General features: G+C 38.8%; 5 protein-coding genes across 8 annotated transcripts; 3 read left to right on the forward strand and 2 right to left on the reverse strand.

Annotated features, from left to right (window-relative positions):
* The first annotated feature begins 29833 nt into the window (after window positions 1-29833).
* Window positions 29834-47775, forward strand: rgmb (repulsive guidance molecule BMP co-receptor b). The gene is made up of 3 exons (XM_067438156.1): window positions 29834-30025; window positions 40327-40853; window positions 45127-47775. Exons 1-3 carry the CDS (start codon window positions 29920-29922, stop codon window positions 45799-45801), a joined length of 1308 nt encoding a protein of 435 aa, XP_067294257.1. The 5' UTR covers window positions 29834-29919; the 3' UTR covers window positions 45802-47775.
* Window positions 47776-50984: 3209 nt separating this feature from the next.
* LOC137071832 (pre T-cell antigen receptor alpha-like) lies at window positions 50985-54373 on the reverse strand. Of its 3 annotated transcripts, none has more exons than XM_067440034.1 (5): window positions 54321-54373; window positions 53424-53744; window positions 51561-51623; window positions 51381-51450; window positions 50985-51274 (listed from the first exon to the last, which is right to left on the reverse strand). In XM_067440034.1, coding segments are annotated over exons 1-5 (492 nt in total). In that variant the 5' UTR covers window positions 54358-54373; the 3' UTR covers window positions 50985-51273. The 3 variants fall into 3 exon arrangements, with proteins under 3 accessions (XP_067296135.1, XP_067296134.1, XP_067296133.1); XM_067440033.1 differs by having other exon boundaries at window positions 51381-51483; XM_067440032.1 differs by having other exon boundaries at window positions 51381-51486.
* Window positions 54374-62684: 8311 nt separating this feature from the next.
* Window positions 62685-74965, forward strand: erap2 (endoplasmic reticulum aminopeptidase 2). The gene is made up of 19 exons (XM_067438157.1): window positions 62685-62845; window positions 64388-64981; window positions 65051-65189; window positions 66061-66195; window positions 66340-66460; window positions 66558-66712; window positions 67005-67118; window positions 68938-69069; window positions 69184-69315; window positions 69399-69467; window positions 69611-69786; window positions 69901-69980; window positions 71701-71884; window positions 72034-72190; window positions 72393-72577; window positions 72704-72865; window positions 73737-73877; window positions 73977-74058; window positions 74149-74965. The coding sequence occupies exons 2-19, from the start codon at window positions 64488-64490 to the stop codon at window positions 74293-74295; spliced, it is 2805 nt and encodes a 934-aa protein (XP_067294258.1). The 5' UTR covers window positions 62685-62845; window positions 64388-64487; the 3' UTR covers window positions 74296-74965.
* Window positions 74966-80145: 5180 nt separating this feature from the next.
* Window positions 80146-117165, forward strand: lnpep (leucyl/cystinyl aminopeptidase). Of its 2 annotated transcripts, none has more exons than XM_067438158.1 (18): window positions 80146-80478; window positions 85930-86719; window positions 86884-87022; window positions 87236-87367; window positions 87458-87578; window positions 87720-87871; window positions 89570-89683; window positions 99283-99414; window positions 99561-99692; window positions 99892-100043; window positions 103623-103714; window positions 103814-103997; window positions 107491-107647; window positions 107768-107952; window positions 108157-108318; window positions 108410-108550; window positions 114374-114455; window positions 114572-117165. In XM_067438158.1, exons 1-18 carry the CDS (start codon window positions 80460-80462, stop codon window positions 114701-114703), a joined length of 3018 nt encoding a protein of 1005 aa, XP_067294259.1. In that variant the 5' UTR covers window positions 80146-80459; the 3' UTR covers window positions 114704-117165. The 2 variants fall into 2 exon arrangements, with proteins under 2 accessions (XP_067294259.1, XP_067294260.1); XM_067438159.1 differs by having other exon boundaries at window positions 103626-103714.
* A 10132-nt stretch (window positions 117166-127297) lies between these two features.
* Window positions 127298-133034, reverse strand: slc14a2 (solute carrier family 14 member 2). Its single transcript, XM_067440035.1, has 10 exons — window positions 132938-133034; window positions 132703-132762; window positions 132187-132355; window positions 131435-131624; window positions 131215-131343; window positions 129438-129630; window positions 128736-128883; window positions 128499-128633; window positions 128348-128397; window positions 127298-128267 (listed from the first exon to the last, which is right to left on the reverse strand). The coding sequence occupies exons 1-10, from the start codon at window positions 132959-132961 to the stop codon at window positions 127902-127904; spliced, it is 1464 nt and encodes a 487-aa protein (XP_067296136.1). The 5' UTR covers window positions 132962-133034; the 3' UTR covers window positions 127298-127901.
* Between the last annotated feature and the right edge of the window lie 11145 nt (window positions 133035-144179).

Raw genomic sequence — 144179 nt, forward strand, 5'->3', positions numbered from 1 at the left:
ACCAACCAACCGACCAACTGACCGACCAACCGACCAACACCAACTAACCGACCGACCAACCAACACCAACCGACTAATCAACCAACCAACCCACCAACACCAACCAACCCAAACTAACAAACTCCAACCAACAACTTATTCAGGCAAACAGATTAAATCAATTTTATACTGATTGTTTACTGAAGGTCTGATAGACAATATTTTAAGTAAAATGATTTAGAATGGGGATACTACACTGACATTTTATATGTCAGAGGAACTACATATACATGAGTCATGGCCCTTTGGTAGACAGTTCAACCCCTATCATTTGCTGTGTAATAAGGTTAATGTGTGTGCGCGCGCGCGCGCGCGCGCGCGCGTGTGTGTGTGTGTGTGTGTGTGTGTGTGTGTGTGTGTGTGTGTGTGTGTGTGTGTGTGTGTGTGTGCGCGTGCGTGCGTTGGGGAAAACCATACAGTCCTTCGAGTTCCATACTCAGGCAGCCATGGAAGACAAATGCCCAGAAGTGTCCCAGACAAATGCAGAAGATGTTCAAACATCTGTGGTCACCCTGAAGTGACCATAAATATTTTGAGCATGGCTGCTGGTAGTGTCAGCAGTACCCAGGTGCACAGCCTCAGGACACAATCTAAAATACAGCACTGACAGCAGCCTGAGGAATTCCAGCTTGAGTTTCACTCTTAGACATCAGGGGGATGGTGGAAAAACAACATCTAACGCATCTAACACATGCTTGTTTTTATTATGATTATTATTATTTTTTATATTTTTTGTATTTTGTCATATTGCCTTGTTGCGTGAGAGATGATCTATAAAATCTTAACGTGGAAAAGTAGTGTCATAAATGTTTTAATATATGGTTTGGAATCATACTAAAGAGTGTTGTGTAATGAATGCCAGGCAATTTCTAAGAACTGATTTATAATGCGCCTTAGAAATGCAGTTGCGTAACAAACTCGTATTATTGTCTCAGGGATATATTACTTGTTCAAAGCCATACGGCTCACTGTGGACTGTTATAAAAACTGCGTCCTGACCACAAGATATCGTTGTTTACAGCAGAAAAAACATTAATCCTATTCCTTGTGGTCACATGCTTACTGGAATCTCGTCCAGTCGATCAATTATTTGATTAATGCGTGATTCATATAGACCATAGAGATTTATTCATAGTCACGGTTGGGTCACAATGGCTGTCCAAGGCATTATAAACAGAATGAGAGGGCCTAACCTTTGAAACACAAGGGACCCTCACAGTGTTTGGCAAAGGAAGTGAGAAACACTGCGATGTTCAACTCGGTCAAGGCAAAATAAATATTTGGGTAAGTCCAACACTTCAAGAATGGGTTTTTAAAACTGGTAGCACAATAAATCCTGACAAGTAAACAAAGTCCTGAAGAAGCTATTGAAGAACCATCATTTTTAAAACGTATACATTACAAAGTGCACTCAAAACATTTAACCATTTTAGAACTATCTATCTATCTATCTATCTATCTATCTATCTATCTATCTATCTATCTATCTATCTATCTATCTATCTATCTATCTATCTATCTATCTATCTATCTATCTATCTATCTATCTATCTATCTATCTATCTATCTACCTATCTATCTATCTATCTATCTGCCCGTCCGTACATCTGTCTGTCCGTCCATTATTTATTTATCTTTTTTTATTTATTGCGTGCATATGAGACTTGTAGTCCAAATGCTTTTGCCAGTAATATAAAAGGCTAATTTATCAATCATGTGTTTGATGCGAGTCTTGATCCTTTAGCACGCAGGTGCAGGTTTTTTAATTGAGTGCTGAGTTAAGCCTCCAAAGTCCTGCTCAGCATCACCAAACCAGGACTAAATGCTGGCACTCTCCTGCTCAGCTCAGACCATCTCTTTATAGCCAATTTATCTTTAAAAGGGGGTTTTCAAGCAAGTTTATTCTGGCCTACTCACTACAAAAGGGCATTTTCACGCTGTCTACACTGTCTCTAAGGAGTAGAATGATCCTCCGATCCAGACCCTGGACTGTGAACGGAGCATGAGTCTCAGACGGGTCTGGCAAATCTCTGCATTCATACCCACCTTAATTACTTTTCTCGCTGCCAGACAAGAGAATCTTAAGCCAAATGGCTGCAATTATGGTTTAATCAGACACCCACGATCTCTCCATTTAGTAAGATGTAGAGGAAAGGTCTCTTCACTAATTTCCAATTCACCAGGGAGTATTAATGTAAATGGGCCATCATTCACCCAGTGAAGAACAAGAAACCATTATGTGTGGTTTAAATGGCCAAATATGCATTAATATGTGCCAATTCTTATAGCATAAATTGCTGATTTTGCAGTGATATCACACATTTAATTATTTTAAAATAAGCTCAAATGTTCTATTATTGGTTTAACTGAACACCTACACCTCATTTAAAATACTTATTATTTTTACATTAATAAATTCAGAACATATGGTTAGCATAATATTAAACATACTTTAATTATTTGAATTAAATCATAATTTGTTAACTGGAATGCTAAATAAATAATTCAAAATAATTTGTTTAAACATACCTTTTTTGTCTCCTATTTAAATACCTAATTAATGAATGCAATAAAATGATATTGAAGTGTCATGAACTGGCTTTTTAAAAAAATGTATACTGTTGTCTGAGGTCAACTAATGATGTTTGTGTCGTTTTTACATTCAAAAACATCATAACCAGTAGGCTATTTTCTACACTGGTTTTGAGGATCTCTCCTGAACGCTGGGTTTTGATGGGCGTGACGTACTGGAGACTTGGAAGTAAACACCCACGGCTAGGATTGGATTAGATTTGCATATTTAATGATCTTAAGCTCCCCTGTCAGTTCACATGAGAGAGGAGAGATTGAGGGAGAAGCAACCAGAACCATTTCTTGATCACAGGGCTCGTAAATGTCTTTATTAAACAATTATTTATTTCTCATTGACCATGACTCATTCACATGTGTGTTGCACCTTTTTTCCTGTCAGATCCAAATCCAGCATCAACCGGAGATTTGTTTACAAACGTTTCTGCAGTGAAATGAAGTGAACATGTCTATCCAAAGTGAGCTGGAACTTCATTAAAAATAAAGTTCAACCACTCATTCCTAATATTAGGATCAGAAGGAAGCTTATGCAGCGGCTGTGTTCTTCCACAACCAGGAATAGCGCGATATCTTGCTATCTTCCTCTGCATGTTTATTTTTGTTGACCAGCTTGCACGAGCCCTCCATAAGTCGGTGGGTGAGGCTATTAGATTAGACACGCTGTAGAGGCGGTGTTTTGTCGCGCACTGACGTCAGTATGAAGCACAGGACCGTTTTCTGGGTCTGGTGTCTATGAAAGCTTTTCTTTGACTAACAAGGAAGTTTTCAGCTCTGAAATTTAGAGGATAATCTTATATTACCATGACCTTTTATATCAAAAGCTCAAGGGAAAGTTGACTCCTCAATTCATGGCCCCTTTAAATATGTATTCATTCATTAATACACACATAATAGTATGTTAAAACACATTAATTATATTTCATATTACTGTAAATACCTAAATAATAATGAAAACTGCATGTATTACTGAATTACTTTCTGAATTTGAATTAAACATGCATTACATAATCAATTATTTAATTAATACATAAATAAAACTTAATTAAAACAATAATTATGTTTATATTCAATATATAAATAAAGTGTATGTATAATTTAATGAAATGTATGTTTTATAATTTGTTTATATTAAAAATGTAATACATTTAAAATAAATTTAAAGCATTTAAAGCATTTAAAGCAAATTGTCAATTAAAGTATATTTGAAATAAATGTATTAATATGATTATTTAACATATAGCCTAATGTTATTAAATAGGCTACCTAAAGTATTGAATTAAAGTATATATACATTAATTAATTTAACAGTTAATTGATACAATAAATAATAATTTGTTAAACATACGTTTCATATAAAATAACGAATTAAATAATGAAAATGTGTGAGTCTACATTCTAAAAAATGCTGGGTTGTTTTAACCCAATGTTGGGTCAAATATGGACTAACCCAGCAGTTGGGTTGTTTTAATCCTGCGGTTGGGTTAAATATTTGCTTAAGACAACCCAATCGCTGGGTTAAAACAACCCAACTGCTGGGTTAGTCTATATTTGACCCAACATTGGGTTGTTTTTTACCCAGAATTTTTTAGAGTTTATCCACTGCTATGAAAGTTTCCAGCGCATTACAGACAAATGCAACGCTATCAGCTCAGTTCCCTGAAATGACCAGTGAAAACACTGTCTCATCAACAGTCATAAGCTTTTGTTTGGTTACAGAGGCTCATAAAACACAGGCTGAAGCTTGTGTCAAGCTTAACTTACACTGCAAAGCTACAGGCGGGCCCAAAGGGTGGAGCAGTGTGAATTCCAGCCCAAGCCCCCGGTGCGCCACCACTTGTTTTGACATCTCTCCGACACTGTCTGAAGATCAGATGGGTGACCCACTTTAAAGCTTAAAATGGCAGTCTCTGAAGCAGTCAGCTGCACCCACTGCCAAATACTAGGAGTTCGTCTCTGAAATTAGCATAGTCTGTTATGATCACCTCAGCACAACATTAACACTGATGCATGTTTGTTTAGCTTCGCTTGTCCCCATGAGAGCACAAGGTGAGTTCAAACGCTTCTGGAAGACCTCCACAGCCTAGCAAAACAACAAAGAGACTGGTTGCAGACTCTGTAGTTTCTCCTGCCAGCGCACATTTCACAGGCCTCAGGTCAAACAAAAAGCATTATAAATCAACCTGCCTTTCATTTTGAAACTCTCACCAGCTTTCCAGCCTCTCTTCGCCTGCCAGTCAGGATCTTTCACACTTACCTGTCATTCCCGCTTTTTCATTTAACTCTTTCAGGGTAGAGCCATAACATGCTACTGAACTTTAAGACAATAGCCTTTAATTCGAGTTACCATTATCTCAAACATTTGCATAGATTATCAATTGCTCAGAACCATAAAGCATGAGTGTTTTGAAAGTGATACTGTGCAGTTTGAGAGTAACAGACGCTGAGTAATACTAATGGCTGCTGTGCATTTGGATTCAAGCTTTTGCCAGAAACAAATGATATACACATGTGTAAAAAGAGACTCAGGACTTTTAAATCAGAGTTTAAAGTGATTAATAAACCATCCCTTTCTGAAAGTGAACTCAAGATAAAATGCTAATGCTGATATTGTGTCCGGAATTAACCTTTAGTTTATTTATGTATGTATTTAGCTATTTGTTTATTTCCGGATCTTCTACAAAGCTAAAACTACTGTAACGCTGACTCAAAAGGACAATGTCTTCAGTTACACTTATTGCTCCAGAATCATTGATTTGAATTGACAGACTGATTAAAAATTCACATCTATTAATTATTTAGCATGTTATTTCAGCTATCAGGTCCTAGTGAATCTTATGAGACAATGTCAGCTTGTTATAATCAGCAAATTCAAGTTAATAACCCTGCTTTGAGCGAAACACTCTGCAGTATGTCTGCATGCGTCCATGGGGATTTACTCAAATCTGATTTTCAATGGTACATTTGTTTCTCAGAATATGCTACAAATGATTTATAAATAAATGATGGTTGCTCAGCTAAATCTTAGGAGACTTTCTGAATACACTCATTCATCATGTTCGAAAACGTTGATTTTTTTTTGGTTTGTTTTGTTGCTATGAACAGAAATAAAAAGTGAAATGTGTCGCTGGTTTCATAGATTGAGCCCCGAAGGACAGAACAGCAGATGCAGGGAAAACTAATGCAAGCCTAGACAACAGAGATGAGAAGGATTTCTAAACAGGCTTCTACACACAATTAAGCCAATAAACCACCGTATAAAATAATCATATATACATCTATAGATCAATATGTGTGACAAAACCACTAACTATATAGTGAATATAGTAAACTAACTATAATAAAAACTTAAATGAAATAAACTGCGGAAATCTTTTCTTCCTTATTGTGAAGTATATCTGTTAGTAACTAATTCTCAAAAAAGAAACAAAAGAAAAAATGTATGGCAGGACTTGATTTTGTCAATCGGATTCAGGAATTATTCGGAGCGGTCTCTGTGTGAGTGATAAGTCCCATCCTCGCACTGAAAACAAGTCGTCAGAAAAGGGACATTTTGATTAAAAATTATGAGGGCACATGCATTTTAAAAGGAAAATACAATATTCTATGCAGAGTGTGAATCACCCCACCATAATTGGGGTTTACTGCTCCTTCACTTCTTCTATGACCATCATGGTCCACTACCATATCAATCCCCACCGTGAGCACGAAGTGCAACATGCGTTTCATTAAGATAGTATTAGGGTTCTCGATATATTTGTCGAACTAAAAATGTGAAAACGTAAAAGCAATACTAACCAATTGACCCTTCTAAGCCATGCCGAAACCGCCACAGGCCAATCGTGGCTTAGCAACTGTAACTAGGCGCGGAAGGTCTGTCAAGCTTTCGAGCGAGGGAAACAACCTTACTTATGATAGCCAACAATATAGACATTTGAAGCAGTTTTACTCACCGCCTGCTTCCAAAGCAGGACCGAGAACCTTTATTGCTGGGACCGCTCCGTCAAAAACACACTTCTTTGGTGGCTATATAAAAATGAAAGATAATACAGATGATTTGTCAGAATACTAAAATAACACTGATCTATATTTTATTTCCCAAAATATATTATTTGGCATTTCTTTGAACATTAGAACAATAAAATAAATAAAAAAGTGAATAAAAACAAAAACACATTATAGGATATTAATACATATAAGAAAAAAATTAAATAAATCAAATAAAATAATACATTTTGATACGTCACAGTTTACAGCCTTTCATTGTGTAATTTAACTTTGCTACTTTACCAGAGTTGTTAGCTGTTTTGCTGGAATTCAAGAACTACGTCCAATAAAAAAGATGGATAGTTCAATCATCAATGTTGTCTGATTCAATTGGTTACTTACAGTAGCGCAAAATGTGAGTCTTTTAGTTTCCCTTTGACTATGTCCGTTTTTAAGGCAAGGTTGCTGTTCATTTCTTTTAACCATCGATTTGGGAAGGGTTCTTGGATCTCTTTTCATTTTAAAGCAATAGCACGCTTGGCCTGAAGCAAAATTTGGAAGCAAAAGGGATATTTTCTTCAGTCAATTTACCGATCATAAGAACAATCTCCCTCCAAAATCCTTGAATCTCATTAGACTCCAAATTACAATGATAAAGGGTACCAATTTATTTTTTGCATTTTAAACAACTGTCGGGAATATTTGGATTAAACTTATGCAGTTTGACTGGGGTATTGTCCGCGTGAGCTATTCATATTGCAGCAATTTGCACAGTATTGATGCTTTTGGGCAAATAATAATCCATCCATTCTTCTTTAGAAATATCTTCCTGAAGATCATTCTTTCATGTTGTTAAATAAGATTTTTTTTAAAAACTATTTTTTGATCCCTCTAAAAGTGATAAAAGAATGACCCCTATCCCTTAAATGTTTTAAAGTGTGGTTTTATATAGTTGACAAAGGGGGCTCTGAATAACTTTTCATTTCAGAATCTATAAAACTTTGATAACACTTTATTTCAAGGCTCAGTTATTAACTATTTACTAGTTGCTTATTAACAAATATTACTAGGATATTGGCTGTTTATTAGTATAAAGTACATATTAATGCCTTATTCTGCATGACCTTATTCTACATCCCTTAATCCTACCCAACACCTAAACTTAAATGCTACAAAAACTACCTTACTAACTATTAATAAGCAGTTAATTAGGAGTTTATTGAGGCAAAAGCCGTAATAGTGAACATTTGTTCCCCATATTAAAGTGTCACCAAAACTTCTTATATGTAATTTTTCTGTAATGTTCTTGATGGAGATATTTCCTTATCAGTTGTTGAAAAAGACAACAGTGATCTGTATTTTATTACATTTATCACAACCAAAAAAAAAAGAAAAAGGTGGCTATAATACCGTTACATACTGCTGAAGTCTTTTGGCTAAGAGCTCTGTAGTGCCAGCTGTGAGGAGTTCTGCTCGAGTCATTTGTTGGCTCATCTCCCTTCATGGACCCAGTGACAATGTGGCATGTGTTGAGGAGGTGGGCAGGCACACTTGTCTCAACACCAGCTCCCTGGACCTGACAGACACACAAGGATATACACACCTTCTGTCTCTGGTGACTTATATTGCAAAAAACTTGTCTGATGAATATCAAGACACAAGTTTAACTGACTGATATTGTATAAACTGAGTCTTGACAGTAGATTTGCTCAGTTAGTTTGCTTTTGAAATCAGTGCAGATTAAACCGGTGCAGACTGGTTATTTTCATCAGAGTGCAAACTATTCCCAAAGGGTCCGAGGAATTTTGACATCTGCCCCGGCACACATGGGAGCACAGATGTGTGGAGAACTCCTGAACAACAAATCCCACATTTCCTGTGTTTTACAGTAACGGGGGTATTTGGTGATTGGAGTTCTGGAAAAGAGGTTACAATCCTAATAGACATGAACTAAAAGGTTCCAGGCTATTGGCACTTTTAAATTAGTAGTACAGAAAATAAGATGGTTTGGGTTTTAAAACTCTTTCAAACAAGTAATTTGATGTCTGTGCTTTAAAGCTTAGGCACTTGGGCAGTTTGGTACATTATGGGTTGTGGGTAAATCTATCGGATCATAGTGTATTTTACGAGCCCGATCACACGAAAATGCGTATTAATAATATGAGTGTGCAATGTCGTGGAATGTATACTCCAAAATGAGTTTTGCCGTGCATATGGTACACAGTTTATGGCGTATTATACGTATACACCCATCTCCATTCTACCCAAGTAGAAAAAACGCAACCCGTTCTCACTCCCAAGGCGTCAAAAACCGAAGCATGGTCAACTGCCTTCCGCGTCACAATAAAGACGCTAAAGGTGCCCCAAGGCGTCATGTTTCGACGCGCTGGGTGTTCCATTCATTTCAGTGAGAAACCTTTGGCGTCATACACAGACGCACTGGGTATTAATGTTATCGTCATGGTGAAATTGTATTAGTTTATAATTTTGCCATTATGACATGTTGGAGTGTGTTTTTCAATTTAATCAGCAAGCATAATTTTATTTACATTTATTTTATTTACGCTATTTAGACATGCTTAACATGTAACCCAACCCCATCCCATCCCTAAACCTACCCATTTGTCTGAACATGATATAAAACACAGGATATAGCCTGACATATACGACTGCATACACAAGTTATTCAAAAAAGTTAAATAATCCAAGTTTTCCGAGGCCAAACGATTGATTTGTATGAAGAAAATCCCCAAAAGCGATCAGCATCTCCATCCGCAGAAGATCATCAACAAACACAATCAAATTTCAAATATTGGCGCCGGTTACGTGAGATTTCATAGTGAAATTGCATTGGCTCTCGTATGTCTTGTGACCAATTGCGTCATTACGTCAGCATTGATTGTAAAATGTCATTGGCTCTCGTGTGTCTTGTGACCGATTGCGTCATGCTCAGGAGTCTTTTGAATTATTTGAATGAGAAATGAATGAGTTCGTTCACGGGGCAGCGGGATCATCATTTCAGCGATTAAAACATCAAGATCGACTCTGTTCTTCACATGAAGATATCGAATGACTTCAGAAGACTTGGAATGCAACATGAGTTAATACTTTTATACTGCTTTGGTCAGTTTTTGCAATAAATACCTGTGTCTGTACATTTGCCTGTTATGTGTTTTATATTGTTTAGATATGGGTAGGTTTAGGGTAGGAGTGGAGTTAGTTGCTCCGAAATATAAAAGTAGCCTTTAAATATTAATAAAATCATGTCTGCTTTTATAAACGCAAATAATTAAATGCGTCTGTTTATGACGCCAAAGGTTTATCATTGTAATGAATGGAGCACCCAGCGCGTCGCAAAATGACGCCCAGGGGCACCTTTAGCGTCTTAATTGTGACGCGGAAGGCAGTTGACCATGCTTCGGTTTTTGACGCCTTGGGAGTGCAAAAACGCGTACCATATGCACGGCAAAACTCATTTTGATGTATACATTTCACGACCTTGCACATCGTACTATTGATACGCATTCTCATGTGATCGTATAGAATCTACCCACAGCAATTAAGTTTGCGTAGAAATGTGTGCTGGGCAAACGATTTATCGCATCCAGAATAAAAGTTTGTATTTACTTTTACAAATGCATGATATAAGCAACTCAAACTTGCAGTGCTTTTAGATTAAACTACTTTACTAATGATCACAGAGCCGTTCTACACTGACAAACTGTGCATAAAAGATCATCCCAGCATTTGCGATTTGATAATCACGATAAAGCCAAATCACGATAAGCATGTTTTCATGTAAAATGCGATATATCGTGCAGCCCTTAACAGAACTCAACTGCACTGTGTTGCTAATCATGTGATATTTGGACCCAGAAATGCGAATTCTAGCAGGCAAAATTGCCAAAATAACACTCATTTTACCCCCCCCAAACGCCATTTTTTTCAGGAGAATCCCCCTGAGAAGCTATTGTGTTTGGGCTAGTAGTTGGCGGGTTTTGTTTTAAAAACTTGGCAACCCAGTCTGCACACGCGCTGGAATAAACAATCTTTGCCGGTGTTGTAAAAAAAGAAAAGAAAGGATACACAGTTACTTACCAACACGATTATCATTTCAGAGAGAAACAGTGAAGGTGAATGCGTATACAAACAAGCCCTCCGTTTAGGATTTGAACAAATTCAACCCAAGGCAAGCCCCTTTGATGACATGAATGATTACGCTACAGTTTATCATCTGTCCATCATCGTCTAAAGCCCGCCCTGACAACTGTCAGTTTCTGTTCGGGCATAATCACTCCTCTATGGATCGAGTCCAGACCGAACGCCCGAGCTCAAATGTTGTGAGGCGGTGCTGAGTTCGACTGGCATCCAGGCTAATATGTGTGTGTACTGAGTATAATTATTATGTGAATACACCCTCATTCATGTATATATTTAAGAAATAGTCACATGTATTTACTGTATATATATATATATATATATATATATATATATATATATATATATATATATATATATATATATATATATATATACAGGTCCTTCTCAAAAAAATAGCATATTGTGATAAAGGTAAATTATTTTCCATTAAGTAATGATAAAAATAAAACTTTCATACATTTTAGATTCATTACACACCAACTGAAATATTTTGGATCTTTTATTGTTTTAATACTGATGATTTTGTCATACAGCTCATGAAAACCCAAAATCTCAAAAAATTTGCATATTTCATCCGACCAATAAAAGAAAAGTGTTTTTAATACAAAAAAAATTCAACCTTCAAATAATTATGTTCAGTTATGCACTCAATACTTGGTCGAGAATCCTTTTGCAGAAATGACTGCTTCAATGCGGCGTGGCATGAGGCGATCAGCCTGTGGCACTGCTGAGGTGTTATGGAGGCCCAGGATGCTTCGATAGCGGCCTTAAGCTCATCCAGAGTGTTGGGTCTTGCGTCTCTCAACTTTCTCTTCACAATATCCCACAGATTCTCTATGGGGTTCAGGTCAGGAGAGTTGGCAGGCCAATTGAGCACAGTAATACCATGGTCAGTAAACCATTTACCAGTGGTTTTGGCACTGTGAGCAGGTGCCAGGTCGTGCTGAAAAACCAAATCTTCATCTCCATAAAGCTTTTCAGCAGGTGGAAGCATGAAGTGCTCCAAAATCTCCTGATAGCTGCATTGACCCTGCCCCTGATAAAACACAGTGGACCAACACCAGCAGCTGACATGGCACCCCAGACCATCACTGACTGTGGGTACTTGACACTGGACTTCAGGCATTTTGGCATTTCCTTCTCCCCAGTCTTCCTCCAGACGCTGGCACCTTGATTTCCGAATGACATGCAAAATTTGCTTTCATCCGAAAAAAGTGCTTTGAACCACTGAGCAACAGTCCAGTGCTGCTTTTCTGTAGCCCAAAAGTGGCTTGACCTGGGGAATGCGGCACCTGTAGCCCATTTCCTGCACACGCCTGTGCACGGTGGCTCTGGATGTTTCTACTCCAGACTCAGTCCACTGCTTCCGCAGGTCCCCCAAGGTCTGGAATCGGTCCTTCTCAGGGTTCTCATCTTCCGTCTCATCTTCCTCAGGGTCCGGTCACCTCTTCTCGTTGTGCACTTTTTCCTTCCCACAGACTTCCGACTGAGGTGCCTTGATACAGCACTCTGGGAACAGCCTATTTGTTCAGAAATTTCTTTCTGTGTCTTACCCTCTCGCTTGAGGGTGTCAATGATGGCCTTCTGGACAGCAGTCAGGTCGGCAGTCTTACCCATGATTGCGGTTTTGAGTAATGAACCAGGCTGGGAGTTTTTAAAAGGAATCAGGAATCTTTTGCAGGTATTTAGAGTTAATTAGTTGATTCAGATGATTAGGTTAATAGCTCGTTTAGAGACGCTTTTCATGTTATGCTATTTTTTTGAGAAGGACCTGTATATATTGTGACGAGCACTCCCAGAGGAATCAGCGTCGCCCTGGCAACCAATGGAGAACACCTGCACGTCCTCGTCACCGGCTGATCGGTCACAGCTGCTCCCCATCAGCCCGCATGCTCTTAAGGAGCACACGTTGCACTGAGAAGGGGCGCTTGAAGCAGATGCAACGCCGTGCTAATCTCTCTCTCATCTCTTCACAGAAAGCAGCGAGTGACCGACAGCCCAACCCCTTTGGAGCACGTCTTGGCACCCACTTTCACTTCCCCCAGAAGCGGAGAGCACGACGAGCACACCGGAAGCACAGGCCAGCTGAACCCAGAGCAGCACACTTTCACCAGGCACCTCACCTTCCTCAATAAAACCACCCTCCGGGGCTTTGATTTTCACATACCTCTTGTCGAGTGATTCTTCACCCCGTGACAGTGGTGGAGAATGCGGGCAAGTCAGTGAAGAATCACCGACGAGATCACCGCTCCAACAAAAAAAAAAAAAAAAAAAAAAAAAAAAAAAAAAAATTCCCCTCTTTCTCTCTGTTTATTTCACCAGCACCACCGAAGGCGGCGCGCGCGTCCCCGCGATGGAGGACGTCTTACAACGCCTCGCTGAAGTAAGCATCCGCCAGCAGCAAATAGCTGAACATCTCGCCACTCGCCTGGGACGGACGGAGGATGAACTCGCCGCCATCCGGGCGACCGCAGCACAGCGGGTTCCGCTGCCAGAGCCTCGGGCGCAGGCCATCCGCCTGTTACCCAAGATGACAGCGGATGACGACGTAGAGGCCTTCCTCCAGGTCTTCGAAAACACCGCCCACCGAGAAGGATGGCCCGCGGGCGAGTGGGCACGCGCGCTGGCCCCCCTCCTCACCGGTGAAGCACAGAGAACTTACTTTTCGCTCCCCCTGACGAGCGCCGACAATTATGTCACCGTTAAGCGAGAGATCCTGGCGAGGCTGGGCCTCTCCCCGGTGTGCGCGGCCCAACAGTTCCGTGAGTGGGAATACAAGCCCCGGGTGCCAGCCCGTGCCCAGGCCGCCGAACTCAGCCGCATCGCTCAGCACTGGCTGTTAGAAGGAAGTCCCACCGCAGCGCAAGTAGCGGAACGGGTGGTCGTCGATCGCCTCCTGCGCGCCCTGCCTCGCGCCCAACGACAAGCCGTCGGCATGAGGAACCCACGTGGCGTCCAGGAACTAGTGGACGCGATCGAGCTGGCGGATGCTGTCCATTCCAGCGGGGCCGGGGACCGCCTGCCGCCATTTCCCCGGAGGGTGGTCCAGGAGCGACGCCCGCTCGAAGGCACCGCGCGACCAATCAGCAGGCCGACGGTTCCCCCGCCACGAGACGAGCCCATGCCAAGTGCAGATACACCATCACCTCCGCGAGCCTGGCTGGCAGGCTGCATCCTCCATCAACGAGTGCCGGCTGGAGCCCCCGAAGCAGAGGTGAAGGTTGATGGGAAGCGGCTCCGGGCGCTGTTGGACTCAGGCAGCGCGGTCACCCTCATGCAGTCGCGCCTGTGTGCCCGTCGAAGCGGCCCGGAAAATTTCTTACCGATCACATGTGTGCACGGAGACACTCGCCAAGTACCGGCCCGGGAGATGGTCATTTCGTCCCCCCAGGGGACCTGGCCGGTGGAAGTAGGCCTGGTGAAGGACCTGCCGGTGGCCGTGCTGCTTGGAAGGGACTGGCCCGGCTTCGAGAAGCTACTGTCTGCCTCTACGCAGCCTGCCAGCCAAAAGGGGAATCGTCGAAGACCGAGGCGGCCGTCTGGACCCCGCCGCCAACCCGCCCTGCTCGTCTCCGACAGTGGGAGAGAAGGTGAGACCCCCTCCCAATCTACTAATCTGTTTTATGATGTGTACCAACAGGCTGCTGGAGGGGGCTCTTTCGCCAAGGAACAGCGGGAGGACGACCGACTCAAGCACTGTTGGGGCCAGGTGCGAGTAGTAGATGGAGAAGACGTCCTCCCCCGGCCTCACCCTCTCCCACATTTTGTTGTCGAGAATGGCCTGCTGTATTGTGTCGCCCAGCGAAGGGGGGAGGAGAAAAAATTACTAGTTGTACCTCGGGCCAAGACCGAGACAATCCTGGAACTGGCCCATTCCCACCCCATGGCAGGCCACCTCGTGGCAGCCAATACCGCTCAACGCATCCGCGATCGCTTCCATTGGCCGGGCCTGGACGCCGAAGTAAAGCGGTTTTGCCAAGCCTGCCCGACCTGTCAGGCCACGTCGCCCAGGACTCCTCCCCCCAGCCCACTCATCCCGCTGCCTATCATCGAGGTGCCCTTCGAGCGGATTGGAATGGACATCGTGGGGCCGTTGCCTAAGTCTGCCCGAGGGCACGAGCACATCCTGGTCATCGTCGACTATGCCACCCGGTACCCAGAAGCAGTTCCCCTACGGAAGGCCACCGCGAAGTCCATCGCCCAGGAGCTGTTTCTGCTGGCCAGCCGAGTCGGCCTTCCTTCGGAAATCCTGACTGACCAGGGAACCCCCTTCATGTCCCGGCTAATGGCAGACCTCTGCCGGCTGCTGCGGGTGAAGCAGTTGAGGACCACCGTCTACCATCCCCAAACCGATGGGCTCGTAGAGAGATTTAACCAGACCCTCAAGCAAATGCTTCGGCGCGTGGCTGCAGAGGACAAGCGGGATTGGGACCTCATGATCCCCTACGTGCTTTTCGGGATCCGCGAAGTGCCCCAGGCCTCAACTGGCTTCACCCCCTTCGAACTCCTGTTTGGCCGTCAACCTCGGGGCCTCTTGGACGTGGCCCGGGAAGCGTGGGAGCAGCAGCCGGCCCCTCATCGGACCATCGTCGAACATGTCCGGCAAATGAGGGAACGGATCGACCGAGTGATGCCGTTAGTCCGGGAACACCTCACCAGGGCCCAACAGGCGCAGCAACGTCTCTACGACCGGACAGCACAACCACGGGAGTTCCAACCGGGAGACCGCGTCATGGTCCTGGTCCCCAGCTCCGCCTGCAAATTTCTGGCCTCCTGGCAAGGACCCTACTCGGTGGTGGAGAGGATTGGGCCAGTCACATACCGCCTGAGACAGCCGGGACGACGGCAGGCCGAGCAACTCTACCACATCAACCTCCTGAAGAAATGGGTGGGGACCCGGGACCAGGTAGCTGCCCTAAGCCTCACCGAGCCCGTGGTTGTGGATGTCAACCCCCACCTGTCGGCTGCCCAGAAGACGGAGCTGCAGCACCTGGTCAGTCAGTTCCAGGATGTGTTCTCCTCCCAGCCCGGGCAGACCAACGTGCTTCAACACCACATCCGGACGGCCCCCGGGGTCGTCGTCAGGCAACGGCCCTACCGAGTCCCCGAGGCTCGTCGGCAGGCTATTGAGGAAGAGGTCCAACAAATGCTAAAGTTGGGGGTAATAGAACCATCCCGGAGTCCGTGGTCCAGCCCCATCGTGATGGTCCCAAAACCGGATGGCACCCTCCGCTTTTGTAACGACTTCCGCCGCCTGAACGAAGTCTCCGAATTCGACGGGTACCCCATGCCTCGAGTGGATGAACTACTGGACCGCCTGGGGAGGGCCCGGTACATCAGCACGCTGGACCTCACCAAGGGCTACTGGCAGGTACCGCTCTCCGAGGCCGCCAAACCGAAGACCGCCTTTTCCACCCCCAGTGGCCATTGGCAGTACCGGACCCTTCCCTTCGGCCTGCACGGGGCCCCCGCAACGTTCCAGCGGATGATGGACATCCTCCTGCGGCCCCACCAGGCCTACGCGGCGGCCTATCTAGATGACGTCGTGGTCCACTCCGAGGCATGGGACGAACATCTGGATCGTCTGCGGAGGGTGCTCTCGGAGCTCCGGAGGGCTGGACTTACCGCCAACCCCCGAAAATGCCACCTAGCCCTCTCTGAGGCCAAGTACCTGGGTTTCCAGGTCGGACGAGGACTGATCCGGCCGCAAGAAAAGAAAGTTGAGGCCATCCACGCTGCCCCAAAACCCCGGACAAAGACCCAGGTACGAGCCTTCTTGGGGTTGGCGGGTTATTACCGATGTTTTATCCCCAACTTCTCCTCTTTAGCCGCCCCCCTGACAGACCTGACCAGGAAGGGGCAGCCGGAGAAAGTATGCTGGACCCCGTCGGCGGAAGAGGCCTTCTCCCAGGTCAAGGCAGCCCTTACGTCCTCGCCGGTTCTCCGCGCCCCGGATTTTAGCTGCCCCTTCCTGCTGCAGAAGGATGCCTCCGACACAGGACTGGGAGCGGTCCTCTCCCAAATTCAGGAAGGTGAGGAGCATCCGATAATTTACATCAGCAGGAAGCTGTCCCCGGCCGAGAGGAAGTACGCCGCCGTGGAGAGAGAAGCCCTGGCCATCAGGTGGGCAGTCCTGGAGCTCCGGTACTACCTCCTAGGCCGCAAGTTCACCCTGGTAACCGACCACGCGCCTCTACAGTGGATGGCCCGGGCCAAGGACACCAACGCCAGGGTGACTCGCTGGTTCCTAGCACTCCAGGACTTCCACTTTGAAGTTCGCCATCGAGCCGGGGCCGCCAACGCGAACGCCGATGGCCTCTCCCGGATCTGGACAGCTTACGCAGGTCTGTCAGGGGTCATTCCCCACCCTCCCCGACTTTCACCCCTACTCTCTACATGTCTTCACAGGACCAGAACGACGCTTAGGGGGGGGGAATGTGACGAGCACTCCCAGAGGAATCAGCGTCGCCCTGGCAACCAATGGAGAACACCTGCACGTCCTCGTCACCGGCTGATCGGTCACAGCTGCTCCCCATCAGCCCGCATGCTCTTAAGGAGCACACGTTGCACTGAGAAGGGGCGCTTGAAGCAGATGCAACGCCGTGCTAATCTCTCTCTCATCTCTTCACAGAAAGCAGCGAGTGACCGACAGCCCAACCCCTTTGGAGCACGTCTTGGCACCCACTTTCACTTCCCCCAGAAGCGGAGAGCACGACGAGCACACCGGAAGCACAGGCCAGCTGAACCCAGAGCAGCACACTTTCACCAGGCACCTCACCTTCCTCAATAAAACCACCCTCCGGGGCTTTGATTTTCACATACCTCTTGTCGAGTGATTCTTCACCCCGTGACAATATATATATATATATATATATATATATATATATATATATATATATATATATATATATATATATATATATATATATATATATATATATATATATATACTTTTTTTTTTTTTTCATGGATTCATGAATGAGTCCATGAATCATTTACTCCCCCCGAATACAAATGATTTGGAACAAGACACTTTAATCTCATTGATTCTGGTTTGAATCCCTTTGGAACTAGCCTAAAATCAATGGCAAAGAAAACATTTTGAAAAAGTAACACATGCATTTTGATCACATCAGCAATATTGTCTGTAAAATGCAAGTTACTCAACTATTAAGTTAAAGTTAATTGAACTGGTAACAGAATGAAGCAATATAAAGCTCGCAATAGTGCTGTTTGTCTAAATAGCATACTCTTGCATCTATTTCTCATTTCATTAGTTCATTTAGTTGTGTACAGTTCACAAATCCAAGGTTGCCAAATCTGCAAAACAAAACCCATTGGCCAATAAAATCTAGTCCAATGATCAATAACTAGCCCAAATAACAAAACTCAAAATATGCCACTCCCATACACAATACATATTTTACCGTCACTGTTATGCATTACACACAATTTCAACTTGAAAATCATTGTATATTAAATCATAAACCATCTGTTTTTGTAACAGATTGTCTTACCTTAAGATTGAAAGTTGGCTAATCAAATCCATCAGTGGGAGTGAAAATCCTTTATTTTATGAACCATTTGAAAATAAATAATTACATTTTACATTTGGAGAGACCCGTCACTCCATGAAAACAAAACAGCCACACACAGGCTCCCTATAGAACTCCTACCTCACAAAAATCTCAGCACAGTTTTATCATTGGTATATATAAATTGGGTTGAGTTAAATATTTCAACACAAGCATTTCTGTCAAAAATAATTTATGCGATATGCCAAACCTTTAACCTGCGGGGAAAAATCTACCCTCAGCAACACTTTAAAGTCGCCCAATTCTGCAGGAAAATGGCGAACTTTACAACCCTGAAGGTATCATTGAATTTGTCAGAATAATAATGTGTCTGACAATAACTGTGTCAGCAGTTTTTGGGAATTAATCGACTATATAAAACCATAAGCAATAAATTCTTTCACATAATATCTCTCTAACGCAATTCTATGAATAATGCCATCTATTGAATTGTGTTGAGCTTCTACTAGGGAAAGTGAGCTGAAATCCACTGGAGAGCAATGCATAAGTGATGAATATGTTTGTGAAGCGATGAGAGTGTGTGAGGCGTTATCGCCAGAGGCCCATAAAGTGGAATGACTCGCATCACAAACTGAAATTCAGCATCACCATCGGCATGATTGTGGTCATGGTCAAACACTGAGTATTAGTAGTATCGGATACACCACTGCTGAAACATAATCTACTGTACACATCTCGCATGCTACATCTTGTATAGTCAACCTTGAAATGCTCTTACTGTGCAAAGCTGTGTTCCTACATTATCTATCACATTCGGCAATTTCTCAAGTGTTCTGCTTCATTAATGGAAAAACAGGGAGCTCAGCCCTATCCTGATCCAGATTGACAGCTGTCTTTATGCCGCTGTCATTACCCAGGCGATGGTATAATGCATACACATTTGGCAACTGCCCCCCCCCACCCCCCACCCAAACGAATGCAATCCAATGTTGCTTCTAAAAGACGTATTTAATATTATAATTACGACAGAGACCAAACCCCCATACAGTGCTTTAAGAAAAGACGCTTGGCTCATAATACTGAACTTATGCATTAAACATGAAACCCATATGTTGGGTTGTGGAGACGGCTCTCCCAGGAGGCAGCGGTGGATGATGCGCCGAGGCTGGGGGGTGCAAGCGGGGCTCCTATTGATGCACTGAAGAAAAAAAACAAGGATTGAAGTTGTCAGTTGGGCTATATTTGCATATCTACAGAGTCAGGGGTTTGTTTTTATTCCAACTGTGATTTTACTCGACTGAGCACTGACACAAAAAAAACTGATGAATTTGTGCTGTGGGCCGTGGCCTGAAATCACATGGCAGATAACCCCGTTTGTTCACAATGCACTGGTTATGTGTTATACATGAGTGTTGGATGCTTGTATAAGCTTCTGGATATCACTGACGGAAAGGAGAACAGAAAAAGAAAGAGGTTAGATAGTGATAGAACCAGGTGTTTTGCCAAAATTCTGTGATGAAATTTATCTTGCTAACATGTACTCCCTGAAGCTCTTGACAGGTTTGATGTTGGAAGTGCCTTTTGACTGCCAATGATGTAAGTTACAGCCAAGACATTAATAGGAATATTTAACCAAAAAATGAATATTTTATCATCATTTACTTTATTTCTTTTGAAACCTGTATGAATTTATTTCTTCAGTAGATACAAATGTACAGGTAATTTTCTGACAGGACATTATCCAGTAATTATTGCGTAAATTTCTGTTTTTCGGAAGATTTATTAATTTTATTTCTTACTTTTTGGGTGAACTATCCCTTTAAGCATTATTACATGAGCCACAAAACTGACTGACCACATATAATCACAGGTCTACGTGCTGATATTCAGTATAACAGCATGTGAGTGTGATTTTGCTTTTATATACACTATATTGCCAAAAGTTTTGGGACGCCTGCCTTTACATGCACATGACTGATATCCCATTCTTAATCTGTAGGGTTTAATATGGATTTGGCCCACCCTTTCAAGAAGGCTTTCAACAAGGTTTAGGAGTGTGTTTATGGAAATTTTTGGCCATAGAAACGCATTTGTGAGTTCAGGCACTGATGTTGGAAGAGAAGGCCTGACTCACAGTCCCCGCTCGAATTCATCCCAAAGGTGTTCTATCAGGTTTAGGTCAGGACTCATCTATGTCTTTATGGACATTACTTTGTGCACTGCTGCACAGTCACGTTGGAACAGGAAGGGGCCTTCCCCAAACTGTTTCCTGAAAGTTTGGAGCATGAAATTGTCCAAAATGTCTTGGTATGCTGAATCATTAAGACTTAATTTTATTGGGAAAGCCCAACCCCAGTAAAACAACCCCACACTATAATCCCCCTCCACCAAACTTTACACTTGGCACAAACCGCCAAACCCAGACTCATCCATCAGATTGCCAAACAGAGAAGCATGATTTGTCACTCCAGAGAAAACGTCTCTACTGCTCTTTACACCACTGCATCTGACGCATTGCATTGCACTTGGTGACCTAAGGCTTGGATGCAGCTGCTCAGCCATGGAAAGCTATTCCATTAAGCTTTCTATGCTCTGTTCTTGAGCTTATCTGAAACCTTCACGAAATTTGGTGGTCTGTAGCTATTGACTCTGCAGAAAGTTGGTGACTTCTGCGCACCGTGTGCCTCAGTATGCGCTGTGATTTTACATGGCCTATTTTTGTTGCTATTGTTCCCAATTTCTTCCACTTTGTTATAATACCTCTTACAATTGACAGTGGGATATTTATTAGTGAGAAAATTTAATGAATGGACTTATTGCACAGGTGGAAACCAATCACAGTACCACGCGTGAATTCCCTGAGCTCCTGAGAGCGAATCATTATTTCACAAATGTTTGTAGAAGCAGTCTGCATACTTGGGTGTTTGGTTTTATACACCTTTAGTCATGAAAGTGATTGGAACACCTGAATTTAATGATTTGGAGGGGCGCCCCATACTTTTGGCAGTATAGTGTAGTTTAATGAATAAGAAGTTAATATTTCAGAATCAGATCAAATTTGTTTTAATATATATAAAAAAATCTACAAGTCTAAAAGTTATCCCAAAAATGTCAAACCATCAAGCAAAATATACTTAGTGTTTTACACACATATATTAGGGTATGTGTACAGTGTGTTCAAGGTGAATTTAATAATCAGCATACTAGTATGCGTATACTGTCCATGTGCAGCCATATTTTTCTAAAAGTGACCATTGTTTCACATTTGAAAAAGAAGTGGATGCAATAAATAGTGGAAGATAAGCATTGGACATGCATGTGCATATCAAGCACCTGTGTTTGCACATGCTATCAAATTAAGTATACAATGCGTTTTGGCTGTATGCATAAGCATTTGGCTGTATGCATACACTAGCATTTTTGAATCAAAACTGCAAAATATTTGGGGCTTTAAAGTCAGGATGAATTGCAGTTTGCAATGTGTCTGCAATGTCTGTAATGTGATGTATTTCTGAGTAAAACTAATTAAAACTGAGCTTGATTTTATTCATTAGCAATAGAGTGCTTCAGGGAGGACATCATTTTGATTCCATCGCCCTGAAGTCGGTGTGCTTTTTAAATGGGTTTTTGGTTAAATTCCTTAAATAAGGTCTGTGTTTAACACAAGCTCAAGAAATTGTTATTAGATATTTTTATTCTATGGCATAAAATGCATCAGTAATAACTTGTTTGTAATATTTATTTATTTTTATAATTTTTTTAATCTTGGTCACATCTTAGATTAGGGTCCAATTCTCACTAGTAATGTTAACTACGACTTTTGTCGTAATAAACTCCTAATTACTGCTTATTACTAGGTAATAAGGTCGTTTTTAAGTTTAGGTATTGAGTAGGAGTCAGGATTAAGGGATGTAGAATATGGTCGTGCAGAATAAGGCAATGCTTGCTAATAAACAGCCAATATCTTAGTAATATGCATGCTAATAAGCAACTAGTTTAAAAGGGAGAATTGGACCATAAACTAAAGTGTTAGCAAATATGGTCTTGAAACAGGCGGTTTCTAACAAGTGGCTAAATGGGAAGGCAAAAGTTGTCAGGACAGGGACATGAAACTTTATCACACTGGACAACCCATATACTCGCCAATCCGCTTTTACAGCCTTCTTGTGTTTACAATCATGCTTTTGCAGCTGCTTTAAGTCAAATGTTTTTAGAAAATGTGTTTTTTTTTTGTTTGTTTTTTAAGAAAAGACTGAAAAAAGTTAGTAAAGAGAATCTTAGTAATGGTGATGCTGAAGTCATGTGACTGTGGTGTAGTTCGTTTAAGGCCTATGTTCAGATATTTACTTCTACCAATTGTATTTAGGCTTCAGAATTCATAAATTGTGTTAATTTGTGAAGATTATCTACATCAACAAAAGCAACAATCAAAAAATGTTGTTGGTCACAGAGCTTTTGTTTACAGGGAGTGGATTTTTGTCAAAGGAACAGGGTGATGCTAACTTGCAAAATTAAAAAAGACCAAGGATCCAATTCGGGTTTCCATGCTCACTGGTGCACTCTTGAAAATAAAGGTTCTTAAATGGTTCTTTGGCAGGGTGTGTGGTTCCATGAAGAACGATTAGTAACCTAAATAACCTTTCTATTGCACAAAAGATTCTTTGTAGTGCAAAAAGGTTCTTTAGACTATAAAATGGGTAGTAAAAAAATAGTTCTTTAAAGAATCTTTCACAAAACGGTTCTTTGGGGAACCAAAAAATCAATGTGAAACCCTATTTTTGGTTCTTCCTGGCACCTTTATTTTTAAGGGTGTGAGAGAAATCCCACTACAAGCTATCCTGGATCAGAATAACACAATAAAAAAATAAATAAAAAAAAACCTGTGCTTTAAAAAAATCACTCTGCTTCAGCTCTGCTCTGGAAAGTTGAAAACCAACAAGCAATAACAGTAAAATGCATTGAATACTAAACATAAGCTGCCTCAGTTTAGACAGCTATAACTACAGTTACTCTTGTATAGAAAATAGTTGTTGCATGGCATTTTTTATCAGCGTTCAGTGACCATTTTGTGAACTTGCCAAAAAACATTCAGTCCCATTTGGAAAATCACATGTCCGTGCTGAATATAACAGCACTGGATGCATTGCATATTTTCAGTAATTGCATTGGCTGAAGTGGTGCGCATTGAATGCTACTGTCCACAGCTTAGAAGGATTTCATTTTTGCCAGGTGCTGTTGCTAAGCCAACACCTGTGGAGTTGTGTAAGGCCCTCTTGTGTGAATGTGGTAAATGCCTTTACTGCCAAAAACGGAGCAGGAATGCAAGAGATGTGCCTCATTAGTTGTTTTTTTCAGCTGCATTTTTTTCCGGATTTCTATGTGTGCTCTTAAGAGAGAAATAGAGAGCTTGTGTATTCAGTGAAGCCCTCCAGGAGGAGGCGTATGAGCGGTCGAAGTACACGGGTGCTTGCTCGTGTTTTTGTATTAGCGAGTGTGCGTCCGCCATGTGCCTGCCTGTGTGTGACTGCAGGGCGACTAGCCCCGCAGTACCTTCTAGAGGGACCCTGCCGCTGCACAAAGAGACCCTTGTCTTGAGGTGTCACAGAACACTATGTATTAGACACCATATTAAATGTCCCCTAAGCATAGAGGAAGTCTGACGAGGGGTGAGGCCATGCCAGGGAGCCACCAAAGAGGCTTTTGACAGTGGCCAAAACAGATGGCTGGGAATGGAGACACAAGGTCAGAGAACACCGAACACACTCTCTCCGCTCTTTTCTCCTCACTCCATTCGATACGATTGAGCATCATCTGATGTTTGCCTCGCTTTTTAATTAAAATGGATGATTTGGAATAGGAGCTCCGTTGTTTTCCCCCCAAAGGTGCTTAAGGGGGGAAGTAAAGATAAAAGAGAGGCTTTGTGTCTGGCCGCTGAATGAAAGGAACCACTGTGTTGACTGTTCGGAACAAGACCAATCAAAGATAACCTGTGTTCGAATGATAAGCGCTACACCGTTGGTTCAATGGCATGTATCTACATGGAGGTTTGATAACTAGGGGTAACATGACCTTTCGGGCGGTCCCATCGGTGTGATTACGGTCGCCACAATGCTTGCAGGCCCTCTTACGTGTTTTCCAGCTCTATCCGCAGTAATCAAACGCTTTCCTGGTCTTTTACTGGGTGATTTGTTCATGATAGTGTTTCAGTGCCTGTCGATCACAGTAATGGAAACTCATTAGAATGGTTAATTTAGCGCACTTTATTTAGTGTGCTTCTTTCCATGCTGTACATTAAACACAGCAGGAGCCTTTACAAAATGAGGTGCAGTAATTACCGATGGTAAAACAAATGCCTTAGGCGATTATACATCATTTATCCTTGTACACGTCAAATTAGCGTCAAGTCAGTGAGCCTGATGTTTTGTTAGATCGAAATATCCAATAGTAGTAACAACTTAAACAAGATTTTGTAGGTCAAAACCTCAAGAGTCCTTCTGACAGTAAGACGTATTATACATTAAACATGTACAGCTGCAGAACAAGGGTGACTGCTGGGACACGGAGGGGCTGTAAGACTATCCCGTTGTCCTCTCACCGTGAAGGGGAATGGCACAGGGCTCGCCTTTTTCTCTGACTGACATGAAAGTCGCAGGCAAGTTCAGCCATGTTGCATTGATGTTGTCTGTGAGTTGAAATGTGAGGGTCAGCGCTTTGTGGGAGCTGGGTTCAGGCCTCGGCCCTTCCTCTTGCAGCTGTGTGGAGGGTTGTTGTCCGGAGCTGGTATGCTCTCAAGCTTGTCTATTGACGTATTAGGAGAAGCCAGCTGGACAGACAAAGCACAGTAAATAAGACTGGCCTGCAGCCCAATGCCCTACGGTACCGATAAACTAAATCTGATGTATATTTTGTTGAAACGAGGCATATTTTATTTAAACTAATGCATATAATTAAAAATGCAGATTTCATTGTGCCCTTATGAAGAGATCATTAGCTGTGATCCATAAAGCAGAGGACATTTTTATAGAGCTTTGGGATAAATATTTCCAGAGAATTTCATGGGCAAAAAATGTTCATTGTCTATTGTCAATAAAGCATATAATGTATTAAGCACAGTTCACACAGAAGTCGCTTTAAAGCCAAGCAGGTTTCTGTTGCTCAGCGAATTCACGGGACCAACTTTAAAATTAGCAAATTATGCGTGGGGAACTTTTCGTCCTCACATGAATTTACTTCTATTACGTGGATTCCTATTGGAATGATTGGATTTTGCCTATAATATTTCACACACAAACACACACAGCCGTGTTTCCATGTTTTATGGGGACTTTCCATAGGCGTAATGGATTTCATACTGTACAAACTGTACATCCTATCCCCCTACACTGACCCTCCCCCTAAACCTACCCATCACAGGAAACATTCTGCATTTTTACTTTCTCAAAAAAACTCCTTCTGTGTGATTTATAAGATGTTTTCCTCATGGGGACCAAAAAATGTCCTCACAAGGACAAGGATTTCGGATATTGCCATCTTTGTGGGGACATTTTGTCCCCATAACGTAGGGATTACCAGGTCACACACACACACACACACACACACACACACACACACACACACACACACACACACACACAAACACATGTCACTATCTTTGTGGGGACTCTCCATAGACGTAATAATTTTTATACCGTACAAACTGTACATCCTATCCCCTTACACTGTCCCTGCCCCTTAACCTACCCATCACAGGAAACATTCTGCATTTTTACTTTCTCAAAAAAACTCATCCTGTATGATTTATAAGCCTTTTGAAAAGTGGGGACCGCTGGCTGGTTCCCACAATGGTGATCTCACACACACACACACACACACACACACACACACACACACACACACAAAGGTAAATATGAGCATTCTGGTTTTTTAAATACTATTTTCATAATTTCATAATATGTATGGATGTACTGTTTCATGTTGCATGTAACAAAATTGATGTGAACACAGTAAGAAGCTGACTGAAATTTCACAATAATGAATTGGCAGCAAGTGACAATTAACTTAATGTAGAAGAAATAACAACATTTTCACTGTTTTTACAGTTGCAACCATGAAACTTTAAAGTAAAACTCACTAAAGTTCTGTTAAGTCATATACAGGTTTAGCCCAAATAAAGACATATCAACAATAAGGCCTTCTGGTGATTTTTATTTTTATTTTTATTTTTTAAGTTTTATTAAATAATAAATGCATTTTAAGTTGATTTGTGTATAAATCCAAGTGAAAATGTAATTGAAATACAGTGAAATCAGTTTAACTGCAGTAATTGTCCAGTGTACTGTGTTTTCTTTCTGTAACTGTTTTTTTTTACAGGAACTTGGTTACTGTAACTCACAGTACTTCTTACATGACTGAAATTTAACTGTAAACAAAATGTAACAAAAATTTGATCCCCAAAAAATACAGATTTCAACTAATTACATGAGTTATCATTTGGTGTTGTCGTGGTGCTAATTTTTTGGCATCCTATATTAAAAATGCAATTCACACACTCTGTGACTTGAACTTTATTTTAGATTTAATGTAGATATTTCTTCGCAATATATATATATATATATATATATATATATATATATATATATATATATATATATATATATATATATAGTTTTTTAAATGGGTTAATTAAAGCTTGCATGTACAATCCATCAAATTAGCTAATGACATTTCTAAATTCAACTTGATGCCTCACAGAATTACTTTGTGGTTTGTAGGGCACTTAGAGGTTATAATAGTGACTGTCCATTGACCTATATTCAAATGTGCCAGAGGGGACCAAGCTGAGGCCCTGACACGTCTGAATGCATGCACTCCATGACCAATCAATAAGCCATTATCACTGCACTCTAAGACAATACACACTCTGTGTATCGTTTAGGGACACCCGCATTAGGACTTCAATATCATGCTCATGCAATTGTTTTCAGTCAACTTGTTTTCCTCACCTAAAATAAAAAAAAAAATGTTTTTTTTCCGGAAAAATTCTATAATCCGGTTCCCAAGCAGTGTCACACTAAATGTGAGAACCCAGCCACTGTTATGCCTAAAAGAAATCCCAAATCCCTCTAATCCTTAAGCTGGCAAAGTACTTCTTACACCTCGCCTGATTTTTGACTGACCACTTAAGCAGTGGGAGAAAACGAATTGGGTTAAAGGCAATAAACCTTAAACCTCCACACTTCACAAGCTGCTATCCCATTAAACTGCTGTTCCAATACTCTAATCAACTTACAAACTTACTGCTTTGCCCTCTACCACAAAAGCAACAAAACACAGAAGAATCTCCAGTGCTATCGCTTGAAACATCCCTGCGAGATGTGCCGTATAACCCAATTTTGTGTATTTATATGAAAATGGGTTTATGTTTGGTCTCCTGCATTCTGTTTAAATTGATTTTGTATTGTATTGGCAGTGTGGACCCATGGTCTTATATTTCTAACACTGCTGCTCCCCTGCTGGACAGCAGAAGTTCTGCTTTCTGCACAGTGAGAGGGAGTTTGTGGCCCTATAAATACCACTTTCACTGTAGCTGTCCAGCACAGGAAGCAGGTCTGTATTAGCTTGAGGTCTTGACATATTATTGTTAAGAAGCTGATGATATCATCCTATAATTGGCTCAAGTCTGATTCTGAATTTTCATATAAAATATGCAGGTTTAGATTACACCTTTAGAATTGTTTATGTCATCCATAAATATATTTTTCAATAAAAAAATGTTCAGTTGTCGCTTTGTAGCGATATAATCCATATTTTCATTGTGCCCTTTCAATATAGTTTTTGTTACCTTTCATGGGTTTAACTTTTTTTTAAACTGTATTTTTCTTCAGTTTAGTTTTAGTTTTGCAGTGCATTTTTTATATCTGTACCTTTAAAGGGATAGTTCACCCAAAAATGTTATTATCCCATGATTTACTAACCCTCAAGGCATCCTAGGTGCAAATTACATTCTTCTTTCAGATGAATAAAATTGGAGTTATATTAAAAAAGTCCTGTCTAATCCAAGCTTTATAATGGCAGTAAATGGAAGCACAGAATTTGAACCCCCAAAAAGTTCCATCCATTATAAAAATAATCCATACGGCTCTGGGGGGTTAATAAAGGCCTTCTGAAGGGAGGCAATGTGTTTGTGTAAGAAAAATATCCATATTTAACACGTTATAAAATGAAACATCTAGTTTCCGAAGGACTGCCTTCCGTATTCAACTTACAAAAAAAAGCGTAACTAATGTGACGTATGATGTAGCGTCTTTGAATCTTTTACTTTAAAAAGGTTTAAATATGGATATTTTTCTTACACAAATGCAACATTTTACTTTAAAAAGCCTATATTTACCCACAGAGCTGTATAGATTATCCTACTTTTATAATGTATGGATGCACTTTTTTGGGCTTCAAATTTTGGGCTTCTATTCACTGCCATTATAAAGCTTGGATTAGCCAGGACATTTTTTAAAGGGATAGTTCACCCCAAAATTTAAATTTGATGTTTATCTGTTTGTTTCTTCAGTAGAACACAAATTAAGATTTTTGACTGTTGCCGTATAATGCATGTCAATGGGGTGCATTTGTATGACATACAAATGCATATTTTTATGCATTGAAATGCATTGAAAATCAAATCCAAAACCCAGCATGATCATAGATTTTATTATATTATTTTAAATTTTAAAGTATATTATTCTCATTATTTTTATATAATCTTATAATACCAGGTATCAAAACAAATAATTTTCAGCTTTTAATTTTCAAAAAATTAAATTATGACAGATTAGTGCCTAATTTATTTGATCATTTCAGTTAATGAAAATTGTTTAATTTAGGTTATGTTTTAATATTTGTTAACTGCTGCAGGTTTCCATATTGCTCTTTAATATTAAATTCATTAAAATCCCAAATGTAAAAAAAATAAAAACAAACACTAAATAAATTAGGCTACCTAAATCTCCTTAATAAGGTATCAGTGTACTGGGGTGTTCTATGGTAATATTTTGTCCCGATAATCAGGCCTGTTTGTTTTATCCTCGAAAATATAAATGAAACCAAAAACTCAGGACCGCTGCATCTATTTTCTCCCTGCTGAAAGTGAGAGCTCTGCTGTCAATCTGCGGCTGGGGTGTATGGTTTAGGGGGCGGGGTTTGTGTGTCGGTGTGGGCGGGGTTTCCGCTAAACTCTGGGTTAGGTTGATTCACTATCGATCATTTGAGAAAGACGGGGCTAGATTTCCTTGTGGCGGAGAAATCTGATGTGTAGGCAACATGAATCGGGCGATCGCGGGGCGCAGATTAATTTTAGCACGTTTACAGATTACTCACGGACTGATTATCTTCGCCGATTAAGATACACAAATTAAATAGCTTTTGCATTTCTCCCGTGCTCCAGGAAGAAGTGTTTTGGATCGGACTTGCCAAAATCGCTACTTTGTTTCTCTTCTGTACGGTGTGTTACCTTAAAAAGTAGTCGCGAGTTACTCGTCCCTACGTGACGTGAAGTTGGGAGAAGCGAGGCCCGATCTCTTGACCCGTGGAGTACTCTTGAGTCTCTCTGGATGGATGGATGGGTATGGGGAGAGCAGGACCTTACTACCCCGGGGCTGAGCGCCTCATCTCTCCGGTACTACATCTACTAGTGCTGTGCACCCTCTCCTCTCTCACACACATAGGTAAACATGCTCTTACCACTTTTATGACTTTATGCATGATTCGTCGAACGTAAACAAGTTCGAATATATTAAAACACATTTAAAAGTAGCTTTTATAGGGACTGTTTAATTGTCGCTTGTATAAATATGAAATAGGATTTAAGTGCTCTATATTATGACAGTGTTGGTTAATATGTCCTTACGGGAAAAAAAAATAATTATAGCCTAGTTGTTTATGTGACGGTTTTACAGTCTGAGACAGCGTCCATCACCCTTGTCTTCTTGCACATTTCTCGCATCTCTATTCCTAATAAATGTATAGTGCATTGATCTACGCGTCCCTCCTACGCTTCACTGGATTGGTTGCTTTTTAAAAGATATTAAATATTTATGAGTGATCGTAATATTAATTAATTTCTCATCATATTCATGAGTGATTGTTTGATTCGGTTTTATTTGCGGTTTGCTTTTGTCATTGTGATGGCAGTTATGGTGATATTTTGCTTTTGATCTGTATTTTTATTTAACCTATTTTGTAATTTTAAAAATATAGTATTATTATTATTATTATTATTATTATTATTATTATTATTATTATTATTATTATGTGCTCAGTTAGCGTAATCAGAAATTATTTATTTATTTACTTACCAACTTAAAAGCCTAAAAACAGGCTTGACCACTTTGCAAGTCTTAAATGGTTTCTTTAAAAATGAGGGTTGGCTTCTGAGCAGGAGACTGTGAATGCTACACATTTGGTGCCCTGTTTTCTCTTGGCACCTTGTCAAGTGCTCCACTTTGGGTGTCCTGGCTGTAGACTGTGTTAATGCCATTGTGAATTAAGAGGATATGGAATGCTGCTGGGTGTCCATTGAGCAGTCACACCTTCATAATTAATTTAACATGGACCCCGGGCCGACAGGCATTATGCACTTCACTATTCTTCAATTAAGCAAAAAATATAAAATAACTCACCCTAAATACGTGTTCGTTTCGAACATAACTTCAGGACAAGTTTTGAATGAACACATTCTGTTTCAATATTTTTATTGAATATCCAATGGCCATAGTGTGACCATTCCAAGTGTCATTATCGATTTCATGCTTTTAAATGTATGATGCATGATAGGCTTCAGATTTCTACAGCTCTATGTGTTTGCTTCCCTTTTATTTATAATATCTGTTATACTTTTTGAAAAGCAGTCTATATTCAGTAATCTTTCATTTGGCAAGAAACTAATATAAAACTGAGTGATTTTTTTCTTAAACAACTGCATGCTTACTGTTCTGTAATTTCATTTTTGGATATTAGATATGGATGGATCGTCTCTCAATTGGTTTAGTCCCAAATATACATCTACCCCTTGGTGGTATTTGATTGGATTATAATCTTGGCAGAAGTAAGAGACAGATGCAGCTGTTCGGTTTATTTTTTTTATTTTTTACCCCCTCCTCAGTCTTTTCTCATGTCTGGAAAAGTGCTTTATGGTTGAGGGGTTGTACGATTTTACAGACTACCTGTAAAAAGGTGCCTTTTAAAACTTATTTAATTGATGCTTTTGTGTTTAACTGCGACAAATCATACTATAATATACTTACTTACTGAAGTGACCAGATCCATGATGTTCTTTTCTCATGCTGTAGTAAGGTTATGAAGAGCTTGAAGTTACAATAACGAAAGGCAGACAAACTAACATATTAAACCAGATTCCAAAGTTCAGTGCGATACAGTCTGAGCTCTGAATTTAAGGCTGGAGATGTCATTTAGACATTGAGTCTTGTAAACCCCCCCTGCTTTCTCCAGATCTTCACGCTGACTCCTGGAGAAGGCGTGGGCCTGTTGACCTCTCTGCCCTGGCCAAATTCCACATCTTGAAATTTCACTCCGCACACACTCTTTGGGCCCCTCTACAGCTGAGAATGGCTGCTCAAACGGCCGGCCACCCTGAGAAAATATTTCCAACGACTTTACAGCAACAAGGGTGTGCACTGTGCTCGAAATGAGACGGATCACCCCGGCAGCAGGATCGCAGAAATGAACTGAGCCTGTGAAACTAACATTGTGTTTTCTCCGTCCTGTGTTTCGCTGTTCATTCGGTTTTATGATCTTGACAGGAATAATAAGCAATCTAATAGCTGTTTAATCATTTATAAATAATTAAATGAAGTCTGATTTTAATATTAAAAACATTATGAATACAAATGTATTTGTATTTAGGTTTGTTTTCCCTTTTATTCCCTGGAGTCGAATGATTAGTACTGACAATTTCAGGCCTTTGTTTATTCAGTCACATTAGCTATAGAGCCGGTAAGTGAGACATTTCAGGGTTTAGGTTTAGCATTTGTCAGGACACTGAGACATTCTAACACTAAGTGTGATAGTCAGATTTTTTCCTCCTTGTCTGCCAGTACTAGCTTAGGATCTGCTGCCCCCAACTGGGTGTCCCCTAAGACATTCCTCTGAAGTGTTTTACACAGATCATATAGTCAGAAGGATTTAAATACTAATTCAGTCTTTCTGCTTCAAAATTTGATGTGCAATGCGTTGCTAGCAATTTCTGAGCGAAAATCCCTTGCACTTTTTTTTGTCTTCTTCCTCTGCTCTTCTTGAGGGTATGGCTGTGAATTCAGTTGCATTGGGTCACTTACACCAGGAGATTGTCTGGTGACGAACTAATTGCATTTCAACATGCGACCAGCAAAAACAACTCATCTTCAGGATTGCTGTGAATTACATTATGGTAGGGTGGTAGTTTTGCCGCTTTAGTTAATGTGCCCTTTTACGCTTGTCTATACATCAGATTACACCTAGTTCCTCACAAAATATCATAATTTATAAAACAGACAACCTCCCCTAACACCTCAAACCATGCTGCCGAGGCAAACAATGGAGGCACATGCGTTTGATAGGCGGCGAGGTCACATATGGCCAGTGGGACTCCATGAAAAGCCTCTCTGTTTCTCCCTGATATGTAGGACATACCTACCTAATACGGTTACATTTGCAGCACAGCCTTTGTCGTTTCATACCCATGCCCATTTACCCATGTCACGATTCTTTATTTTCGTGCAGGCCGCTGTTTGTTCATTCTTCGATATTACTTGGTGTGTGTATGCATCTGCTTTGAGCATCCGCTCGGACTATAAATGGGAATGTGCCGGAGATGGCTTTGTCTTGCATGCCTTGCCAAGTATTTGAGTTTTTTTGTTCTGGTACAGATGTCACTGGAGCCTTGCCTGATAAAACACAGCGGGAGGTGGATGGGAGCGGGGACTGCCTCTTTCCTCTCCCTTCCAGCCAATGTCTTTCTAGCACAACATCAACATGGCTTCGGCCAGGCTACCGTATTGTCTTACAGCGTGTTTCTGAAACACAATCCAGCCTGTGCTTTGTCATGCCTCCTTCTCCTCCAGCGCAACGCGGATCAGCCGACCCGCTACAGCACTCTGCGCAGCAGCGCGTCATCTGATAATCAAATCAGATGCATTTGAATCCGCTGCGGTCGGAGATATTGGCGTGGCAGGCAGAAATGGGTGGCCCTGACTGTGTAAGATAGAGTCATCACAAGCGTGTTAATGGAGAGGCTGCAGCTGATATCAGATTAGGAAGGCCTCTCTCTGAGCTAATGTAATTGGGCCGCACTCAAAAGTGAGGCATTAAGACTCTAAGTGATGCAGTGTGGAGGCTGTTGTCCTTTTCTGGGAGATGTTTTTCTGGTTGTGCCATGTCATTGGTGGCTAATTGTGGGCGACGCATGACATGATGGTTGTATTTTCGACAACAATACAATTAGTCCCAAGAGTCCATCTTTTATGTGCTGCTTTCAGTTGATGCCTGAACAAAACGTCACTAAACATTATTTGTAGTTTGCTTCCTATCCAATAAATCGCAATACTTCTAATATGAAACAAAGTCTCGTCAGTAAATGCTGTATTATTGTAGTGTGAAAAATCGCAATAGTACATGAACTGATCACCTCTTTACTACTATTTAACCCTTAAATGCATGAATGTTTGGCCAATCATTATTACATTTTCGGGTCTTTAGCGACCCGGACCTATACCTAACACGGATGGATCTCTGCCTGCCGCGATAATATAAAACTCAACTGATATTAAAGTAACAATTACAGCAGAATAAAATTTCTTATAAAATTTTCTTAAAAGCATATTTTGTTCCTTTTGGAGTTTGGAAGGGTTCAGTTTAAGCAGATGTTTTATACAATTATCACTGTCCTCGTTTCCCAGAACATTCAGCATCTGGATCATATTCAGGATCTCAAACATATTCTTAAAACTATCATTTTCAAAATGTTCAGAATCAATATTTTGATCGCTGACAGCTTCTTCACCATCATAAAGTGACATATTTGATTGTGTTCAGTACTTGCTCTGCACTAAATCACTGAGCCATTTCAAGTTTTGCTGATAATACTTCCTATCCTTTTGTTTTTCGGTTGTGGTAACTGAGTGAAGCGTCACTTCATTGTGTATCAGACATTGCCACCTTGTGCAATAAAGGTGAATTGCACTTATTCAGTTATAAAATATTCAATTATTGTTGTGTAGAAAAAATATAATTACACTATTACACGCCTCGGGTCGTTAGTGACCCTATTCAATTTTCACAAAATTGAATGGGGAAAACAGACATTCTTTTATATATTCCAATAAGAATTGTCTAATCTTTCTATGGTCGACCGATATTCGAATCATCTATGTGTGTGTGTGAATGGATTAGGAGGGTACAACTATTTTTATTTTCCTTTACCTACTGCACACAGCAACAACTTTTAATAAAGCGACCACAACTGCCCACCAACTGACTGTTTAAACAAGAGGTAAAGTGGTGAATAAACATTCTTCAAATGTTTTCTCATAACTTTTTAAAGCCACGATCGATATACAGAACATTACACAAATATATAAAAGAACATTTTGATAAATAAACCTTAAAACATACGTTCTTAAAGTTCCCCTTCTTCGCTTGTTTTCGAAGCTTTGATTATGTTTACAGTGTGCAATATAACATGAGTTCATGTTTCGTGTGTAAAAAAACCCAGTATTTTTCACACAATTGACTTATCTGTACAGCGCTGTTTTCTCTGTCCTAAAAACGGCCTGATGATTTCCTTGTTCTATGAAGTCCCTCCTTCAGAAACACGTAACGAGTTCTGATTGGGTCAGCGCTTCCCGTGTTGTGATTGGACAGTAGCTTAGTGCACGTTGCCCGGAAAGGTCCCGCCTCTTACCATAACGGGGAGATGCAAGCGCTGAATGCGCGCTCTTCTCTACGTGGGAGAGCAACAAGACCACGCCCCCTATTTTGCGTGTACTTGTGGGCGGAGGGTTAGTCAACAAACGGTTCTAGTGGCGTCATTCATGCAAGGAAGTGCAGGGCTGTAGTCCAAACCGGCCGTTCACTGTAGGCTTTGAAAGGGAACTTTTGTTAAATAAAATATCTCGCTTGGCATTGAACTTTGAGCTTTATAATTTTACAGGTATTATTTATGCTCTAACAGCAACATTACACACTAACTAAAGTTTGAAAGATGGAATCGCGAAGAACGGGATCTTTAAGCCGATTATGCCTAAAAGGGGTCGCATGCCAGACTGAAGCTCAGCACCGCGCCTCAGGTATCTCACACCGAACGCACACATTATATACGGGCAAGCTCCATTTTGAATCGACTTCTGACAGAAGAGCTGCACGATGAGTATATCTTGTAGCACAGGGTGAAATCAGTATGTACATTGACAATTCGAGGGAAATGTAATATACATTTAATATAAAACCTTGAAATGGAGCTTGAAATGGATAGTTTAAAATCCGTGGCAGGATTTTAAACAACTTCCTGAGTCTCCGCCAACAGAAGCCAAATGCCGCCACCGGTGTGTGTACACTCATTGAAAACGTGTTCGAATTTTAAAGGCGTGGTGCGTCCGGTGCGAAGCTCAGCACCCTTCAAAGCTCAGCGCCGCATAGATGCATTGAATCTTCGACTATTCGGGGTCACCCCTAATTGATATTGTTTATAATTAATTGATTGAGGAATACTAAGAAGGTTGATGTCTAACTTTTTTATTTTTAAAATAACGAGGAGGAGGGTAGTGAATGACTAAAGACACAAGGTATGCATTTAAGGGTTAAAGTGTGAAATAAACATCAGAGGCCTATTGCATGAAGCTAGCTGAACAAACTGAGTTTCAGAGTAGGTTTAGAGTTGACAAATCCAGATAAATCCAACCTGGTTTAGATCAAGTTCAATCGTTTCTCAAAGTTCGGTATAAACTTTCTCTGTCAACTCAGGTTTAATCCAGAGTTTGCGATCAACTCTGAAGCGCGTGCACCTGAAAGTGTGAGCCGTGCGGCAAACAGCCAATCACAGCGTCCGTTTGATTCACATCTCTTCTGAAGATTGAGAGATTGGTTTGAAAATTATGAAATTAAATGTGTTTACAAGGCAGGATTAAACACTGCTGCTGCAGCGAAAGTTTGAGAAGGCAGCTGAAAGATTATCTGACTATATCAATGCATGAGGTGAATCAAAACAATTATTGCTAATAATTATAGGTTCACAAAGAGTTCAAATGAATACACATTGTTTAAAAGAATTATGAATGCATGTATTATATTTATATTACTATTTGGCTACTTGTCAATTAATATAATATATGAAAATATAAATTCAAAGTGATTATAATTCATATAATATAAATATAATAAATAATTAGCACCAAAAGATGCAGAATTTTAATTCTAAAGTTTTTTCATTATAAACTGCTTTAATTTAGAAAGAGAGATACAGGGGGTGTGGCTTTATTTCGTCTTTACTTGCAGCTGATTGGTCCAGTTTGGGTTTGCGATCTCTAACCCAGAATAAAACCTGCTCCAGAGCAGGTTAGCCAGTGTAAGTTACCGTGGTTATGAACACCACTAAAAACCAATCCACCTTCTTTAGCCCAAAAAAACAGAGTTTGCTCAAACTAATCTCGAACTCACCTGGGTAACTAACAACTGAAACCAGCTTTGTGCAACAGGCCACTGAAGGCATGTTGAATGATACAGTAAATCTTACTGAAATGTAAATCAATAAAACAGCTTGTAAATGATGTCAGGTATGTCACATTTACCTCAGAAAAGCCTTTCAATGACCATAGCGTGATAGAAAAAGATCTCTAGGGAGGACCATTTTGCTATGCACTATATTACATATATTTTTTACCTGTCCTTCAATATTGAATGTATTGGAAAAAATTAATCATGAAAACAAATTGTTATGACAGCCAACATTTCAATGTTTATATTTTAAAGAATTAATTGGAGTATGAACAGAATTAAATAATTAAACACTATTATAATTGTATATAATAATAATATATATTGTTAATATTATAAAAACTGCCTTATGTGCAATTTAAATGTTTGTACACAAATCAGTTGTTCATTTTAACCTTCAATATTATAGTAACGTACCATCTAGGGATGCAATATATAACGGTCACCATATCGGTGTCGGCTGATATATATTCATTAATGTTATCATCCCGATAAGAAACTTTGGGCAAAATATTAAAGCCAAAAAATTATAGAATATTTCCTTAAGCTTAGACACTTCAGATGCGTAGTTCGCCATGATGGTTTTGAATCGCTTCAAAAATAATATTTAGATTAACTTTGAAAACGTACAAAACAGTTAAGTGCAACATGCAGTGCAAAGCTGTCACATAGGCTATATAAAATTATATGAACAGCAATGCACATAACTATGGTTGGGCCTTCATATACATAACATTATAATGAGAACACTATTGTCGTAAAATGTTGTGTATTTTTTGTGTTTAGTTGCCGTGTTTCGGTGTCTCGTCCACAACAGTACTGACCAATATGCAGTTAGTTCAAGTTCACTTGTGCATTTGCTTCATTTTTTGCAGATATACGTTTTAATATTTTGATTAATATTTTGATTATATTAATATTAACCGCAAATGTGGATACATATAATGACAAACTGAAAAAAGATTGGTGTAGAAACTATTTTTACTCAGAAATTTATATAGGTTCTAATATTTTGTGCCTAAATATCTGATTAATCTCATATAGGATCCATTTGGTTGAGTTAATTAACCCGCAAATAAATGTATTTATTTGAAACACTAATTTTAGCTCTCTCATCTCTTTTTCATGATGCATTATTAATAATAATAACTAGCATTTTTAATTGTATAATTTTTATTAACAATATGGTTTCATATGGTTTCAAATTTCATTAGTCTGTGCAGAGGCCATTCCAATTTATTTATCCATGGCGCATACATTTTGATACTTTAAATGCAATGTTGTCCAATAAAAACATTGTTCTCATTATTTAGGCATTATTTTGTTGATTTCTAAGGTAATAGATAAAGTAAGTTGGTCATGTAAGTGTAAAATTTATTTAAAAACTTGCATTGATTCAAACTGTATTCTATATGTTTGATTTATGTTGTCATGCTTGGGACATGGCTTTTAATGGTAAGAGTTTTGTTTTTGTAATCAGGCTCTCAAAAATGATATAAAAAAGATTTGATTTAGATGTAGATTCAGTCTTCGGGCAGTATATCGGTTAAATATAAAGAATTTTTGGGTATCGCCCAAAATGTTCATATCCTAGTACCAACTGACAGGGTTTCCTGTATAATTTGCACCATTAGTTGAGAGTTTTTCTTTCCCTTGAAAAAATGTATGTACTGCACCTGGTATTTCTAAATTAATCAAATCAAATTGAAGTGAGACTGGAAGTGAATCCAATCGCAAGCTTGTGGTGTGAAAATAAATCAAATGAAAACCACAAAACCATAAAAGTGTTATATAATCGACGTCAAGTGAAGAAGGTATGTAGTATTGAAAGAAAACACTTTTAATTGTTACCCTTTGACCACACCCTAATGACAGTTTCAGGAGGTAAACAGTTGCATGCAGTTTGCATGCCTTGACTCTTTTGTGCTTACAAGCACATGTGCTGGTTTTGTGTGGATGGCAGCGGGGCCAGAAAAGTGTTTTTCTCATTTGAAGTGCCGTTTTATTTGATTTTATTGCGGCCATAAGCATTCTCCTTTGTAGATAACAGGAGGTTTCACACACTTGTTGAGCCGACTGTTAATGTTTCTAGACGATAATGTAAAACACACATGGAGTCACGTCGTGAGGGAAAGCACAGTCCACTAGCAAACCTTATTACGGTTAAGCAGTTTAACCTGGTTTATGACACGAGCCACAACAATAGCTGTTAGAAGAGTCTAGTGTGTGTTTCTGCTCCTTTGTTCATAGTTAATGTGTTTAACCGGTTAAGTCAGTATTCTTTTAAACCTCTAGTTTAAAACACATGTGCCATGTACTCTTTGCATTAGTTTTGGTTCCATATGGTTTTGAAACACTTTTACACCATTTCAGCTGCTGCATGACTGAATTTTAAAATGTCATGTAGCGTAATCGTCATGTAAAAAGTAATAACATACGTTTTCTTTTCTTTTTTTACAACATGGATATGTGTGAATTGAAAAAAGAAAAAAAAATTAATAAATTAACCAAAAGATGCAAAACAGTTACTCAGAAATGACAAGTTACACATTCAGTTAAATGGGAAATGTGTGTACACATCTTATCATTATCTTCAAAAAGGATTTTTAAATGTTTTTTCAAGGCAAATATAATGTTTTTACGAATATCAGGAATTCATGAATCAAAATATATGCTTTTTTAATGGAATTTTACAACCTGGACTAACCTTGCGTGTCGTATTAAAAGGTCGCATTATTTTATATTTTAACATCAAATAATTTTAAATATAAAAGTTGACATTGACAGTCATGAGCATCTGCAGGTATCTTTCTTTGATATAATTCCTTTTTTTATGCAATGTGCATCTTGCTTATACCACATGAGTTTGTTGGTTGCACCACATGATTTTAAGTATATATATATATATATATATATATATATATATATATATATATATATATATATATATATATATATAATATTATGTAAATGGTTTCAATGTTCTTGTTGTTTAAAATAAATAATAAAATACCTTTCATTATGTTTTTATTATTATTACTACTATACTACTAATTTAATTAGTTTTTTTTTCTTTATTATGGAATCAAGAACTGCTATATTACACTGACATTTTTTAAATTAAATGTAAAACAAATTAAAAACATGCTCATCATTGAAGAGGTCTATTCAAGTTCATTATATGTATGTGTTGCATTTTTGAATAAAAATTCGTTTTTTGACATGAAGATTGTTAAAAAACGTTGTATCCTTTATTTTTCAGGTGAGAGCCAGGTCCAAACTCCACAGTGCCGCATCCAAAAGTGCACCACTGACTTCGTCTCTCTCACTTCTCATCTTAATCCTTCACTGGATGGCTTTGATACTGAGTTCTGCAAGGCGCTGCGGGCTTACTCCGCCTGCACCCAGCGGACATCCAAGAGCTGCAGGGGCAACCTGGTCTTCCACTCTGCCATGCTGGGCATCAGTGACCTCATGAGCCAGAGGAACTGCTCCAAGGATGGGCCCACATCATCTACCCATCCCGTCATCCCCATTGAGCCGTGCAACTATCACAGCCGCCATCACCAAGCATTGCGGCCCGGGACAGGGACAGGGGCTCCAGAACACCCAAGACCGACCTATCTGTTCTGTGGCCTGTTTGGGGACCCTCATCTTAGGACTTTCAAAGACCATTTTCAGACATGTAAGGTTGAAGGGGCATGGCCCCTCATTGATAACAATTACCTGTCAGTGCAGGTCACAAATGTTCCAGTGGTATATGGATCCAGTGCCACAGCTACCAATAAGGTGAGTTGTTTTTATATTTATTTAAATATATATATATATATATATATATATATATATATATATATATATATATATATATATATATATATATATATATATATATATATATATATATATATATTTTTTTTTTTTTTTTTTTTTTTTTTTTTTTTTTTTTTTTTATGTGGAGAACTATTTCTTTAGAAAATGATGAGAACTGCATTAGACGTGTAGCATATTTATGCTACAAAACAATTAAAAAAAGGTTGGAATAACTTCAATATATGGATTAATAATAGTTATTGTTAACTAAAATTAACATCAAAATAATTTTTGGACCCCACTGACTTTCATTGTATGACAGAAAAAAAAGCACTTTATTTTTCAAAACATTCTTCTTTCCATAGAAGAAATGAATAAAGCTGAAATAAAAGAAATAAACATTTATAAAATATTGTAACATGTACAACAACATGTTGCCTTGTTAAAAAGTGAAAGTACTAACATTACTAAAACAAACTAAATAAATAAAATAAAAAACTAATTAAAAAAGGCTAAATAAAATTGTTCAAAACCTAATAACAAAATGACATTAAAATGAAAACTGTAAATCTAAAAATAAACGCTAATTCCGGATATTATATTCTAAAATATTATATAAATAAAACTAAAATAGCACTGGTACATTAACGTGACATTTATTCAGTGAATACAATTGATTAATTTTGGTTAATATTCATTTATATATATATAATATTTGTTTATTCATTAAAAATGTATATATTAAAAATATATTAAATATATTAAAAATTAATTAAACAGGATAAATAAATCCTGAACATGTTTTGTTCTTAGTTAGAACATTTTAAAAGGTTTACATGTTATACATACATAATGTTGCATGATCAAATTTAAATATCGATTTAATATCTTAATCTTGAGGAGACTGAATAGCCACATTTGATTGAAAAGACAGGCATAAATAAGTTTGTTTTATTTTATAAAAAACCTTTTTTTTGTTTTACCTTTGTAAATCACAACATTGCTGTTATCTTAGTTTGAAGTGTATGATGTCTCTATATGCATGACTGTATGGATAAGGTTATCGGAAAGAGCTGCAGACAGCAGATACGACTAATAACTTTCAACTTTGGCCAAGTATTCGCAGGTGCAAGTCAAACAAAGCAAACAGCTCTAGTCTTATGACTAACACTTGTGACCAACATGTCTGTGAAATTCTAATATCATTAATGACTGGATGTAGCCTGCGCTGTGGCGTGACCCATAATAAGGTGACTTTGAAAGAAGCCTCTGTCTTCAGTTTTCCAAGTGTGGGGCTTATAGTCAAACACTCGAACACAGCCGCTTACACACACAGACCCATTTCAAATGTGCTGATGCAGAGTATTGACTGCTAGCAGCATGTTTACAGATTTTTGTAATGTGAAACATCTGGAAGCTTGGGAATATTACAGCCTGAACAGGCTGCATTCGTCAGATACTCGTCGATTTCATCCTCAAGTTAAAACGGTTCAGCTCATCATTGCACAGATGTGGCTTCAAATGCTAAGTTTGGCCGCCCTTGCTAATTACCTCTCGTTTGACCCCTTGACCTTGAAAGTGGGGAGCCATTATTAAACATTTGCAAGTAATTATTAGCATGCACCGCTTAACTGAGGCCTTTTCAGCTGCCTCACCTTGTGGCCAACTGGTCATCATTTTTCATCCTTGTCCTGTGTACAAAGCTGCTATTCATCCACTGTTAATGTAACGCCACACTTCTTGTTAGTGCTTTTGCTTCCCACAAATCTTAGAGTTTCACAGTCTAAGGACTGTATACTGGGTGCATTTTATGGTTAACACTAACAGGGTGAAAAAGATTTGCAGATCTGCACAAATCCACATCTTTGTGTTTGAAAGCGATAAAGTAATTATAATTTTTATTGTTTGAACTTAAAGGACAACTCCGGTGAGAAATGAACCTAGGGGTAATTAACAGATGGTTACAGAGTAGATCGTTCTCTGGGATGTGTTTTCATGGAAATCGAATGTAAAGAGTTTTATCTTTAAAAACAGATTAGCTAATAACACTAGTCTATGGGGCACAGGGTAGTGAAATTAAATCGCTAGTTAATACCACTAACAAGGCTAAAAATAGCCTCACACTAACACAGGAGCATAATGAGGGTCCCTACATGCAAACCGAAGCATTGAGAACTTTGTAAGAGTACAAACAGTTTAATAAGAAGACACTTTATAAACATAGTACATTACGCGTTCACGGACAGACGCCATCTTGGAAAACAGTCTCGACTCATCGAGCCACGAGCGCTGTGCTAAGTGATGAACTGTGACTTGGAATCTCATATGGTCCGTTGTTTCCGCAAGAAAACACTGAACACAACAGAGAAAATAAATAAATAAAACTAAAAATGTCCATGTTATTACATTTCACAAACTTAATTCCTATCAACCAGCTCACTTAGAACAGCGCTCGTGGATTGATTTGTTGAGACTGTTTTCCAAGATCGTGCCTGTCCGTGAACGCGTAAGGCACTGTGTTTATAAAGTGTCTTCTTAATTAACTGTTTGTACACTTACAAAGTTCTCAATGCTTCGGTTTGCATGCAGGGACACTCATTATGCTACCGTGTTAGTGTGAGGCTATTTTGAGCCTTCTTAGTGGTATTAACTAGCGATTTAATTTTACCACCCTGTGTCTACCATGTGCCCCATAGACTAGCGTTATAAGCTAATCTGTTTTTAAAGATAAAACTCTTTACATTTGATTTTTATTAAAACGCATCCTAGAGAACGATCTACTCTGTAACCATCTGTTAATTACCCCTAGGTTCATTTCTCACCGGAGTTGTCCTTTAAATGTGAATTGTGTTATTATTTTTGGCAATAGTAACCATCCAGTATCCCAGTGTAATATGCAAAGACTGCAAATGGGCCATTTGTACGTTGATTGCTCCAAAAACTAACACTTAGGTGTTATTAAAACATTGATCTGTTTGTTTGTGTATCCTGACTAGACCAACTGAGTCAATGGTGGCCGATTTAGTCCAAGATTAACAGGGCAACCCCCCTCTTCACATTCGACTCGGTGCCATCGAGTGTTAAAACGCGAAAGGCGAAGCTTGAATTTACGGGTATGTCCCTCTTTGGCTAATGTATTTTCAAGATGGAGGGGCAACATGGCGACCAGCATTCGAACCCTCACCCGTATGTATTTTCAATGGTATATTATAAACTTACGAGAATACTTTATTACTTGAAAGAAGTAAATATACATTAATGAGCACATATATTTTTGAAAGAACTAAGTGTTTTTAGCCAAGAATAAACTAAAAAAGTTACACAGTGTAGCTTGAAGAGGGGGGTTGCCATGTTAATCTTGGACTAAATCAGCCACCGTAGGAGTTAAAACGAAATCAGAATGGAGAGGAACAGAAACTATTATTCACTGGATGGTCATATACCTTTACACCGCTAGATGGGGGAAAATATCATACAGTGTAGCTTTAAAGTATTACCAATTTTTTTTTAATTACGGCCATTCAATAACAATTACCTTTGGCAAAACAATAATAAAATAAAATGGCAATGGATAAAAATTCAACAAATGCTTCAGGAAACAACAGACAGCCTAACAGACAGACACAAGGGCTAAAAAAGACAACAGTAAATATGGACAATAATACAGATAATAGTTCCACAAGATACACAGAGTAAAAACAGATTCAACAGTTAAATAAGTAGGTAATACATAAAATGCATAAAAATTGTAGCATCCGTGAAATATGATTGAATTGTAAGTACTACTATTTTGCCTGTTGTTGTTATTATTATTATTATTAACAGTAATAATATTGGGTGAGGAATTGGTATTGTCTATCAGTTGTTGACTGGATTTTGATACAAATGCTATGCACAAAAAAAAAGCTGGTGGAAAGAGCCACGATTATAACCGATTGTGGAGGGGCAAGATTTAAGAGCACTAAATTACAGGTTAAAAAAAAAAAAATAGTGCTGTCTAACATAAAAAAACAAACATGTTTTTTTCTTTTATATATATATATATATATATTTATTATGTTAGATGTGATTTAATCGACTTGACAGCACTATAAGAAACATGGATGGATGAATTGTTCACAATAAAATCAATAACATGCTTTTTGAAAATTGAAACAGGGACATTTTTCATTTCATGCTGACTTCTGAGGTTTTTATTGACCAAGTTGAGTTCATGATTGAGTTCAGCTATGCTCTCTGTTCTTCTTTTAAGGTCACGATAATCTTCAAACCGTACCAAGAATGCACGGACCAGAAGGTCTACCAGGGCGTAACAGATGACCTTCCAGCCGCCTTTGTGGACGGCACCATCAGCGGGGGCGATAGTGAAACCCGCAGTATCTGGATCCTGGAGAAGTCGCCCGGCCGGCACGTCGAAATCCACGCCGCGTACATCGGCGTCACAATCATCGTACGCCAGCAGGGCCGTTACCTGACGCTAGCCGTGCGCATGCCAGAGGAGCTTGCCATGGCCTTCGACGAAACGCAGGACCTGCAGCTTTGCATGAACGGTTGCCCCACATCGGAGCGCATCGACCAAGAGGGACATCTTCAGCTGCCCATGCTGGGCCTCCAGCAGGCCGGCTTTCAGCTGCAGGCGAGGGTCGAAGCCCAGAGAAGCGTCTTCACCCTCGAAAGCGCATCCAGGAAGTGCAAGGAGCAGCTGGAGGTTAAGGACATATATTTCCACTCCTGCGTGTTTGACCTGCTCACCACAGGAGATGCGAACTTCACCACTGCCGCCTACAGTGCCCTGAAGGACATGGAGACTCTGCACCCCAAGAAGGAGCGCTGGCATATTTTTCCGAACTCAACCGCTGGGCTCAGGCCGTTTTCATTACTCCTCAATGCACTGCTAACCTGCTTCCTCATCACTGTGCTTTTATAATGCGTACAGTGTTTTGATAACTGTTTCGAAGAAGAAAAAAAGATGGAAAACAAGACTGTAAAAAGTCAGTACTCTGGGTAAAGGGTACTTTGTATATACTGTCTGTGTGGAGAATGAATGCTAGAATACGAACCTTCATTAGACTGTACATTTTGTGTAAATGGTGTTTTCAAGAGAGCTGAATATTGTAGATTTTTGTGAGTGAATTTTTGAGATTTCATGTTTTTTGTCCTCAGGAGAGGAAATCTTAATGGAAGCACTTTATTTTTATTTTATTTTATTTTTTGCAACTAGAAAACAGTGTTCCACGGAACAAGTGCTCAATAATCTTTCTTGGTACACTCGGCGCTTTTTCTTCGATACATTTCTGTAGGTCTCTATATACAAATGGTACTTACCTCACCATTTTACTCCGTAGAACCGTGTCAACCGTTTTCACGCCGTGGCTGGCATAGTGATTGTCATAGATGTTTAAAGAAGGATCATGTTGACTAGACATTCACCTTATCTGTATTTTTTAGTTCTAGTACTCAGAACTGTTACTGAGTAACGTTGATCAGCGAAAACAAAGTGAAGAATTCAGGCAGACGTAGGTTGAAGTGCACTTAATTCAGAAATTCAAATGGGAATTTGTTGTAATTGTTGTATTGGAAGTTCGGTCCATTTTTATAAATGACAATCAGAATTTCTTTGGTTTGGTACGAAATCTACCTAATGTACGAACACTAAACATCAATCCTGAAGAGTGCATTTTAGAGACGCCAAAATATTTATGCTAAAAGTTTCGTCCTCTTTCAGACTAATTTCGGAGTGAGTGGCTCTCATTGAGTGAACTGGAAAATGGATGTTGCGTAAGTGCTAAAGTGGGCCATGTCTCATTCCTGGACTTGCAGCATCTTCCAGAATTGCTCCTCACAAGATTACATTTATTAGCTTTTGTCCCTTTGCCAAACACATATTGACTATCTGTTCAAAGTGTTAAGTTCCCTCTTGTCCTTGTTTTTATCCTTGACCAAAGATATGACACAGAACCAACACCCATATCACATATTTTGCCAGGCATACTATGGGCTTTCCTATAGATTTAGTTTTGCCCAAAAAGATTGGTTTTGCCACATGTTTTGCGAGCTAGTGCCATAAATCAACTCACTCTTGGTTTTAAAAATCAGAACTATGTTTGATGGAATTGTTATTTGACCCTACAAGCATTTTAACAGTCACCCAGAAGTGCAACTTGAGCCGTGGTTCTTTTGCTGAACGCACATCAGCAGTGATTTCATTGAGAGCTTCAAAGCAAATGAAGGATATGCAGAAACACTTATGTCTCTAATGGCATTTGGCCTGATGGACACATAATTCATTTGATGAAATTGAATTGTATACCTTCTGGGCCTTACTGTCCAACTGCTACAGAAGCCATGCCGACACTCCTGATACACACGTTTCCATACCAAGACTTGCTACTGTAGAGACGCCATTGTTTAACTACTGCCAGTGCTGAAGAGCTGCTACAATACTGTGACAAGTGTAATCGATTGTATTTGGAACACTGAGAGTTTCGCAGGCAGTGATTGGCCGGATCCGAAGCACGATCATTTGATTGGCCGAATGGCCTAAATCAGTGTACAGTGGGATCCCAACCCACCCCCCTTAAAAACCAGAACAAGGCATCAGAGTGCAATTAAATAACTGCAAAGGAAAGCCTTCATCCTGTGTTTTTGCATTTCGCATTTGATCTTGTGATCTCTTATATTTGTTGTGAACATTGTTTTTGTGAAGAGTGACTGCTCAATGTTTATACTTAAATTATTTATGAAATATAGTGTCTTGTTAGAGAAGTTATGCTCCATACTCTTGCTGTTGAAAAACGTTTGAGATGTGATTGTACTGCCACCTAGTGGGTCACCATTGTTACATCAGTGTTTTAGTATTGTACGGATGCTGTTTAAAAAAAAACAAACAAAAAAACGGAAAAAATGTGTTATTTAAAACAATAAATACATAAATTCCCCAGGCTTTCATTTTTGTTTTTTCAAAATAATTTCCACTTCTTTTCTTTTATAAGTAAATTTCCACTGTGGTGTAGTCACATGATCCTTCAGAAATCATTCTATGATGGTTTGCTGCTTAAAGGGTTAGTTCACCCAAAAATGAAACTGATGCCATTAATGACTCACCCTAATGTCGTTCCACACCTGTAAGACCTCCGTTCATCTTCAGAACACAGTTTAAGATATTTTATATTTAGTCCGAGAGTATCTAAGTGTATGCACACTATGCTGTCCATGTCCAGAAAGGGAATAAAAACATCATCAAAGTAGTCCATATGTGACATCAGTTGGTTAATTAGAATCTCTTGAAGCATCGAAAATACATTTTGGTCCAAAAATAACAAAAACTATGACTTTATTCAGCGTTGTCTTCTCTTCCGGACTAAACATAAAATATCTTAAACTGTGTTCTGAAGATGAACAGAGGTCTTACGGGTGTGTGGAACAACATTAGGGTGAGGAGTTAATGACATCAATTTTATTTTTGGGTGAACTAACGCTTTAAGAAACATGTATGATTATTATTAATGTTGAAAGCAATTGTGTAAAAAAAATGTATTGTTTTTTTGATAAATAGAAAGTTCTAAAGAACAGTATTTATCTGAAATAGAAAGCTTTTGCAATATTTTACTACCATTCTACATTTATTCAGAAAGCATGCATTCAATTCTTAAAAAGTGACAGTAAAGACATTTATAATGTTACAAAAGAATCTATTTAAAATAAATGCTGTTCTTTTGAACTTTCTATTCATCAAATAATCCTGAAAAAATGTTTTACACAACTGTCTTCAATATTGACAATAATCATACATTTTTGTTGAGTAGCAAATCAGCATAGTAAAATGATTTCTGAAGGATCGTGTGGTACTGAAGACTGGAGAAATTATGCTTTGCATCACGAAAATACATTAAAGTAAATCATATTTCACAATAGTACTGTTTTTTTTTTTATAATAATATTAAATGTAGCATATATATATATATATATATATATATATATATATATATATATATATATATATATATATATTTATTTTTTATTTTTTTTACTTTTCAACAGGGATGCATTAAATTGCCATTAAATACATAAAATATTTCAATGTCAAATAAATGCTGTTCCTTTGAGCTTCATATTCATCAAGGAAACCTGAAAAATATCTATCATGGTTCCCACTAAAATATTAAGTAGCACAACTCTTTTCAACATTGATAATAGGAAGAAATGTTACTTCGGTAGCAAATCAGCATATTAGACTGATTTCTGAAGGATCGTGTGACACTGAAGACTGAAGAAAAATTAGGCTATATTTTAAAATTAAAATAGAAAAATCATTTAAATTATATTTCACAGTAGTTTTTATTTCTTACCAAATGCATTTTTTAAAAACATTTAAAAAAGGTCTTACCAACCACAAACTTTTGAAATGTAGTTTAATTACAAACAATTGTGAAATAAAGTCAGGGAATAAATGCAAACACTTTAACTTGATAAAGCACTTAAGTGACATTCAAACAAAGCCCCTCAAACTAACTTTTTCTCAGTCTTCAAACAGAGTGTTATGCACAATGATCTCATTTCATCCAGCCTGGTCTCATCCTTAATACGTAGGTATTAATACGTTACTTTCAAAGAGACTAAACGTACATCTTAGTACGTTTGGAGAAGTGCTAAAATGTAAAATATAGACGTATTTGCAACATTTAAACGTAGTATTATTACATTTTTACAGCTAAAAAACGTGAAATATTTACGAATCCATCATGAAATCTTTTTTTTTAAGAATACAAAACTTTATTCTGGTAAAAACATTTTTTTTGTTTTGTTATATCATAAAGATATCTATATAATTTCCCTTTGACCATTTTATTGATTAATCTACGATCCCTTAACACTACCCCAAACCTAAACCTACCAATTTAATACAGAATATAAAGAAAATAAAAGGTAAAACGTTGGAAAATGATTTTGGTAACAATATAGCATTAAAAAATATATTTTGAACGGCTAATCCTACACTTACCCCTAAACCTACCCATTAGCATTTATTAAAACAACGTACTGTTATAAATCAAAGCATAACAGACAGACCAGTGTACTCACAATAATTTATTTATTGCAAAAATATAAAAAGCGGTACCAAAAGTAGTTCAAATGAAGATGTGTTGCAGTCGCAGTCCTCTCTGGTGGTATATAACGTTAATAGTTTTGTATGAGGTACAGAGCAGAATGTTAGCTATTAATCAATGAAAATATTAATCCGGCTTCTCTCCGTGAAGTTGCGCGTTTCCCATTTCAAATACAAATCGACTGAAACACGACATGTCAAAATCTGTGACGAAGCAGGCGAGAGCCAATGAGCGTTCGATGCCACTGCCGTAAATCATGTCGTAACGCTTCATGAGGGCGCGTTTTTTAAATTTGAATTTACGAGCGCGAGATTTGATGTTTGCCGTCGCGCTACTGAGAGGAGATGAAGACTAATGGAGATGAAGATCACCGGGCTCAGTTTTAGATTTGTTTCTCGCAAACATATGGATTCTAACGGGATTACAGCAAACGAATAAAATGTTGCGTTTTGTGAATTGATGTTGTGTTTTGGTGTATATTGTGATCGCCAGTTGCTGAATAGGAGAAAATGCCTTTTTATGTCTGACAGCAAACAACAAGCTAAATACTACAAAATGGTTGGCAAGAATGTTATTCATCTGACGGTTTTAAAATTCTTTTAACATTATCTAGTCACCCGAAATGAGTTTGTATGTCACGAGAGCAAAATGTTATTTTATATTTCTGTTATTTTATATTAGGTTGATTAACTTAGTAAAATGCATTTAATAAATGTGACTGAAAACATGTATTGATGTGACTTGGATATAAAATGAACAATATTAATGCCACGATTTATGGGAGCCGGTGGCTGGCTGCTTACACGTTAACTGATACGTCGATAATTTACATTTTAGTGCTGTCAATACGTCAATATTGTACATTTTAGTGCTGTTAATAAGTCAGTATTGTACGTTTTATTGTGTGTGAAAACGTTAGTAAATGTACGTGTAGTAGAATCACACTTTACGTAAAAATACTCACGTATTTTCATGAGATCACGTTGCAGCATCAAAGGTCACTCATTGTCATTCAGGTCACCAGTGTTACATGAGTGGAAGTTGACTACACAAAGCCATGGCCTACAAAACTAAACTTGTAGCTCATTTGTTGTATTGTTGTATATGATGTGGTTTTGAGCAGCTATCGCACTGATCTTCCCATATCGAAGCACCTGTGTCTTGCGGCGTGATGTTGGTCTGCAGCTCATCGAGGCACTCATCAACATTCCAGGTTCTCATTTACATCAGCCGGAGCTCCTTCAGCGGCGCGTCCAATTAACTCTGACAACCGTGACAGTTGTGTTTGAAACTCTGCCATTTTTGCAGAAGAGAAATATGACAGGTTTCAGTTTAATTGTGAAAAATGTAATTGCTGCACTGTTGTTCAGACACTGCATAAGCGGTAATGAGCGCTCACCACTTTATGACGGCTTGCGCTGTCATCAAAATGTTGAAAATGGTGATTTTCAGGAGGAGGATTCTGAGAGCTTGAATAAACAGTAGATCTTTGTTTGCTCTGACTTCTGCAACAGTAAAGAAAATGAGTACAGAACAAACACTACATTGAATTCTTAGGATTAATGGCCTCTTACTATACCTTCCAATAAACTGCTTTGATGGTCCAAACAAATATCAGACGTTTCTTCATCATCAGCCCTTTCTAAAATGAACACCATATTATTAATGCATTTTACAGTAACACTTTACAATAACGTACTTTTAGCTAACGTTAGTTAATGGGGTCATGAATTGAGAAATCAATTTTACATTTAGCCTTTGTATAAAATTTCATTGTAATATAAGAATATCCTGTAAGTTTCGGAGCTGAAAATATATAATACTAAAAAAATATATTAAACTATAGTCCAGGAAAAGCTTTTATGGACACCAGGCCCAGCAAACACTCGATCTCAGAATGTGCCAAGCAGTGACGTCACAATATGGTGAAAAACAGCCTTAACCGAAGAAGAAGAACGCCTGATTCTGTACCCCTGCTCACCGATTATAGGCCTACGTAGTGCTAAACCGGATCAAACTTCAAAGCAATAAACATGTTGCATAAACTTAATTCGGACTCCAATATTATGAATGCATGGATGAACTCCACTTTAAATGAATATTCAGCTCACTATAAGACCACAGATTTGTTTCCTGACGTGTACTCATGGGGGAGCCGAAGCTCATTGTAATAAGCAAAGCTTATCCAATCCTAGCCGTAGGTGTTTACTTCCAAGTCTTCAATGCAGCATGCCCATAAAACTGAGCGTTCCATGAGAGAGGCGCGAAACCAGTGTAGAAAATAGCCTATTACTTATTCATTATGATGTTTTTGAATGTAAAAACCATGTGAACCTCAAAAGTTGACCTCAGACAACAGTATGAAAAAGTTACTTTTAAAAGTAATGCATTGCAGTGTTCCGTTATGCCTTTAAAAAGTAACTACGTAAAAGTAAAGCGTTACTTAGTTACTTTTTATTGAAAGCAATCAAGCGACAACCTCCTGCACTCTTGAAGCCAATAGGGAAGTGACTTTAACTGCAATTCATTGACTGCCCACTAGGGACAGGCTCCAGAAGGGAGCAGAATCCCCATGTTAAAATGCCCAAATTTACAGCAGAAAAAAAAAAAAACATGTTTACAGCCTGGTACAAATTGTGGTTTTGGTCTATATGGCTAATTTTGCCTTTCATGACAACTGTGAGGGGGGTGAATTTTTTTATATAGTGTATATTTGTTTTCATTAATTTACGTTGCATAAAGCCTTAAAGTTCTGTATCATTAAGGGTGTGGTCACTTTGCCCATTTTCTGTTATCCGGAAGTAACGCGCGATGACGTGCTGCTAAGATGGCAATGGCCAGCTCGACCCTGACAAACCAAGTGTCAACACAGTCTATGAAAGTAATGCGTTACATTTTGTGTGTACATCACACCTGGGCTGGGATTGCTTGCTTTTGAATAACAACAAAAAAGTTGTATTTTTGGCAAATGTAAAGGCCCTTTCACACCAAAAGTTAAATGACTAAGCCTCAGGCTAAAATAAATGCAAGTTCACACCTGTACAATCAGAGAGCACAGGTAAAAAAAAAAAAAATCTCTTTCAGCTGTTTTGCATTTCTGGATTAAAACCGATTAGGATGTCTGTCAATAAATATAAATTATTCATTTGTTACAACGTTGTTGGAAAAGCACAGTAACTTGCATTACTTATTTTAAAATAAAACTGTACATTTAAAAGTAAAGCGTCACTTTACTAGTCACTCGAGAAAAGTAATCTGTTAGTTACTTGTAATGCGTTACCCCAACACTGCCTAACATTGACTAACAATGAGCAATAAATGTTTAAATGAAATTTAACTAAGATGCTTCAGAAAAAAATGTCATTGTTAGTTCATGTTAACTACAGTGGTTCACTCATTTTAACAAATGGGACCTTTTACACATAATAATGCAAGAATTTACCCGCCGTCTCCTTTAGGAATCCAGCATAGTGTCTGTGCATGAGTTGATCGGAGCCTCTGTGACTCACAAAGCAAGTGTAGGACGTCCATTCACTTGAGGCCACAGAGATAACAGACATCGCGCTCTGAATGCCATTGTGTCCTTGGAGTAAGTTAGAGACTGCTGGATTAGTTCCTCTGGTGCCGCTAGAAATCCAGGCCACCTCCATGTCTCCTTGATGAATGTCATGGACCACACACACCAGGATAGTCATGCCGCTGTGATCAGTGTTCAGATGAAATGGTGGAGATAAGATGGCATAAGGGACAGCATCTGATCCCACTTTAGAGACAACAACAATATGCAACGAGGTTAGAAATGTTTATAATAGTATGCATTGATAGTTACTCCAAAATACTACACTGCCTTTTATTCAGTGCATGTTTTGTGCATGTGTCGATCAAAAGATTATATCAAATAATTTTTTAAAAAGTCACAGTTTCAACAAAAATATTGAGGAGAACAACTGCTTTTTTTTGTTTTACTATTGATAATAATAAGAGCTCCAGATCAGCATATCAGAATGATTTCTGAAGGATCATGTGACTGAAGATTCAATGGTGCTGAAAATTCAACTTTGCCATCACAGGAATAAATTATAAAGTATATACAAATAGAAAACAGTTATTATACATTGTAATCATTTTGCACAATATTTCTGGCTTTTTAAAATAAAAAATATTATCAGTTTATTTCTCAAACAATTAATAAAACATATATTTAAAAACATAAGCCTAGTTATTGCATAAATACAGTATTCTAAATTATCCTTTTTAATGAAGTTAGCCTTACTTGAGATTTGTAATTGCTAAACATGTTAGTAATTGTGCTAGCCTTCCTATAAACTCTACAACTTACTTGTAAAAAGCATGGTGGTGAGGAGGGTGGGAAGCATGATGATGTTGTTCAGCTCAATGAGTTCAGCCAGGCATTGAAAAGGATTATCAAGTTTCAGTCATGTGATTTCACACCCGCCATGGAATCTTTCCATCGGTGTGTTGCTGTGCCAAAATACACCATGGCTGTGCTAAAATGAGAACACAAAGGTCTGTGCTGCTAAACACACTGATACACTTATTTTGGCATCAGGTTTCATTCATGGGGTGAAATAACTCACTTGCAATCCATCATTTAAAAAGAGTCGAGTATGCTCATTGATTGCCCTCACAGTCTCATTCCAAGTTCCAACAATATTTGAATTTCAGAATATTTGTTGGACGAGTAATGTATTTTAATATAATGAAATAATCATACAAAATGTTCTTTGGTGTGATGTGTTGTATTACTTGTGAGAATGTGATGTAGAGTGTGTTTCCAAAGAGTTGCACCTGTTTTATGTTGGTTTCTTCTGTGGTGAGAAAGAGATAATATCAACACCAACGGCTGTACCTGCTGCTTTGTACATCTGGATGAAATAAAACTGCACTTTCAAAGAATGTTTTGATCAGGTAACGTATATGCTTAGGGTGCTTGATCTCTTTTAAAAGAATTTGACATGAAACAAAATAGCAGCATTAATTGGCCATTGTTTGTATTAACCCTCAGTGGGACTAATAATGAAATCACAGCTAGAAAATGTTTTTAAATAAATAAATAAATCAATATATATATATATATATATATATATATATATATATATATATATATATATATATATATATATATATATATATATATATATATATATATATATATATATATATATATATATATATATATATATAGGGTGTTGTTATTTTTAACTGACTTTGTCCTGTTAAAGTAAATTATTTTTGGCAAATTTAACTTTACTCAAATTAGCCTGACAAGCCAGACCCACATCAAGATGTTTGGTCTGGAAACGGCTCGGGTTATGTATATAACCCTTGTTCCCTGAGAGGGAACGAGCACTGCGTCGAAACGCTTTGGGGATGCTCCCTAAGCATCAGCGAATCTGAAGCCTGAATAAACACTAGTCCAATCCGATTGGTCGTGCGTGATGACGTCATTGTGACGGCGTACCCGGAAGTATAAAAGGGGAGCCGGCGCATAATGGCGGCAGTTCTTGCTCTGAAGCATGCGCTCCAGGCGTGCCGAGGTGTGGCGGTACGACGCAGTGCTCGTTCCCTCTCAGGGAACAAGGGTTATATACATAACCCGAGCCGTTCCCTTATCGAGGGAACTTCCCACTGCGTCGAAACGCTTTGGGGAACGAGTACCCACTAGGCCACACCGAGGGTAGCGCCTGTCCTAGTGTGAAGCCGGAAACCGGGCACAACTAGGGTTGGAGCACCCTCGCGCCAGGCGTCGCAGGGAGATCCAGGCTATAAAACCTGATAAAAGTGTGCGGAGTAGCCCACCCCGCCGCCTCGCAGATATCCTGCAGGGGGACCCCAGAAAGGAGGGCCACCGAAGAGGCCATGCCTCTGGTGGAATGTGCCCTCACGGCTACAGGTGAAGGCAAACTGCGCACCTGGTAAGCCATGGTTATTGCCTGGACTATCCAGTTACTGATAGTCTGGGTAGACGCAGGCAACCCCTTCTTGGGTGAGCCAAAACACACCAACAATTGTTGCGATCTCCTCCACTGTGCGGACTTCGCCAGATACACCCTGAGTGCCCTGACCGGGCAGAGTAGGTGAAGCCTCCCCTCTTCCGCCGTCACGTGAGGCGGAGGATGAAATGCCTGCAGAACCAAAGACCTGACCACCCTTGATGGGACCTTGGGCACATAGCCCGGCCTAGGGTGCAAGATGGCCTTTACTCCACCCGGGGCAAACTCCAGGCAAGTCGGCGTTACTGCCAAGGCCTGGAGATCCCCTACTCTCCTTAGAGAGGTAATGGCGAGTAGAAAGGCCACCTTAAGGGTCAGATTCTTAGGTTCTGCTGACTCTAGTGGCTCGAAGGGGGCCTCAGCCAATCCCTCGAGAACCACTGCCAGGTCCCAGGTTGGAACTCTGGACTGAGCCACAGGCCTCATCCTCCGAGCCCCACGGAGGAACTGTACAACCAGCTGGTGCCTACCCAAAGGCCCATCACCCAGAGGAGTGTGGAAAGCCGCAATGGCAGCCACGTACACCTTGAGTGTGGACGGGGTTAGGCCCGCAGAGAAGCGATCTTGGAGGAACTCCAGCACTGAAGCCACTGGGCAGTTAACTGGGTCCTCCTCACGCCTCCTGCACCAAGTGGAAAAGACATTCCACTTGAGGCTGTACAGTCTCCTTGTGGACGGAGCCCTGGAGCTGAGTAAGGTCTCTACCACCTCTGCCGACAGGCCAGCCTCTAGGTACCTGGCCCCCTCAGGGGCCAAACCCAAAGGTTCCATATCTCCGGCCGGGGGTGGAAAATCGACCCCGCCGCCTGAGACAGGAGATCCCTCCTCAGAGGAATCTGCCATGGATGACCTGCCAGCAGGGCTATGATATCCGAGAACCAAACTCGCGTCGGCCAACGGGGTGCTACCAGAAGTAGACTGACCCCCTGCCGACGGACCCTCTCCAGGACTCCCGGGAGCAGAGCAATCGGGGGAAATGCGTACAGACGCAGCCTCGGCCACGTCTGCACCATGGCATCCAACCCCAACGGGGCTGGATGCGTGAGGGAGAACCACAGTGGACAGTGGGACGTCTCTCGAGACGCAAACAGATCCACTTCCACTGGGCCGAACCTCTCGCATATGGCCTCCACCACTTCGGGGTGGAGCCGCCACTCCCCGGGCCTCAGCCCCTGCCTCGACAGGATGTCTGCTCCCTGATTTTGAACCCCCGGGACATACATTGCCCTGATGGACAACAGTTTCCCCTGGGACCACAGGAGGATTAGATGCGCCAATCTGCACAGAGGGCGCGATCTTACCCCTCCCTGGCGATTGAGGTACGCTACGACAGCCGTATTGTCTGTCCGCACCAGGACATGTTGGCCGCGGAGGTCCGGGAAAAAGCTCCTGAGAGCTTTGTAGACCGCCATCATCTCCAGGCAATTTATGTGCCAGGAGGAATGACGGCCCTCCCATGGGCCCCTCGCAAAGCGGCCGTCCATGACCGCGCCCCAACCAGTGAGGGAGGCGTCTGTTGAAACGGATTTCCGGCAACAGGACGCTCCCAACACTGGTCCCTGGGACAGAAACCAAGGTTTCTTCCATATGACTAGGGAACGAAGGCATCTGCGCGTTACCCTGATCATACGAAAAGGATTCCCTCTGGGGGAAAACCCCTTGGTTTTCAACCACCACTGGAGGGGTCTCATGTGTAGCAGGCCGAACGGTATCACGTTGGACGCTGCTGCCATGTGCCCCAGCACTCTCTGAAAGTGCTTCACAGTGATGGTGTGGCCTAGCCTTATTCCTGAGACCATCGCCAGTATGGTCTCGACGCGCGCGGGAGACAATTGTGCCCGCATCGTCGTCGAATCCCATACCACCCCTAGGAACGTAGTCCTCTGGGACGGCGTCAACACACTCTTGTTCGTGTTGAGTCTCAGCCCCAAGCACTTTATGTGGGCTAGAACGACATCTCGATGCCGAACCGCCATCTCGTACGACTGGGCCAGTATGAGCCAGTCGTCGATATAATTCAGTACACGGATGCCCTGAAGCCTCATAGGAGCCAGGGCTGCATCCATGCACTTTGTGAATGTGCGTGGGGAGAGGGCTAGGCCGAAGGGAAGAACTCGATATTGGTACGCTTCGCCCCCGAAAGCGAACCTCAGGAACTTCCTGTGACATGGAAGGATGGAGATATGAAAGTATGCGTCCTTCAGATCTATCGTGACGAACCAGTCCTGGGACTGGATCTGACTCACGATCATGGGGATAGTGAGCATTTTGAATCTGAACCTCCTTAGAGACCGATTCAAATCCCTTAGATCTATAATCGGACGCAACCCTCCATCCTTTTTGGGAACTATAAAGTACCGGCTGTAAAAGCCGGACTCCCTCTCTGGCGGAGGAACATGTTCTATGGCCCCCTTTGCCAGTAAGGTCTTTACTTCTAGTTCCATTACCCGACCCCGCTCTGGTACCACTGTAGTCCAGGTCACCCCCCTGAACCCAGGGGGAGGCCGACCGAACTGCAGTCTGTACCCATTTTCTACAATGCGCAGGACCCATGTGGATACACTCGGAAGGCATTTCCATGCGCTGAGATAATCTACTAAGGGAACCAGCCTCTCGAGGCTGGCGTCGGGTGTTACACGAGCCTCGTCCCCGACCCCCTGAAGCGGTTGCCCGGCAGGAAGTGGTTGGGGACGAGTCTCTGTGTGCGGACGCGCCAGCTGCCCAGCCGCAGGTCTTTCCAGAGGCGGCTGGAGCAGCGTGCGTTCGCGGGAAATCGATGTGGCCCGAAGCGTCGTAGACGGCGGGATTACCACATCGATTTCCCCAGGGCGCCGCGAAGGAAGCAACCTCGGTTGCCCCCTCGCGGGAGGGACCGCCCTGAGAAGTCCTGCCGAGGCTAGGACTTCTTTGCGGCAGCCTTTCGCGCCTGAAGGACGTTCCTCAGATCGCCCTTCGGAGCGGAAGGCTGCTGTTGAGCGCGCCGCCTCTGTTGCCAAGCTCCCGGAGGAGGGGCTCTAGAGGCGACGCTCTCCTTTTGCATCTGACGATGCGAGGAGGAGCTGGTCGGCGGCTGAGGCTGCCCGCTAGGGCCAGCCTTCCCGGGCTTAGAGCGGCGAGGGAGGTACTGCTGGAAGGCCGCTGACTGTCTCTTCGCCTCCTGGTGTCTGGAGACGACGGAGTTAACCGCGTCCCCAAACAGGCCAGAAGGCGAGATCGGGGAGTCCAGGAGGAAGGATCTGTCCTTCTCCTTTATCCCCGACAGATTCAGCCAGAGATGTCTCTCCGTTGTCACCATAGCTGCCATGGAGCGGCCGATGGCACGGGCCGTCTCCTTGGTAACACGGAGAGACAAATCTGCGACCTTCCTGAGTTCCAGTACATCCTCCGGAGAGGGACCCTCGCCCTCATCCAGCTCTTTTAGAAGGTCAGCCTGGTAGGCCTGCAAGATCGACAGAGTGTGCAGCGCACTACCAGCCCGCCCAGCCGCCATATAAGCCTTGCCCACCAGCCCTGAGGTGTCCCGACAGGGTTTGGTGGGCAGCACCGGGGTTTTAAGGGACGATGCCGATTCGGGTGAAAGATAGCTCGCGAGAGCATCCTCCACCCGCGGCATCGCCCCATAGCCCGCCTCGCGTGCCCCCAGAACGTTGGAATAGTCCAACAGTGGGGGATTAGAGACACGCGAGGAATAGGGCTTCCTCCACGATCTACACACCTCGGTGTGCAGATCGGGGAAAAAAGGCAAACCCCGGCGCGGTGTTTGGACCCGGTGTGCGAGGAACCGGTCATCCAGCCTACTGGGTGGCCGAACTTCCTGTTCCTCCTGTGGCCACTCAATGTTGAGTTTAGCCACAGCCCGGGTCAACACCTCGACCAATTCCTCCTGGGCGGGCGGATGAGGCGATGGAAAAACCTCATCCCCCGCCCCGATGCCCGCGCCCTCCGGCTCCTCGGAACCGGAGAGAACGAGCATCGGACCCTCCGCCCCGGGGGAAGAAGCCGCAAAGCGGGCTTCCACACGGGGAGGAAGATCATCGGAACTGTCCGAGGAGGATTGGGAAAGTGCCGCAGCAGTCCCAAAGCCCTCGGACAGATCCCGCTGTGAGCCCCATGATCTGCGACGCCGTGACGCCTCAGCGACCGCGGGTCCAGAACCATGGGGCTCACGAGGCTGGCCGGTCTCATCGAACACGGCCAGCCTAGAGCGGAGCAGCCTGAGTGTCAGCCGCTCACAGTGCTCACAGGCGGCTCCCTCGAGAGCCGCCCGAGCGTGCTGCACACCCAGACACTGCACACATAACAGGTGTGTATCCGATCCCGAGATGAAGCGGGGACACGGATGCACACACTGTCTAAATCCGCTCTTTCCTTCCATACTTTTACTATAAAAGTTTTCACTCACACACACACTCGCAACTGGACAGACAACAGTAAATAGACAGACCAAACAGAGAGCGCTATGCTGAAGAGCAATAACTACCGCCATTATGCGCCGGCTCCCCTTTTATACTTCCGGGTACGCCGTCACAATGACGTCATCACGCACGACCAATCGGATTGGACTAGTGTTTATTCAGGCTTCAGATTCGCTGATGCTTAGGGAGCATCCCCAAAGCGTTTCGACGCAGTGGGAAGTTCCCTCGATAAGGGAACTCACCATCGACAGGGCTCAATCCAAGGGGCGGATAAACGGTTGTCTTTCAAACTACCTCTGCATGCGATAGGATAGCGCTACAACCAACCAGAGCAACGCAGGTGACGCGGACCTAGTTGAAAGATTAAACTTTCGCCGTATCCGGTCGGCAAAACTCTGAACACATCTTCCCTTTTTAAGAATGACTTCAGTGCCGTTCTTTGTTCTTTTCTCAGAGAAAAGCTTAACTCCAAGTCTTCCAGAGTCGCGGTCAAAGCTGATTCGAAAGGCCGCCGTTCGCCAGCTTGTTTACTAAAAGCATGCAAGCGCAACTCGGCCGTCATTATGTTAAGCCCCGCCCACCGACTCTATACACGATGTGATTGGCCTGACCAGAGTTTGACGTTTACAGCTCAGTGTATTAAGAGTTGCTAGACAATACTAGCGGCAGATTAGATTTGCTGCTGCCAGGGTGCGTCTAGATTTAACCTCTTAAACTCCGAGGACCCTGGGACGGGAATGACATCTTCATGTATATACTTTTCATTTTAAATGTCTGTGGAGGAGCTATGATGTCATATGTGGTACCATTTGAAAGCGCTACTTTCTGGAGATATGCATCACTTTGGCATTTGTTTTACACAAAGTAAAGTATTTACACTAAATTAATGTAGCAGGTTCGGGGGAGGGGGGAAAGGGGGGAAAGGGGGGAAAGGGGGGGGGTCATACCTTCAGACCCATATGAATAAATCTTGCATACAACAAGGCACAGACAAACTTCTTTTTTCCACTATTTTCTATAATTTAGTGGAAATAGCCCAAACTGTCTGCTGTTTTCAGAGCACACAGGGCCTGAGTTACACACTTTCAAAAATGAATTTATGAAGAAAAAAAAACAAGCAAATACTTTTATGGGGAGGTTATTACACCTTAGACAACATATATTTACATGTTTATCACTTTTAGCAGTGTTTTATGTAACTTCAAAGGGTTTCCTGTAAAATGAAACCAAATTTTTTAACCTAGATCACTGGAAGCTTTTCAATTTGGGTAGGCCAAATCCAGGCGGAAATCCCAAAAAATGGCCCTGGAGTGTGGCTACATTCAAATGTGTTTTCATAATAAAAATAAAAAAAATAAAAAAAAGGTTTTAATAACATTTAATTTAATGTGCTACTAAGTCTATATTTAATTTGGAACCTGCATGTTCAAATGTCAAAAACTGAAAAATCTGAAGCACAAATTCAGATGCAACTTCACTGTCTGCACAGTATTTAAACCATGTATTAGTGTTTCAAAAAGCCTTAAAAACATGGTTTCTTTCTAGGAATTCCATAGCAATATGCTCAATTGAAAATCCACAAGACTCTTCTTTTCAGTGTAGGCCACACTTTCCATGCTTAACTCGATTTTGACCTGTTTAGTCATTTTTGGAGCATTTGCTTGTCAGTGAGGCCTGAGATTCCTTCAGGGGGTTTTGCCCTGGCTCCTCCTACCATTGTCTCCTCTCTGGCTTTTGCCTCCTTTGTCTCCTACCTGGATTCTCCCACTGTGTCTCCGCCATAGCTCCTGTGGTTGTCCCGTGTTCCATCCCTGCATCCTCCCACCTCCGTCCACCCACTTTGTATATTGATGTAGTAAGGCACATAGTTGCACCTTTTTGAGGTGGGGAAAATATTATGATTGATTTGGTCTTGTGCTTGTTTGGTTGGATTTTCATGCGTTACGTTCTGTTTCCTGTGTTTGAGTTCATTTCGGTTTTTCATTGATATCATACCGTGTTTATTTTCCATGTTAATTTCATGTTAATTTGATTAGTTTGCCTGTGTATTCTCATTGCCTTGGTTTTGATTCAGTCTTGGTCTGGTCTCTTCTTACTATGTTGGTTGTTCCATTCATGTTTTGGGAGTGTTTCTTTTATTACATTTTTGTTTGTTAATAAATCGAATTCCTGCTGCAACTAAATCCTGCCTTTTATTTTGCCTTGCTGCAAACACTCGCTGACACACACATGACCTGGCTGTTTGTACGTGATGATGGCTCTAGGTCATTCCTCTGTCCGGGGGCTCGAGCCCCACTGTGTTGTCATTTGAATAGAGATAGAGAGACAGACAGCACATAGCCTACTCGGCAGCTGCTGCACACCAGGAAATTGTGGGCAGGACAAATGAAAGGGAAAATGAAAGCAGCCGACGCAATGATACAGCTGAAATTCAGGTAAAGACACAACACTGAACGGTTAAAATTAGTGTGTTCTTTAACAATGCTACTAGTAGATGCTTGTCCTACTTTACAGAGACCACATTATAGTGTCACTAACTTATGGCAGAATAGAGCTAGAGATCGTGTACTGTATAACAGCAGATGTCAATGTATTAACGTGAACAGGCTATCACTTTACAGAGTGAGGTCAACCGAGAACGCTCAGCACTGCTCTGTTTTGCCATGCGTGTTATTTTAAGAGCCCCTGATTGTTGTCTTTTATTTGTATTAGCATTTTGATCATTCTAACATGTGCTAGAATGTCTACAGTGCTATCCCAAAGGCACATGCTCAATGCGAAATGTAAAATAATGATGACATGTGCATATGGGTCATTCTCCAATAAGAGAGGCAGAATTTGCACCAAAAAAACTTGTTTAATATGCTATATTCCGTAAAATGGAAGCTTATTGGTACCACAGACTCTAATAAAGCGTGACACATGAAATTGTTAAAAATACATGAAAATGAATGTGAAAGCATAAACTCGTCATTTATTCTTCAGATCAACCATCACCTGCAATGATCTATACACACACAAGTAGTCAAAATTGTATTCCCTTTTTTCTTAAAGGGATGATATTTATTTTTGTAACACTTTTTCTTAAAATATACTAAAATGGGCCTATGTACTTTTAAACCTTACTAATTTAAGTGTATATTAAAATGTATGTTTGAAATACACTCTGTTAAAAAAATATATTGTCGCAATTACTTCCCAGGATAGCTCTTTGTTTAAAGTGGGAACATGTAGATTTTGTTTATTAAATATCTATTTTAAAGGAACTGTATGTAAGAAATGTATTTCATCATTTTTTTGTATTTCAAGAAATGTATTCCATTTTATTTCATAAAATGGCCCTGATATGTCACTAGACATTAAGAAATCATGTTAATTTCAAATACTTAAATCACTGACAACAGTATTCCGATTAGGATATTGTCATTTAAAAGTTGTTGTTGCAGCCCTCAACTGATGTTGATGTTGACATGTTGTGTTTTGGCCTGAAGCTCCACCATCCACCTATCGACCAATCACAAAGTCAGAAGTGTGTCGACATCCGGGTTGCCAGATCTGCTCTAGTTACCACAGCTGCAGCTACAAACGTTCCTGCTGGTCCTGCAGCCTATCTGGCAACCTGGAGACAAGGGGAGGAGGAGAGGGGATACACTGCTCTACAGTCATTTGAAAGTGTTTGCAGTTACCGGTTTTGGCCACAATCTTACATACAATTCCTTTAAACACTGATATTTATATCAGTCATTTTAAAACAAAAATGTATCTTTTTAACAATGCAGTTTTACCTTACAAATATAAATATGCAAACATTTTATGATTTTTTTATGATGGTATTTAAAGTTTATTTCAACTGTTGTAAAGTAGAGCAAATGAAGAATGGCCCATATACTGTGATGTATTGGTAGTAAGTGCTGTAAAGACAAAGAGAACTTCAATTATTTATCATGAGAGCCTCAAATTCCCTTTTCTCTCCACAGGGTACAATGACTGCCAATATCTAACTGTTCAAAAATATGAAAGTGATCGCCATCAAATTCAATAATACCATACACCAATAACCACAAGTTATATTTCAATATGCATCTCTTGTTTTTAATCCTGCTCTTTCTGGAGTCACATGTTTGTGTCCAGTCTTCTGACAGCAATAGTCCAGTTGGCGAAAACATGGCCACAAACGGCCTTCCTTTTCCATGGAGTAAAACGCGCCTGCCAAACTACATAGTGCCTGTGCATTATCATCTGCTTATTCATCCCAATCTCACCACGCTGAGATTCAATGGTTCAGTAAAGATTGAAATTGATGTAAGAAATAACACAAACTGGGTGGTACTACACAGCAAGAACCTTAAGATCTTCACAGCCACTGTTCTGAATGAGCATGAGGCCCATCTGTCAGACAAGGTGCTCTCTGTGCTGGAATATCCTCCACATGAACAGATCGCCATCTTCTCCCCAAAGATTCTGACTTCTGGGGAAAAATACTTCCTGTATTTGGAATTTGGTGCACCATTAAGTGATGGGTTCTACGGATTTTATAAGAGTACCTATAGGACAAAAGCAGGAGAGACAAGGTATGGTTAAAACAAATTCAACATTTAAACATATTGCAAACAATTGTTAACCAATTTTCTCCCTTTAAGGGTCCTGGCATCCACCCACTTTGAGCCCACATCTGCCCGCATGGCATTGCCATGTTTTGATGAACCCACTTTCAAAGCTAATTACACTGTCAGAATAAGGAGGGGTCCGTCACATCTAGCTTTGTCGAACATGCCATTAGTAAGCTCATTTTTAATACATCTACTTTACCAATTGTAAAAGTGGTAACCTGCAATTGTTGTTTTAAAGTTATTAATAGCAATATTAGTTTTGATAGTATAAGTTAATGTATTTATGTTGGTGCAGTGATGTTAAATAATATGCTTGGCTTGAATAAAACCAATTTTTTAGGTTACCATTTTTTTAAAGTTTAGAATAAGTTGACATGTAGTTTCAAAGTTACTTATACGTAGTAGAATGTCTATTAATAAATAACAAAGAGTGAGCAGATATTAAGCAGACGGTTTACTAAAACTAAAATGAGAGTTAGTTGACATGTAGTTGCAATGTTACTTATAAGCCTCATTTCCACCTAAATTACCCAGAACAATGTGTCCAATAGGAATTTCTTTCATCCCCCCATATATAGCAATTCGAATTCGAATAGCAAACAACTTTTTCTGCACGCACCGCAACAGATTTGCATGGATGCAGCATGGAGTCAATCAATCAAAATGCTACATGAACTCGACAAATCAGCATGTTCAGCGCCCAAGTCCCACCCCCAAAAGTTCCTGAACTTTGAAAAAGTACTACCTCGCGAGTACTACCTAGGGACGTTTTGAGGGGGAAATGTTTACCCTGCGGACAAAACACCCCCCATCCCCCCCCAAAGTCCCAAGAAAGTTCCTGTGGTGGAAACGTGGCTATAGTCAACAGTGTTACCCCTTAACCAAACCCTAACCCTAATGTACTAAGTACATGTAGTTATATTAATTTTACTCAGTACTTAATGTATAATTACACTGTAACAATGACACCTTAAAATGAACCAACTGTTTTTGTATGAAACCCTTTTAAATGTAACAAATATTTTATCTTTACTTAACAGGAACAAACTGTACAAATCAGCAACGATCTGTTTGAAGACCAGTTTGAAGCAAGTGTGAAGATGAGTTCATACCTGTTGGCCTTCATTGTCTGCGACTTCAAATCTGTTAGTGGGCTAACTGCAACTGGAATTAATGTAAGTTACAAGAACTTAGAGAGGGTTAAACAATATAAAGTAGAAGAAACACAGCAACTTTGTCTGCTTTGTATGAAGTTATAATCTCAGGCTCTCAGGTGAGAAATGCTTCTTGAATGCATCTTGTTTTGTCTTCTCCCAAAGATTTCTATCTATGCAGTTCCAGAGAAATGGCATCAGACGCACTATGCTCTTGAGGCTGCTGTGAGGCTTTTGGAGTTTTATGAACAATATTTCAACATACTTTATCCCCTGCCAAAACTGGGTGAGTACATCTTGCATTTTCTTTACCTTTCCTTCTAAAGTTTCAGTGCATATGTTATGTGATGTTACATTGATGTTTGTTTTACGATGTGTGCCAGATCTGATAGCTATTCCAGATTTCCAGTCAGGCGCCATGGAGAACTGGGGTTTGACTACTTATAGGGAGACCTCTCTTCTGTATGACCCTGACATCTCATCAGCCTCCGATAAACTCTGGGTTACCGTAGTGATAGGACATGAGCTAGCCCATCAGGTCAGATATAAAATATATTCTTAACCTCATCTGTTATTATCTTTCTACAACTAAACCAATGAGGGAAAAAATGTCTCCTATTGAACATTTTCAAGTGACTGATCACATCTAAATGTTTCAGTTGGCCGAACTAAAATTCTGTTAATTGATGCAATTCAATTTACAGAAATTCAATTCGGCCAACTGAAAAATCTAGATGTGATCAGTCACTTGAAAAATTTCAATTGGAGACCAAATTTTTTTTATAGTGTACACGAGTATTATATGCAAGTCTCTTTGCCTTTTTTTCCAGTGGTTTGGAAACCTGGTGACTATGGAGTGGTGGAATGACATATGGCTGAATGAAGGCTTTGCACGATATATGGAATTCGTCTCAGTTGGGACAGTATATCCGGAGCTTAAAGTTGTATGTCAAAACTTCAAGTATCTCTCTCTATAATGTAAAGGATAATGTAATGTCAGGCAGTCATTATTGCAAAATGATTCAAGATTGTATCACACTGATGTGGCTTATTTTACAATCATGACCCACTAACTGTTTATTAACGATCTTACTACCTATACAAATATATGGATATTAAATACCAAACTGTGTTGCAATATACGGTAACACTTTAGTATGAAGAATCGCTATTAATTACGACTTTTGCCTCAATAAACGATTCATTACTGCTTATTATAGGTAAGGTAGTTGTTTTAGTGGTTAAGTTTAGGTACTGGGTATAGGATTATGGGATGTTGAATATTGTCATGTAGAAAAAGTTATTAATATGTGCTTTATAAATACTAATAAACAGACAATATGCAGGCTAATAAGAAACAAGTTAAAAATAAGAATTGCTCCACATTTAAAGTTTTACCGCAATTCATAGATATAGTTAGTTATAGTTCCCTTTCAGTTCTGTGACGTCTGACGTACGTCTCCGTTCCTTCCTTCAGGGAACAAGGGTTACATACATAACCGAGAAGTTATGTAATTTTTAGATTTAAATCGCCATCATGCATAAATTCATTATATTTTTGCAATTTTACACATAATAATAAATACCTATATTTACCTAAAAAAGAGAAAGCTGTTTTTTTAACCCAGCTAACAGGGAATGTTCTCAGATCTTTGGCTAATGTTCTGTCAATGTTCTCTTAAAGTTATGAACAAACGTTCTTCCAGTAGCATTCATAGAAGGTTTGTTTAAAGTTATCTGGTCTTTAAAAATTCTAACATTATTATACTGTACATCCTTCATGGACGTTTTTTTCCTGAAAAGTTTTAGTTGGACGTTCATCACAAATAATGTTCCCATAATATTTGCAAAATGATTATGTTTCCTTAAAGGGTTAGCTCACCCAAAAATGAAACTGATGTCATTAATGACTCACCCTAATGTTGTTCCACACCCGTAAGACCTCTTCATCTTCAGAACACAGTTTAAGATATTTTATATTTAGTCCGAGAGCGTATCTAAGTGTATGCACACTATACTGTCCATGTCCAGAAAGGGAATAAAAACATCATCAAAGTAGTCCATATGTGACATCAGTTGGTTAATTAGAATCTCTTGAAGCATCGAAAATACATTTTGGTCCAAAAATAGCAAAAAGTACGACTTTATTCAGCATTGTCTTTTCTTCCGTGTTCCTCAAATAAAGATTCAAAGGGTCATGAATCAGGGGATTGATTCATGATGCGGATCTCCAATGTCACGTGATTTCAGCAGTTTGGCAGTTTGACACGTGATCCGAATCATGAATCAATACGCTGATTCTTGACCATTTTAATCTTTATGTGAGGTTTGAAAACAAACGCGGAAGTGATGACAACGCTGAATAAAGTCGTAGTTTTTGTTATTTTTGGACCAAGATGTATTTTTGATGCTTCAAGAGATTATAAGTAACTAACTGATGTCACATATGGACTACCTTGATGATGTTTTTATTCCCTTTCTGAACGTGGACAGTATAGTGTGCATACACTTGCACACTATAACTAACTAACCCTTTAATGTTCACATATAACCAAGATAAAATGTTACTTAATACTTAATATGACCATTAGCAAAATGGTAATAGAACAAAACAATTGTACAAACCAATCATACTTTGACCAAAATGAATCAAGTATTCTAGAGAGCCGAGTAATAAATGGTTAAATAAATATCAACACTGATACTTCTGTAGACTATGGCTTGTTTTGAATAGGGTCTCACATGTTTTCTTTTACATGTTAGGAGGACCACTTCCTGGACACCTGCTTTGGAGCTATTGGACGGGATTCTCTAAATTCTTCCAGGCCAATATCCAGTTTAGCTGAGAACCCTACTCAGATAAAGGAAATGTTTGATACTGTGTCATATGACAAGGTTGGAAAACACTTCAGCAATGTAAAACATTATCACTATTGCAGGTGAAGAGGGGAGCCAACTCTGAATTATTTTTTTCATTTTATTTATCTACTTTATTATTGAATATTTTAGGGAGCATGTATTCTCCATATGCTGAGGCATTTCTTGACAGATGAAGGCTTCCAGAGTGGCATAATTCGGTACCTTCGGAGGTTCAGGTACAGCAATGCCAGAAATGAAGATCTGTGGGACAGCCTTATTAAAGTATGTCACTTCTTCATCCACTGCCTTCTGTCATACATTTATAATTCAGCATCACAACAAAACTCTCTTCATTCTCTGTACAGACATGCTCTGAAGAGGAATTCACAGCAGGAGAACATTGTTACAGCAGTGCTCAAGCTACTAAAAATGCGGTAAAGTGTCACATCATGAATAAAATATTAGGTTTTTGCTATTTAACATTCACAGCACTCCATAAACACAGATGAAATACATGCTTCAAAATGTTTTCTTGCACCTTGAAGGTGATAACACTGTGTAACTTTTTATATTGCAGTATCGTTTTGCTGGGGAGCACGTTGACCTGAAGAAAATGATGTATACTTGGACGCTGCAAAAGGGGATACCACTGGTCACAGTGAAGCGGCAAAAAAGAAAACTTTATATTGAGCAAGAACGCTTCATAAAGATAGTCCTACCTGATGATCCCTCGTGGCATTCACTTCAAGAAGGGTAACAACACCACATAATCACATTGTTTGTACACAGTTCTTCCTGTCTTTAATGTTTTATGCCATCATTTTAGGCAAAGGCAGTAATAGTGTCTCTGATATGACTCTTCCATAGCTATCTGTGGCACATCCCTTTGACGTATAAAACAAGTCACTCTGGCCATGAGGTGAAGCACATATTGCACACAAAATCAGGTGAGATTTGGCGAAAAATCATTCACAAATGTATATTCTAGAACGGAAACTGTTCTAGTTGCGACCTGGGGAAGTAGTCACAGGAGCTAAAGTATATTTTAGTAACTGTAAGGTTTTGAGTAAAAAATCTAATTGTATAAAATGTGAGTTGCAACTTATTTTACAGTATCTGTACTTGCAGTGTATTTACCTAAGAAATTACTGAATAATATAAGGTACCTACATGGATTCGGTTCGGTTTAGGAGTAGGATCAGGTTTAGTAACTATATAGTTATTACCCAGCTATTGAAGTTACTATAACTATAGTATACATGGGGAACAAGAATTGTAATATATAAATGCGCAGCTGTGTGTGATAAAGTCAGAATCACAAGATATAAAGTCAGAATTACAGGTTATATATCATGCAATTCTGACTTTATAACTCAATTTTTAAAGGGATAGTTCACCCAAAAATGAGAATTAGATGTTTGTTGGCTTATCTCCAGTGCATCCAACATGTAGGTGTGTTTGTTTCTTCAGTAGAACACAAATGAAGATTTGTAACTCCAACCGTTGCTGTGTGCGAGTCATATAATCATGTGAGGTTCTATGACAGCAAAAAATAAAAGGCAACGTGCACAAAAACCCTGCTGCTCCTGATGACACATTGATTTATTAAGAGAGGAAACCAATCTGTTTCTGTGAGAAACCGTACAGTATTTATGTTATTTTTTTACCTCATATCCCGACGAGTCTCATCAAGTTTTCCCATTGTCTTTTACCTCCGTCTGATGAGGTCAAACGGATGTGATCATAGATATATACCATGTAGAAGCCTCATTCGACCAATCTGCACATGCCTTAATGAGGATTCAATATATATATATATATATATATATATATATATATATATATATATATATATATATATATATATATATATATATATATATGATTGTGTCCGTTTGACCTCATCAGACGGAAGTTATAGACGATGGGAAAACTTAATGAGACTCGTCGGGATATGAGGTAAAAAAATAACATAAATACTGTTCGGTTTCTCACAGAAACCGATTGGTTCCTGTCTTAATAAATCAATGTGTCATCAGGAGCAGCAGGTTGCCTAAGCAGGTTTTTTTTGTTTGTATGTTTTGCTCTCAAAGAACCTTACCCATTCACATGATTATATGACTGGCACACAGCAGCAGTTGCAGTTAAAAATCATTTGTGTTCTCCTGAAGAAATATACACACCGACTTGTTGGATGCACTGGGGGTAAGCAGACAAACATCTAATTTTCATTTTTGGGGGAACTAACCCTTTAATGAGAAGTCCGAATTGTGAGATACAAAGTCGCAATTACCTTTTTTGAAGCGGAGGAAACAAGCTTCCTAGATAATCCCATATAGAGCCAGATTTACTAACAGTTTGCACCAGCGGAAACCCTCTTTTGCCATTAAAAAACCTGTCAGGACGAAAAAATAGGGCTGAAAAGGCGTGGACATGGTTATTTTTTGCGGCTGACCTTATTGCAGAGTAAAATGATAGGTGAACAACACTTATGTAGGAACACCTAACACCTGGTCTAAATTACTAAGCCTGAAAAAACTTATTACTAAAACCTATTACTAAAAACTAAGCCTAAATTTCCCATAAACTGTAAACTTGTCCCTCAAATCTGATTGGTTGATTGGAAAGTTGTTCTTGGTGAAATATATGCCAATCTCTCAAACCCAGATGTGTTGACGCTGGATGAGGAAGTAGACTGGGTGAAGATCAACACTGACATGAATGGATATTACATTGTTCATTATGATGAGGAGGGCTGGAACGCCCTGACGGAGCTTCTGAGTGTAAACCACACTGCTCTGAGCTTTAAGGACAGAGCCAGTCTCATTCATAACGCCTTCCAGCTAGTCACGTGAGTTACTGTGCAAGCTCTCATTATAAAGTATGTCTCATATCACAGGGAAAACAGGAAACTCTATAATAACTAGCAAAAGGAGCATAATTGTATTATCTTGAGCTAATTTGTGATGTTATTTATTTTCTGTGTTTCATCATTTCCAGTGCAGGACGACTGTCACTAGACAGAGCTTTAGATCTGATCAGTTACCTGAAGTCTGAGACCCACAACGTTCCTCTCCTGCAAGGGCTCGGCTATCTACAATCATTCTACAAGCTGATAGAAAAGAGAAACATAGCTGATGTTACTCATAATCTGAAGGTATGACACAAACATTTCCTGGAGTCTAATTTAATTTACTGTCCTCATTCCTCCACATATCCGTCAAAGAGTCTTTCATTTCAGTAAGGCAGCTTGAAGACCCACCCGTTGAGTTCAAATGAGATCCTCTGAGATTTCTTGTCTGAGTTTATTACGTCTTGCATGTACGCACAGCCATTTTATGTCTGGTCTTGTCCTGCAGACGTACATCTTGCAATATTTCAGAGATGTGATTGACAAGCAGTCATGGAGTGACGATGGGACGGTTTCAGACCGGAGACTACGTGAAGAGATTCTTTCCCTTGCATGTGATTTCGGTTATCCACCTTGTTTGGAAAAGGCTAAACAGCTCTATGATAGCTGGGTGGAATCCAATGGTACAATCAGGTGACTTGGCAACACAGTATTTGTTTCTGCAATGATACGCTCCAAAATACATCACATTTTTATAATTTTAAATGACTATGGCAGAAGATTTCTTAACACCTGACTAATGTTTTACAAACTATACAGCTTACCAACTGATGTGTCCGAGACAGTTTACATGATTGGAGCCCAGGGTGACAGTGGTTGGGCCTACCTTTTGGAAAAGTATGGCGCTTCCATGTGTGAGACAGAAAAGAGCAAGTTTCTCTCAGCTTTAGCAAGCAGCAAAAAATCTGAAAAACTATCAAGGTACATTGTTATCAAACACATTATGTATGTATATCAACGTTCAAATGTCAGTAAAATGATTAATGTTTATTCATTACGAATGTGTTAAATTGATTGTTAAAATATTTATAATGTTTGAAATATATATATATATATATATATATATATATATATATATATATATATATATATATATATAGCTGTGTAAAAAATTAAGAGACCACTTAACATTGATTTCTCAATGTTAAGTGGTCTCTAAAAAAAATTTCAGAGATATATATATTTTCAGATAAATACTATTCTTTTAAAAATGTCTACTCAAGAATTGTGGGAACAATAAAAAAGCAACACAACTGTTTTCCACTCTCCGAATCCACTTTTGCTAGTTTAACGATAGAAAAAATGATCTGTGCCCAATAAACCAATCAGAGTCTCATCTCCCATTCCTTTTAAAAGCAGTTGCGCTTGCCCTATGGCGGATTTGTTTTTTTACATGGTGGAATTTGACTGGTTAAAAGACTGAATGTTTCCCCAGAGAGGAATCCTTTTATTTTGGAATGTGTGTATAATAAGCAGAGTGTACATATGTTGTGCATATTACTAACGCACCCTTTAAATAACAACAAAAAATTCAATAATGACTTTATATCAGTTTTTTGTTGGTCAATATCGTCGTTTTCAATTGCCTTTTCTAATGTGCCTGAACACACCTCATTTTTTAGACCAAAAATACAGGGCAAACAGATGGGCGCGAGGCACGTTTGCTATTTAAACAATGTGAAAATGATAACTGTGTCAGGCTGAAAAACACTTGCTTCGCGTCTGGTGTTGCATTGCGGTTTATGAGGTTTAACATCACGCAATGCCTTGTATGTCTCCATTTTTTCTGTAGGTTATTACAGCTTGGAATGGATGGGACTGTAATAAAAACACAGAATTTACCCAGTCTCATATATATGGTGGCCAGAAATCCAGTGGGCCATTTTCTAGCATGGGATTTTGTGAAGAAACACTGGAATGAACTGCTAGAAAAGTAGGTGCAATCCACTACTTTTTATAGGTTATAAAACTGTTATAGCTATAGTGGTGATTTGTTCTTTATGAATAAGATACTCGTGTCTCATTATGAAAGGTTTCCGCTGGGATCTTTTGGAATCAGAAACATCATTGTTGGCACGGTTACTCAGTTCTCATCCACAGAGGAGCTGAGAGAGGTGGGTTGTTTATTTGTTGTTTAGAGGGAATGATCAGCTAGTTTTGATGGTTCACTTACAGTGTTTCTATACAATCTTTTATGTGTTAAGGTTGAGGCTTTCTTCAAGTCCATCTCAGAGCAGGTATCTCAGCTGCGTGTCACACAGGTGGCCACGGAAAACGTGGAGAAGAACATTGTGTGGCTTAGAAGGAATCTAGAGACCATGAGGACTTGGTTGCAGCAAAGACTCAATTAAAACGTAAAAAGCAGACCAACATTTCAGACTAGTATAATGTTTTTTTTATATATTAATCAGTGTCTGGATCAGCTCAGAAACTCCATGTGACTTTCCCAGTTTTCTATAATTTTGCATTTGTTAGATTGTGTTTTAATCATATTTGGAAACGGCTTGTCTAATGCATGATGTGTTTGATTTTTCTGGTTACCCTGGTACCATTTCCGCCTGGATTTGGCCTACCCAAATTGAAAAGCCTCCCTTACACACATACAGTGGTCTAAGTCCAACATTTTGGTGTCATTTTACAGGAATAACATATACATATAACATCTTAGACAACCTATACTTACATGTTTATCACTTTTAGCAGTGTTTTATGTAACTTTCAAAAGGTTTCCTGTAAAATGACACCAACATTTTGAACCTAGACCACTGTATGTGTGTATGGGAAGCTTTCCAATTTGGGAAGGCCCAATCCAGGCAGAAATCCCAAAAAATGGTTTTTCCTTTGTGTTTTTCTTCGCCTTTGATTTGTCTCATGACCGCTGTGCCACATTTTGTACCTAATGTTAATAGAAGACTGCCTGTTAATTAGTGGCATAACATCATACTTGAAGATGTTGAAAATTAATGCACTGAATAAGGTTTGGAACAAAACAAAAAATCAATAAACATGTTTTATATAAGGGATGATGCAACTGAGTCCAGCCTAAAAACAAAAAATGTGCCTTTATGAAACATTAGTCGATGAAAGGAAAGGTATATTTATCAGTTGACCTCCATATGCTTGTTATTATCATAATCACTTCCATACACCACAATGTACATCAACAAGAACAATTAGATCAAATAATTGGTAAATTATTTGGAATTGATTCAATACACTAAAGATACACTAACATACCTGTACATAAGCTTTATTTGCTTATCTGCATGCTCAAAACACTGTTGAATGTTGTAAATATCATTAGGTATAAGATGCAGAAAACTAAAGGGGTCATGAACTGCATTTTTATAATGTTCTTTGAGATCTTTATATACAATAAAATAAAAAAACATCCTAATTTTGAAATAATATCCCGTTTCTGAACTGAAGGTGAATGTGGTTTTACCAAGTACAACAAAATCCTTGTTAAAAATCAATATCTACTCTCTATAATTAAGGTAAGCGGATGTAGTGGTCACTCTGGAGCACGAACGAATAGATGGAGTAGCACAACAAAAGCCTTTTTTCAGAATATTTAATACTCCGGAGATATTTAAGCAAACACAGGAGATATAGCAAACCACATAAAACTAAAACAAGACCAAACATGGAACACATGGAACCAACAAACAGAAAAAAGGGTGTTAAAATTGTACCTTTAGGGGTACAACAGCTTGTCGCTGGGGCAGTACCCTTAAAATGACATTTTTGTACCTGTTTTACTCCTAAAAGTTGCATATTAGTACATTTGAGTACAAATGCATACCTTGAGGAACTACTATGAACCTTTTTGTGGTAAAAATGGTACAAAGTTGTCCTTTTAAGGGCACTGCCCTAGCAACAAGCTGTACCCCGGCCCTAAAGGTATAATTTTGACACCCTTTTTTCTGTGTGAGGGGCATAAAAACAGAACTAGATAACCATCATAACCATGGAAGCTAACAATGAACGAGAACCAGTGTTGTGCAAGTTACTTCCAAACTGTAATATATTATAGATTACTTATTACTGCTATTTAAAAGTAATTCATTACATTACAATATTACTGTCTCAGAATTGTAATGCGTTACATTACTCCTGTATTACTTTTGAGTTACTTTCACCAAAATAACTTCAGAAGTAGCTCTTAGTATTCTAAAATGTAGGAAGAGGGTATTTTACATCCAGTAGAAGGCGATATGATGAAGCATAATGACATGGGCCATCCAGGCTAACAATAGAGAATTGGCAAAAAAGTGAATGCTCAAGACAATGCAAGAAATCATGACGATCCAACTATGTTATGAGTATTATTTTAGAGGTAAAGTGATTATCTGGCAATATCTGGGAATAGCTTCTGTTCATAGACACAACAGAACGGTGTAAACTCTAAGTTATGACAATATGCGCATTTATCTTTTCTTATTGTTGCGACATAGTTGCGAGATAGTTATTTCGGTTTTAGAAAAAGGTTGTATTTGACTGCATTTGCATTTGACTAGCCTACGTTCTTGTCCTTATCTCTGATAAACTAAGCAATGCGCATCCATCTCGCGAATGTGCAGTAGGGATGAGTACGGTGGGGACATTTTCCCACCGGTTAATCAAAGTGTGATGACATCACCGGTAGCCTATCTGGGCTTTTAAATCACTAGTCTATTTAACCGAAAGGAACATGCGCACTGCCGCTTGGGCATTAATGACGGGAGCGGATACAAAGCGAGTGCTTTCAATGAATTCCTATAAAAGTTAAGCTTCCATATGAACTGAAAACGCGCCAGTGCGCGCACACCGTGAATGACAGCTCGTTATAAATGTGCGCTCTTTGCGGCCAAGCAGGTTTTTAGTTTCGGTTTAAAATTAGCCTATTATTCTTAATGAAATGCACAACACAATGACAAACCCCCCTTTAATAGGCGCTTTTACATTTCACTTTGAAACCAAATCTTCCGCGATCATCTGTCAGCTCAAGATCACACTTTCGGATCATGCATCAGACACCTTCCGTTTTTATTTGAACAGTCTGTTCTCTAACTGAACTAAATGACTGTATTACTATAAAAAATCTAAACGACGGTGTCACGGTGTGTAGTAGTCTTATTCTGTCATCTTCACCCAAGTGTTATAGGCATTAGGCCTATAGTTTGGCTCTGCAGCGCGCGCCTCGTCTCTCGTCCGTTCTTCGACGCGCTCGCCGTTGTGCTATTCTTTGAAACGACAGAGACTTAAAACCTTCTTTAGCCACTTTTCCACTGGCCAGCGCGAGCACAGGGGCTGAAATCATGGCTGCGGTACTTCTGTAAAATCCGCAATAAACACGTGCGCCTTCACTGGACTATATATCACACCATATCCAAATGTACACCAGCAAGAGGGAGATGAATTGAAGTACTGAGCTGAAGGAAAATGAAGTAAATAGCTATACAAAAATATATCAGAAGCTGTCATTTAGTATTTAATTACTAACCTGGACACCACACGCGGCTATTGAATGACCACGAACAGGTAATAACTTGCATTTTTCATGCGTTAATGTATCGCGCCTTTTTTCCTTTCCCTTTTTCTTTTTATTGTATTTTTTTGGGTGGGGGGTGGGTAACGCAAGCGTTACTGGAAATGTACCGAGTAAAATATTACTGAAAATTGATTAGTAATGCCTTACACTACTGCGTTACAGCAAAAAGTAATAAGTTACTGTAATGTATTACTTTTGTAATGCGTTACTCCCAACACTGACGAGAACACAGGTAAAGGATCTGGGTGGTATTCCAGAAATCAGGTTATGAGACATATTTCTCATATTTCAGTTAAGAGGGCTATTTCAGGGTATGTAAGTACCCATAACAACTTACTCTCTGAACATAACGTGCTCTGTCTTATTTTGTTCTCATTCACCATATGGTTCTAAATAGTTCTAAACTAGTTCTAAACTGCTACTACATTAGAACCTATAAAGAACCATTTTTTTAGAGTGTTCATGGCCTGCGCAAATTGATGGGCGTGGCTAAAGACGCAATGATGTAGAAGCAGGCTTTGATCTTCTGCAGGAGCAGGACTGCAATTCAAATTCTCCTAAACTGTTCACCAGGCTTGGTTAAATTATTTAAAAATTTTGAAATCACCAATGAATCCCGCCATATTGCGCGTCTCACTTTCTCCCATGCATCGGCTGTGTCCGAAATAAAAACTGCCCTCTAGAATTATAGTAGCCTAGGCTATAGGCTATGAATGTAATCCGGACATACTACATTCCATGTTGACATTATCATATGACCTACCAGCGTTAGTTACGTTGCTTTACTGCCATTCATAAAACCTCTCCCGTGGCCTCATGGGATAGCTAAATTGTCCATCATATGCCAACTTCAGAATCTTGCTGGAAGTAGCTCATCTGAATTATTTTTTGCCTACTCTTTTAGGATTACTGTGAATTAGAACATACTTATTTTGTCACATATAGTAAGTAGGCCTAAACTAGTATGATTTCAGATGCATCCTTTGTCCACCCCCTACGTCATACTGAGACAAAATCTGAAATTAGTCGTTTTGGGAGCTTGGCTCCAAAAAGAAGCTGTTTTTGGACTAACGATGACGTTTTAACTTCCGAATCTTACAGAATAATTTTATAGTGGACAATGACCTCTTATCAGAGATAAGATCAATGGACATTTCACAGTACAATAAAGGGACACATTTGTTCACAGAAATTAGTAGCCTAAAATACAAATAGTAAAGTTTTTAAATGAAAAAAAAGAGAACGTTTCTGTTAGGATTACGGTGTGGGCTATTTAATATTTATAACTAGCTGTATAAACAGTGGAAGTCTGTGGAATTTTCGCATAGATAAAGTAAACTGTGAGTTGGGACTGTCGCTAGGAGGCAGTATTGCTTTACGTCAGTTCAAACATGAATACACCCAAGCCAGTCATACCGTCTCAATCAGCTCCCTATTTCACTAGTCAGGGCACTGATCAGGACATAAGTCAATGGGCTGACTCCCTGATCAGTGCCCTGACAGCTGAACTAGGGAGCTGATTGAGACGCACCCATAATGTTGTCAACGGTGTCTATAAAAGGTGGCCCTATTGCTAAATCATTAACATACAAAGTATTTAAGGATCCGATTGCATTTTCCTTTCCATTCTCAGAGTAGCCCATTCAATCAAAAGAGCCTTTACCAACTACATCAAGTTGGTAGGCCTACTACTGTAAATAGCCAGTTTAAATAAAACCCACATAAACCTCATGTAGCCTAATTATTTGTATACCTGTATATTAAACTGTTGATATGGTGGTTTATCAGTCTAGGACTGTAACTGTTTTCACAGTGGGACATAGCCCTCCTCAATGAACAGGCCCTGGACTGCTGTTCTTAGAATACAATGACCCAACTATTTATAACGGTTCCACTGGTGCACAAATGTGCTGCACACGGCAGGCTCTTGAGAATACACCAGCCTATTGTAATGTGTTTTCGGAAATTGTTTGCATGTGATTGTCCAAAATGCTGAACCGTGACGCTATAACAGTTGTCCATGTTGAGCATGACAGTCTGCTTTAGCGCATGGAATCCGCAAACCATTTAGATCATCAGGAATATGGAGCTATTGGTATGAATTCATCTTTTTACGAAACGTGATTTTTTTCTCTCTATATATTTAGATTTTGTGTTATTTTTTAACAGGCTAAGTATGAATCAAACATTTGTACATTTTTAATTCAAAGATTGTTTTAAACTTTTATATGTGTCCGTGACTGTTTGATTGTATATGCGAAGCTGTCATTAATGTGGATATTATAAATGCCAGTTCAGTATTTATTGAGGGCAGCGGCAGTGCTGTCTTAAAGGGATAGTTCACCTAAAAATTTCTAAACATTTTTTTTAAATTATTATTTATTTACTAGTTATTTCAATGTGACTTTTCTTCTTCTGTAGAGCATTAAAATATATATTAGGTGGCATGCTAGTCAGAATCAGAAGAATCAGAATTACTTGGTGAAGCTTCTCAATCAGAAAACCAACATGACACAATAAGACAAGATGATAAATAGTGTGTTTGTAATTGTTTGTTTCCTGTATTCACTTTCATTAAATTTTCCCCATATTTATCATTAGCCATTCGGGTTCGGAAAAGGATGACAAAATGTTCGTTTTTACGGGAACTGTCACTTTAAACGGGGCAGCTGAAGGGGGAAGTATAACACTCGTGTTGCTTCGCTTGCTTGTTTCGCAGCAGTGATTGCCACTTCCAGCTTGTGTCCACTGTTGTATCGGAAAACAGTGTGCAGCGATGGCTCGATAAAACATTGATCGATCATTTTAATGTTGTGAAGTGACAGAGATGTAGATCAGGAAAAGCAATGCTAAGCTAGCACCAGTTGATCTGATAACGTTCCTTCGTTGTGTGAATGTGTAACTCATCACCTTTCCCTGGATTAAACATCAGCACTTTCATCTGAAACAGGATTTGATTTTACTTCAGACGTACATTTAAGCATGGATGCGTTTGAAAGCGGTAAGGCTGCAGCTAATATGGACTCTTCATTTAAATGCGAGGTCGTGCACCTCAAAAAAAGTTATCGGCTAACGTTAACATGCTACGTTACAGCTAGCCGCTTGGCTTTTTATGCATAACTCGATTTAATTTCCTCAAGTTCTGCTCTTGTGTTGTGATAACATGTTTTTAACACGGTCCTTAATATGTGCAAATTAATTTAGAGATAGTTATGAAGCTGGTTTGGTTAAGTAAGCAAAGATAACATTTATGCAAACTTTAAGCTGGCTTAAAAAAGCCATCAGTGCATCAGCTTTACAAAGTTCATAATGTGCTTTGAACAGGTCATGACGAACTCTGATTAAATTAAATTGTATAGTTGTTTATGAGGGGAAGTGAATATAATCAGGAAATGAAATACCGTAAGTTATTTTTTTGTTTGTTTTGATGACTGTCATTCACGTGATGTCTACAATGCTCTGTTGTTAGCATCATTATATTCCTTTCTAGTCAGCATTACATCTGATCTGTCAGTCTGCGTGTATTAGACTTAAAGTCAAAGGGTTCATGTTTTGTCCAAAATCTTGTCATAATATTTGCAAGGTGACATTTGCTGCTTTGTGTGTGTATGGCCTTGGGTAAGTGTGACAGGCAGGTCAGCTGGTTGTCATTTTAGTACTGCCTTTGCTTATCTCCTAGTTTAGTTAGCTTAAAGGCACAATATGTAAGATTTTTTGGGGATTCAAATACCCAGAAATCACAAGAACAATGTTTTATGTTTTGTTGGCTTGTATACTTACATTATCCCATATGTTTTCAAGAATGTTTAAATCCAGAGAAATAAGCACTTTAACCAGTGTCTGTGCGTCGCCTATCAATGACATCATACCCACGTTACCCACAAGTTCTAGTCTAAAGGGTCATGAAACCCCGAAACACTTTTTTTGAGATGTAAACAGAATATAGGCTGCACATAATTGAAAACACTAAGGGTACTCATTAATGTTATTAATATGTGAAAAAAGTTATTTTTGCATTTTTCAGAGCGATTTCTGTCTTCCGGTTTGAAAAGCTGAGTTGGAGCAACGTCACAAACGCTGACATCAGTGTGTGCTTTCGGACCAAGTATGGGCTGCTGGGGACATGCTGACGTCGACCGTTCCGAGCGATTCTCGATTCTCCTTTGCTACAAAGGCTCTGTAAAGTAAAATTAACTTGAGGAAACGCACGCCGAACCTGCAAGCGTTGATTATCTAATTTATGTCAGGAGTGCAAAATAACCGATCTGTAGGTTAATGAACAATATTTTTGATGAAATATCAACCACCTTTTCGTTTTATTTGTGGTCATAGACATGCACTAAACCGCATGTGTTCAGGCTCTTAGTGAGACAGTGTGCATATTTGGACAAATATAGATTTAGCTGCCGAGTGACAGCGCGGATCGTCACGGCAACCCAACGCATGTCGCTCTGTGCTTCAGATACGCGGTCGAGACTATGAAACCTCAAACCCCTTCGCTTTTACCCCGATCTAGAATTATGCTGCCTTCACGTCCTATCGGAAATTTGATAATTCCGACTTCTGAAGTCGTGATTACGAAATCATTGCATTCAAGTTTCAGAATGTGAAGGCGTTCATATGCAATTTTTACCTAGGAAACTCGTATTTACGATAATTCTGAGAGCATCTGAAGGCAGCATTACACCTCTATCGCATCTGCTAGCATGTTCATGGGTGGTTCATGTTCTCTTGTCACGTCGGCGCGTTGTTCATCTTGCCAAACAGCATGCATATTTGGACAAATATAGTTTAATTATCACGTTTGCAAAATATTTCCTCATACAGATTAACATTTCTTTTCATTTCGCACTGAATTATGCTGATTTGAAGAGCTGAAAAACTTGCGATCTCTGCTGCACGCTACTTAATGTCTCAGAGCTCTCTCATTCGCTACACTCATCCCTCGTTTAATCTCACTGTTGTAAACAATGCCAACGTGAACCAAGAACATGTCTCAGAACCGCTGTAACTGCTGCTGTTGTTATCGCTAATCTTAATGCGCCTAATGACACTCCCCTATTTCTCCAAACCATTCCCTCTTTCCACACAATACCCATCCCACCTTTTCGCAGTCAAGCACTCCCATTTTAAGAAGCCTTTTTAAATCGAAGGTGTGAAAAAACACTGCTGCAGCAGGGGGGTTTCATGACCCTTTAATATATTATCTCCCGGTTTCACAGACAAGGCTTAAAGGGTTAGTTCACGCAAAAATGAATTCTGTCATTAATTACTTGCCTTCATGTCGTTTGACACCCGTAAGACCTCCGTTCATCTTCAGAACACAAATTAAGATACTTTTGTTGAAATCCGATGGCTCCATTGCCTCCATTGCCCACAATGTAATTTCCTCTCTCAAGACCCATAAAAGGCACTAAAGACGTTGTTACAAAGCCCATCTCACTACAGTGGTTCTACAATAATTTTATGAAGTGATGAGAATAGTTTTTGTAAACTAAACTAAACAGTAACCCCCCAGGAGGCGGTATTTTGAAATGGGACATCACTATATAAGTCGTTATTTAGTTACTTTTGTTACTTGTTACTTGTTCTTGTTGACTTCCTGAATGAGAATTTGACTGTTAAAAAAAGTTTCACTCACAAAACCTGTCAAGAACAAAAGAGATATGTTCTTGACAGATATATAATATATTTGAGTTATTTTAGAAGCATTGCATTTTTTTCATAGATTACAATTCAGCTCATTCCTCCCCGTCCTGATTACTGTAATGTGCAAAGAAGAAAAGGAAACTGTCATGCTGTCAGAATCGTACAGTAATGAGAATCCAAACTGTGAATAACTGGATCATTGAGCTAATGAGAATTTGAGTGCGAAATGTGATTTAAAGTTACCATAAAATCAAATATCATTATTTTTCATGGAATATTCATGGAGGGTATGTTTACGACAATGATGTACACAATCTGTTTAAACAAACAAATCGTTTGCTATTTCTGAATGATCCCCATTTAGGTCTAAAAACATTGCATGAAAAGCGCCCTCACACATGCATTCTTCTACAGAGCAGTGAATACAAACTGTAAATCTACACTTTGCTGGAGAAGAGTCAATTATTTTGAGCAGCACAAACTTGTAGTATTGTAAACCGGTCTTAAGACAATTTTTTGAAGGTCTTGTCTCAGGCTCAACCACATTTGTACTCAGGCTTGCCACAGAATTATAGGACTCTGGATTTTGTTTCAAGGCTGGTCAAGATCAAAGCTGCTGGAATATTACTACTTTTTCAATATATTGTCTGATTTATTTATTTATATCATTAATGTGATCGGATGTAAGACTTGCTGCTTCAAATGCCATTAATTACTTATCTCTAATTTGATTTATTGTGCCAGTTCAGAAATGAATGTGGGATTGTGTCAAAAATGTCACCAAAATGAATAGAAATGCTCACAAAATTCAAGATATTAGTACTTGTATGAGATCTGGATTTTTAAAACATGATATAATTATGCAACATCACAAGCAAAAGAGCTGTTTTCACAAATTTGGAAAGCACAAAAGTGCAAACATAATATTGCTATTATTATTGCTATTGAGCATTTTATATATATATATATATATATATATATATATATATATATATATATATATATATATTGCGATACATATGCGATATTTCGATAATTTCAATATATTGCATTATTATCAAAAAAATAATGCATTTGTAATTTACCAATTCAGATGCATGAAGTATGAATCTGTATGAATGTAGTTTTTAATGATTTCAGTTGATTGGTAGCAACTCTATAGTGTCTTATACTAATTAATTATATTTATTGATTAAAAATAAGTAATTTCTCTGGCGGTAAAGGGGATCTTTATGAATTTAAGGAGTACTTGTCTTTGGTCTCAACCCCTTAAAGTTTTGTAGTCCACTATTGTTGTTTTGGTTGCCAAGTATTCACATATGATAGGTAATACACATGCGCATGACGTCACCGGTTTCACAAATTCACATTTTGGTAGTTTACATGGAGACGATAGCGATATAATTTTCAAATGTTCGCGTTTTCAGGCCCCCAAAATGTCGTTGTCATCTAAATGAACGGCCAAAACGCATAAAACATTGTCAGTTTTAGTTTAAACCAGGGCTGTGTAAGTGCCCCCTTAGTTTATGATTGTGGTGTCAAAATTGCTATCAAGAATTGTGAAATTTCTCTGGTATCTTGGTATTTCTCTGATGTTAAAGCAGCCTTATTTACTGTAAAATAAATATTGTAATATCCTGTAATATAATAATGTTATATATATATATATATATATATATATATATATATATATATATATATATATATATATATATATATATATATATAATATATATATTTAATGAAAACAAAATTACTTGTAGCCTATAAGGTTTTGGTCATTTAAGAGACTTTTAATCAAGTTAAATAATCATGATAAAACATTTACATTGCTCACCATACCTCAGTTTAAATGAGTGCCTGTAGCTGCGAGCTGAGCTGTGAGTGTAATCTTCCATTCCCCATGTGCGGGTTCAAAACATGCGGAAATGGCTTCCTCTGCTGGCTGTAGTCTTTAGCCTTTGGGCAAACGGTCCTATCGTCAATTTGCATTATAGGAGGATTTTTTCCAGAAATAAAATGCATAAATCTCTTGTCTCAGGGGGATATGAGGGGGGAAAGCACATTCATTTGAATATACTTTGAATATAATTTGAATTTGGTTTCTACTGATACAAAGCCAAATGCTAATCGCTGAAGTAACCCTTTAAGGAACTATAGCAAGTGTTTGCTTATATATGTGCTTATAACTGAATAGTTCACAAACTCTGAGCGATGCTAAAAAGTAAATCAGTCATGTAATTGGTCAAAAGAAGTTGATATGCAGGTCACTTAAAGAACAAGTATTTGTGCATCAGACCTGGGTTTGAACTCAGGTCAGCAGGTAGGACACATTAGTGGATTCAAGCAATGTGTTAAACTATAATTTGATCACAGTTAACTCAAGACGGTGCCTTGATTTGCTATTGAATCGTTTAGTCTAATTCTCTTTAGAAGGAGTAAAAGAGGAACACTGCAGTCTTTTTTTTGCGTCAGGACAAATCTCATGCAGACAATCGTTTAGCAACATTGAATTGTGTAAGAAATAGGTTATGCTGTACATTGGTGACAGTCTGTGGTCTTGTGTGGATGTATTTACTGAACCTTTCACGAAGAAAAGTTGCTTTCTTTAGTTTCACTTCCATTTGTTTTCATTTCTTTTACCCTCTGACTTAAACCACTTGTGTAGGCACTAGGCAGACTACAAAATCAGTCAACTGTTCATAAAAGCTCTCGGTTGTGACAACATCACAACAGGAAGCCACATCCAACAACCAGACTTTTATATTCACTCATGTTTTTCTGTTGCCACTGTAACCTACAGAAAGAGCTGCCCTGCCCAGGAACATGATTGAGAACAGCATGTTTGAAGAAGAGCCAGATGTGGTGGATTTGGCGAAGGAGTCCCCATCCTACCCCATCGACTCGGATGATGTGGTCTATGAACCCCGCAGCTCGCGACTCTTGGTCCGAGGCCTTGGAGAAAACGACCTGGACGAAGACGAGGAAGATTACGAATCCTCCACCCGTCTTCTTGGCATGTCTTTCATGAACCGTAGTTCCAACCAGCGCAGCGCTTCCTCATCCTACACCCGCCACCAGCCTTCTGGATCGTGCTCGAAGCCTTCATCTAAGACTATGGTGGTAGGTGTTCTCACACTGGTAGTGTTGGTCTCCTTGTTCATGGTCATTTACTTCGTTCCAGGCTGCACTTTCACCAGAAGCTGCCAAAAGGCCAATTCGAGTGAAGAAGTTTTCCCATGGACAGAGTTGAGGTTACCATCCAGTGTACATCCTGTGCATTACGATATTTCACTCCATCCCGACCTGAACCGCATGAACTTTCAAGGCAGCGTGTCGATCAAAGTGAAAGTGTTGCATGAAACAAAGATTATTGTCCTACACAGCTCTGATATGAATATCACCAAGGCCACTTTTGAAGGTAAAGTGGTCGACGTCCTGGAGTACAAACCTTGGCAGCAGATCGCCATCAAATTTCCAGAAGATCTTACGAAGGGGCAATATGTTTTAAACCTTGACTACACAGCAAACTTCTCCATCAGCTATAATGGCTTCTACAACAGCTCTTATGTCGACACAACTGGTACAAAAAGGTATTTTCAGTCCAGTTAACTTTTGTGTAACCTTCTGAATATTTAGGAGTAATGTGAATTTACTATTCAGCTTCTGTGTGTTGATTATATTACAGTTACTTCTACTTAGTTATATCTTTATGCCTCCCAAACACTTTTTTTAATTCACTCCATCTTTCTTCTAGAGTTTTGGCCGCTACTCAGTTTGAGCCCTTGGCAGCACGCAAGGCTTTCCCTTGTTTTGACGAGCCAGCTTTTAAATCAACTTTTCTTATTAAGATTACCAGAGAATCCAAGTATATCAGTCTTTCAAACATGCCCAAGGTAGTTTTGTTTGTTTGAATATTAACAGTTTTATAAATCTTTACATTTCTGCCTGTAATCATAATTTTTCTCTCTCAAATCTCTTTTTTGTTGTCTTAAGAGACTATTACATATGTATATTTTTTTATTTAAATTGTTATATATATATAATATAATATATAATATATATAAGTAATATTTGTGTTGTAAAACATTGTGCTTGTAACTTTTTAGGTCAAAACCACAGATTTAAAAAATGGCCTTCAAGAAGACGAGTTTATGAAAAGTGATGTAATGAGTACTTACCTAGTTGCATTTATTGTGGCTGAGTTTAGTTTTTACAGCACAAATGTCTCTAATACTACGGTATGTATTCCTCTTATTGTCTTGTGTTGAAAATATTCTGGCAACATATTGCACTATGGTATAAGTAATTTTTTTCCAAATGTTGTGCAGGTATCTGTGTATGCCGTTCCAGACAAGAAGGAACAAGTGCATTATGCTCTGAACACATCTGCAAAACTGTTGACCTTCTACAATAAGTTCTTTGAGATTGACTACCCGTTAAGAAAGTTAGGTAAGACACCTTTCCAACTCTTCAAACAGGGATTATTAGATTCCTAGAATTATCTGGATGTGCACGCTAATGTCATTTTTGCGAATGACATGTTTAATTGTGTCACCTTACATAACCAAGTTTTCTTTTAAAAATCAATAGATTTAGTGGCCATTCCAGACTTCCTCGCTGGAGCCATGGAGAACTGGGGACTAATCACATTCCGTGAGACAACTTTGCTAGTAGGGAATAATTCCTCCCCTCTAGACAAGCAACTGGTGACTTCTGTCATTGCTCATGAACTTGCCCACCAGGTAATTCACTTTATAAATAAAGCAACATTCTCATGACAGGGTAATAATAGTCACATTCAAAGGGTTTACAACAGTGTCTCTCAACTGGTTTTGCCATGGGACAAATTTCCCTCATTTCCCTATGATCATTTGCCATGGGACCCGCATTTCCCTATGATCATTAAGTCAAGTAAAGTCACCTTCATTTATATAGTGCTTTTTACAATACAGATTGTTTCAAAGCAGCTTTATAGCGATAATAGGAAAATTAATGCAACAAAGATGTTTGGCTGTGCAGAAGCTTTAGAAGAAAGTCACTGTCCAGCTTAAGTAAGTTTTTAATGGATTCAATTTCTTTGTAAAACGCATTAGTTATTAACTTAGGGGCTGATTTCACAACACAGACATACCAGAACATTTTTAATGTGTTGTGCCGTTCATTTACACATTTGGTGGCCCTAGAAAGTTTATTAAAAAACATTTTTTTTAAATTTCCGAAGCATTTCTAAATTCATTTCATATTACTAACAAACGAAATTTCAAGCCAAAATAACTAAATGGTTGAAAAAAAAACTTTGAGTTACCCCCATGCAAATTCAAACACTTCACTCTTTTAATTTTAATTAAGGCTTGAATAACATGCCTGTCTCTTTCCATTAAAGACAATGGCTATTGCGGTGGCTGTATACATAAACCTACCAACATATGTGGCATACTTTTTGGAATGACTTATCACGAGACGGAAAAATTACATTTTAGTCACATAACATCGGTGTATGGAAATGCCATCATTTTGCAATCGTTTTTTTATCAACATTTATTAAATTGCAAAGGTTTTGCGCAAATCTGTAATGAAAACGTGGTTACTAACATACAGCCTGACAACATCTCATCTGACTGTTGATACTGAATCAAGACAACCCTTTTTTCTCAGGCACTGTTTAAACTTAAAGGGATAGTTCACCCAAAAATGAAAATTCGGTCATCATTTACTCACTCTCATGTTTTTCCAAAACTGTATGAGTTTCTTTGTTCTGCTGAACACAAAAGAAGGTATTTGGAAGAATGTTTGTAAAAAAGCAGATAGAGCAACCATTCACTACCATAGTATTTTTTACCCTACTATGGTAGTGATTGGTTGCTCTGCATGGTTACAAACATTCTTCAAAATATCTTCTTTTTTGTTCAGCAGAACAAAGAAACTCATACAGTTTTGGAACAACATGAGGGTGAGTAAATGATGACAGAATTTTCATTTTTGGGTGAACTATCCCTTTGAACTTTATCTGACAGAAGTGTTAATAGCGTTTACGAAAGTCTTTCAAAATAAAAGTCTTTCGTCAGAAAAACTTAGAATTACACTTGTTGTTGTTTCTTTGACTGCAACCCACTCAAAACAGACTCACTTTTGCATTGTTAACCACCAGTTTAGAAACACTGTAAAACAAAACGCATGATCGAAATGTTTGAGTTGGGAGCTGCTTTACTAGGTAGTATTGTTTACACCCATCTTTGATTACATTGTGGACCTATTTCAGCTTTACTAAAATCTCCCCAAATTCTTGGGCCTAGAAAATGACAATATTAGTATTATAAATAGTTGTATTTATTTATTATTAGTAAATACAAATTATAAATATGAAATTAAGTCTTTCAGTTCTAACAAAAAGGAAAGTAGACTCAGGCATGCTATGTTCATTATGTTGCTTTTCTCTTCAGTGGTTTGGAAATCTTGTCACTATGAGATGGTGGAATGATCTTTGGCTGAATGAAGGATTTGCAACGTACATGCAGTACATGTCGATTGAAACTGTGTTCTCAGACCTTGACATAGTAAGTTTTAGACTAAAAGAAAGGGTTAGTTTACCAAAAAATTACATTTCTGTCATTAATTACTCACTCATGTTGTTCCAAACCTGTAAGACCTTTGTTCATATTCAGAACACAAATAAAGGTATTTTTAAAGGGTCCCTAAACCCCTGTTCACAGCCTAACTCCACCCACTGGCAATATGGGGTGGGGTGGGGGGGATAGTGAGCCATTGGAAGAGCCAACATGCATCACGATGACCTACAATGTCCAATAGGAAAATTCAACCGCAGTAGCCACCGTTCAACCTTAAAGAGGGGGTGAAATGCTGTTTCATGCATACTGAGCTTTTTACACTGTTAAAGACTTGGATTCCCATCCTAAACATAGACAAAGTTTCAAAAACTAATGTTGGACGTTTGATGGAGTATTTCTGTGTCAAAAATACTCCTTCTGGTTTCTCACAAGTTTCGGAGAGTATGGCTCGGCTTGACGTGAACAGAGCGGAAGGTCCTTGTATGGGCCGTACGGGCTCTTCTCCCGGTAGGGTGCGCATGCGTGACTAGAGCGAGAGAGGAAATGCACGCCCATAAACACTGTTTCAAGGTGCAGATCCAGTCATCCGTGAACACTTCTAACGCGCCCTATGGTTGCGCCGTGCTCCACTTTATTCCTATGGTTGATGTCGAGCGACTTCAACGCTTCAGCACAGCATTCCGGGAAGACAGCGCTGCATTTGAACCGATTTGAACGCAGAAATGACGGGAAGCTTCACAACATCGCTTCAGTCGCGACGCAAAACTGGATCTCCACGGTCACTGCTGTCACAGGACTTCACCAAATCATACCAAAGAAGTGTGTTTTTGACGGAGCGGTCCCAGCGATAAAGGTTCGGTCCTGCTTTGGAAGCAGCCGGTGAGTAAAACTGCTTCAAATGTCTATGCTGTTGTCGCGTGAGTAAACATCAGTAAACTACATGATCGCGTGCTTTGCCATTCAAATGCACTAACGGACAAAACCGTTTTGCTTGCTACTGCTAAGGTTTAGTTGCATACAATAGTCCATAAACCGAATCATGTCCTCATAAACTGCGAGTAAAAACACACAAATGTTGACAGGCCACTAAATACAGTACATACCACAGAGACGGACGTCCTGCTGTTGCTGTTTCTCCTGTTCAATTTATTTCATCCTCCGAATGATTCTGGATCATATATGTATTAGCTAAGATCGATAGCGATGGGCTTCTCCACCCTTGAGGACCTCACAAAAAAAAGTGTTGTCATAGTATAACAACATTTATACTATTACTCTTTTTATAATAACAAAAATAACTCTGAATGTTTAAATATAATAATACAATGCACCAAAAATTAGAGGTGGGCAGATCGATACTAATATCGATACCAACATTGGTATCGGTATTGATCGATACCAAAGTGAAAATATCGATACTTAAGTTTCAGTTTCTCTCGTTTTGCGACCTGGCCGTGTTTGTCAAAATGCTGCTGCTGTCACAGAGCAGAGGAAGCTCTCAAGAGAGCTCTGCTCGTGCTCAACACTGCTCTCCTCCCCCTCTCCTGTTTTGTACCGTCACGTGACTCACCACTAGCGCTACCACCAGCAGTCAGGCGCGCGCGCCGCTCAGCCGCGCATTTTAATTTTCAGCATTATATCGTATTACAAGGAGAATTTGTTTTACACTTTTTATATTTATTGTGAAGTAAAACTTTGTGACTTTGTTTATTTAAGAAAAAAATCCTGAAAAGAAGTACACTAAAGAGAAGAAACATTTTTTGTTAACATGCTACTTGAAAAGAGAATTTGTTTTTACATTTTTTATATTTGTGAAGAATTCATTTTGTAACTTTGTTTATTTAAATAAAACAGAAGTAACCAAAAGTTGTTTCTGAACAAAAGCTTTTGTAGTACTGATTAATAACCCAAAATGCAAATCACAAAAACAAATTAAAAGTCATGAAAATTCATTTTGATTTAGGTTGAAGACGCATCCACCTTAATTATTAAAAAGTATTGGTATTGGTATCGGTATCGGCGATACTGGCCCTGTATTTACTTAGTATCGGATCGATACCAAATCTAGCGGTATCGCACACCTCTACCAAAAATATTTAAAAGTAGAATTTTCAAACAGATTAACGTGCAAAAGAATTAGACTATAAAGAACAACAGGTAAGACCTTACAATAAGGTCTCATTTTAACTTTAGCTTTAACTAAGATTAAAGACGTAATAGCTACGTTTGTTACAGAAAGTGTTTTTTATTTTATTTGTAAATAATAGTTAAGAAATGCATTTTTATCTTGGGTCCATTAAATAAGTTATTTTGATTTAAGTAATGTTATTAAACAGTAACTAAGAAATTAACATTAGCCTACTTAGAATGATTAATTCTTTATAAGTACTTTTCATTGTCAGTTTGGTAAAAATGAATGACCATGTTAACTAATGAAGCCGTAGGTCTGAAAGTTTTACTGAACAATAACAAAAAATCAGAACTTTTCTAATCGTTAGGGCATGTTGGTCCGTGTATCATCTGATCATTTCATTTCCTGTTAGGAATGGAATAATGAGAACTGATAAATCCGGTTGTTTATTCGTTTTTTTGTTTAGTTTAAAAAACGAAAAATGAGATTTTGGCTCGATTTTTCATATTTCGTTAGTGGTTTATAAAACGGTTTATGGGTTCGATATTTCTTTTCCACACGTGGGCGGCGCCGAAACGCCTCTTTCATCTGATTGGTCAAACAGCTCCGCCTTCAGCGCGAACTCTTCGTTCTGTCAGGCAGAATACGAGTGCGGGGATGACAAATGCAATTTAATTTAAAAAAATGTCCGAAAACACCACACACTGCTAACTACACACAATATTTAAAGCAGAAATATGTTGCTATATGAAAGATGTTGTCACGTAATTCGTGCTGTTGCGATTTGCAAGCGACCCCCAATAATGTATGATAGCCTGTTTCTCATTGATAAATACGGTGCAAATAGTCCCGTGTCTTTGGATAAAAGGGAAATGGAAATAACAATAAATAACAGGCTGAACTGTACATGATAATATGTCCGTGATATTTGCCACTCTCGTCTTTTATTTACATCAAAAGGCAGGTAGGCATGTGTGACATGTCAATAATCAAGAAAATTGAATAGAAATACAGTTTATATTTGTGAATGTGTGTCTATTCTGTTCACGTGATAAGAAAGAGACAGAAAAGTGGGAAGTATCAGTAAACATACATTAAATGATACTGACAAAATTAGCAGTTTGGGTTTAATTAAAATCATGTCGGTTGAAGAGCATGACATACCTTTAAAATCGTATTATTTTTATTATAAAACAAATAATAAATAATGAATTGGGTGATGTTTCTCTGCGTTGTCTTTATTAAGTTTGCTTGAGAGCTCCAGCATATAGTCCTATTTAAATATTATTTATTATTAATATTATGAGAACTATAATGCTTCACCAAACTCAGCTCAGACCTTCAGACTGGTCTGACTCACTTATATATTTTCTAACGGGTCAGACTTACTTTCCCAAAAAATCCCATTGACTTGTGTTATCTGAGCAATGAAGGCCGCAATGATTAAAGCTGTCCACTAGAGGGGGCGACAGGATAAGTCTTTTCTACTCACTTTCCCTGTTTGCATCAGTTTAAATGACAAATTAAATTCATTCATAAATAGGCCATATCTGTCTATGAGAAAAAGCTTTACACTTCAAGCTGTACAACTTATTAAAACTTGAACACTGCTTCAGAGTTTGCCACTCTTTAGTTTCTTTTAAGATATTCACACTGTTTTTTGCATTTAGGGCCTAATGTTTGTCCATCTGGAACTTGTATTTGTAATGAGCGTTATATTTTAAGCCCTACTCGCTGTTGATAAATCACATTCAATTAATGTAAAGAGCTAATGTCAGGCAAATGTCCTGCAAAGTTTAGCTCGACTATTTAATTACCTGAACCAGCTAAGCAATGTCTACAGACTATCTAAAAATGTTTAGGAAAATGTGTTGGAACTGGTTGGATCTGAACTCTGCAGAACATGTTCCTTTTGGGTCAGGACTGGGTTTTAAATCTATAAATGAATGTGCAAAGTTGGGTGTCTGCATGCAGATTGTAGGTCAGTCAGTACAATGGAAAATGGAATCTACAACAAAACTTTATTCTGTTCTGCACATGCAAACAAAACTGCAATGTTTTTGAACTTGTGAAGATGTCTTTATTACATTTTTGTCTTTATACCCTGCTTGAACTGAACAAATGTTACTGCAGGAAGTGGAGAAAAAATAATACTGTTTTATGAAAACTCTTAGTAGCTTCAAGCACATTGGTAGGCCTGCAGCTTCTGTGGTGATATGCATTAGGGCACAGCCTTAAGTTCTCTATCCATTGGTCAATACAGACCTTACACCTCACCACACTTCTGCAGCATGAGGTGAACGCAGATTCTTCAACCATAGCTTCATAAAGAAAATATAGTCAACATTATGGTGCCAAATAAACATGATTATGTCATTTCACATCAATTACAGCTGATATCATGGCTAAAAATGATAAAACCTTTTGTTACTGTAAAAACCCAGTCTAGGTGCTACACACCTGCAAGTTATTTCACTAAATAGATGTAACATGATTTCAGCTGAGCAATATCCATGCTACTAGCACCAAATTAGTTTCTTATAATGGCTAAATCCACTGAAATGGACATAGTTCACCCAGAATGAAAAAAAAATCCATAATTTACTCGCCCTCCAAACACGCATGACTTCCTTTCTTTTGCTGAACACACACACACACACACACACACACACACACACACACAATATATATATATATATATTTGGAGTGTGTTTCCTTAGAGCTGCAATATATATTTGGAAGAATGTTCGTAACCAAACAGCTACTGGTTGTCATTGACTTCAGTATTTATTTTTCCTACTGTAAAAGTCAATGACATCGACTGTCTGATTACCAACATTCTTCAAAGTATTTTCTTTAGTGTTCAGCAGAACAAAAAAATAAATAAAAAAACATACAGGTTTGGAACAACTTGAGGGTGATGATATAATTTAATTTTTAGGGTGAACTATACCTTTAACATGTAATTAATCTAAGGGAGGCCAATGTACACTAAATGTCAGTAATGTACACTTGTAATTAAAAAATACTGTAAAGTATTACATTTAGCAAATCACTACATCACAAGTAATATAACAATATTTTTTTAAATAAAAATGTGATTGAGTAAACAAGATATTTGTATTTGTAAATATGTTTTTATATTTTGAATTTGTCACTATAGGCTTAACTCAACATTGGAAGCCATTGATCAATTAGAGAATACGATTTCAAGGCCGTATTCATTCATTATAAAATAGTATCTAAGTATTTTTGGTGATGATGATGATCTTGTTTTATATTATATATATATTTAATGAGGTATAAGTCAAAATCATTTATGTGGTAACCTTTTTCTTTTTTTAAATTGTCACAGAGATGCTGAAAAAGCTGCCCTTCACTACCTTAAATCGCAAATCGAGTAGCGGTTGGAGGCCTCTCAGGGTTTGGAGAATGTATCCAGACAGATTCAAGAGATGGTTTCCAGTACATAGGGAGCAGCACAAAGGGCAAACCTAGCAAGTTCCAGATGGACAAACATTAAATGCAAAAAACAGTGTGAATATCTTAAAAGAAACTAAAGAGTGGCAAACTCTGAAGCAGTGTTCAAGTTTTAATAAGTTGTACAGCTTGAAGTGTAAAGCTTTTTCTCATAGACAGATATGGCCTATTTATGAATGAATTTAATTTGTCATTTAAACTGATGCAAACAGGGAAAGTGAGTAGAAAAGACTTATCCTGTCGCCCCCTCTAGTGGACAGCTTTAATCATTGCGGCCTTCATTGCTCAGATAACACAAGTCAATGGGATTTTTTGGGAAAGTAAGTCTGACCCGTTAGAAAATATATAAGTGAGTCAGACCAGTCTGAATGTCTGAGCTGAGTTTGGTGAAGCATTATAGTTCTCATAATATTAATAATAAATAATATTTAAATAGGACTATATGCTGGAGCTCTCAAGCAAACTTAATAAAGACCGCAGAGAAACATCACCCAATTCATTATTTATTATTTGTTTTATAATAAAAATAATACGATTTTAAAGGTATGTCATGCTCTTCAACCGACATGATTTTAATTAAACCCAAACTGCTAATTTTGTCAGTATCATTTAATGTATGTTTACTGATACTTCCCACTTTTCTGTCTCTTTCTTATCACGTGAACAGAATAGACACACATTCACAAATATAAACTGTATTTCTATTCAATTTTCTTGATTATTGACATGTCACACATGCCTACCTGCCTTTTGATGTAAATAAAAGACGAGAGTGGCAAATATCACGGACATATTATCATGTACAGTTCAGCCTGTTATTTATTGTTATTTCCATTTCCCTTTTATCCAAAGACACGGGACTATTTGCACCGTATTTATCAATGAGAAACAGGCTATCATACATTATTGGGGGTCGCTTGCAAATCGCAACAGCACGAATTACGTGACAACATCTTTCATATAGCAACATATTTCTGCTTTAAATATTGTGTGTAGTTAGCAGTGTGTGGTGTTTTCGGACATTTTTTTAAATTAAATTGCATTTGTCATCCCCGCACTCGTATTCTGCCTGACAGAACGAAGAGCTCGCGCTGAAGGCGGAGCTGTTTGACCAATCAGATGAAAGAGGCGTTTCGGCGCCGCCCACGTGTGGAAACGAAATATCGAACCCATAAACCGTTTTATAAACCACTAACGAAATATGAAAAATCGAGCCAAAATCTAATTTTTCGCTTTTTAAACTAAACAAAAAAACGAATAAACAACCGGATTTATCAGTTCTCATTATTCCATACCTAACAGGAAATGAAATGATCAGATGATACACGGACCCATGTTGTAGTCCAGATTACAATATAAAAATGTTTAAGTTTGAAAATAAATAGCCTATTAAGTATTTGGTGCTGTGATGAACAGCATTGAGATTATGGCTGAAACGATTCATTGAGTAGAGTTAATCGAATCAAAAAAATCCTCGAGGCAAAATCATCTGCCTCGATGCTTCGCTTAGTCCATTTAACTACACACAGATATTGCAGAAAGACATTTTCTGTGTAAGGACTCGGAGTATGAGCGGATTGCGGTTATATCCGCGGTTCAGGTGCGTATAAACATCCCAAAAATTGAAGGTGGATGAGAGAAATCGTTAATATGTTGATTTTAATAAAGACGCGGAACTCTCATATCACGCTAAAAACGCAATGAATGCGTGTCGTTCTTTAACTTTCGTTTTCAGCTCATGTCGAGATCAAAGACAGCAATGCGAGAGAGAGAGAGCGGGCGGGCATCAGCACTGGTAATATCATTTAATATCGCTGTTTTTAAATGAAGACAACTGTGTGTTGAGCTTCAGGATGCGACGCTGAACATTTAAGTTTCATTTGCGGCAGTTCACGCGTCAGCTGAGGAGATACGAGCAACTCCAAACACATGAACGCGATGGAGTTTGCAGCTTTGCACATGGATCACCGTCATTGTGATGTGTGTGAAATCTTTAATGAGACTTTATATATCCTACTTGATAATATCTTCGAAATGCATCATTAGATGTTCTCAATACTAGGCGCAACGCTGCCTATGCCCTGCTTACGCGTGCAGTGTGAAGCCGGCGTAACGCGCGCGCGTTTGTGATGAGCAGCGCTTGTGCTTTCAGAGCTGATCAGAGCTGCGTGCTTTCATTGATTTGTGTAATTTAATCACACTTTAATCATATTTATAGCTACTAACTTAAAACAAGCTTTGTTACAATGATGAATGATTAGCTCAAAAGATCAGCATGTGTGATGTACTTTAACTGAATTAAACATATCTCGCGTTTGATCATGTTCTAGCGGTTATTCCTCCGTGTGATGTATAGGTTGTCGACCCTGGTTTATGTAAATGTAATTTTGCCAAATAAGTTTTTTTGTTTTGTTAAGCAATCTTCTTCAGTGTAGCTAATATGTGACGATAGCATCGCGCTTAACACGGAGGATTTGAAGTTGTGACGATCGGGTGCGGGTGGATGGTTTGCTTCTAACAGCTGATTCGGTGACGATAGAGCTGATCCGCACATCTCTTGTTCCAAGTTAACCTGTCCAATATGTTTTGCTCCAGTAAAGGAGTAAATAAGACAGTAAATGCTTGTCATGCCTGAGCTGAAGCTGAAACATGAAAGTTAAGTTACAACATAAATACAATGTTAAGTTATTTATATTATTTATAGAATATTTATAGAATATTAGAATATTTATATTATATAGAATTTATAGAATATTTATATTTATATTAGCATTATTGTTATTTATATTACTACTATTTAGATTTATTGGTTGTAGGTTTAGTTTTAGATTGAGCTATGTTTACCTTTTTAAAGTAATTTGAAATAGATTTTTATTTAATATGGCAATTTTATGCATTAAAATTGTTTAGTTTCACAGTTATTAATGTATGCAATTTCAGCAATAAAACTTAATTTTTCTAAAAAGAAAACAAATTAGATGTTAATTTTAAGATACCCGTCTTATTGTCTCTTATTGCTCTTTAATAAAGGAAAAGTAATTATTATCCGATTAATCGATCGATTAAGTGGTAGATTAATCGATTACAAAATGAATCGATAGCTGCAGCCCTAATTGAGATTACAAAAATGAATGGCTGTTTGCAGCATTTAAAAACTTCACTGGTGCGATTGCTTTTGTTTGCGGGGTTTCCAGGTTAATCGCTGCATTGTGCAGTTCCATCCGCACTCTCTGCTGTCATTGAGCGTGCACTTCATTCCGCACGCCTCCTTCGTTCAGCCATGTGCAATTGCACGTTGAGCTTGTTTACATCTGAGCGGGTGTCCCATTGACGAAGAATACAGCGGTGTTGAGCATTGTATACGGTTGATTGGAAAAGTATTATAAGTGCATTATAAAAAAAATAAGATTTTTGAAGTGCCCATGATAACAATACCGTGCATATTCATTACCGTGATATATCACATTACCAACATGTCTACCCAGGACACGTACACAAGTCGTTCTGCTGTAGGACTAGGAAGTGCTGCACTGTTTACACTACATCAACAGTGTAAGAGTCTGACACACGCTAGAAGAAATCATTGAATAAAGTCATTATTTTTGTTTGTTTTTTGCGCACAAAAAGTATTCTCGTCGCTTCATAAAATTAAGGTTGAACCACTGTGGTCTTATGGAGACTGCAATTATGAAGAGTTACAATTTTAATTATGTCTTTACTACCTTTCTGAGCCTTAAGTGTTGTCAGAGAGCTCTCGGATTTCATAAAAAAAAATCGTAATTTGTGTTCCAAAGATGAATGAAGGTCTTACGGGTTTGAAACGACAGGGTAATTAAGGACAGAATTTTTGTGTGAACTAACCCTTTAAGAGAAATACATTTTGTTTATTTCTGTATGCTTTTTGTTGTTGTTGTGGTTGTTTTGAATGTGTGTAATGTAAAATGTCTATATTTAACCTGATGTCTTCCGTTTCTAGGACACTGAATTCTTAAAGGTTCGATTTAAAGCACTAGCCAAAGATGCATTGATCTCGTCCCACCCAGTGTCTACTGTCGTGACCACCCCAGAGCAGGTGGAAGAGATGTTTGACTCTGTGTCTTATGAGAAGGTAGATCATACATAACCTGTTGCTTGTGAAGTGGCTTTAATTAACCCTCTTTTTGAAAATTGGCACAATGTAATCATTTGTCATTGATAGTTATAGGTTTTATATTTATTCTCATAACTTGTTTCTTGAACTGCCTTTTCTGCAAGGGTGCTTCAATACTTCTGATGCTCTATACAACACTCAAAGAAGGGGAGTTTCGAAAAGGAGTGATTGAGTACTTACAGAAGTATAAGCGATCAAACACAGAAAGTGAAGATTTATGGAACAGTCTTTCCCAGGTTAGACCTTTTTTACTAGATTGAATTAATAATGTCTGAAAAGTGATTGCTTTTCAACATTTATGATAACAAAGCAAAAAATGTTTATGTCATTAAAGTTACAACATTGAGCAATGTACACCTTTACCCAATGGAAAAGCAACTGAGCTGAAATCTGAGCCATGTTTTTATTAGACACTGACATCCATGTTCTCCATAGGTGAGCAAACAAAATGTAAGTGTATCTGAGATGATGAACACCTGGACTGTTCATAAGGGCTTTCCTCTGGTCACAGTGAAGAGGAATGGCACTCAAGTGACATTGTCGCAAGAACATTTCCTTCTGAATGCTGAAAACAGCAAGGATGACAGGTAGAGGATTTTAACGTTTAAATGTATTGTAATGAATTAGGGTGGGAACTCTTTGCTGTTTGCTGTTGCTTAATGTTCTTTAGACTCTTTTTGCTACTCTGGAAAATAAATTGCTCTTAACTATCAGTTAAAATTATGTTATTAAATGTTAAGTTCACCTGAAAATTAAAATTCTGTTATTGTTTACTCACTCTCGCGTTGTTCCAAACATGCAAGACTTTTCATTCGTCTTTGGAACACAAATAAAGATATTTTGAATAAAATCTGAGCCAGTTCTGTATCCTCCATTGACAGCTACACAACTACCACTTTATGCTTCACAAAGTTTATAAAGAGATCATAAAACTAATTCATATGGATTGAACGGTTCAGTCCAAATTTTCTGATGAAACATGATCACTTTTTATGATAAACAGGTTTAATTTAACCTTTTATTCACATATAAACATTGACCAGCGAACACAAACAGAAGCTCAACCGAACCTGCTTGACATACGACAACAAACCTCATTGGTTCTTGCTGAAGCTCAAACGTGCTGCATAACACGAGAATGAACCTCATTGGTTCTTGCAGAAGCTCAAACGTGCTGCGTAACACGAGAATGAACCTCATTGGTTCTTGCAGAAGCTCAAACGTGTGTAACACGAGAATGAATCTCATTGGTTCTTGCAGAAGCTCAAATGAGTGTAACACAAGAATTAACCCATTGGTTCTTGCGGAAGCTCAAACATGCGTAACACGAATATGATCCTCATAGGTTCTAGCGGAAGCGCAAATGAGCGTAATGTACGAGAACAAACCTCATTGGTACTTGCGGAAGCTCAAATGAGCGTAACGTACAAGAATAAACCTCATTGGTTCTTGCAGAAGCTCAAACTTGCTGCTTAACACGAGAATGAACCTCATTGGTTTTTGCAGAAGCTCAAATGTGTGTAACACATGAGAATGAACCTCATTGGTTCTTGCAGAAGCTCAAACTTGCTGCATAACACGAGAATGAACCTCATTGGTTCTTGCAGAAGCTCAAACTTGCTGCGTAACACGAGAATGAACCTCATTGGTTCTTGCAGAAGCTCAAACTTGCTGCGTAACACAAGAATGAACCTCATTGGTTCTTAAGGAAGCTCAAATGTGCTGCGTAACACACGAGAATGAACCTCATTGGTTTTTGCAAAAGCTCAAATGAGCGTAACACACCAGAATGAACCTCATTGTTTCTAGCGGAAGCTCAAATGAGCGTAACACATGATATTGAACCTCATTGCTTCTTGCAGAAGCTCAAACATGCATTAAATGATAATGAACCTCATTGGTTCTTAAGGAAGCTCAAATGTGCTGCGTAACACACGAGAATGAACCTCATTGGTTCTTGAACGTAAAGTGAGCATGCTTGAGCTTTCGTTTACCGCAAATAATGTGTGCGTTTATGGATGTTTATATGTGAATAAAAGCCTAAATTCAATCTGTTCATTATATCAAGCAATCAAGTGTCTTCAGAAAATTTTAACTAAACCGCTCAGTTCATATGGACTATTTTTATTACTTTATGAACTTTAAAGTGGTAGTTGCATAGCTGTCAATGGAGGGACAGAGGCACCAGATTTCATAAAAAAATCTCTTATTTTATGATTTGGAACAACATATGGGTGAGTAAATGATGACAGAATTTACATTTTCTGGTGAACTAACCCTTTAAAAGAAGAAACAAAGATTGCATTGGTGTATGGGTCATTTTTTTTTTATTACTTTCAGAAATAATGTTACATACCAGTAACATAAAACATTAAAAACACTATTAACTAATATAATTGGTTTATAAATATCACAGCATGTTTAAAAAAACATGATTTATATTCTGGAGAATATGGTACTGGAATTTCCACTTTAAGGGTTGACTGTGAATGTCAGTTTTTAAAAGGTTTGTATACACTACAATACATTGACCAGCAGCTATATCCCCCTGTAGCCCAAGACTGGCTTCCCACTGAAGCTAAGCAGGGCTGAGCCTGGTCAGTACCTGGATGGGAGACCAACTGGGAAAACTAGGTAGCTGGTGGAAGAGGGGTTAGTGAGGCCAGCAGGGGGTGCTCAACCTGTGGTCTGTGTGGGTCCTAATGCCCCAGTTTAGTGTTACAAGCACCGTTCTTCAGATGAGATGTTAAACTGAGTTCCTGGCTCTCTGTGGTAATTAAAAATCCCATGGTGTAACCCTGGTGTCCTGGCCAAATTCCCTCCATTGGCCCTTACCAATCATGGCCTCCTAATAATCCCCATCCACTGAATTGGCTCTATCACCCTCTCTCCTATCCAACTAATCGCTGGTGTGTAGTGAGCGCACTGGAGCCGTTGTACTGTGGCTGCTGTCACATCATCCAAGTGGAGCTGCCCACTGGTGGTGGTTGAGGAGAGACCCCTGACATGAGTGTAAAGTGCTTGTGGGTGTACAGTAGTATATGAAAGCGCTATATAAATGCCTAATTCATTCATTCACTACCGTTCAAAAGTTTGACCTCAGTAAGATTAGTTGTTAATAATACTTTTATTCTGCAAGGACTTGTTAAATTGATTAAAAGTGTCAGTAAAGACATTTATAAAGATTTCTATTTCAAATAAATGCTGTCCTTTTGGACTTTATTCACCAAAGAATCTTAAAGAAAATATATTATGATGTCCACACAAATATTAGGCACCACAACTGTTTTAACATACTAGATAGATAATAATAAATGTTTCTTGCGCAGTAAATCAGCATATTAGAATGATTTGTGAATGATCATTTGACACTGAAGAGCACATGGGAAAGTGTGAACAAGTACTAATGAGGTGAAATCACTCTTCTGAAAGGCTTTGTATCATTATTTTTCATACATATACTATAGAAACGTGACAATATAACCTACAAATACTGAACCAGGAAACTTTGTGAAACACAAAATTTATGTCACTGCCAATACCCATTTTGGGGACAGATGTAATGGCTGCTGAAAATTCAGCTTTGACATCACAGGAGTAAATTATGTTTTAAAGCATATTAAATAGAAGCAGTTTACTGTTAAATTACCATAAAAAAATTTTATCAGCATTAGAGACTTCGGACCCACTTTATATTAGGTGGCCTTAACTATTATGTTCTAAGATTTTAATTAATCATTTTATACAATGCGCTTATTGTTTACATGCATGTTCTTACATTGTACTTACATTTTAAAAATACCTGCATGTAATTTCATCTGTAATTCATTTCTGTAGTTACATTTGTAATTACACAGCTGGCACTTCCCTTACCCCTAACCCTTAAACTTACACACACCACCACACCTGTCCCTAACTCTACCCGTATCTCACCTCAATATCAGTTGTTTTACAATACAATTTGAACACAATAAGTACATTGTACTTATTTTTTGACGTAAGTACGTAGTACTTAAGGCCACCTAATATAAAGTGGGGCCGAGACTTCTTCCAAAAACTTTTAAACTGTATATGTCAAGCTCTGTTATTGATCTATTAAAACAGCAAGCTTGATGTGAAGTCTGCCTCTCTTAATGTTAATTGATGGACTTTTGTGTTATCTTTAGCAGATTGTGGCATATTCCCCTGACATATGTGAACGACAGCTGTAGTGTTCTCAGCTCCTGCAAGCAAGTGTTTCATCTCAAGGACAAAACAGGTGAGTATTGCCCTCAGGACCAAATGCACTGACATAGACGGATGATTCCAGGATACTGGAAATGATAATATACTGTTTGTTGCTTTAAATCTTTTCCAGCCATATTAAACCTTCCAGGTCAGGTGAAGTGGTTGAAGTTCAACTTCAGGAGCGATGGCTTCTACATAGTGGATTATGGTGTGGATGGATGGAGGGCCTTGATTGAGGCTTTGAATGTGGACGTAAATGTCCTCCCCTCTCAAGACAGGGCAGCTCTCATCAATAACGTCTTTGCTCTCTCCAGGTAGATCTTATTTTAAATGAAAGGTTAATGAAGGTTGATGCTACAGGATTCCCACTGTCAAGAAAACTGTCATTATCAGGAAGTCATTCATTTATTATTAGTTATCAATAGTTTTCTTTTTGTGATTCAGCTATAAATTATATTTATTATATAAAATTGCTATTTGAGATTGCAGTCTCACAAAAAAATACACATTTTAAACAATTTGAAAATATTTTTAAAATAATTATTCCATCATGAACAAAAAACACCAGAAATTGAGATTGATTGTACATATGAGAAAATGTTATAGTGATAATATTGTAAAACCCATCAAAACCCAGTATGCAGTATTTATATGTTTTAATATTTTAATATATTCAAGAATATTTTCTGCAGTTCAGCATGAAATTATTTTTCCTTTTTAATTCCTTTCTTCTGAAATACTCTACTATTCAAAAATGTGAGGTCGGTAAGATTTGTATGTCTTATGCTCATTGAGGCTGCATTCATTTGATAAAAAATTCTGTTATATAGTTGAAATATTATTACAATTTAAAGGCCACATAACACACCATTTCTGCCAATCTCATGTTAATTTTGCATACCTATAGAGTAGTAATGCAACCTTCATATCCTCAAGAGTTTTTTGTTTTATTATATTTATAAAAATACAGATATGCTGTACCTAATTTTTTCTGAAAACAGCTGAACTTGTGCAGTGGGTGGAGCTAAAGAGACACTAACACGTACACGTACACGCACACGAAATACATCATTGCATTATCGTTGGATAACTTTCAGTTCACTGTATGTTTGTGTTGTTTACTTGATATTAGGGCTGCACGATTTGGGGAAAATATAGAATTGTGATTATTCTAGGTAAAATTACGATTGCGATTTTAAAATGCAATTATTGCTATCATTATTATTTATTTATTTTTACAAATGAAAAGTGTGTGTATATTTTGTGTTTATATATTAATATGACTAATAATTATTATTATTATGATTATTATTACTGCTAAAATATTTTTACAAATAAGAAATAGAGTATGTCAGAATAAATATAACAATACAATACTAATTATTATTATTAATTATTATTATTATTTTTGTAAAACTTATTTTATTTAAAAAAAAAAAACTGCTGGGTTACTACCTATTAATATGCAGACAGCCTATGACTAAAACTCATTAGACAGGTCTAAGCCTAAGGAGTTATTGTAATAAAATAAAATAATATATATATATATATATATATATATATATATATATTATTTATTTATTTATTATTATCATTATCATTATTATTATTATTATTATACAAATCTGTGTTGTTTATCTGTGATATCAATTTCTTAAAGTCTATGTCTTTAATATGAAATATGAACCTCTTGTGCATCCACTGTGGGGAAAAAAACATGGATTGTCCTATAAATGTATAATTTTTTAAGTTTATTAAGTTTTAAAATGTATTAAGTATTATTTTCTTATTATTTATTACCTAAAATTTCTTTAATTCATACTGAAGGCCAGAGGGCGCCCTCGAGCAGAAAAGCTACATTTGCCTCAGAGAAGTAATGAAGTTAGTTTTCAGGAAATCCCTGATGTGAACAAGGGGGTAATCTAGCGCTCGGAAAGCGTTCCACCCCTAGGGGCTGCCATTGCTAACCAAGCCATCACCTGCTGTTAGCATCCCATTGACTCCCATTCATTTTTGAGTCACTTTGACAGTGAATAACTTTACATCTGAGGGGTTTAAAGACTCCATTTGTCCATTGTTTATTTCTAAAGAAACACGACAATGTATAAAAGGCTCCATTACCTTGTATCTTACACTATCGCCCCGCAGAAGCTGTTTTTGTAAAAATAGGCTAACGATTGCGTCATAACCAGCGCGACCCTGTCGCACAGTTGAGAAATTACCGTATAGACCTGAGGAGACGCTCGCAGGCAATCTTTTACTGTCTATGAGACAGTCGGGGGGAAGTGGAGACATAAAGTCTGATAAAGTCAAGGGAGAAGAATGGAGAGAAGCCCATAGTGAGCCAAAAGCAACGGGAGAAAATATTTAAACAACGTGATTCAGCTTTCAATTTCCACATCTACTAGAAGACTCACAGCTGTCAGACAGGAGGCTCACGTCACATCTACGTCGTCAAGCTCAGTCTGAGCCTGCGCAGTTCGCTCAGCCATCAGGAAGTGAGTGCCCCTAGGTTGACTTCATTCTTTCGCCGTAGACGTCAATGGGAACGCTCGGTCCATTTCTTTTACTGTCTATGGATGTGAAGCTAACGCGGTGTAAACAGAAGATAGAAACGCTTTAATTAAACATGGCGACAATAAACACGACTGCAGCCAAATATGGTGTGTTTGAGTTCTTCAAGCCGTCAAGGGTATTTTCATAATAACAGAGTATATTATAATGCAGGGCTGATTGACAGACTTCATCACTGTATAGAATACTATAAAATAACGCATCGTCTGCCTCACTCTGTGATGAGAAGCCACATCAGCTCACAAACACTCGACTGACGATATGAAGTGAGGTAAAACGTTATTAAACGTCATCTTGTGTTGAACAGGTTTATGTGCGCTTCACTAGTTTGTGAAGATGTTTGACTGGTGTTGATTTTTCAAACGCACATTATAAGCAACTTAAACTCGTAATCTTTCAGACGGAGCAGCGTTTACTCCTGATCACAGAGCCGTACTTCACTAACACTGGGCAAATCGCCAAAAGCCAAATCGCGATTTCATTTCGATTTCAATTAATTGTGCAGCCCTACTTGATATGCACTTACACACCAATTGCCAACAAAACATGGACATTTGATGCAGTTTCACTCGCCACCTGCGGTTTTAACTCGTGACCAGGAACTCTGTTGCTTCTCCGGGAAACTGCATCCACTGTTTCCTTAACGCTGGGTTATTTGGCAAGCTGATCAAGGATATCTTTCCCTCGCAACCCAAAAAACACACTTCTTTAGTGACATTGTTGATGTCCTGGTCTTAAAACATAATGATAGCGTTACCGACGGGTACCTTAAACCTAAACGAAGCTTGTTAATGGGCATCCTCTCGCTTTCACTCTGGTTGATGTGCACATGCGCTTATCCAGTGAAGTGCCCATACAAGGAATTCCGCCCTTTCTGAAGTCATACAGGGTCATAGTCGGGGGAAAAAAAGTTCAGAAACGTATTCGAAATGTATTCAAACTCTTGCAATTTAAAGAAAACCAAAACATTAACCAACCTGACTTTATAGCAGCCATTACTCCAGTCTTCAGTGTCACATAATCCTTCAGAAATCATTCTAAAATTATGATTTGATGGCCAAGAAACATTTCTTAAACATTTCTTTTTGAAAAAGGTTTTTATTTTTATTTTTTTCTTACTAACTCCAAACTTTTGTGCAGTGATGTACATGTCTCGGTTAATAAGTGAAAATAAAGAATATTGCCAGTTGTTAGATGTTTGGGATGCTTAATTATGCTTTATCTTTCCCCCAGATTGGGCAAGGTGTCCTTCAGGCAGGTCTTAAACCTAATGGAGTACATCAGAAATGAGACCGAGACAGCTCCTCTGACTGAAGCTCTTTTTCAGCTTGGTCAGATTTACAGGCTGCTGGACAAAAGATCAGATTTGAAGTTGGCCTCTAGAATGACAGTAGGAAACAACATTCATCTATAACATCTTCCCCAGCTGCTGTATTCAAATGTCTCTCTTTATTTCATCATAGGGCAACATATTTAGTTCTAACACTTGTTTTGACTTCAATCTTTGCAGAGTTACATTGACGACCATTTTGGAAGTTTGATGGACAGTCAGTCATGGGAACCGGAAACTTCTGTGTCGAAGATGACTCTTCGCTCTGCCCTGCTGGAGATGGCATGTTCCCTCAACAGACTCAACTGCACAACACAGGCCAAACGTCTGTTTGATCAGTGGGTCAATTCCAACAAGACTTTTCAGTAAGTTTGAGTAGTTCTTGACCCATTACCCTTGACTTAATTATTTGAATTGCTCTTCATTAACTAATAGCTAGTCTTGTGATTTAGCACAAAATATATATATATTATTATTATTATTGTTAGTCTGTAAATAGAAAGAGTCTTAGGTCCTTGACTTGTACTTCTCACTGCAGTTTTCTTTACTTGCGATATGCTTTGTTTTAGGATTCCCAGTGATCTCATGAGAACAGTCTTCAAAGTTGCCGCCCTAACAGAAGACGGATGGGATGTGCTTCTAAGCACATATAAACACTCCATCTATGACTCAGAGAAGCGCAAGACACTGGAAGCTTTGGCCAGTACCCAGAATGTACGGAAAATCATTTGGTAAGTCTGGGCGTCTTGTTCTGTTGGAAGGAAAATTCTTTCGAACTGTCAGCACATGCAATACTAAATTTCACTTGGGTTATCATTTTAGGATTCTACAGAAAAGTCTTTACGGAAGTGAGATTCAAACTCAAGAGTTTCCGTTGGTGATCGACACAATTTGCAACAACTTTGCTGGCTACCTCTATGCTTGGGATTTTGTGAAGGAGAACTGGGAAAACATCACTCAAAAGTAAGTGGTTAACTTTTCATAATTAAAGAATCAAATAACCCCTGGAGGAGGAGAATTACTTAAAGCTACACTGTGTGATATTTTCCCCCATCTAGCGGTGAATAATAGTTTCTGTTCCTCTCAATTTCGATTTCGTTTCAACTCCTACGGTGGCCGATTTAGTCATGGCTTCCAGTTCGACCTCTTTTGTGAGTGTTGCTTCAAGTGATGAGGTTACTTTTGAAAACTATTATAATTTGCAGTTATTTAATTTGCCAAATGATCTATGCTCAAATTAATCTATGTAAAATGAATAATAGTTTTACGTTTTCGTTATTGTTTACCATTTCATTGCTAACATCAGCTATCAGGTTCCCAGACGAATGCAAGCTAATCTTAGTAAAGTAACTTTTATCAGTGCTATCGTTATTCTGTATATTGTACGACATCACTAGTGTAAGGCAAACAAATTATAATGCAATTAAAATATTAATCTCATGTTATCCGTCATAGAACACGGATTTATGTTATAAGGTAAACAATACTTTTTCATCATTGACGCGAGGAAAACTATCCTGTCGTTCTAGTGTTATACACAGCACACCATGATATAATTAGCCAAGCAACAATAAAACTTCCAATATACACAAATAGGCTGAATTAATATTACCTGTCGAGAAGAAAGCAGGCAACGTCGGCGTTCTTTTTAAAATCGTTGCTCCTCATGAGCTCTTTCCATCTTGGAAAGGCCACTCCAATATTTATTTTGTCTTGTTGATTTGCCCATTGCATTGCCGTCTTAATTCTCTTTTCCGCTTCCTTGGCGACTCTGATACATATCCCGCAATATTACTAGGTCCCCGACCGGAGTCGAATTCGGTAATCAATTCCGGGACGTGGTTGCTTTCACACAGAAGGCGACCCGGCAATGTTCCGGGAATATTGCGGGTCCGACGTGCAGTGTGAAAGGGGCTTAAGAGTGATCCTCCATCGTCATATAGCAGCCTCAAGCAATCCTCCTCTTCACAATCGACACAGTGCCATCGAGTGTTAAAAAGCGAAAAGCGAAGCTTGAATTTACGGGTATGTCCCTCTTTGGCAAATGTACTTTCAAGATGGAGGGGCAACATGGCGACCGCCATCCGAACCCTCACCCGTATGTATTTTCAATGGTATATTATAAACTTACGAGAATACTTTATTACTTGAAAGAAGTAAATATACATTAATGAGCACATATATTTTTGAAAGAACTAAGTGATTTTAGCTAAGAATAAACTAAAAAAGTTACACAGTGTAGCTTTAAAGGGTTAGTTCATCCAAAAATTTGAATTAGCCCATGATTTACTAACCCTCGAGTCATGCTAGGTCGGTGTTTCCAAAACCTGCCGTGGAGGACTCGCACCACTGCATGTTGCATGTTTTCCTCATCAGACACACCTGAACTAATTCATCAGCTCATAAGTAGAGATGTCCTGAAGTGGGTGTCTGAGGATGGAGACTAGGGCTGTGTATTGCCAAGAATCTGGCGATGCGATACGTATCACGATACAGGGGTTACGATACGATGTATTGCTATATTGTAAGAAAAAAAACTATTCATTATTTTTTAGAAAGATTAATTTTAAAGAATAAAGAACACAACCATATGCACAAAACATGACAAGTAACTGTTTTATTTAATTAATACAGTATAATTAATATCACTAATCACTATTTTGTATATCTAATTAAAGGGAAAAAGTAAAGTGACTGCAGGATTCTTTATGTGTACATGTTTTAAAGGTTCACAGTATAGCAGTTTTTCATTTCTAAACTATTTAGCAACAGAAAGTGCATAGTTCATTCATTGACTGATATTTATATTTTTTTATATTTTTATATTTAATACTGTAAAGCTGTTTTCTTTAATGCAGTCTATTGTATAAAGTCCCGTTTTAAGTAGGCTCCTGAACTGCAGAGCTGGTGCAGCCATATCCACATCACTATGATCAGATGCTTTCGTTCTGCTGCCACTGCTGTCAGTTTTGGAGTGTTCATTTTGTTACTGAAGAGGAAAATTTTCTATATTCTATTGAAACGCTTCTCAGCAACGCGGGTGACGTTTCGATGTTAAGCGAGCTCTCCGAATAAATATTTCCTGAGTACTGGATTTTAACTTGGCCTATTTTGCAAACAAAATGACTCTTGTTGAATTCCTTAGTGGCTTCTGTGTAGCTGAAGCCAAAATGAGTCCACACTTCAGCTCTGTAAACCGCAGGAGCAGAATAATTCTATCATCTTTTTCTTTTTTTAGAGGTTTGCTAATGCTAATGCACACACACACATTCAACTTGCGCTTCTCTGGCTCCGCGCGTCAGTTACGTTCTGAGATAACATTGCCATCTAGCAGTTGGGTTGTATACAGTCTGTGGAACACCAAGCCACAAATCTAGGATGTAAATAAATAAATATATAAATATCGATACAGTGTTTTTGAGAATCGATACAGTATCGGCAAACAAAATATTGCGATATTCACGTGTATCGATATTTTCTTACACCCCTAATGGAGACATGCAAAATGTTTAAGCTTGGAACATACTCTGCAAGAACAAAGAAATTTGTTCGTTTTCTCAAGGTGGCAAGAACAAGAACAAAGTAAGTTCTGGCCAGTACATGCCATACTTCACTAGAAAAGCAGGTGCTGATCTCTGTGTTTTTCTCTCCATTAACCCCGCCCACTTTAAATGTATGACCAATCATGCAATAGTTCTCGGACACGCAAGAAAAAAGTTCTGCTCAGGCGATGTGTCGAGAACAAGCTGCGAGAACTCCCAAACCAGGGCTGCGAGAACAAAATGTAGAACTTTTTTCCCTGTTCTTGCGGAGTATGTTGCAGCCTTTAGCAACATTACACACTAGCTAAAGTTAAAAAAAAAAGTGAAATAGGGTTTTACCACCCCTTTAACATTGATTGCTTTCTTTTTTTTCCCCTAGCTGTATATACAGTGAGGAAAATAGGTATTTGAACACACTGCTATTTTGCAAGTTCTCCCACTTGTCATCGTAGGTGCATGTCCACTGTAAGAGACATAATCTAAAAAAAGAAATCCAGAAATCACAATATATGATTTTTTAACTATTTATTTTTTATGATACAGCTGCAAATAAGTATTTAAACACCTGTCTATCAGCTAGGATTCGGACCCTTAAAGACCTTTTAGTCTGCATTTAAAATGTCCACCTCCACTCCACTCCATTTATTATCCTAAATTAGATGCACCTGTTTGAGGTCATTAGCTGCATAAAGACACCTGTTCACCCCAGACAATCAGTAAGAATCCAACTACTAACATGGCCAAGACCAAAGATCTGTCCTAAGACACAAGAGACAAAGTTGTACACCTCCACCATGCTTGAAAGGGCTACGGGGAAATTGCCAAGTGGGTTGGTGAAAAAAGCTCCACTGCTGGAGCAATCATTAGAAAATGGAAGAAGCTAAACATGACTGTCAATCTCCCTTGGACTGGGGCTCCATGCAAGATCTCACCTCGTGGGGTCTCAATGATCCTCAGAAAGGTGAGAAATCAGCCCAGAACTACATGGCAGGAGCTGGTCAATGACCTGAAAAGAGTTTGAAATCATGCATGGCATGGAAGGTTCCCCTGCTTAAACCAGCACATGTCCAGGCCCGTCTTAAGTTTGTCAAAATAGAGCGTTTTGGTCATAATTCCACTAAACGTGTTTGGAGGAAGAAGAATGATGAGTACCATCCCAAGAACACCATCCCTACTGTGAAGCATGGAGTGGTAGCATCATGCTTTGGGGGTGTTTTTCTGCACATGGGACAGGGCGACTGCACTGTATTAAGGAGAGGATGACCGGGGCCATGTATTGTGAGATTTTGGGAAACAACCTCCTTCCCTCAGTTAGAGCATTGAAGATAGGTCGAGGCTGGGTCTTCTAACATGACAATGACCCGAAGCCACACACAGCCAGGATAACCAAGGAGTGGCTCTATAAGAAGCATATCAAGGTTCTGCCGTGGCCTAGCCTAGGGAGCTCAAATTCCGTGTTTCTCAGTGACAGGCCAGAAACCTGACTGATCTAGAGAAGATCTGTGTGGAGGAGTGGGACAAAATCCCTCCTGCAATGTGTGCAAACCTGGTGAAAAACTACAGGAAACGCTTGACCTCTGTAATTGCAAACAAAGGCTACTATACCAAATATTAACATTGATTTTCTCAGGTGTTGAAATACTTATTTGCTGCTGTATCATACAAATAAGTAGTTAAAAAAATCATACATTGTGAATTATGTCTCTCATAGTGGACATGCACCTACGATGACAATTTCAGACCCCTCCATGATTTCTAAGTGGGAGAACTTGCAAAATAGCACGGTGTTCAAATACTTATTTTCCTCACTGTATATGTATACATATGTTTGCTTGCTGTGATGGTCGGTGTTGCCTGTGTTACCAGTGTTCAGACACAACACTGGTTACATCTCTTGCCCACTGCAACACCCCCACCCCCCACCGTCTTATAGATGTTTTTTTATAGTAATAAAATCATTTAGTTCCTTTAGAGAACAGACACTACAAATGAACACAGAAACGTGTCTGCTTAATACAGCCTTGAGCTGAATGAGAGTCGCAGCACAGATTAGCAATACAATGAAATAACTGAACATGTATCTGTAGGCTATACATGTGATAAGCGCTGTTAGTAGAGTCCACCGCTTAGGCTCATGTAAATCAAAAGAAGATAATGTGAAAAATATGAAGTCAAACAAAGGAGAGAGTTTCTAAAAATCTTCACCCTGGCTGGAGTTTTAAAAAAAGTCCGGTTTCAGTAACTGGATACAGTGTTTGCGTGTGGACGAACAGCCAAACGCATAGAAAAAGCTGCGGTTTTGAAAATACCCGTGTTCGTGTGGACAGGGCCTAAGTGTGTTCCACGAGACTTGGCTCGACAATGACGATTTTTGCAGCTGGTTACAAGCTGTCCCCACCAATAAATATGAAGCTCGCTGCACAGTATGCAAGCCCTTGAAACTGAGATCAGTGCTAAAGGGGATGAACTCAGAGATATGTAGGGTTAGGTTGTCTGTACTAGTTTTGTGTTGGGAATATGGATGCCAAGTTCTGTCATCTATCATTCATAAGTATTTTGATATCAGTTTCTGAGTTTATTTAATGTTTCTATAACTGAATCAATAAAAATAGAATGTTAATAGAGAGTTTCTGAGAAATAGAGAGTTTCTGAGATCATTTATAATGCTTTTAGTAATGTCATGTTGGTCTTAAATTTAACTTACTGAAACCTGCAAGAACCCTGTATATGTGTGTATTTAAATGTATATGTGTGTATTTAAATAAAAATTATATACAGTACACTATACACATACATATATTATGTAAACAGAAACACTTTTATTTTGAATCCAATTAATTGCCATTAATCGTTTGGCATATTAGAATGATTTCTGAAATATCGTGTGAAAATTGAAGATAGAGTAATGGCTGCTTTCATATTTATATTAAAATAGAAAACAGTTAATTTAAATTGTAATAATCTTTATTAATATTAATGTTCCTAACGTCTTTTTCATTAAATAGAGTAGTTTTGGTGATCATAAGAGCATAGTTTGGCCATTTTGATGCCAGGACTGCGGAAAAACCTTAATAAATATGTAAATGCATTTTCTTATGTTTGTGGTTTATTGATTTGCGTGTAAAACCTTTAAATGGGGTTTTTACAACGAGGTGATTTTGCAAATGTATCAATTGGTTCATTGTATGTTAAAGCATTCAATGTGTAATTTAATGGTTTTCCTTATCGATTTTCTTCATGTAAGGTTTCCTGTCGGATCCTTTGTCATTCAGAGCATCATCATGTCTGCAACCAGTCAGTTCTCCACAGAAACGCATCTCATGGAGGTCTGTTCTTCCAAAAAAAAAAAGAAAAGATCAACATAACTTTGATTAAATGAAAAAGTCCACTTTGAATTCATGTTTTTTGCACTAAATTATTATTTTTCACCCTTCCCCTCCAGGCCCAGAACTTCTTCAGTTCTCTTGGGGCGAAAGGTTCTCAGATGAGGATCGTGCAGGAGGCCACTGAGACCATTAAACAGAACAAACGATGGATGAAGAGGAACTTGGGGGAGCTCCAACAATGGTTGTAGTGCGAGCAGGAGACGGCTCCTATCTTGTGCCTCTCACTCTCTCAGGTGATGTCACAGGGCACATGCAGGTGTGAGAGATATTACCAATATTACAGCCAGAGCCATAAATGTACACACATTAAGTCAAACTCAAGACAGAAGGGCAGATTAACTTGGATGTAAAGGGCCGTTTAAAAACATTTCTTTTCAGGGCATCTTTTAGGGAATTTTCCTGAGTACTCCAGTGAGCTGTGACCTAGCCAGAAGCTTACTAGATATCTCCCTGTAAACATTCAGCCTTTAATACTAGCTATGTAAATGAACAAGTCTGGATATTAAGTGTAAAGCAGATGCATTTTCTTCCTTCCTTCCTTCAAGTGAAATAGAAGCGTAAAGTCAGCAGCATATGATTTCCTGTGTCACTTTAGTGTTGCTGCTTGGGAAAGGTTGATGTGTTTTCTTTTCAGTATGTGTATGGCTCTGGCCTCTAGCACTATTTGCACTATTGAAAAATTCACCTTGCTCAGGGCAAATCTGGTTGTTGTTGAAATATCATGATGCACATAATCCCTTTTACTTGATGTCGGTGGCTACAGACCAAAACCTTCCTCCAGTATCTTAAATATGCCCTTGCCATGCATTGCCAAAAAAAAAAAAAAAAATAGTTGCGTAATGAAAAACTGAAATCAGTGTCCCAACAAGCCCCTTTCTTCTAAGTAAAGTTTTATTTATGTATGTAGCAGTGATGCTTTTAATCATTTGCATAGTCTGCAATGCTTATAATCCAGCACTGTGTAAATGTTATTGCCTGAGAAATGCTCCAACTTTCATCCTTTGCACAAGTTTAATTTAGAGTTAAGCGTGTATATTATGTATTATTTGTGCAGGCTTGCATATAGGTAAAAGAGAGTTTCTTTGTTTGTCATTGGAAAGATTAATTTAGCCTTTCTGAAACGTTTAAGTGTGGATTTTATTTGGGGGTTTGCCATGCACATTCTGATGAAGCGGAAACATTTTAGTTTTGTTATATATACAAGAGGAAAAAAAAATTAAACTGTGGGTGCAAATATATATATATATATATATATATATATATTTATATATTTGTTAGCAAGTTTGGAGAAGTCTTTGTGTACAGAGCTTAAGTTAAGGCTACAAGACAAGAGGCCTCTAAAGTCACATCACTGATGGAGAGTTGTTACGTTTTACACACCTTGCTAATCTTCACTGGTTGCTACTGATTTTTACTCTTCAAGGATTTTTTTTTTTTTTTTGTGTGTGTGTGTGTGTGATGTGTCTTCCTCTCTGATTTTCTAGCTATTGGGGAATTGTTTTTTCAAATGCCTTTAGTTTGTCAAAAAATTAAAAAAAAACAGTCATAACTGTATTACATCCAGTGTCAAGATGCACATGTATTTACCTTTTTGTAAACTCATAATACAGGCCACAAATACACGCAAACAATTTTGTTTTAATGAACAAAACTTACTGGGATATTATCATAAATATATATGTGCATTTTTATTTATGCTTTTTAATATTGTTTTAACTCCATACATAGATGTGTGAGTGTGAAAATCTGTGCTCAGTGTGTCTAAAGCTCACGTTAATACACTTCCAGTTTTTATATATATATATATATATATATATATATAGCTCATTGCTTTGACCTCATAGAATGTCAAATATGACTGGTACATTGTAATACAGCTGGTACATTGTAATTATTTTGTATGTAGCAGTTGTAATTTTGCTCTTGATCATCAGATTACTTCATATATTTGTGATAGAAGTGAATGGTAGTCTTTAAAGAAAGGACTATGGCACCATTGTTACACTGTAATGTACACTTCTAATGTCAGGTTGGAGCGTTACAGTTATCGATGAATGTATTCATGTTTGTTACTATGGATCTGTTTAAACACAAACATTTTGATTGTAATTCCCATGTATCTGAATTCATCTGGATTGCAATATGGTTAATTAAACACAAGGAAGTGTGAAAAATACAGTGCATCTATCAGTTGATTGAATCAGTTTTTTTGGAAATGTTTACTTTAGATGTCGCGGAGCTGTCATAATTTAGGATTCATTTGAACCTGTTGATTTCTGTGATGTCCCTCGTGAGGTATTTTGTGTTGCTGACTGCCATTCACAAAAATAAGTATCCATGTACTAATCCCCCAAATGTCTCCTTGTGCTTTATAGAAATGCTATTTTTGCAAGATTCCTGAAACTGTTTAAATTAGAATTATGCTTGCTTAAGAAACATTTTCTGTGTTAAATTACTTGAAAAAACTTATAATGCCTGAAGAAAAAAATGATTTATTTGTTTAAACAGGTTGGGAAATTTTTATTTTATGTTGTTAAACTGCTTTACACTGGGTTTGGATTTTAAGTTTTTAGGATGTTGCTTAATGAAAAACCACTGACCCATCTTTATAAAAGACAAAAAAAGCAATAAAAAAATGTTTGTGCACAAATTCCACAAGTGTTTTTTCTAGATATTCAGAAGATGGCGCTGTTCTCTCTTGCTCTCATTCTTTTTTCCAAACATTTAGGTGCAAGGATCAATGGAAACACATGATGTGAAATAAGTAATTGATAAATGAATATGCTCTATATAATAATTATTTGTATTTATAAATATTACTGTTTATTATAGTGATAGGATTTTTGTTGAAGCTAATGTTTGTTATAGGGGTGCCCTTTTTGTGTCAAATAAGTCTGATGTCTTAGAATAAGTATCTATGTGAATTATAGCATGTTAAAATTGTCACTTATTGAGGGTGAGCAAAAATGTGCTGTTTTGTGTCCCTTTAAATGCAAATGAGCTGCTGCTGCTCCCAATCTTCTTTCAAGAACAGGGCAGAGCTTTAAAGGTGTCATGAACTTGTCCGAGGTCAACTAATGATGGTCGTGTGGACTTTTACATTCAAAAACATCATAACCAATAAGTAATAGGCTATTTTCTACACTGGTTTTGAGGATCTCTCCTGAACGCTGGGTTTTGGTGGGCGTGACGCACTGGAGACTTGGAAGTAAACGCCCACGGCTAGGATTGGATAAGATTTGCATATTTAATGAGCTTAAGCTCCCCTGTCAGTTCACATGAGAGAGGAGAGATTGAGGGAGAAGTGGCAACCGGAATGATTTTCTCGATCACAGGGCTCGTAAACATCTTTATCAAACAAACACAATGATTTATTTCTCATCCACCTGCGATTGATCAGACTATTATTTTTATATTACACATAGCCCGCACGATCAGTCGATATAAGCGCGTGTGCGCGCCATGTAACCTTCAAATGTCAAGAGAGACAATAGCACAGTTCAAGAACGGAATATTATGAGATTCATCGGCCTGCCGGGCTTTGCGAGCCCTGACCCATACGTGTCTGAGTCCAGCGTGCTAAAGGTATGTTTCTGTTAGACACACACACAAGCAAAACGATCTATAACAATGCAATACTATTACTTATAAAAACACATTTTACTCACATAAGTGTGTTGCACCATTCCTGTCGGATCCAAATCCAGCATCGACCAGAGATTTGTTTACAAATGATTCCGCAGTGAAATGAAGTGAACATGTCTTCCTCACTTGAGCTTGAACTTCATTAAAAATAGTCCAACCACACATTCCTAACATTAGGATCCAAAGGAAGCTTATGCAGCAACTGTGTTCTTCCACAACCATGAATAGCGCAATGTCTTGGTATTTTCCTCGGCAATCGGCATGTTTACTGTTTTTGGCCAGCCCAGGGCGAGCCGATCAGCTCGAGTTGGTGGGCAGGGCTACTGAATTACACGTTCTGTAGAGGCGGTGTTTCGTCGCACAGTGACGTAAGCATTAAGCACGAGCGTTTTCTGGGCCTAGTGTCTATAAAAGCTTTTCTTTGACTAACAAGGAAGTTTTCAGCTCTGAAACTGATATTACCATGACCTTTTATATATCAAAACCTCAAGGGAAAGTTGAATTCTCAATTCATCACCCCTTAAAGGGGGGGTGAAACACTCAGTTTCAGTCAATCTCATGTCAATCTTGAGTACCTATAGAGTAGTATTGCATCCTTCATATCTCCGAAAAGTCTTTAGTTTTATCATATTTATAAAAGAAATATGGGCTGTACCGAGTCTTTCCGGAAAAAACCGAGCGCCTGGAGGCGTATCGTGTGGGCGGAGCTAAAGAATGACAAGCGTGCAAAGCGGTGACGTCCTCAAGCGTGGAGAAACCCATCTATCTCAGCTAATACAGATAATGATCCACAATCAAATCTGAGGCTGAAATAAATTGAACAGGAGAAACGGCAACATCAGGATGTCCGTCTCTGTGGTATGTACTGTATTTAGGGGCCTTTGTGTGCAGTTTATGAGGACATGATTCGGTTTATGGACTATTGTATGTGACTAGACCTTAGAGGTAACGTTAGCAAGCAAAACGGTTTTGCACGTCAGAGTCAGAATAGTGTAACGTTATACAGAACAACAATGGAGTAACCGTTAGCGCATTTGAATGACGAAGCACGCGATCGTATCGTTTACTGATGTTTACTCATGCGACGGTAGCCAATAGCAGAGACATTTGAAGTTGATTTACTCACCGGCATCTTCCAAAGCAGGACCGCTCTGTCAAAAACACACTTCTTTGGTATGATTTGGTGAAGTCCTGTGACAGCAGTGACCATGGAAATCCACTTTGCGACGCGACTGAAGCGATGCCGTGAAGCTTCCCGTCATTTCTGCGTTCAAATCGGTTCAAATGCAGCGCTGCCCAAGGTTATTTTCGTAAACGAAAACTGAAACTAAGACTAAAACTATTGGTCAAAAAACATTTTCGTAAACTGAAATAAAATTAAAAAATCTGAATAAATAAAAAACTAAAACTAAACGAAACTAACTACTCTTACTAAAAAACTAACTGAAATAAAATAATAATTAGCAAAAATAAATATTCGTTTTCGTTATTAATAAGCTTTCTTTAATGTGGTGGAAAATCTGACTGTGGCGGTTGAGGGAGTGTCTGCATATTGCGCAACTGCGCGTGAAGTGATCTGAGGAAATTAACCGCTGCCCTGACGGACGCGTGCAGACAGTCAACACATCGCTAGTCCTAAACGGGAGTTCACAAATAATCAATGCGTCCGTGGCAGTGAAATGGGAAATAACACGAGGTAATGAGATGCACGTTGAACTTCTTTTAACTTAAGCTCACTGTTTTAGAATGCCGTTGTCATGACAAATCCTGTCCCCCTGTGAAATCGTGTCCGCTGGTAGCGGTTTTAAATGCCTGATCAAAAGTTGTTATACATAGTTCTGGACAATTAATTGTTTGAAAATAACTAAATAATAAACTAATAAACTATAAATTCATTGCCATAATAAGTACACACGCAAAACATTTATTTAAAATATTTAATTGATTGCTATAATGGGAGCATATCAAAAACATGTTCTGAATTATATACTTATATAAGCACTTATAGCTTCAGTTATATACTACTAATATATGAAACATATGCTTTTTTAGACATTAAAGACTATTTTAACACAATTTAAACAGCAAAAATCAAAACGCGATTGTGTAAGAATTGTAATCAGGCTCTGAACAGATTACCTATTAAAATTTCTTTCAGCCAATAGAATCGCTCTTGGGGTCCTTGCGGACACGATTTCACAGGGGGACAGGATTTTTCATGACACCGTTTCTTACGCGACGAGAGACGCAGGCGCTAAAGTCAGCAACTAAGTAGCAAGTACTAGCCTACTGTGCGTTTGAGATTTCATGTTTGCATAATATTGACAGGCTCAAAGGTGTTATCATAATCATTTACTACTAATAATATTATTATCTGTGTGGAGACATTTCCCCACAAAGTGGGGAATACCAGGACACACACACACACACACGTTTGTTTCACTATATAAGTGAGGACATTGCGTGGACCTCCATTGATTTTATATCAGGTTAATGATATTTTATATCCCCTAACCCAATCCCTATCCCTAAACCTACCCATCCCAAGAACGTGCAAAACAATAGATTTAAATAAAAACATGTATTGGCCGATTTATAAGCCTTTTTAACTAGTGAGGACCAGTCAAATGTCCTCACTAGTCAGTTATCATAATATTTTACTAGATAAGTGAGGACATTGGTCCCCTTTACAATTATAGCACAACACACATACACACACACACACACACACACACCAGTGTGTGTCGGCTGTATTCAGATGACTTTATCTGTGGTCTTACACTGCTAGCCTACATTGTACTACTGAAGAAATTAAAGTAAGCTTTTAATTGTTTAACAATATTTCTTTGTTATGAATGAGTTTGTCTGGAATTTATAATTTTTACTTTTATATTTTACGTTGCATTTATTTGGTTCTTTAAGATAGATCCCTGAGTATAAGCCTATGTCAAAAATATCAAATATAATTTTTTAATATCAAAATTTAATTTATTTCATTTTTAATCTCGTTGTTTACTTTATGCATGTTTTGTAAGACCGTCCTGGGTTTAAACAATAATGCTCGTTTATCAAGTTATTTCACTTAAGGATGTTTAGTAAGATTAAACTCTAATCTGTGCAAACATTAAACTTTGCTGAAATTAAAAACCTTGATTTGGTCTCTACACTTCATTATGGTAACTCTGCTAAACTATAATTACTAAAACTGAAACTAAATAAATAAAAACTAAATAGAAATGTATTTGCAAAATAAAAACTAAACTAAAACTAGCAAAACCATTTTTAAAACTAACTAAAACTAAACTGAAATTTGTAGCAAAATTGAAAACGATAATAAAATAAAAACTAATTTCAAAAAGCAAAACTATAATAACCTTGGCGCTGCCTTCCCGGAATGCTGTGCTGAAGTCGCTCGACGTCACCCATAGGAATAAAGTGGAGCGCGGCGCGACGTAAGTGTTCACGGACGACTGGATCTGCACCTGAGAGACTGTTTACAGCATAGACATCATATAGGTAGACGCCCTATTGGCTGCTGGGCGCCGAGATTTGCGGCGGCCATTTTGAACCGGTCGTACTCCTAGTTTCGTTGCATAGCAGCAGTTAAGATGCCAGAGCACTGTGCAGCATTTTCCTGTTCTAATCGGCGAACCATCGCAGGTAGGGTTTGCGGGATTACTTTTCACAAGTAAGATTTAACTTTGCCATCGTACTATTGGTTGTATTTTGTCCTTAAATCCAGATAATTGAGAAGGAGCAAGGATCTTTGATAGTACTGTACTGAAATCGTAGCTAGCTAATGTTAGCTAAGCTATGTATCTCCCTCAACTCAAGTGTTTTCCACATAACTTAAGTTACTATTCAGATCAAAAAGATGTTAGAAAGCACTTGTTAGATGCACGAAACTTACTTTTAGCGTTTGGTAACATTATGTGCCTATTCGTACCAACACAATCCAATCTGAAGTTAATACATGCATTGCTGACCGGGCATAATAACTGTCGTTGTGTTGCAGATGAAGGCGAACAGAACAATCACAAAGGCTGATGCCGGAACTTTATCGGAATATTATATTGTGTGTGTGTGTGTGTGTGTGTGTGTGTGTGTGTGTGTGTGTGAGTGTGTGTGAGTGAAAGAGAGAGAGAGAGATATATGAGTCACAAATCATTATAAATTGTTTCAACTTATTAAAATATCTTATTTTACTTCAACTCTCTGTTTCTGCTTCTTTATCATATATATATTGTGTGGTTTTATAAATCCCCGTATATCCTATATCACATATTTTGATTTTGGACGTCTGGACACTTTATATCTTATATCAGAATATTATGTAACTGTTAAGCCCACTATAGCCCTATTCGGACGGTAATTGTTTCTCATGTGGACGTCTGTAAAATACATTTGCATGCCACCTCAGTGATAAAACTAGTCTATTCGGATGGCGATTTATTCCCGGTGGAGGAGCGAGTGATCCTCCGCACCTGGGAAACACTGCTCACGTGGTAATTCAAATTATTGTCTGCTGTAAAAATGTCATATGCTTGGAATAAAAATAATTTAAAAAATCATATTTAATAATAAGACATTATTTTATTTAAATGTCTTTAAAAAAAAAGTAATTTTAAAAATGAGCGGAAATAACGGCTCATTTCAAATGTTTAAGCGTTTTTTTTTCTCTTTCTCTTTTAAGTGGTGATGAAAGATTATTCTTGTAAATACTTTCCAGCATTTTAGTAATAAAAGTGTAGGCTTTAGATCTTTAAAATGCATCCGAAAAATACCTTACGACCCCACGAGAAACAATTACCATCCGAATATGGCTTAAGAATATTAATATACGCTGAACCATGTGTCCTGTATCATAGCTACATTAATGACCTTTGCAGCAAGAAAAACCGCGTTAAAATCAGTTATGTATTCAGTGAGATGTGATTAATTAAATGCGCTGACAGCTCACTGCACCTGGCAAACAAGTTACACTGAGTGGAGCTGGCGACCGGTTCAAGATGGCGGCTCCACGGCTCGACCGTGCCAATAGGCAGTAGCGCTCGATAGGGCGTCTATCTATATGATGTCTATGGTTTACAGCGTGCATTTCCTCTCTCTCCCTCTAGTCACGCGCGCGCGCACCCTTCCGGGAGAAGAGCCCGTACAGCCCATACAAGGACCTTCCGCTCTATTTAACGTCAAGTAGACCCATACTCGAAAAAAACTCGCCGAAACTTGTGAGAAACCGGAAGGAGTATTTTTAACACAGAAATACTCCATCAAACGTCCAACATTAGTTTTTGAAACTTTGTCTATGTTTAGGATGGGAATCCAAGTCTTTAAAGGTGTAAAAAGCTCAGTATGCATGAAACAGCATTTCACCCCCCCTTTAAAGAGCTCATGTCAGCAGCTCTGCAGACATGCACTGAAAATGTCAGAAACTTTATGGTCAAACACAAACAGGAGTCGGACGATGATGGATAGACTCGAGAAGAAGTGGCAACATGTACAATGTATCCTTCACAGGATGTGTCCTCCAGAGGAAGCAGCCTTCAAAATTAAATTAAATTAAATGAGACAGAGCTTATTTCAGATTTTACCAGATACGGCTAACTACAGTTACCTCTGGATAAACAGAGAGACTAATATTAGTGTAGATCCCATTCTTATGATGTAACAAGCACATTGGTGTTATGGGAAATTTTCCCGGTTTTGGTTGACCAATTTTTTGCAGCCTAAAAATTCTTTAAAGGACTTGAATTGTAGAAATGTGATAATGTGTTATGTACTGTATATGCCAGGTTAAAGAAATGTGTTTTAGTCTATGATTTAAACTGACATAGTGTGTCTTCTTCCTAAGCAAGGCTAGAAACCAAAGCAGTGTTTACAGAACCAATCTAATATGGTCATATTTCCTGGTTCTAAGAATTTGTCTGGACCAGCTGGAGTTTGTTTATTACGTGTGCAGGGCAACCACCCTGTAGAGCAGTACAATAGCCTTGAGGTCATGAACGCATTAACTAACTTTTCTTAATTTGTTATTGAGAGCAAATGCTGTAATTTTGTAGCCTAGAAATCTAGACGCACCCTAGCGGCAGCAAATTTAATCTGCCCGTGAGTGTCGTCTAGCAACTCTCAGTACCCTTCTGAGCTGTAAACGCCAAACTCTTGTCGAGAGTCATGGTGAGTTTCCAGACCAAACATCTTGAGGTGGGTCTGGCTTGTCAGACTAGGAGAAATACGAAGATATTATAAATTAACACCTCCATCTTTGCCTTTCAGACAAGGCTCATGTTTATAACAGTATATAGGCTAATCTCTGGGGGTAGACTGTTATTTATTTGTTGTATAACAATAAAAATGTTACCATTAAATGGTAGGTTGTTTTGTCTTTACTTCTGTGATGTGAGGCGGCTTGCAGATGGTTGGTTTAGCCAGTCTGTCTCCTTCCTGATCTGGGCCCCAGTTAGTCAAGTGCCAACTGACTATGTGCCATATTAGCTGCTAGTGGATGGATGAATAGCCTACCATCTCTTTTTAATCGGTCAGGTATGCCCTAAAAATTTCCAATTGTCTATGAACACTATAATATTCTACTGACACCACTGCATGTATTCATCTATAATCTGCCTCTGTAATCATAATTTGTGTGAAAAGGAACAAAGGCTTTGGTATTTCACATTTTTTGTATTTCAACTGGAAACTGCAACCTTCTGCAGAAATGGGTTACAAAATTTACAATGGCAGACTATATTTCATTTTTGCTGTTTATGAAAAAGCCCACAGAATGGGTCCACAGAAATTTCTAGGTTGTACCTTAATCTGATGGAATGCAGAACATATTGTTTCCTTATCTTGTCAAAAGTAAGAACTGTCAAGCAAAGATAAAGAACAGCCATGTTTCCTCAGGTACAGATATTGTTCTTTAAAAGTAGATATGTTACATATTGAAATAATAATTGCAGAATACTAACATACGTTGTTGTTTTATTTTTATGTTATGTAAAAAAAGAGGTTTTGGAACACTACTGTGCAATGACCTAATTTAGGGTCAAATAAGCGTTGCATAAGAGCCTCGTATGAGATATTTGTTAACTCATGCTGGAGATTTTAATCTTCAGATGGGTAATTGTTATCTGATGTTAAAGCTTTTTTAATAAGAGGTGATCTGTTGGCGCCACACAATGAACATCACATGATAGATTGTTAGGGCAGTTTGCAGGCTGGGAGTTCAGCATTAGGTGAAGAAACTCAAACTTTGAAGGGCACTGGAAATAATAAACTAAAAACTAATTATCTACCCTTTTTATTATCTGCAGTAATGCGATTAGCTTCAGACTTTACATCTCCTCTACGCTAAAGTTTGGTAACACTTTATTTCAAGGTGGCATAGTTACATGTTCTTACTAAAGTAATAACAGCAAATTATGCATAATTACAAGAAACTAACCCTAAACTAAACTCTAACTCCATAGAAAGTACAAATTAATTAATATCACTTATTTGAGTAAGTACAATGCAACTACGTCACCCTTGTAAGCCCAGCCAAATCGTCCCAAATAGAGGCTAACGATGGCGGGTGAAGGTTTTGCATGTTCTGTGTGTCCAGTTGGGCATAAAGGATTTAATTCCAATTCCTCTTTATCTGACTCCATTTAATCATACTTTTGAATTTAGGTTAGAATGCCAATTTTTTATTTGGTAATTTATATTGAATAGTTAATCGCACGTTAATTATTCTGTTTAACCCTTTGTTGATATTATACCCATTCATAACCTGAATAATCCCAGAAGAAATCAGAATTAATCAAAGTGTAACAATTTATTAACAGTCAGGTAAATTTATAATGCCAATAACATAATCAATTCAAAGGTAAACCATAAAGAATTATGAATTAAATATATACCTGCTTCTGAATATTACATAATGCTGGGTTACCTTAAGACATCCAGCATTACGGTCTGACCTGATTACAGTATCGAGCCCTGATCTCTTTGTCACATTCCTTTAAATACACAGACCAAGATGCAAAAACTCTTTCAAATGGAAACATGTTTACAATGGAAATTAATCAAGTCCTATGTATAGACGAAAGACCAAATGGCAAGATATCTCTAAACTCTTAAACCTTAATTGTGTTCTGGTTTACTTCTGTGGAGTTGAGATATCTGTACCGGTCGCACTGAGGCATTTCCAGTGATATCAAACACATATAATTCTGTATTGTGTTCGTGAGGATTGACATTGTAACAAAGATATTTGGGGTGTTTTGTCAGTGCTTTTAGCATGAGAGGGAGTAGCTACAAGATTCAGATTATATTTTTGTATTTTTGGATAAAAGTGTCTGCCAAATGCATAAATGTAGATTAGCTGATACTGAGGTGTGATTAACGTCTCCAATGGTTCATGAGGGACAGTTCAGATGTTAATTTCCTTTGCTTTCTCAGAGTCCTTGTTCCTTGATTAGACATTTCGGCATTTGCTACAGAAATTATGATGATCTGTAGTAAATTATAAGAAAATGATTGTGATTTTTTTGTAAGTATATTTAAAGTATGTACTGTTCATTCAAATGTTTTGTTTCTATTGTATTGTGTGTACAATGTACACATAACTAATATAAACATATTTTGTTAAAAAAGTGTAACAAGTCATTTTTTTTATTATTTTTTTATTTGTATTTATATGTGTTCCAACATTTTTGTTTAAATAAATCTATAATAAAGATGGGGGACCCACTTTATATTAGGTGGCCTTAACTACTATGTACTAACATTGTAATTAATCATTTGATACAATGCACTTATTGTGTACATACATGTTTTTACATTGTACTTACATTTAAAAAAACACCTGCATGTAATTACGTCTGTAATTAATTTCTGTAGTTACATTTGTAATTACACAGTTGGCTCTTCCCTTTCACCAAACCCTACCCTTAAACTGACCCACACCAACACACCTGTCCCTAACTCTACCCGTATCCCACCTCAATATCAGCAAAGGTGTTTTGCAATACAATTTGAACACAGTAAGTACATTGTATTTATTTTTTGATGTAAGTACATAGTACTTAAGGCCACCTAATATAAAGTGGGGCCAAGATGGGTAAATGCCTTCATTCCAAATGAGACAGACAGATAGCTTTCATGTAAAAAAAATATGTTTATTGAAATTTATAAAGTCACTTTTAAAATAACAACACAAAGCTGAAATAATGCAGGCTATCTCTGTTTTTTTCTTCTTCTTCTTCTTCTTCTTCTTTTTTAGCTCCATGCTACTTATGTACAGATAAAAATGAGTTACATCTGGAAAATAAAAAGTAAACTGAACCAGCAAATAATTTAATGACAAATTATATAATTATTTGTCATACTTGCATCTGCCTGGAAGCTAAAACGTGACTAGTACACATATCATGAATCAATTTTGACAGCTGTACAAAATCCTTTTGCATTCTTATTGTGTAAGTGTTTTTTCTGTTGTTTTGACATTTCTACAGTCTGGACATTTTGTGTAGGCATATATAAGTATATAATTTGTTAATGAATAATATGTGCGTCTGCTGAGGGAAAAGTTATTTGTCACTCTTCTTGAAACTGGTCAATGTAAAAAAAAAAAAAAAAAAACAATACAGTAAAAAGGTGCTCATTGAGTGTGGTGTTTAAAAATAGAAAAATGCCTTTAGCGATTTCTGTGTGGCATTTTCTTTAAGCAAATAAACATCATGTGAACCACTTAAGAGAGCTTTAAAATTGAGTTAAATGACGTTCATTTGCCTCTGAATTCTTATTTGTTCTACTCTGTGTGGTTTCCTCTTTCTGAACTTCCACTGTGCAAACATCCAGATGCTCCTGATCTTTCTTTTCCATTGCAACTATTAAATCCTCTTTCTTCAGTTGTGATTCTACATCTTTCACTTGCATCTTCTCTTGTTTTTTCCTTTGTTTGTCGATTCTCTCCTCTTTCTTCATCTTCCAGAAGTATATCAGGTTTTTCTCAGGGTAAGTGACTTTAGCGAGGGGCAGTTTATGAATGTTTTTCGTCTCCGTGGTGATCAAAAGGAAAGTGAGGGCGGAAAGACAGAAGGGCCAGGTGCACGCTGGGAGTCCAAACTGTTGAAATACCACGTAAAACCATTTAAAATCACACAATTTTGTAAAAAAAATGTCTCTTTTAGGTTTATAATACTTACAGTAGACATCACATTTGCAATTGCCGAGCCGAGATACGCACAGAAGAATGCTACAGGAAAACAAGGTTGTAATTTCAGTGATTTGTCCATAATTATAGGAAATTGCTGTTACATAATCAGGAAGGAAAGGAAATATCTGATATGAACCTACCACAGGCCACAGCCAGAAGATGTGTCTGCCATGTGAGAGCGTAGAACATCCCACCGATGGCAATGCAGGCCAAAACGCAGTTATAACCCCACAGGCCAAAGTAGATGTTCTGGAACGGTGCAGCAAGAGCAAGACCTGAAAGTTACGTTAAAGTTACACCTTAAGCGTCAATCTTAAAATGTCTTAATGCTGATGATGTTTATTATTAAATATTCTGATACACTTGTGATCTCTTACCTGACACCATACCAACTGCTGATCCAATAGTTGCATGTGCTAATGTTATGGGTGAGGAGATGAACAAGGCCATCATAAATATCCCTCCTGTCCAAGCATTGTCACACCCATATACCTGTCCAATACCCACAGGTATTGAGCGGAAAAGCTGACAAGAAGAAGAAGAAAAAAAAATTATATTTACTATATATAATGTTTTTTTCTGCAGCAATAGCATTTTTTATTGAAAAATATATTAAGATAGAACAGTTTTTTAAAAGTGTAATAAAATGTCACAATATTACTGTTTTCCTGTATTTTTCATTAAGTAAATGTAGCCTTTGTAAGCATGAGAGAATTCTTTCAAAAAACGTTTTAAAATTATTCCAAACTGTATTTGCCTTTGAGAAGATAAGGTCTGCCTTAGGACTTTGTCATAAATTTTGAACAGAAAATCTGGAACTTCCTGCTAGATTGAATACCATAATGTCAGTTACAATGTCTTGTGATGAACCAGATTGAATACCATAATGTCAGTTACAATGTCTTGTGATGAACCAGATCTCTTCAGTGTCATGTGACATCAGTCTAGAATATTCCTAAACAGAACTGTTACATAATCGCCCTTTCCCTGTTCTGGAGGAGTGGCTGTTTATCAAGAAGCAACTTTGAGACAGTTTCACTTGTTTGATTCTGACCTCATCTGCTCTTGTTAGCTCTTACCTTAGCATAATCCAGCTCAGACCATGTCATGTTATGCAAGGATGTGCGTGGCTGGATGAGAATCTGCGGGAAGTGATGATTGTAGTGGCCTGTAGCCACCATATGGAGGCACACTAGTATGTTAAAAGGCAGGGTGAAAACTGGAAGATCCCACCGACTGTTGATGGAAGCCAAGGCACTGGACACTATGGGACTGGAGAAAACAACAGTGCTAAAATGATAGAATTCAGCACTGGAGTCTTAACTGGTGATTCTTAACTGTGGGTTGTGATCCAAATATCGGTCACCGCGGGTACAAAAATAGAAAAAAACTCCCAACGTAAGAGTGCGTGTCCAATCAGATTCATGTGTGGAAGCTTGGCAGATCCACAAAAATGAAGAAAACTATGCAGAGTAAAATAGATATTAATAAACTGTTAGTTTTAATTACGTGTTTGTTTGCTGTTGTATGATCAACCTGTTTGATATTGTGCTGGATCACATGTCTAAAGTAAAGAGAACCACTGGTCTAGACTTGCAAAAGATTTAAATGAAAAGGCATCACTGAACTGTGAAATGTGTTCTGTGTAAAATGCCAACCAGCATGAATAACTATTTATATAAACTCAATCAGATAAATCATTTTGTACTTACATAACTCTACACAGAAGCCTACGTTTGAGTGTTTCCTTATTTGAACATTCTGTTACCGTATACCTCAATCATATGACAGTCTTTGGCTGAGGGAACATTCCATTTGCGTGTCGCAGTTATCTGCCTTTGAAAAATCTAAATTCCTTGCATTTTACTCTGCCAGAATGTCTGCTGGAATACATGACTTTTCAAATCTGAACATATTTTAAAATACTAGTCATGCTACACTTATCAATTTGTGAATGGTTTTAGAGAAAAACTGGGCGTCATACACTAAACGACTGAGGTTCACAGACTAACAGGCTGTGTTTTAGAATCATCCTCCCATCATGCACTACAACATTGTTTTTGTCGATCAAATTTCTGCAGACTGAGGCCCCGTCCACACGAAGCCAGCGCTTTCCCAATCCGATCTTTTTTTTTTCTCGTTTCAAGAAATATCTGCGTCCACACGAGATTACGAAAACGGACTAAAAACGATGTAGTTTTCATTCCAGGCCAGTGTGTGGCGCTGTAATTCTGCCACAGAAATACACTAAAAACGGAGAAGAAGAGTTGTGGCTAGCAGGGGTATAGCAGTGGTCGGAGGTGAGGCACAATCTCACAATAAAATAACAATAAATACATTTGCTACTTAACAGATGTGTTTTATTAATGCCTACACATACCCCAACCCAAAACATACCCTTACAATAATGCAGATACGGTAATTAAATGACGCAATATTGATGTGTGCATGCCCAGTGCCCGTAGCTTTATCCCTTAACTCTTCACCGTGCTGGACGTAGTGTGATGACATCACTGTTTCAGAAAATATACGGATTCGCTGTACACACGAAAACGGAAGATAATCGTTTTCAGATTTACCCACTTTGGGACCCGGTTCCAGAAAATATCGGATTCATGCTTCTAAAAAGCCGGATCCATGCGGACGAAGCGCTGATGCGGTACAAAATTTATACGTATACAGCTAAACGCGTTTCCGTGTGGATGGGGCCTGAATCCGACTGCAAATCAGAGGGCTGGTAGAAGGGGAGCTGTGCAATAGTTGTGTAGTGTAGTCCAACCTTTAGTTGTTTTCATTTTTTTTAATACAAGTCCAAAGTATCTATAAATAAACTGAAGAACCAAGAGATGAACTCACCATGCCATTGACATGAAGATGTTGGGAAGAAGCAGCCACCAGTACCAATCTCCTGCATTTGAGAAAACCGCCATCAGAAGACCAACCAGGATGCCGTTATATCCATACAGGCCAGCTGCGATCGCTCCTCTGAGGGAAATATAAAATAATGCATATAATTCTGAACCTACGGTCAAACGTTTAGAGCATCAGAATGTAAATGCAGTCATCACCTAAATACCTGTTCTGACAGAGGATGAGTGCAGAAATCGTCGCAAACAAAGTGCCGACAAAACCATTGAGTGCCCACCATCTGTTCTGAAGGATCAGTCCAGCAAAGATGATCAGTCCACTGAGAGGGTTGTTCACAAACATCACCTGAGCTGCTCCACGCAGCACCCAGTCCAGAATCTGGAGCAAGATAAATTGCCCTGCACAGTGTAAACAGTGAGAGTACAAGTGAGTATAAAAAAAAATCTCTGTGGAGGTTTGCATAGAAGTTGGAAGAAAGAAAAAAAAAACTAACCCTAAGTAATAAAATACTTTTTTTTTTTTTTTTTGGTAGTCTCTTGCACAGTAACTGTGCATTGTTTTTCAGTTGGGTGTGGATCACTCATTATCCAACTTCCTAAAGACAAAGTGTCTGTATGCAGACTAAAAAAAGTAGAGAGTACTTTAACTATGAGCACATCTAGAAGATTGTAAGAATGGTCTTACAGTGTTAGAACGACACATAGTGTTTCAATATGTCAGTTGTTTAGTCACCTTTGTGGTGAATGAAATAGATATGTTTAGTTAGGTTAGAAGGTTTTTCCCTGGTTGAATATGATTAACTCATTGATGATTTTCTTTTTGATGATTTTCTAATTGATTACTTTTGTGCAAACAATCTCCTACTAACTATTCCCTTGTTGAATTAATGTTGTTAATTTGCCTTCTTTCTAAAGTTGGCTCCTTATTGAGATCTAAAGTACTCTTGGGTTACTCTTGTACCTTTCATCCATTCACTGAATGAAGCCATGTCTCCAGTAATGTAAGAGAGCCATCGGGTGAGCTTCGCTTTAAACTTCTGATGTGAAATTGTCCTCTCGGGTGTCAGTGGCTGCTGTTTCTTCTGCTCTGTAGTTTCAGGGAGTGGATTTGCCATGAGTGGTTGCAGCTCCTGTAGATATTAAACGATTTCATTGTTATAATACACTGTAAAAAAAATAATAATAATAATGTCTCCAACTGAATTTTCTAGTGACTGATCACATCCAAATTTTTCAGTTGGCCAAATTGTATATCTGTGAATTGATGCAATTTAATTCACAGAAATTCATTTTGGCCAACTTAAAATTTAGATGTGATCAGTCATTAGAACATTTTCAGTTGGAGACCTGATTTTTTTTACAGTGTAATGATACTGATGAAAAACAGATTTTAATTCTTTGCTTGGGTTTGTTTACATTCTGGCTCAAGCATGACCGGATTTTCCTTTACAAAAGACAAAAACAGGAAACATCTCACCTTTGTGTTTTGAGCACTGGAATACTGTGAAGTAGAAGTTCTGTAGAGATGTTGGCTAGCCTTCAAATAAATAATGAACTATCATTTAAGTATTTATTATTTCATTATTCATTATTTTATAGATACGATCACAGTAAATTAGAGAGAGAGAGAGAGAGAGAGAGAGAGAGAGAGAGAGAGAGAGAGAGAGAGAGAGAGAGAGAGGGAGAGAGAGAGAGAGAGAGAGAAGATCTACCTTAGTTAGTTGTGTTCCAGGCATATATGAAGCCAGTTATAGAAACAATGAAGCCACTGCTCTGATGGTCCATAAAGCCACCGTTCTGATGGTTTTTATACTGCTGGCTGCATGCGTTGCTCCTCCTCTATTCATGTAGCGCTGATGCAAATGAGTGATAAAGCCTCCTCTCATTCTTTCTGCATTCTCTCTGCGGCCCTTGAGCAGGTTACTTGAGCACCGTTCACTGCTTGAGCAATTAAGCGTTTTCACTCTGAATCTGATTTGCTGCTAAAAGCCATAAAAGTAGCACTTTATGGCTTATGAGAAATGCATTGGGTATGATCGATATAAATTAATGATACTTTTCTTATGCAGTTACTGAATAACTAAAGCAAACACAAATTTGTCTCAATATTTATTAAGCAGAACACAGAACAAATGTGGATTAACACATACTCGAGGTAAATTATAGTTTGTTAATAAGCTCAGTTGGAAAAACAAAAGGACCTCTGTTGTTCAAGGCACTGCTGTTCTGTTCATTGGCTGTTCAAGTGCATTTGTAAGACATAACTGAGTCGAAAAGGAGACCTGCAGCTCAGCTCTCGCTCAGCTCTCTTCATGTTGGAGGTATATACTACCATTGAAAAGTTTGGGGTTGGTAAGAAATTCCCTTATTCTTCAAGGCTGCATACATTTGATAAGTGAAATACAGTAAAAAAAAAAAAAAAAAAAAAAAAAAAAAAGTGAAACAGTGAAATATTACTACAATTTTATAATAACTGTTTACCATTTGAATATATTTGGCATTCATGTAGCGCTGATGTAAATGAGTGATAAAGCCTCCTCTCATTCTTTCTGCATTCTCTCTGAGGGCCTTGAGCAGGTTACTTGAGCACGGTACACTACTTGAGCAATTAAGCGTTTTCACTCTTACATTTCAAAATGTAATTTATTTGGTAAACCAGGAGAATTGCATCTACAATCCAGGTGAACATTCTCTGTTTGGAGATAGCCATCCCCTTCGGCTGACCTCCAAAACAGACAAAGAGCTGCTCAGACCTTCTAAAGCTTTGTGTGCGGTCCAGGTATTTGTGCAAAGCATGTACCAGGCACAACAGAGTCTCCCTCGTCAGGAGGGATCACTTGCAAGGAGTAGAGGGAACTTGGGGCACATCTCAGGACCACGTAAGAGTCTGCCGGACTGAACTCTAGGCATGTCTTGCTAACAGAGAAGCTTATAGGTTCCCAACCCTCTTCATCAGGGTGAGTGCAATCTGGGGGGCCGGCTTTATGGAGAGGGCACTGAGCCTAAATGATTATTAGCGCTCAAACGGATCTCTCTGTAGAGCCTATAAGACAAAGGAGAGATCCCAAGAGGTGATGGTTTGGGGGAATTTAACCACTGTGCATCTCTAGGGCACGATAACACCACCGGGTAGAACACTATAGTCACTGAAATGGATATTTTGTTTTTTGCTACAGTGATCTCTCTGTCTGCCCAGGGAAAATATTCAAAAAAGAACTGGTCTAGCTTAGTTTTATTTTCCCCCAAATTTCCCCAACAGATGGTAGTAATTGTCGCACAAGTCACACTATGGCATCCCAGTTATCTCCATCTATCCTATAATTTGGTAATAGTAATTATGATTATGTTCAGGGCTGTAGGTGTCATCACCGTGCTCCTGGATGTATTAACAACCTGTGTAGCTGTATTTGTCTGGTCACTTTATTTCTAAAAGCCCATAGCTTTTGTCGGACTGAAGGACTTTCCTGTCAGGAGATGTACCTAAATGCCAGGCGTTAGGATTGATGACAAAGCCACACAAGTTTCCTGTGAGTTCTGCATATTGAGCTGCAACCACTGGTTCAAGCTCCAGGCCTCTCTTCATTGCTTGGGTTTGCAGTGTCTTCTTGTTACTCAGCATACAGGTGGCAAGCTGCTCATGGTCTGCTTTCCTGGAATATAGTCTCTTGAAACCCTAACGAAACAAATATATTGCAGTATATTGGAAAATATAATGTAATACATTAGGCAATATATTCACATATATGGGATTTAATAATGGGATTAAACGGACACAATGCCAGATGTTGTTGATGCTCTGCCGTCTGGTTTCGTTCTCCAGTGCCTCTGATTCAGACCTTGAGACCATCATCGCATTGTAGTATTCCGTCTGGTCTTTTGTTAGGACTGTTAAGAAAGTGCTTGGCTGTGTTGGCAAAGGGAATGCTGGAAAATCACCAGTAGGGTTTGATAGGGAGGAAGGTGTTCACTCTCAAAAATGCTGGGTTAAAAGCAACCAAGTTGGGTTGAAAATGGACAAACCCAGAAATTGGGTTGTTTGAACCCAGTGAATGGACCCTGTCTGCAAAAATGTCAACAATTCTGTTTTTCTGTCAATATGGGGTGCTGTGTGTACATTAAATGATTTTAGCAAATGGCTGCAATATAACAAAGTGAAACATTTAAGGGGGCCTGAATACTTTCCGTACCTACTGTATATACCCAGCTTTACAGGAACAGTGTTGCTCCTTAATTTTGTTATCCTCAGTCTCAGGCCCCGTCCACACAGAGACGCGTTTAGCTGTATACGTATAAATTTTGTACCGTATCAGCGTTTCGTCCACACGGATCCGGCGTTTTAGAAGCATGAATCCGATATTTTTCGAAACCGGGTCCCAAAGCGGGTAAATCTGAAAACGATCATCTTCCGTTTTCGTGTGTACAGCGAATCCGTATATTTTCTGAAACGGTGATGTCATCACACTACGTCCAGCACGGTGAAATAGTTGAGGGATACAACTACGGCCACTGGGCATGCACACATCAATATCGCGTCATTTAATTAACGTATCTGCATTATTGTAAGGGTATGTTTTTGGTTGGGGTAGGTGAAGGCATTAATAAAACACATCTGTTAAGTAGCAAATGTATTTATTGTTATTTTATTGTGAGATTTTGGCTCACCTCCGACCACTGCTATACCCATAGACAGTAAAAGAAATGGACGGAGCGATCCCATTGCCTTCTACGGCGTTAAGTGATGTCAATATAGGAGCACTCACTTCCTGATGGCTGAGTGAACTGCGCAGGCTCAGACTGAGCTTGACGACGTAGATGTGACGTGAGCCTCCTGTCGGACAGCTGTAGGTCTTCTAGTAGTTGTGGAAAGTGAAAGCTGAATCACGTTGTTTAAATATTTTCTCCCGTTGCTTTTGGCTCACTATGGGCTTCTCCCCATTCTTCCCCCTTGACTTTATCAGACTTTATGTCTCCACTTCCCCCCGACTGTCTCATAGACAGTAAAAGATTGCCTGCGAGCGTCTCCTCAGGTCTATACGGTAATTTCTCTACTGTGCGACAGAGTCGCGTTGGTTATGACGCAATCGTTAGCCTATTTTTACAAAAACAGTTTCTGCGGGGCGATAGTTTAAGATACAAGGTAATGGAGCCTGTTATGCATTGTCGTGTTTCTTTAGAAATAAACAATGGACAAATGGAGTCTTTAAACGTCTCAGATGTAAAGTTATTCACTGTCAAAGTGACTCAAAAATGAATGGGAGTCAATGGGATGCTAACAGCAGGTGATGGCTTGGTTAGCAATGGCAGCCCCTAGGGGTGGAACGCTTTCCGAGCGCTAGATTACCCCCTTGGCTATACCCCTGCTAGCCACAACTCTTCTTCTCCGTTTTTAGTGTATTTCTGTGGCAGAATTACAGCGCTACACACTGGCCTGGAATGCAAACTACATCGTTTTTAGTCGGTTTTCTTAATCTCGTGTGCTTCGTGTGTACGAGGCCTCAATTGCCGGGTGATGCAGTAGATCAGTTTTACCCTGTGAACTATAGGCTATCTTTATTTCGTTTATTTAATTTCGACTCATGTTTACATCCTGAATATATCCATTGAATGCATATTGCAGACCTTTCTGTCTGCTTTTGTCTGAAATCAACATGTAATTTTTCCAGAAATTATTCACTACTTCCCCAGGGAGTGCACGAATTGACAGTGGGAGCACCTTGGCTGGTATCGAACACTTGTCGGACATAGCAACAGTAACTAAAGGGAGAGTGAATTTGCAAAGGGTTGATTGAGGTTACCCAGAATGTGAATGGCTCGCAACTTAAGTTGTTGCTGACTCCAGAGGAGGAGATGGCAGGTGAGGTCCGACAAAGGGTTGAAAGTGCAATGACAAATCGGCATGATGATCACACAATGTGTCTCAAATGTATCATCCAAGCTGAATCACCGGGGAAGAGAATGTCATATGCCCCAGGAGCCTCCTAAAAAATGTCAGTGGTACCACTGTCTTGCGTTTGAAAAGGTTCAAGCAGTTCAACATTGACTGAGCATGGTCTTGTGAAAGATATGTTGTCATTGCAATTGAGTCCTACTTCACACAGAGAAAATAGATACTCTGTACGGGAGAGAGATGGCTCTTCCCAGTTGATCTTAAGTCCCCGCCAGGGTAAGGGCTCAAGGACCAAGTCCCTGTGCACACACAACATTTCTAGTTTGTCGGCTTGCCCATTTCCCTTAATGCCTCTGCAACTTTTGTGAAGGTTGTGATATACCTGTCCTTCTAAAGCAAACGGCCTGTGCTGACGAAGGATCGAGACATGAATGTACGTGTCCTTCAGGTCTTTTGCCACCAACCAATCTTGGACGTTGGACACAAGTCAGCAAATGTCCAAAGTCCACACCAATGGAACAATATCTAGCGTATCCATCATATCTAGCTCGTGGCAAGGCTTGCCTCGTCGGGAGGCCATACGTCCCATCGAAACCGTGGCAAACTGTATATCAGAACTTTATATATCAGTGGGAGCACCTTGGCTGGTATCGAACACTTGATAGACATAGCAACAGTAACTAAATGGGGCGTGTGCTTGCAAAGGGTTATTTAAGGTGGCCCAGAATGGGAATGGCTCGCAACAACTTCGATTGTTGCTGACTCCAGAGGAGGAGATGGCGGGTGATTTGCGACATGCGATGAGAGCAGATACCACCCTGGGGATTTCTCCGTGGCAAACTGAATATCAGAACACCTACCTTGCTCTGGGAGCCCCACAGTAGAGGGCAGAGGAAGTTGCGCTTCTTCATAGCTTGTCTCTGTAATGGGGTTTGTAGATGGAAAGGAAGGAGGTGGGAACCGGTGAACATTCAAAAACTTTTAATCAAATAAAAATAAACAAAACGAAAGTAACACGTCAGGCCCTCACAGACTACTGCCTGCACACACTTAATAAAATGTAAACAAAACATATCATAAATCCAGGCCTGGTCCTCTCTCGTCTTCCACTGTCGTCGCTCCTCCTTTTATGTTCCCGTCACTCCGCCGTGAGACGAGACCGGTGTGGCGCGCAGCTGGCACTCATTAGCTCTCGTCACCGGCCTGCTCTCTCGGTCCCTCGCCTCGCTGCTTGCCATAGTCACACTTACCTGTCTCTGCACAGACCTGTAACAACAGAAATTAGTGAGACCCAGAGGTAACTGCACTTTTGCTGACCTTGAAAGAGCCATTGGCCTTCTGCCGACAGGCAAAACAAAAACAAAAATAAAAATAATAATTCTCCTCCCATCCCTCTATCGGGAGTGAGGTCTGTTCCAAATTCTTGGGTGAGCAGGTTAGTGGCCTCTCTTCCTTCCCTGGGTAGCCTGCTGGCAGGGGGTGCCAGCTTACTAAATTTAACTTTTTACGGTACAAGTGGCTGTCACTGTGGTGGTACCCTTAAGGGTACATTTTTGTATCTCTAAGTAAAGGAAAACAATGGTATGGTATAACTGTACCAATTGTGTACCTTTAAAGGTACTATGTAACAGTTGAGGTTTTATATGTACTTTACTAGTATCTTTCAATGCTTTGGCCTGCAGACTTGCAGGATGGACATCATATACAAGGTGGAGGCAGCCTAGCTAGCAAAGTCTTACAGGAGGATGTTTACAGGAAACGCGAAGCAGCTGATTTGGCAGGACCAAGTCCAGCAAACACAATGTTTAGCATTCTGAGCAAACATTGCATTAAGACACGATTACATTACATTAAGAGTCCTTCAACGTGCAATGTTGTCATTTACTATAACTTATGTGGATTTATATATACCTTGTAGATTATAATGTTTTAAATTTTTGAGATTATTTTCATATAATGCTTAAACAATGTTATAGATGAGCTTTTTTAATGTTCAGGAGAACATTGAGAATGTTAGGGTAGACAATGTTCTAACAATGTAAAAATGTAGCACTCTAGAGAATGTTATCCTACCTTTTAGAAGAACATTCTAGGAACAAAAATACAACTTACAACTTTATAAGAATGTTAGGAATTAATGATCTAACAGTGTTAGCACTAAACATTTTTAGAATGTTTTTAGAGAATGTTATTCTACGTTTTAGAACAAAAATAAAACTTCCTGCAGAAAACATTATTAGAACATAGGGCTAAAATATGGCCAAAAATCATATTTAGGTATTTTTGGTTGAATGGCATTACATATCCCGGTATTTCTACGTTTTTCTTTTTGGATAAAATAAAAATATTTAATCATTTTATTTCACATCCTGTCAAACGAGGTCCTAACACAGTTGATATTGAAGGCCGTAAAAAAAAAGTGAATGTATTGTAGGCTATGCATTATGTACCAATTTGGGGGTTTACAATTTTAAACCAAAAATAATAATTTAGTTTTAAAATTCACTAAACTAAAAATTAAAATAAAAACAAAAGCATTAGCCTATTTATATATCACCCCATTATAATGGTCACTTTCATAAAAACTTGTAAGAAAATTTATTGACCAACAAATATTGTTGAAATATGTATACTTTAACTTTTGGCAGCATTATTGCGTTCCTATTCTATTGTGCTCCGTCTGTTTGGTCTGTTACTTTCAGAAGTCTCTCCAGACAGCAAAATTGACATATTTGCAGTACTTTCTAACATTTTTAGATGGAGAATATAGGCTACATGTGAAATGTAAGTTATGCACTGAGGAAAGCGCCATATCTCAAACGCATTAAACAGCGCAAGTACTACTCCCAGAGCATGACAGGGCAAGCTGCTTTAAAATATACATGTTAACTAATGTCTTACCAGTTACTTTGTAGCCCTTAATATAAAGCATGTGTCATGTTTCGGACAAATTGTATCGTATTTTCCCTGCATCAGCTCACTTTGCGTACTCCGCTATTTTTCAGATGCGATTGCATAAATCTGCTGTAGGCCTATATCGATAAACGGTATTGCCTCATTCTATATCGTCTCTAAAAAATATATCCATATATTGTACAAGCTCGATATACCGCCCAGCCCCACTAGAACATGGCATGATAATGTTAGGCTATCAGAACATTTTTAGAGCATACAAGCTGGGTTGCAGACTGCTTTAGCTGTTTTTCCTGTTCATGTATTTTGGAGGGCTTGTAGAGCGCTCTGAAAGGAAGGTGGGATATTATGCTTTTAAAGCTAGCTTACTATTGCTAGCCTCTCCACAATTGCCATACCCTATACCTTTAAATACTACTTGGGATTAAAGGGATAGTTCACCCAAAAATGTAATGTTTATTTGCTTACCCCCAGTGCATCCAAGATGTATCTTTGTTTCTTCAGTAGAACACAAATTAAGATTTTTTAATTCCAACTGTCGCACACTGCTAGTCATAGTGCATGTGAATGGGTAACAATTCTATGAGAGTAAAAAAAAAACATGCTTAGACAATATGCACAAAAACCCTGCTGCTCGTGACGACACATTGCTGTCTTATGACACGAACCGATTGGTTTCTGTGAGAAACCAAACAGTATTTATGGTTGTTGTTGTTTTTTACCTCATATCCAGAAGAATCTCATCTAGTGTTCCAGGGTATTCTCACAAAAATGCGTATAAATAGTACGAGTGTGCAATGTCGTGGAATGTATACGCCAAAACTCATTTTGGCGTGTCTATGGCAAGCTGTTTTTCGCGTGCATATGATACGCATTTTATGGCGTATTATACATACGAACCCCCCACCCCACCACCCTAAACCTACCCAAGCGCGTGTCATATATACGCCCGCTACCCTAAACCTACCCAAGCGCGTGTCATATATACGCCCCGCTACCCTAAACCTACCCAAGCGCGTGTCATATATACGCCATAAAGTGCGTGTCATATGCACGCGAAAAACAGCGTATCATATGCACGCCAAAATGAGTTTTCAAATGGCGTATACATTCCACGACATTGCACACTCGTACTATTTATACGCATTTAGGTGTGATCGGGTTGAGTGTTCCCATCCGTTATTACTCCCATCTAGTAAGGTCAAACTGCCGCGATCATAGATATATATTATGTAGATGCCTCATTCGGCCTATCCGAAATTTACTAGATAGAAGTAATAGCAGATGGGAACACTAGATGAGATTCGTCTGGATATGAGGTTAAAAAAAAACATAAATACTGTTCGGTTCGTGTCTTAAGACATCAATGTGTTGTCACGAGCAGGAGGGTTTTTGTGCATGTTGTCTAAGCATGTTTTTTTTTACTCTCATAGAATTGTTCGTGTCTTAAAGGAACTGTATGTAAGAAATGTATTTCAATTAATCATAATGGCCCTGATATGTCACTAGACATTAAGAAATCATGTTAATTTCAAATATTTATATCACTGACAACAGTAGTCCGGCCATGATATTGTCATTTAAAAGTTGTTGTTGCAGCCCTCAACTGATGTTGATGTTGACATGTTGTGTTTTGGCCTGAAGCTCCACCCTCCACCTATCGACCAATCACAAAGTCAGAAGTGTTTCAGCATCCGGGTTGCCAGATCTGCTCTAGTTACCACAGCTGCAGCTACAAACGTTCCTGCTGGATCCTGCAGCCTATCTGGCAACCTGGAGTCAGGGGGAGGGGGAGAGGGGATACACCGCTCTACAGTCATTTGAACTGTTGAACTGTTTATGCGTTTAAACTGATTGCAGTACCGGTTTTGGCCACAATCTTACATACACTTCCTTTAAGACATCAATGTGTCGTCACGAGCAGCAGGGTTTTATGATGTTGTATGGTTTAGCATGTTTTTACTCTCATAGAATTGTTACCCATTCACATGCATTATGACTGGCAGACTGCAACAGTTGAAGTTAAAAATCTTAATTCGTGTTCTACTGAAGAAACAAAGACACCTACATCTCGGATGCACTGGGGGTAAGCAGATAAACATCACGTTTTCATTTTTGGGTAACCTATCCATTTAATAGTGCAAAGGTGAATGTTCTCTGATTCTCATCTGTGGAACGTAAAACCATTAAGTAAAAACAATAGACTGTTTTTTTTGTTGTTGTTGTTGTTGTTTTTATGGCCTGAAAGGTTTAATACCATTCACAGCCACAACATTTAAAATGAAAGAAAGCTAAGTTTCATATAGTGTTTATTCTCATGACATCTTTCCTACTACTTTTACTACTCATATTATTTGCCATTCAACTAGATTTTCTAACAGTTAACTTCAAAGAACTGGTCAACAAGCCAAAACATTTTTTTAACCATATAAGCCATTTTAGCACTGGTCAAGTGTGTTTATTTTATATTGTAAGCCAGGTCTATTTATAATGCAAATGATGGATTAGTTTCCATCTTTTTAAAAATCTTTTTCTCTTTTTTTAAACATACATTCAGACTAAACAGAAATAGTAAACAGAACAAACATAATCTTCCCTTACATAAGCTTGACACAGATTGATCTGTTAGCGTAGCAACTATCTATTGATCAAGGAAATTATTTCCAACTGAGACTGCTGTGCAACTTTCTCTAATTCACTGAAAATGTAAAAGATGTCTCATTCACTCATGTTTCAGAGCATGTGCTCCCTGATCTTTACTTGGATACACTTGTTAGCTGTGTTTTCTGAATTCTTTGGCTACCTAAAAAACAGCATAAGGTATGTTGTATGTTGGGTCCATCACGGGATGCTGGTTTGCTGGTCCCGCATGAGAAGCAGGAGTGCTGCTGGTGGTGGACCAGCTACATCTTCTTTGTTTGTGAACAGCATGACTTTGCTGCTCCACCAGCTAGACCAGCACTATTGGAATTCATGCTGGTTTATCTTTTAGCAGAGTAGTACCATTTAAAACCATGATATGGTGAATACAGATAAAGTGGTAAAGTACCTTAAAGGACAACTCCGGTGAGAAATGAACCTAGGGGTAATTAACAGATGGTTACCGAGTAGATCGTTCTCTAGGATGCGTTTTCATGAAAATCGAATGTAATTAGTTTTATCTCTAAAAAAAGATTAGCTTATAGCGCTTGTCTATGGGGCAAAGGGTAGACACAGGGTGGTAAAATTAAGTTGCTAGTTAATACCACTAAGAAGGCTCAAAATAGCCTCACACTAACACACTAACATAATGAGGGTCCCAACATGCACACAGAAGCATTAAGAACTTTGTAAGTGTACAAACAGTTTAATAAGAAGATACTTTATAAACACAGTGCATTACGCGTTCACGGACAGGCACGATCTTGGAAAACAGTCTCGATGAATCGATCCACGCTCGTGGTTCGACGAATCGAGACTGTTTTCCAAGATGGCACCTGTCCGTGAACGCGTAATGGACCTCACTGCCGAGAGACATTCATCCTCATAGCCAAGCAACAGTAGATGTTCAACGCACGTTTACATGTTACCACTGTCAGAAGACACTACTTAGTGTCTTAAATCATCTGTATATCACTCAAGCTGATGGTTCCATGGGGGTTAATGCAAAGCTCTTGTATATGTTCTTTTAATCATGGAGCAAGAACCCCATAAAGGAACCATACCGCCAAAGATAATTGTTCAATAAACTAAAGTATTGCCAAAGTGGTCCTGTCTGAACACACAGTCTATTGCAGTTTGCTGCGTATGGGACTACACAGACCGGTCAGCCGCAGAGTCCCATGATGAGAGATGGCAGTAGGATCCACTCTTACAATGGGAAGCAGAAGCCAGCTGGCAGAGAAGGTCTTATGCTCTGGGCATGTCTGCAGGGAAGCCTTATTCATGTGGATATTACTTAGATTTGCACCTCCTAAAGATTGGTGCAGACCATGTTATCCCTTCATCATGGCAATGGTGTTCCATGATGGCAGTGGCCTCTTTTAGCAGGACAAAGCACCCTGCCACACTGCAAAAATTGTTCAGGAATGATTTGTCAAGAAACATCGAGGAACAAGTTCAAGGTGGCCTTCAAATCCTCAGATATCAACTGAGGGTCTGTTGAACCAACAACA

The sequence above is a fragment of the Pseudorasbora parva genome, chromosome 3 (assembly GCF_024679245.1).
Source record: "Pseudorasbora parva isolate DD20220531a chromosome 3, ASM2467924v1, whole genome shotgun sequence".
Taxonomy (NCBI): domain Eukaryota; kingdom Metazoa; phylum Chordata; class Actinopteri; order Cypriniformes; family Gobionidae; genus Pseudorasbora; species Pseudorasbora parva.

Bases quoted from the DNA above. Each gene is read 5' to 3' on its own strand.
- rgmb (XM_067438156.1), top strand. From the start codon at position 29,920: ATGGGTATGGGGAGAGCAGGACCTTACTACCCCGGGGCTGAGCGCCTC. The intron at 30,026-40,326 runs GTAAACATGCTC...TTTATTTTTCAG, and splicing joins CTCCTCTCTCACACACATAG to GTGAGAGCCAGGTCCAAACT. The intron at 40,854-45,126 runs GTGAGTTGTTTT...TCTTCTTTTAAG, and splicing joins GTGCCACAGCTACCAATAAG to GTCACGATAATCTTCAAACC.
- LOC137071832 (XM_067440032.1), bottom strand. From the start codon at position 54,357: ATGCTTCCCACCCTCCTCACCACCATGCTTTTTACAA. The intron at 53,745-54,320 runs GTAAGTTGTAGA...TTGTCTCTAAAG, and splicing joins CACCACCATGCTTTTTACAA to TGGGATCAGATGCTGTCCCT. The intron at 51,487-51,560 runs GTATAGTAAGAG...TTACTGTTGCAG, and splicing joins TCAAAGCAGTTTATTGGAAG to AAGTCAGAGCAAACAAAGAT.
- erap2 (XM_067438157.1), top strand. From the start codon at position 64,488: ATGCATCTCTTGTTTTTAATCCTGCTCTTTCTGGAGTCACATGTTTGT. The intron at 67,119-68,937 runs GTATGTCAAAAC...TTTACATGTTAG, and splicing joins TATATCCGGAGCTTAAAGTT to GAGGACCACTTCCTGGACAC. The intron at 69,981-71,700 runs GTGAGATTTGGC...TCTCAAACCCAG, and splicing joins CATATTGCACACAAAATCAG to ATGTGTTGACGCTGGATGAG.
- lnpep (XM_067438158.1), top strand. The intron at 87,579-87,719 runs GTAAGACACCTT...AAAAATCAATAG, and splicing joins CTACCCGTTAAGAAAGTTAG to ATTTAGTGGCCATTCCAGAC. The intron at 103,715-103,813 runs GTGAGTATTGCC...AATCTTTTCCAG, and splicing joins TCATCTCAAGGACAAAACAG to CCATATTAAACCTTCCAGGT.
- slc14a2 (XM_067440035.1), bottom strand. From the start codon at position 132,961: ATGCCTGGAACACAACTAACTAAG. The intron at 131,625-132,186 runs GTACAAGAGTAA...TACACTGTGCAG, and splicing joins ATTCAGTGAATGGATGAAAG to GGCAATTTATCTTGCTCCAG. The intron at 128,634-128,735 runs GTAAGAGATCAC...CGTAACTTTCAG, and splicing joins AGCAGTTGGTATGGTGTCAG to GTCTTGCTCTTGCTGCACCG.